Source organism: Pygocentrus nattereri, chromosome 7, assembly GCF_015220715.1.
Source record: "Pygocentrus nattereri isolate fPygNat1 chromosome 7, fPygNat1.pri, whole genome shotgun sequence".
NCBI lineage: Eukaryota > Metazoa > Chordata > Actinopteri > Characiformes > Serrasalmidae > Pygocentrus > Pygocentrus nattereri.
Genome location: NC_051217.1, coordinates 36,077,400 through 36,189,704, shown reverse-complemented (window position 1 = coordinate 36,189,704; position 112,305 = coordinate 36,077,400). Strand labels below are relative to the sequence as shown.

Genomic DNA, 112,305 nt, shown 5'->3' with positions numbered 1-112,305 from the left:
TTGTACTTACTGTATAGGTTCACTTTGTAGTTCTACAATTACAGACTGTAGTCCCTCTGTTTCTCTGATACTTTGTTACCCTGTTCTTCAGTGGTCAGGACCCCCATGGACCCTCACAGAGCAGGACTTATTTAGGTGGTGGATCATTCTCAGCACTGCAGTAACACTGACATGGTAGCGGTGTGTTAGTGTGTGTTACGCTGGTACGAGTGGATCAGACACAGCAGTGCTTCTGGAGTTTTTAAACACTCACTGTCCACTCTATTAGACACTCCTACCTTGACAGTCCACCTTGTAGAAGTAAAGTCAGAGATGATTGCTTTCCTGCTGCTGCACAGTTTGTGTTGGTCACCCTCTAGTCCTTCATCAGTGGTCACAGGATGCTGATAAAAGGACGCTGTTGGATGAATATTTTGGTTGGTGGACTACTCTCAGTCCAGCAGTGACACTGAGGTATTTAAAAACTCCAGCAGCCCTGCTGTGTCTGATCCACTCAGTGTTACTGCAGTGCTGAGAATGATCCACCACCCAAATAGTACCTGCTCTGTGAGGGTCCATGGGGGTCCTGACCACTGAAGAACAGGGTAAAAGGAGTCTAAAAAAGTATCAGAGAAACAGATGGACTACAGTCTGTAACTGTAGAACTACAAAGTGCTCCTATACAGTAAGTGGAGCTGATAAAATGGACAATGAGCATAGAAACAAGGAGGTGGTCATAATGTTATGCCTGATTGGTGTAGGTGTGGTCCTTATCATCATGTCCTTCTCATTTTTCCATTAACTTCCATTTCATACCAGCATCGCTTTGCATGCTTTGCAGACCATTTTTAAAAGAAATAAAGGTTAAATTTTTAAAACAATTTAATTAAAATAAAAACATAAATATTATTCATTCAAATCATGTGAACTTAACATATACACTCACTGGCCACTTTATTAGGTGCACCTTGCTAGTAAAAGTTTGAACCCCCTTTTGCTTTCAGAACTGCCTTAATTCTTCGTGTCATACTTTCAACAAGTTGTTGGAAACATTCCTCAGAGATTCTGGTTGGTTATTTGAGTTAATGTTGCCTTTCTATCATCTCAAACCAGTCTGCCCATTCTCCTCTGACCTCTCACATCAACAAGGCATTTTTGTCAACACAACTGACCACTCACTGGATATTTTCTCTTTTTCGGACCGTTCTCTATAAACCCTAGAGTGTGGTTGTGTGTGAAAATCCCAGTAGATCAGCAGTTTCTGAAATACTCAGACCAGCCTGTCTGACACCAACAACCACGCCACATTCAAAGTCACTTAAATCCCCTTCCCTCCCCATTCTGATGCTCGGTCTGCACTTCAGCAAGTTGTCTTGACCACCTCTACATGCTTAAATGCATTGAGGTGCATCCATGTGATTGGCTGATTAGCTATTTGTGTTAACAAGCAATTGAACACCATTAGTATACCTAATAAAGTGGCTGATTAGTGTAGATCAAATACAAAAAGAAAGGTGTGTGTGAAGCTGCAAAGCCCTTCTAAACTTTATTGTTGAGATGGGCACATGGTTAAAGAATTAATTTTGGTTGGTTATCCCACATTCATCAGGTCCACTGACTAGGTTTCAGGTAGAATACCAAAGTATTAAGTCATTCTCAAGAAGAAATCTTTCACCTTTTAAAAAATTCAGGTTCTATAACTCTTTTTTCACCACAGCAACAATAAAGATCTGATATACAGGTGATAAGCTTGTGAACAAAGTTTAATTTTCAGGAAGTAAGGAAACAATTAACTGAATGTCACCAGTATAGCTATGAATCCATCCAAACAAAGCTGAGCAACAAAAAGTTATTGTAAAGTTTTGTACAATACAACACTTTTCTCACATAAATACTGCTTTCTGATCAACACATACTTTCCCATTTTCCCATCCCAGTTAAAAAGAAAACAGATTCTTATTTATGCATTAAACTTTTGCTTTATTGAGTGCATGTGAAAATACTAACAATGTTGTTTTTGCATGCATTCATTGAATGGCATATTAAAACATTTATACATTTAACACAAATAAATGTTATACACTTTACACAGTTCATCCACATACTTTACATACATTCTTTTTTACATGTCGTCACTTTGGTGTAAAAACTTTGCATCTCTAGATTTGTTGTTTTTTGTTTTAGTGCATTAAAATTGATGAACAGAACAAGGTAACACTTTATTTGGATAGTCTACTTAATTTACTTTCAGGTTACATTAAACTAAATATCTACTAAATTGCCCATGATTCTCTTTAACTCTAAACATGCTCTAATCCTGACCCTAAACTTAATTTCAATCCAAAACGTAAACCCAGCCCTCACACTGGTCCTAGCTCTAATCCTGCTCCAAATACTGACCCTAACCCCACCACTGTTTAGTGTCAACAAATAGTTTGTTAACAATTTGAACATCTGTAGATAGTCTATATGGGCTATAGAGGACTATCCAAATAAAGTGAGATCCAGAATAATAGTAATGGTCCAAAGTTGCTTGGGAAAAAACATTTTACAGATATGATGTTTTGTTCCTGCGATATTTTCTTTTCAACAAGCTACACGACAGTGTAAACATGACAAGTATAGTTATTTATTGTTTTCAATACTTTTTATTCAAACTATTTGAAAAAGACAAACTTTTGAGAGATACTTTTCATCTTTGTGCTTTAGAGTTTCATAAGAACAGGTTCTTCAAAGGCTTTTGCACTGCATATTGTTGTCACCAAGGTCCCATGCTTTACATTTTGGTAGATCTAGACTGCTCCATTTCAATCGCCTCAAAACCCCTGTTATCAACACCATCTGCAGAGTGATGATGGTGGCAATTAACATCATGATAACAGTATGCACAATGTGCTGTCGGCACTGGCTCTATTCTGGAGAAGTTTGAGAAGTCCACTTGATATTTGCCCTGTTTGCTGCGGGAGATGATGGGAAGAAATTTATGGCCCCATATGATCTCCTGCGGGATGTAGGAAGTCCTGACGTGCTGAGAGAAGTTGGTAGACTCAGCTGTACCATCAAGAAACACCACCAGCTCAAAGTCCTGCCGGGGCAAAATGTCAACTGCCATTTGGAAAAATGGACTTGACCTGTTAATAACATGATAAAAGGTCAAGGGGCAGACAAAGAACAGATTGTCCTTCCCAGCATCCACCATAAAGTCAACATTGACTTGCTCCATGATGATCGTCTTGCCTTCAGGCGTGACTCTTGTCCTGATTAGCTTGCCATAGAGCTGACTCCCAACCAGCAGGCTCTTGCGAAGGTTGGCTACACGGATCTGTAAACAGAGCGCATTCTGTTTTGCAGAAATGACGGCGTTCTCACTAAAAGTGACAGTTTTTGCTCTTTGCCTGGGCATGGAGATTTTGTGAACAAGCACGCCACACCAGAAGCAAGAAATAACTGCACCAATAAGAACTTGAACCATAATGACAGTGATGGCACTGGGACACTGGGCGGTAATAACTCGATAGCCGAACCCAATAGTCAGCTGTGTCTCCACTGAGTAGAGATATGCAGTTACCAAGTCATTCATATTTAGTATACATGCAGTGTGATTTTCTGGCTGGGTCTGCCACCACAAGTCACCATTGTCACGGGCAACCCAGTACCAGATAAGGGTGAAGATGAACCAGCTGAAAATGAAGGAGGCCACATAGAACAACATGAAGGAAAACCAGCCAACTTCCACAAATGTGGACCAGGTATCTTGCATGTAGGCAAAGATGTTCCCATATCTCATGTTGCCATATTCAACGTTGCAGTGGCCATTTTTGGTCACCAGTCGGCTTCGGCGAAATCGGCGTTCAGCCAGGTAGTCCCTAAACCACTGCCTTAAAGATCGGGTCATTTTTCAAGGTGCAAGGAGGCTCAACCTGGGAAGAGAACACATGAACATTCTCAGATTTTACAGTAAATGTGTAAACTTTATTTTAATGTAAGGGCCATTGTTGCCTTAGCTTTGCTGTGTAGTCCAGCACACCAGATTGCAAAGTGCAGAAAGTGCATCTGCATTTGGAGAACCTAAACTTTTTTCACATAGTCCTAGCAGGAAATAATTATATGGATAAATTACTATAATCCTAAATTAGTGGTCATGTTTGATGAAATCCTTAGTAAGAAATGCAGGGAAAACACAACTGGGGACAAATTGTTAAACTTTTGGTGCTGGAAACAAGGATACACCTCCTCTGAAGCCTGCAAATTCCTCTAGTCTATAGTTTTCAAAGCCCAGTGTAAAGTTATTAACACTAGCTATATAAGCTAGCTTGCAAAATTCTTTAGTAAGCAGAACCGTGTTCACCCAACTAACTTAGGAAAACTCCATTATTAACGAACAGAACTTGTTTGCCGTGCTAGCAAAGATTACATCCATGGGCTGACAGGCCTGTTGTAATGCCAGACAATGTTGACAAGTCCATCATCATCCCCTACTTTCAGCTCTGCCTTCATGAGTCAAAGGATCAATTTTCACACTCAATTTGTTCCCACCCACATTTACCTTAAAACTTGCATAGTTGTCCCCACAATTCTCATTAGTTATCTTCTGTACTAATTACCTGGGCTATAATTAAGCTACCTTCAATTATTGCCATTAAACCCAGAGAGCTGGGGTACTTTTCTATTTAGTCTCTACCTTTTCTACCTTTTTCTCTTGCACACATGCATATGCCAGAATCACCTGAAAGCTAGAATTTATAAAGAAAACACAGAAACATCGCTATTCTTTCTATAATGTCACACCACTTTTATCTTTTATATTTCCAAACTTAAAAAGCAGCAGAAAAAATGAAGAACTCAAATAGAACAAGTGAGAATAACACACTTTATAACAAATAATAAGACATAATCAAAAGAAAATGGCTAATATCAGCTAAGTAGTCTCAAATACATTAAGAGAAACTAAGGAACCAAGTAACTGCGTGTTCAGTGCGGACATACCTGCTGTAAAGGTTTCTACATGGACACACGGGAGATTGGTAAATAGGTAGAAGCTTGTGCCAAAGTGCTCTCTGTTTCTTTCCCTCTGTCTCACTTTCTTACGTCTATTCTCTTCCTTTCTCTAAAAGTTGTCCGGAGCTTTTGTATGGCCCCTTTATAGTAGCAAGGTTTCATGTTTACCTGTACACAAAGATGAACTGTTTGGGTTACTACAACGCCCTGTTAGGACAGGCCAGGGAGATTAGGGCTGGGCATACTGGACACAAACATGGCATGCTCAAAGAACACGTTCATTCTCAGAATCTTCAAACAGGCCACCTATTCACTTCTTGTGACAAAACAAAAAACATCTGCTTGCAAGAGAAATGACGTTGCAATTTGAGTAGGTGTGCCTTTTTAGTATGTCCAAAAAAGGTAATAATGCTGTACATGGATTATGTAGTAAGATTAGAAAAGAGAGATTTGTTAAGTAGGCTAATTTCATCTAATTTCCCTCTCAGGCTTCCTGAAAGCTGCTGTTTTGGTTATATGATCAGAACGGAACAAAACAAAGGGATCAGTTTTTTATTTCACTTTTAAGATTGAATTGAATATCCCAACATTTCCATGCATTTCACTGTTACAATAGGACTGGATTACATGTCTAGTGGAGGATGTAAACTGACCCAAGTCATGCATGCATATTGCTGTGACTTGATACCGTTGGAACTTGTCTTTGTTCCTCTACCAGCTAATAATAGGGGAAACTGATGCTTTGCAGCTTTTAAAAGACCATTATCTGATCACATTCTGGCCACCATGTTGATTACCAAAAGTTTTATATTTCAATGTGTGTGGAGTAGATGGGTTTTCAGCATGCGATTCCTAAATGGTCCCTGACTTGATTTTTAAAAATCTTTTTAGTCAAGCAAAAGTGCTATGGCACTTTTCTATGGCATGAACCTAAAGACCCCCTTTTTAGCACCTTTCTTTTAAAGAGAGTGCATGGAAGTGAGACAGGAAGGAACTGACTTATTTGTGTATGAATGGGTTTGTTTCCTTTGTTCGCAGCTACTGATGGCATTATTCACGCTGCATTGTTGATCATTCATCTTTCTTGGAAAGATGGCCAGTACGTTTAGCCTTAGAACAAGACGTGCATATTAGAGAACATAAGTAAAACCCCTATGTTTTAGAAGCATAAAACATCACACAAAACAGCACAACATAAATAATCATGTAAACACCACAACCAGAAGACAGTTGTTGACATGATACTGTCCCACTTGATGCCACCACCATCTATGAAATCAGTGGAAAACTGACATTGGACTAATTCACGTGCATGACCTAATTCATGTGCATGGATGCATGTGGAACATTCAAATGAAATACCTTTGCTTGCCTAAGTATTTGAGAAGTCGAATTTTGGATAGTAAATAAAATAGCTACATTATTCTTATAGGCATTGCTAACCATTTCTTCCAAAGATAACTGGGTTGGGATAGCTACTGAAAAATATGTAGTTAGCTACTTTGTAGCTACTTTCCCAAAACCACTTTTGTAGATGAGATATGTGAAGAACTTGTAGAAAATTTGAAGAACCTCCAAATGATGTAACATTTCAAACTGAAAAACTTTCTGGAACCTTCCTTTTCTGGAGTGGCCCATGGCCTATAGTGCATTTAAGAATTTAGCTATAGAATCTAGCATATATAGTCACAGAGATGATGGTAGCAGCATGATATCTATGCTTATCTGCAATAACCCAAAGGGTTTGTTTTTGTTTATCATCGTCACTGCTTATATGATTTACACACAAAACAAAAAACATCAGAAATGGAGCATACCATGATGCTAACATCCTGATGGAGGCTTCCTAACCTATTTTAGAATGCAAGTACATGTCACACAACTGGACTACAATAGATGAGTCTTCACCCCATTTATAACCCATATAAAATAAAAAAAATTAAGTAGGCCTGTCTGTGTGAATGTGAAAGTGCATATAAATAACACTGCCAGAGATAACCATCTTATCCATCCCAAGTAAGGGATAAAGACATTAAATTAATTTCTATACCGTACATGAATGTGGATTAGCACAAATCTGATGTGCTGCAGGGCTAAGTCAATTATATTTGAAACCATAGAGGTTTAATAAGGTAATCTTTACTGATAGATTAATAAATTCATTGAAGATCATTAAATGAATTCAGTCAATGAATTCCATGAAAATGAGTCTCATCAAGAGGCTTCTCCTCTTCCTCAGTAACCCATAGCCCTGCTTGTTTGTTTGTTGTTCGTAGACACTCCTTGTAGGCCTCAAACATAAAACAAAAAACACGGCATATTTTTGTCTATATACCACAAGAGAAATTGCGTGACCTTGTCAGTGCGGCTGGAAGCTAAAATTATCTGTAAACATGCCAAAAGCATGGCACTTTACTGAACTCAGCTGCACAGGATGTATTCACCTACTTATTTTAAACCACAAAGGTTTATTTTCACCACCATTTACAACAGAACAATCTCCCTGATCGATCTACACTCAACATCACAAGTTGCACATGCACCCATTTTTAACACCTTAAAATATACTCAAACTATGAATCCTCCAGTGAAGTGATTTGTGTAGTAAGATGCCGTGAGTTTTAAACACAATGATCCTTGCAGAAAATTATTAAGTAAAAACTTAATAATTGAAATTTGTGCCTAGATCAAGACCAAGAACTTGGCTGCTTGTTGCTGTGGGCAGTATAAGCAGTGACTTAGGGCCCTCAAGCCAGAAGGGGCCCTACATATATACACCGATCAGGCATAGTCTTATGACCACCTCCTTGCTTCTACTCTTATTGTCCATTTTATCAGCTCCACTTACTATATAGGTGCACTTTGTAGTTCTACAATTACAGACTGTAGTCCATCTGATTCTCTGATACTTTGTTACCCCTTTAACCCCTTTTTTCATGGTCAGGACCCCCATGGACCCTCACAGTTCTTTCACTTTTAATAATTCTTTCTGGTGCTCTACAGAAGTGTTTTGTTATTATTATTATTGTTGTTGTTGTTATTATTGTTATTATTATGATTTGTTCTCTAAGTGGTCATCATTCTATGCAGTCAGATGCAAAGATTTGCACACCCCCAGTTGTTTTGCTATAATAGGCCACATATAATGTTTATTTTTAATTCAGTAAATAAAGAGTAATTGTGCATTTCTTCTGCAGAGGAACTCATTTTCAATTAGAAAATTAACAGAATGTGTATTTGACCCAGACCAAATTTTGACCCAGACCTTTACCTTTACAAATTTACAAGGAACCTCTTTATTTAATGGAGTAGCTGATATTATTTCTTCTTTCTGATGATGTCAGTGTTTCTGTTTCAAGTTTTTTTACAAGAAAGGCACAGGTAAAATCAGTGATGCTGAAATATTTGAGCAGTTTGTTTGCTTGTTTTATATCGCCGTTGTCAAAATTTTATATCTCTAAAATGGTCAATTTTCAGGAGAAGGAAAAAACATACGTTACTTTTAATGTAAGTCAAAGGAACCAGACGTTTTTCCAAGTTATTTTGAGTCATTTCTTTTGGTCCATTCGTCACGGAATTTACACACAATGTAAATAAATACAAACACATTTTCAAATTATGTTAAAAACTGAAAAACAGCAAAAACTGAGATGTTTTGTTCCTAGAACAGCGATATATTTGTTTAACATGTGTTTTATATACTGTATTATTATATGCTAACAAATCATGACTCTCATATTGATAAAACATAGCTGTGCCTGTGAGTAAACAGCTTAAATTTCCATGGTATTTGATAAGTATTCATATCCCTGGCTGAACCATTTATATGTTTGAGGCTTCTTGTTGCTATTCAGAGTAGCCCAAGTGCGCAGTCAGTATAGATGAAAGAGCCAGCAGCCCACTCACAGTATTTGCCCAGCCTGGGTATTCCGCCATATACCCAATAGAAAGAGCAGTGGTCTGAGAGCAGCAGTAGTGCTAGTAGAAGTGCTAGTCTTAAATAAGATCAATCAGGTACTAGAATCTGGTAAATACAAATCTACGTAGAGCAGTTTTGTTCCCAGCCTGAGACTGAAAAACACCAATTTAGGGATGTGTTATAGATCAGGATGTGCCGACCTCTACTGGCAATGAGAGGTACTGTTCAATAAGAATTCATTTAAGAACAGTAATAAACAGCATTATGTTAAAGTCAATAGTGAAATAAACAAACAGTCTGGTCAATAGATCATTAAGATGTTGCCCATGCCTGAGGGGCTCAGGTCAGTTAAGTGACTAGTCAAGAGTGTTTCATTTCTTTGCCCAGACAAACTTCACAGTTGCTTCTGTAGTGTGTTTTGGGTTATAGTCCCATCCCAGTAAGCAGCAGTGCTGGCTACTGAGCTTTGAGACATTTTAGTTAATTGAGTTTATTAAACTAATCAAAAATTCCATTTTCCTGCCACTTCACTTCCCTTTCCTTCACCCCACTCTGCCAAGTAACCATACTGTATGTCATTGTGGCCTACTTGTACCTTTTCACTATCCAGTATGTTTTGCCACTATATGTTCTTATTATTCATTTGTTTTGCCTTTGATGATACATTATTAATGTAGTCTAATTCCAAGTTAGAGTGATAATGAACTAAATAAGCTATGGTGTCAATGGGCCCCATTCTCAAAAAAAAAAAAAAAATACATAAAATTCTTTTGTTCTTGAGAAAAGTCCAAGAAAAACTACATTAGAATCATGACATGATCTTAAACTGAAGAACTGTCCACACCTTTGTGCTCTTCTTACGTTTCTTACGTAAGAACAAATCCACTCTATATTTGTCTGCACTCTCAAAGAAGCAAAAAGCATTTAAGAACCACATTAACCCAACCATGAAGTGGTAAACTTGTTGGGGTTGGTTTTCAGGGGTTGGTCTAGCTTATGTAACAGCGACATGCTCCTGTCCCTGCTATTTTTAGAATATTCTGCAGGCATTACCAAAAGCTATCCTGTTTTCATTTTACTAGGTCAAACACCATGTGCAAACCATTGCTTTCTACTGTATTTACCATTTGACTGTTAAACTGAGATAGCAGATACCCTTTGGGTTGTGTCAAAAAATTCATAATGATTGGACCAATTCTTTAGAATAGAATCCCTTCACACTAACTTACAATGAAAATAAAGATGTTTTTTGTCATTTCCTGTCAAATTACTATTTTGGAGATACTGGTTTTTCTTTGGACAGTGACTATATACATATAGGATGTATACCGTTAGATATAAAGGTGATAGACAGGTACATTTTTTGTTCATCAAGGTAGGAACAATGTAAATGTGCCCTCAAAGGTGGTTCTAATGTCCAATTGTATACCTTAAATAGGTTTTTCTCACTGGAAAAGTATTTATTTGTACCTTTTCATAACCTAATGTTTTAAAACAGAACAATAAAGTATAAAACCTGGAGATGAGATAGGATATATGGAGGCAGTACAACTGGTGGGTCGGGATGGGTGTTGAATTGAGGTTGCTAGAAAATTCTCCTATTCTACACTTCCAAAGTTTAGCTTTAGACGTTGGTTATTTTCACCTATCAGATGTTAAATTTCTATGTTGTAGTGCAAATTATCTTCTTTTTTTGTCTATTTCCTTTTCTCAATAATGACTTATTGACTAGGGACATAGCCTGGGCCACCATAGTGTGACTTTTGCCACCCTTCCAGCCAACCCAGTTAATCAAAGAGAGATGGCCAGCATTCATCAAAAAAGCAGCGTGATAAGTGTGGTTGCCACTTTTGATGGTGTTGTGGTGCGTAAGTGCCCCAAAATCTCTTAATACATTACACTTTCTGTCTTTTACACATCAGGCGTCTATTACACAGTGCTCTGAAGTTTATTGTAACTATACATACAAAATTAGGAAAAATTTTAAAACCAAAGCTGTGTATAAATGACACTACTGAAAACCTCGGGCAGCATCCAGCAGTCATTTATAGGTATCTGCAACTTAGATCCCACCTCTCCTGGATCCCCCTGAATCTCATGTAAGTAGAAGTTTAGATTTATTCCATGGAATGCCAGCCATAAAAGTCACCTTAATGCCTATGGAGGCCATAGGTGAGCTATAGGTCTGGAGATTTTAGTGTTTAAGATATTCTAACATCATCACATGGTATCATAAAAGAACACAGATCACCAGCTAAGGAACTGCAGGCCTTGCTCACCTCAGATAAGGTCAGCATTTATGATTTCAGCATTAGAAAGAGACAAATATGGTACCCATTGGATAATTGTAAGGCAAAAAGCATTACTAACCAAGCGTGACATAAAGACACATCTCACACTGACCCTAAAAAAAAACCTTGATTACCCCAAAGTCTTTTGGAATAATGTTCTGTCAAAAGTGAAACTGAAAGACATGGGTCCCATTACATTTGACAAAACAAAATTTAGGGGTTGGACTGTCCTAGTGAAAGTCCTGACCCAATGGCATCCTATGGCAGAATCTTAAAAAATTGTTCAGCTGAGTTCAGTGAAGTGTTTTGGCACTGTACAGATCATGTTGGCTTCCACTAAGATGATAGTGTCATTGTCAGGTAATTTTTATTGTGGTGTATAGATAAAATATGCAATGTTTTTGTTTTGTGTCAGACACTTACAAGTGGTGCCTTCAAACACCACTTGCAGGGCTATGGGTTACTGTGGAGAAGGGGGAGGCAACCTCTTTGGTGAGACTTCACCACCATTAGCAGCAACAACTGCAACCACATGCTTCCTATAACTGGAGATCAGTCTTCCCTTCACTGTGGTGAGATTTTGCTTCTCTTTGTAGAATTGCTTTCATTCCACCACAATGGAGGGCTTTTAGACATGAACTGCCTGTTTAAGGTCCTGACATAGCATCTCATTGGAATTCAAGGCAGGACTTTGACTAGGCCACTCCAAAACCTTAGCTTTATTTTGTGTGAGCCATTCAGAGGTGAACTTGCTCTTGTGCTTGCTCTTGGATATGACAATGTGAAATGACTGATAAAAGAAAAGTGGAAAACACACTCTTGTTTTCGAGAAGAGCTGTATTCAGTACTTATTTTGCATGAAATCACTCAGGTATCAGAGAAGAAATACAAAACTACACCGACCGGCCAATTTGTTAAGTACATCTGCTTCTCGTTGTCCATGTAATCAGATCCACATACCATATAGGATCAATGATGTGGTGGTGGCATGGTATAAGTGTGTGTTGCGCTGGTATAGGTGGATAACACACTAGCAAGTGCTAGCATGATATGCAGAGCAGGAAAACATTAGACCATTGTAGCAGACCATGTGCTACCCTGGGCACAAGAAGGATGTTGGAGGCAGAGGTCAGGGTTGCAGAAGCCATTTTAACTTTATTCTCATACCCAACCAACAAAAACAATTCATAACCAAAGTTGGCCACTTTTCAGTGGCTACCATGCTCGACTTTTCAGCACTCAAAATTCCATCTCCGGTCTTTTTGAAGGTTCCCCGGGCTGAGTGGGACAGAGAGCTAGTTGCTCCGCCCCCTCATCACCACCCCACACTCCTCAGCTCGGCTGAGGTGTAGTTTGGTGACCTTGCTGTAGAACAGAAGGCAGCATCTGGGTGGCATCTTCATGCTTCTTGTGATCGTTGTCATCGTCATCCCCTCTCTGGCGGCTGTCCTCCTACTCCTGTCGTCATTCACATCCATCTGCGGTGTTCAGGGTTCAGGCACCACTTTCTCATCCACTCTCATGGCTGTCATCTTGACCAGGGAGATGTGCACAGGACACAACCATATAAACATAAAAACTAGTTTATACATGAAACAAAACAAAACATTTAGCCTAAATAGACAATTTCCCTTTACACCAAAAGCTTCAGCTTAAAAAACACACGAGAAAGGTAACTTGTAGCCCAAGTGATGTCCCTACACCTCGTTAGCTATGTGTATGATTTTTGAAAGCAATTAGTGGCTTGAATAAAAGACAGTATGAAACTGAATATGGCACAGTTACTTTAGCATTGAACTCTTTTTTGCTGTCTTTCTTTGTGCTTCTTTGCACTGGCTTTGATCACCAAGTCCTCCATCTCCACAGATGAGGTCGTTCCCTGCATCTTCGCGTTCTGTTTTCGGGTCAGATGGAGGTTTGGATCAGGGCTGCACAGGCCAAGCCAGTTATTGGGGTCCAAGCACTAAACAGATGTGACATGGAACAAGTTGGCTCATTCATATAGTTTAGACTATACCCTTAAAATTCTCTTATATAAATTAATTATGTATAGTTTAATGATTGTTTAAGTATAAATGTACAATGTTCTATCATTACCAGCTAAGTTAGTCTTCCTTCAGCCCTTTCTATTAAAACTCTGCCACACTTCTCTTTTCTTTTTCTTTCTCTGACCTCTGTAACCATGATTAACTGGTAGCAGAAGGCGACAAGGCAGAAGAAAAGGAGGAAGAGTTCTCTGCGTCCAGCTCTGCGCAATACTCGGGGGAACATGTCCGTCACTGCAGTAATAATCCCTTCCACACCAACAAACTAGCAAAAAACAACACAAGCACGTTGGAACTTGGACTAAATAATGAATGTGAGTGAAGGTTTAGGTCTGTGTGTATGTGTCTATACACCTCTGTGTCCACACACAGGAGAATGAGCATAGTGAAGAAGCATACAGCCCACAGCTGAGGCAGAGGTATCATAGCCACTGCCTGTGGATAAACTAGGAATGACAGGCCAGGTCCTGAGAGTGATACAAAGAAATGTTTTAGTGTTTCTTAGTGTTTAATTATATTTATCTCCTTCTCAATTCATTTTCTGTTATGCTACAGTACCTGATTCTGCCACCTCTCGTATAGATTTTCCATATTCATGAGCCATGAAGCCCAAAACTGAGAAAACAGCAAAGCCTGCCACTATACTGGTACAACTGTTCAGCAGGCATAGCATGAAGCAATCTCTAAAGTCAAACACACACACACACACACACACACACACGCATTCCAATAAATAGCTGAATTAACTAACTACTCACTTAATTCTTCAACTTTATATAACCTTCTTATGTAACATGCTAGAAAAAGTTTAATTGAATTAAAATTTAATAACTAAAAAAGTTATTATTATTCCTATCTGTTTGCATATCAAGTCATAGTACTGAAACAACATTCCTGTAGTAAACAAGGCAACACTGCCAGAAATATGCTTATAGTTCTTGTGATTGTAGATGCTGCATTCAAAACAACTGCTTTGATAATCAGGTTAGCTACTCATCAAATGTCTTAAATGTGGTTTGATACATATCTTGATGAAAGAATGTTCTTTTTTAGGCCCAATCCCATTTCACCCCTTGCGCCTACCACTCAGCCCTTAGCCCACCGTTTTGTGCATTCATATCTAGGTGTAGGGTGTCCCAATTCTTGTTGAGATAGAAGAGTAGGGCAAAGTGTTAGGGCTGCATGGTCCTCCAAACGGAAATTTTTCAGAGGCTCCAAACAGAGTGTTATGAGAATAAAAGAAAAACCAGGAAAATGACCGCATGAGGGACCAAAGAAATCCACAAATTAAAACAAAAGTCTCTGTTAAACACATTAAAATAACTATTGTATTATCTTTAATTTAATGTATTAGTTTAATTTCATTTCAATCTATTATGATTGTTTTCTTCATAAGAAATATTAAAAAATCGCTAATTGTATGCCAATGTCCTGGTAGTTAGCTAGCTAACTTTCCTGTTCCACTTTAAATAATCCAGCAGTTCTGACGCCTGAAGTGCCAGAATGTAATTGCTGCACCATTTAAGGTGGAACGGGAAAGTTTGGACAAGAAACTGGTGAACAAGAAATATATAATAAATAACTGTCTTAAACCCCCCCCCTTTGAAGGCATATGATGCCCTAAATGTGACTAAAGCCCAGCAGTGAGGAGCTGAACTTTACCCTCCTCTGCTATCACTGACCGGAACATACAAATATTGCAATAATGCATTTTATCCCTACTTAACAAGTAAATTCATTTAGAATCTTATCACTGACCAGTAAATTTAGCTCAGCATTATTTGTCTATTGGTGTTAATACCATAAATGCTACACCAAACACTTGACAACTCACTCACTAGATTTATATCATCTAAAGTTTGTTTCTTTTTTTGTTTGTTTTACTTGTTTTGCACTCATGTGGAAAAAGTCTCTGGTAGGAATTACCTGTAGCAGTTGTTGTTGTATGTATTGTAGCTGCCTAATGAGATCAACAGTCCTCCACATGTACTATATGAGAAGAGGACCTGAGTTCCTGCCTCCATCCACACCTACATAAAGCCCACAAAGAAATTTGCAGTCACCTGATAGCACAAAATATTTTCAGTTGTATGGCATTCAGAACTTGTTCTTTCCTGAGGACATCTGAGTAGTGAATAAAGTGGTGGGACTCTGTTGGACAATTTAAAAGAAACACCGCTTGAAAACAAGGCTGATAGTCCTCTAAACTTTCTAAAGGTCAGCTAAAATGCAACAGAAGCAACTACATGGAAAAAATAAACTTAAACAGCACAGAAAAACAACAATGGTAAAAATTTAATGTAAAATAAAGTTTATATATTCACAATTTGTGTACAGTAACCTAATTTATCTTACTCATTTTACAGGACTTTTAATTGTTTTAAGCATGGTGGTAGGGTATGAGCAGAGGGGCTTTTATGTCATTTATTTAGTCATTGCATATTCAAGGTATCTTTGCTCTTTTTATTTTTGCATCTGTGGGGGACTCTCTAAGGCACCTTGAGGCCCCTGGCAGTTAGAGGCCAACGAGCACTGGCCCCACTGGCCCAATCAGTAATCTTTTCCTGCTAGTGATCCAAGTAATGCTAAGTTGCATTTGACCCCATCAATCCGAGCGGCTCATCAGTGATCCATTTGGAGAATTTGGCATGGTGGTATGTGCTTGTGCAGAGTGAAGTGCATTGAAGTGTAAAATGAGAGCTTTTCATGTGTGGCTGTGCTTTCTGTCACTGTATAAATGAAGCAGGAGCTCTATTTGATGGTTGGATGCGTTGTGATGTTTTCTGAGCACAGCACAGTTTGGATTGGGAAGACCATATTTATTCCATGTTTTCTTGATCAAAAAGGTAGTTTGTAAGGCAAACCAAATAAAAATCTATTAATTTGTTAGTTCATATTTTTTCACATTTAAAATAAAGGCAATGACAGCATTGATAAAGCAGACTAAATGACAGAAATAGCCACATTTTTGTTGGCATTAAATGGTTAATTATATAGTATTTTATTGGCCTTACACTGTCAGAAGAAACTTACTATACAAGAACATTTTTCTTCATCCAAGTCCAAACAATGTATCTCAACTTCAAAAGGCATGAGGATGGTCTTACGGTCCAGCTATAAATATGTTAAAGTTTAAAACAGATAAAATAGAAGCTTGTGTGTGGAATCAGTGCACCTTAAAGTATATTACAATACAATATGATACAAATATGTTCCCTAAGTAAAAGTACACTTACAAATAAAAGATGGTTCTTCACAGGTTCTTTAGTAAGGAAAATTATTAACTCAGAGGACCCTTTGCATTATTAACAGGTTCTATGCATGGAGAAATGGTTCTTCAGATTGATGGAGAATGTGCTGTAGATAGTTCTACAAAGAACCTTTTTGAAAATGGTTCTATATAGCACCAAAAACTGGCAGAAAAATGGCAGAACCATTTTCAAAAAGAATCTATATAGAACCACCTACAGCACTCTGCAATCTGCCATCTATAGAATCATTTGACGAGGCAAAGAAACCTTTAATCATGCAGAGGGTTCTTTGAGTGTTCATGGATCTATATAGATCCATTTAAGAATCCATAAAGAACCGTCTTTTTAAAGAGTGTACCACCACAGTGACATAAGGCAATTTGACAGTTTAGTACTTTTTTTCTGAGAGGAAAATTCTATAGGAGAATTTTGTGTGAGCTCCATATGTGGATATACAGTTGCAGTACCTCTGGATCCAACAGTCGATTAAAGTTGGGGTAGACATAGAATTGAATTCCCTGCAGAGCTCCAGGCAGAGTCAGCCCTCGAACCAGCAACACCAGAAGCATGACGTAGGGGAATGTGGCTGTGAAATACACCACCTGAAAAACATGGATAGAGTGATGTAGAGTCAAATAGTCATTGTACAACTGATAGAGTGAACTGTTCACATACGTACTTTGCCAGAGGATTTGATTCCTTTCCAAACGCAAAAATAGCAAATGATCCAGACTGCAATCAGACACAAGAGAATCTCCCAGTGAATCGTTCCCACATCATCAATGCCCCTAGAGATAGAGAGTACTCTATGCCTGTACGATGAGAAAAAAAGTGTGTAATTTATGTGTAGCTCCACATGAACCGTTTAGGCTCTGTCCAAAAACCTTTAGGGCTACGTGTACAAGGCAAAGTTATTCATTTTTAAAGTGGGTGTCATGAACATTAACTAACTAACTAAAGCAAAGGTCCAAACTTACTCTCAGAATTCAGTGGCAGCTGATGTGGAGTTGGTTTGTCCTGTCCAGTTGAGAGTAAGGTTATTTCCAGTAACAATACATTCATCTAATAAAGAGAGAAATTATGCATTGGCATGGCATCATCATCATCTTGTGTGTTAGAATATATTTATGTTAAAGTTACAGAATGTAATAAAATAACTATATTGTCTTGGTATCAAATCATGTGTCATGACATCTAAAGTTGAACAGTATCTAAACTACAATGATTGAAATGTAATGCAAGTTGGGTGTTCATACTTGTGTTCCAGGTGTTGTCACAGCTGGCCCATGGTAGCTGAGAGCTGAAGGAGAAGATCAGGTAGAACAGCACCCAGGCTGGGATGATCATGTAACATCTGCAGAACACCATAATTATCTGACCTGCATAGCCAATACCTAGCAGACAATTCAGACACACATCAAAAGTAATGTTAATTAAGACCCTTTTTACAGTCACCACACCCCGCCTCTGACTGGCTTTAGCTCTCTCTCAGTCCATACACTCTCAGAAATAAAGGTATGAAATGGTCATTGGGTTGGGACCCTCAAGGATACATATCAGTACCTTTAGTCAGCCATCATAACTGTACCATAATCCACTGAAATTATATTTTCTAAGATGTACTGACTCCACACACCCTGCCTCGCCTCCAGGCTCTCATGTTATTGCCTTATTTGAAAACATCACATTATGAAAAAGTAGAAAAAACTTTCTTTTCACCTGAAAGAATGTATTTAAGGTTCACAATTGTTGTACCTTTGAGGTAACGTTTACACTGTTTGTACCTTAATAAATGAAAAATGTACCTGCACAGCACCTTTATTTCTAACAGTGTAGGACCAACTAGGTGAACTGTCTGTTTTGGGCCCTCAACTCTTCATTTCTGCTTCATTTCTTTTCTTTGTGTTCATTAGTTAATGTAACGAAATCATGAGAATAGACCTAAAACAATGTAAGTTGATCAGCGTTGGCTTGTTGTTGCTTTTAAAGAGTTATATTATTTGCCAATGCATTTTTTGGTGGCAAGCCTTGACCCATGCTAATAAAAGATCTATGCCTTTCCTGGATGCTCCTTTTATACCCAAGCCTGATTACAGCCCCTCTAAGGCTTAATATTCAGTAACTACAGAGACTTCAATGCAAACTAATGGGTCTATTTAAAAGTTATAGGAGTGTTTAATCAAACTTTGGGCCCACTGGTTAAACCCTTAAAAGGCCAGGGCCCAGCAGCAGGCCCAAAATTTTATCACACATTTTATAACCAACGCACACCTCAAACAGTTTGCACTGAAGTCCCTGTAGTTACTGAACAATAGTAATGATAAGCCTGGGATTTTAAGGGGTTACAATGTTTTCTGAACATTTAACAACATTCCTACTGTACATACTTAAAAAGATGGTTCTTCAATGGTTCTTTAATAAAGAAAACAGCTCAATATAGTTCAATATAGAACCATGAATGCTCAAAGAACGAGAATGGTTAAACAGCACTTTTCGTCATGGAAAAAACAAATAAACAATGAGGTTGATCAAATCTGAAATTGTCTTTGCGCTGTTTTCAATTGGATTTAGGTTGGTATACTGGAAAGTGATTGTACAGGTTAGGTAGCTCTCTGAGGTTTTTTCAACATTGGGAGGTGCACAAATCCAAGTCTTCTCCAGTCTGCACCCCAAGCCATAGGGGTGGCGCCACACCTCCAAAAGTGGTGGGGCAAAACATATTGTTTCCAAAAAAACTGCGTCTGGTTGAGCGACAAAATGCAATTAGGCCACTGACTAAAATTATCTTTCATGTCATGCTAAGAACGTCTTTATAAACCTACTCAGTGGTGGGTATTAACTACTTACATTTTCCCAAGTGCATATACTTCAGTAAAATACTGATGGATTTTTACTCTCCTGAGTTTTTTCAAATCATTTTACTTTTATTTCAACTAAAGTGAGTAAAGGAATCTTTTTACTCTTATGTTTAGTCATTCATGCTTCCATTTTTTGTATATGTTCAGTTTGTTTTTATGGTGGAACTATTTGTACTGCTTTGTGGCTGATTACATCTCTTTTACAGACTTGGGAGCGTGTGCATTGTAAACCAAAAGAATCCCAAAAAAAGGTCCAGCCTGTGCAGCCGGCCACCAGCAGAGGGTGACAGTGGCTAGGTGCCACAAGTTCAAATTCCATCTTTGTAGAGGGGTGACTGGTATGGTACTTAGCTCAGGTGGGTATTTAGACAAAAAGGGCTGGAAAAAAGAGAAATTGCCCCAAAACAACTGAAAGAAGAAAAAGAGGGCTAAAAAAAAAGAAATTACCTTAAAACTACTTAAAAGCCAAAAAGAAGGCTTAAGCAAGGAACAACTCTAAGCCAAACAAAAAGTGTTTGTTCCACAAAGAACAAACAGGTGAGACAAAGCCTTTGGTGCAGATCTGAATTTGGGTGGAGTTGTCAAAACCGAACTACAGAAGAAGTTGGACCGGTCTGTACCATTCAAGGCAGGTCTAAAAGCGCCTCCCAGTTAAAATGAAGATTTTGATTGGCTCTGCTGCTCAGTTTTACTATGTCTGTCTGTGCTGGTCAACGCTTCATGTCATCAGCGGAGGTTGCATGTGTACAAACTGAGCTCAATGACAGGTGGGTCATCGCCACAGTACTGTGAAAAGTTGTTCTGGTGGCCTTGCCAAGCCCTCATACTACTTGTTCTGTATGATTCTGTATTGTTCTGTATGACTGAGATATGTAGACAGATGCCACTACCAAAAGAACTCTGAAGAAATCTGCCTACTTCTATTATTTTAATTATTAGTTTCTCTCTAGGTTGGCAGAACAATAGTTTGATATAAGATATACATGGGTTGCTCAGTCCTAGTCATGTCTCATAAGTGTCTTAGGTAGGAGACACAAAAGTTAAGGACTTTATCAACATGCACAGATTTGATTCAGGCAAAGATGGAATTATGATATCTAAATACTATTTCCAATAGTTTTACATGAGGGTATGCATGAAAATCCAGGATAGACTTTAACATACAGTTTAGTGCTTTGAAGTGTCTGCACTGACTTATACACGATTATTAAACTAATGGTTTGGGGAAACATTAAACTCTGAGTTTGATAAGACAGATTATAAAGCTACATAGTTGCAGTTTGTATAGGCTACATTTCCAACTGTGGTGTTTTTCAGAGAGGAAAACCTGTAAGAAAGGGTCTTAAATGAATTTATTGAGGTGATGGAGTGTGAATTTGGTGAAGGTGCTCATTGGAGTTGAGGTGGCTCAGAGCCAGGCTCGAACCACTGATGTACATAACAACAGGAAAAACACCTAAAGGAATAGGAAAAAAAAAAATCAGGAAAAGGCAAACAAAGGGGACACTGAAAGCAACGTGCTCAAGCAAAGGCTAAAATAGAAATGTTATATAAAAGAATCAGAAAAAAAATTCCTCTGTGATTATGAGAGGAAGATCAGCTTTATGTTTGACTTGTTTGCTCTTTGTGGAGTAAAAGCTTCTTGTATGGCTTTGAGCTGTTTCTTGCTCAAGCCTTCTTTTGGTTTAAGTAGTTTTTGGGCAAAAATACTTTTTTCCTTTTATTTATTTTTTATTTTTTTAAATACCCACCTGGGCGAAGTGCCATGGAGTTCCCTGAACTTATGGCATCTTGCCACTGTTGGCACAGGCTGGGCCCTTACTGTTTTCTACTGTTTGCAGTAGCAAAATAGATATATTATGAGTAAAAGCATCCATGTACTTTTCAAAATTTAGTGAAGTGAAAGTTGACAAACATTTACACCAATGATGGTGAGGAGCATCACAGAGCAGGTATCATTTGAGTGGTGGTGACAGTGAGGTGTTTACTCATACTGGCTCAACACACACTAACATGCCTCCACCATATCGCTGTCACTACTGTCCTGAGAGTGATGTACCACCCAAATAATACCTGCTCTGTGGTGGTCCTGTGGGGGTCCTGACCATTGAAGAAGGGTAAGCAAGCCAAAGCATGCAGAGAAACAAATGGACTACAGTTATTGTAGAACTACATGATCAAATAGTCAAAATGTAGATACAAGGAGATGTACTTAAGTGCAGTAACAGTGTATTTCTGCTTCATAGTACTTCTATACACCACTGGGTGGGGCAATGAATACTGACCATTTGGTCTTCTGCTGTGCTTCTTCTGTGTTATTTAATATATTTATATATTTTTCATCTCTCCAAGCTGCCACTTTCTTTGTACCCTTTGGTTATGCAAGGCAAATTTTGCAATTTTGCATGTGAAGACTGCCCAGGGGGACATTTGTCTCACAACCCCCCCCCCCAAAAAAAAAAAAAACAAAAACAAACAACTGAACCTATCACAATCTTTTTCTTAACACATCACATAAAATAAAGGGTTTTTCAGGTAGATTTGGGTCCCTTGACTCCTTTAAATATACCAAGTGAATTTAATGGCAATAAAGAGTTCATACAATCATGCCTTAATTCTGTAAGCTTTAATGAAGTAGCACAGACATCTGGGTCATTCTACAGAAACGTCCACTTTTCTGTCTATCCGTAAGTGTCACTGGTGTTACTGATCGTCACTGGTCTTACGTATAAAGATAACAACTGCTAGAGAACATCAAACCACATATCAGTTATGGAATGTCCACTAAAATATGTAATTTAATTCATTTGTTTTCTATTTTTTCACAGTTACCTCAGAATAAAGTGGATCACATCAATGACAACTAAAAGCTTCATATGAAATCATGTGCTAAATGAGAATTTCTGATAACTGAAAAGACACAGTGGACTCATGTGCTTGTCTTCATACATCCTCAGAAAACAGGTAAAAGGACATTAATTGAAGTCATCAGTCTGACGTATTTCAAAATAAGAGATTTTTTTGACACGACTTTCATTATATATTTTAGAATATTTATTTGGTGTTTGTTTTCTTTGTCCTTTAATTCATATATCCCATTGTTAAATTGCTAAATGAATGGCTTAAGGTGTCATTGTTAAATTAACTTTTTTTTATATAATGTAAATAAATTGTAAGCCTAACATGTTTTTCAAATCTATTATATCTGTAAAAGCTAGGGACACAAAAATGGACATTTCTGTAGAATAACCCTTCTGTGCTAAAAAAAAAGATTCATTACAGTTACTTATTCCAAATGTATATAATTTCTATGTGAATAAAATGCATTACTTCAACCCAATTATATAAGCATAGTGAGTAAAGTAAAATACTTTTGTGATATATATTATTTAAAATCATATACACATTTGAGTCAGGTATATATCATATATCACTTTATTCATCGTTCATATGTGCTCTTACCCCCTCCGATCTTGTAGCAGAGGTAGGGAAACCTCCAAACATTGCCAATACTCACTATATGTCCTGCTACTGCAAGAAGAAACTCAGTTTTAGAACTCCAGTGGCCCCTGTCCTTCACATTTTCTTCCATCTCTTCATACAGTGCAAGTGCAAGTCCTGGGTTTTACAAAAAATCCATGACACAAAGCTATCAACCAAGATGAAAACAACGACTACTGAACAATTACTGAACCACGAAGAAAACCAAAGACAGAGAGAAATGAATAAAACTAGAAAACAAACATCAGAGCAGGTCAAAACACCAAGCAAACCCAAAGCACACAGGCAGGGGTTTAAATACACATGAAGCAGACTAGAAACACCTAGGACTAATAAGAGGGTGGGGCTACAGACAAAAGATGGGTGAAACAGATAACAAGAAGGCAGGACCAGGGAGGAGAAACACACCAAAACAAAAGCACTTGGCTGAAATAAACAAAAACACATGGAAAAAGTAAACAAATGAAGCAGAGAAAGACAGGATCTTACACTCTAGCTGATATTTTATGCTTCATCAGGTGTGCTTGATCCTGCCGATTACTCCGCCTTCCTTCCTCTTTGATGTAACCAACAACCACTCCATCAGTCATGACCATGACTTCTGAGTCACGTTAACCATAAATCAATTTTGCTAAAAAAAATTGCTAGTTTGAGTTCAGACCCCACCTCTGACATGGTGGTAGTGATAGTATGAGGGAAGATTGATTGAAAGAGGGGGGAGAACTCTGAGAACTCGGGATTGCATCTGGGCAGCTTCTGCCAGTAGCTAACAGGCCAGACCCTTTATAGCTATAGTAGAACTGATGCCCACCAAACTTTATCTGTGTATGCAAGGGACAAGGCCAAAAACCAGTATTTGCTGGCCGTGATCTTTTGGCCCTCAGACAGCACTGCATTAAAAACAAACATGATTCTGTAGTGAAAAATCACTGCATGGGCTCAGAAACACTTCTTAAAAAACTGTCTGCATTACCAGTTCATCACTGCATCCACAAATGCAAGTTAAATATCTAAAACACAAAGAAGAAGCTGTACATAAACAGAATCCAGAAATGCTGCCACCTTCTCTAGAAGCAAGCTCCCTAAAAAAAAAAAAAATAATGAACACTGTGTCCTCCAGGCTGTAGACCACTCAGCACATTGTCAGTGAACAATTCAAAAGCCAGTATTCATGATGGTATAGTGATGCATTAGTGCACATGGCATTGGTGATGTGCACATCTGTGAAGGCACCATTAATGCTGAATAATATACATATTTTGGCAACATATGCTGCCATCCAGACAACGTCTTTTTCAGGGAAGGATTTGATTATTTCAGCAAGACAATGTCAAACCACATTCTGCATGTGTTAAAACAGTATGGCTCTATATTAAGAGTGGGCACTTTTGAAAACATTTAGTGCATTTTGAAATGAAAAATATGACCAAGAAGACCCTGAAATCCTGTATCAAACAAGAATGAAAACATTTCACTTTCAAAACTACAGCAGTTTCTCGTCCCAAACGCGAGTGTTGAAAGAAGAGGTGATGAAACACGGTGGTAAACATGTCACCGTCCAAACTTTTTTGGAGTGTGTTACTGCCATCAAATTGAAAATGGGCATATATTTTTCAAAAACAATCAAATTTCTCGGTTTTAACATTCGATATGTCATCTTTGTAGTATTTTGCATCAAAATATGGTTTACATGATTTGCATATCATTGCATTATATTTTTATTTACATTCTGTAAAGCTTTTTTGGAAATAGGCTTATACATTCCACAACACACACCACATCCTAACTGTAAGAGTATGAAATACTACATTTTGAACATTGTGTCACAAAGCCTTCAGGATGCTTGCACTGGAAACACCAAGTGCACATTTCGCTGTCCAGCCATACTTTGTCCCAAAAGTTACATAGTTATAATAGCATTATATCACTCTTCAATACAGCAGCTTGGCTGTATCTGCTAAATACTGCTTACTACCTAAATATCAATCAGTGACAGAGCAAACAGCACGTCTCTCCAAATCCTTTATTAAAAGGGGCATAAAGATCCTCTTCTCTTGGAATGAGGATTTTGATATCAAATTGATGCTGGAATTTTAATTTTCCAGCTATTTTTAGTGTGTTACCATAACAGAAAAGCTAAACATGAAGTGAAATGTTGACTCAGAAAGACACTTACTTTTCAGGTCGTCTGTATAAAACTGTTGGAGTTTTTTGTGATAATTCCTATACAGTAACAGTAACAGTATAAAATGTTAAAATAATTCAAACCTCACATATCAGTACCTAGTAGAGTAACCAACATATCTTTAAAATGCATGCAGACAAATTATTTGGGATTTAAAAATTTAGATCTTGTACTTGCAGAAAAAGTACTGGACAGAGATGAGTTTTTAATGAATGTATCATCTACAACATAACACAGAAAGCAAGCAGTGAACTTTTTGTGGTGCTTACTGTATGTACAGTTTATGAAAACGTTTCTAAACTCTTAGAACCACCCGGAGTTTCGCATGGACGGCTCCTAACATACTTGATCATTTTTAGGTCATAATAAAGAGCTTTTTTAACTCAAAGCATATATTGCTGTTGTCAGAAGAAAACCTCATATCTCCATTTTTGATGTTTTCCAGTTTTTGACATAATTTGAAAATAACTCTTACCCTTTACATTGTGGGTAAATTTCATGGTGAGTGGACTAAAAGATATTACCTAAAAATGACCAAATTACCAAAAATTACCAAAAAGTTACCATTTTGGAGATAAATAGTTTTCTTCAGACAACAGTGACATATTAATTTGCATTACTATATCTAAAATGAACTAATGGTTAAAACAGTCTTTCGTGAGGAAAAATAAGAAATCATTGCAAAAGATAAGTTACAGATTACATGAATTTATATGTAATTAAATAGAAACTGTTGTTCTGAGTCTGTTTTCCTGACAATAAAATATTCATTTTTCAAAATCTTGCAGATTTCATATGCCTAGCCCCCATGTCTAGTAGACTGGGCAGTGAAATCCATTGAAATCTCTAAAAATAATAACATCCCTACAGTCATAGAACATCATCTAGCATCACTCCTGAATACACAGTTTCTACTTTTAACAAAATAAGCAAATCCTTAATGAGTGCATTTTGTATAGCATGAGTCTGTTATACTAATTAAAGCATCAGCATTTACTACACTTCAGATTCCTGCACATTTGAATTTTCCTCAAAATGTATATATGTAGAAATAAATATCTACTGTTTCTTTTTTAGCTTTCACAGATGGGAACTTCTAGAAAGATATACGCAAACATTTCATAAATCAATACAGAATTATTGGAAAAACAGTGTTTTATTTGATCTTAGAGGCAGTGAACATCTCTCACACTAACTACCATGATTGTTTTTGTTTATGATAAGATAAAAAAGTAAACATTCTAGTAAATAATCCACCAATACAAAGACTGAGGTCTGTAAACACATAAGATTGAGTGTAATAACATACCTGCTTCTATAGAGCTACAATATTTGGGAAAAATATTCAGTACACTGGACATTCGTAATGAGGAGGTTATTGGGTACAATCCATACACATGTTTAAAAATTTCCAAACTGTCCAAGTTCGACACACAATATGCTGGAATTTATTTTTATGAGGGAAGACGGTTAGTAAAGATCACCCTGCTTAGTTCTTATTAATTTGTTGTTAATTAATTTGTTGCTGTATAACAATCCACAGCATACTGTAGCATACAAGCAACTGGTCATAAACAAAGAGGTCAGGATGAAGAGTATACGTCCTTTTGATGAGAGATCAGAGGTAATGTCATTCAAGGAGGTCCCCCATATTGGATTCCAGCTGTTTGTGTGTTATGGGAAATTCCTGGTGGTTTAAATAAAAAAAAACAGAGTAACTGATTGGTCACTGGTCATTGTTTCTTGATGCATTTATATTTATATCACATATTTATTTATACGTTAGATTTCTGTGTGTCAGTGTTGACCAAGTTTTCCATCTCCACAGATGAGGTCACTTCTTGTGTCTTGGCTCTCTGTTTTCGTGTCTGACGGAGGTTCGTGTCAGGGCTGCAAAGGTGAAGCCAGCGCTGTAAAGAGTAAATCTTTGTGTGATTCTCTATTGTGTATCAGAAAATGACTCATACTTTCTGGTCTGCCCTGCTTTGTTCTCCTTTCAATAAAGAGCAAAGCCTGTTTCAGAAATTTTTCAAATTTAAAATTGCACATATGAACATGCTCTTTGGCTTTACATTACCAAATTTGTTAATATCTACTTTCTTGTGGGTCCATCCTCACCTCTTTGAGGTTCCCTTTTGCTGTCCACAGGCGGGCCACTGCCAAGCCAGGTACTATCAAGATGGAAGAGAGAGCCATCAGCCAGCCCAGCCCATACGCCCAGTCTGGATACACGTACCAACGGTTGAACGTCAGAAGTTCGAAATTCGCCAATGAATAAATGAACATGACCTCAAAATAAAGAGAGAAATGAAACTGCAGGTAGCTCAGTCAAGTAGGGTCGAACGGTTCTGAGCATGGAGGGTTTAACCGTACTCTGGGCCATAGGACTGTTCAAATAAGCATTCAAATAAATTTAGTTTGCTCAAATAAATGAAAGCAGTGCATGATTTTAAATCCACCATTCAATAAAACATCAATGCTTCAATCCAAAAACAATTTCTCAAATGTTGAACATGCTGCTAAATCTATCTATCTATCTATCTATCTATCTATCTATCTATCTATCTATCTATCTATCTATCTATCTATCTATCTATCTATCTATCTATCTATCTATCTATCTATCTATCTATCTATAACGGCTCATATCTGAGGAAGTAAAGTCGAGTGGCTGATGTTAGAGGGTGGACTATTCTCAGTCCAGCAGGGACACTGAAATGAATTCCATCAGCACTGCTGTATCTGATCCGATTTTTCAAAATAAAAAAGTGGTATTTTGTTTGAAATCAGGTCCTTCAGTAAAATTGCATAGTGGTCCATATTAATGTCATAAAACATATATACTTTGAGTGTAGATTTAAACAATCTTGAACATGGTCTAAAGCATTTATATAGAATGTTATGAATGTGTGTTGTAGGTCCTCTTTAAGTCGAGTGTTACCCATTGAAACAGCAATAGGCTTTAGGTATTAACTGTGTAAATATGTGGTACAAACACAACAGGATTGTATTATTTTGGGTAAAAGGTATTGGGTAGTTATATGACAAAGATACATACAAGTCTTATGTACGTACTGTGCACCCATTTATTACTTGTTTATCAAAACTGATGTTTAATGTGGGCTGTAAAAAGTTGTTCTTGCTTCAGTTTTAATGGCCATTTATCATTTACTTCATATATATTATCATATATCTTACCCAGTCCTTGGAAGTGTTTATGAATTACTGTCCTGACATTACATTGAAATTTAGTGTATGTTTTTACTTACCTTGTTAGTCCAAATACTTGGACTATCTGTTTAATATTTAAAACCGTTTTGGCATTTCAGTCTAACTTTGTTGAAGTGTATTGGAACTTACCTGCAAATAAATCCACAGCACTTTGGAACTTGTACCCCATAATATCTAGCACGTTTCAACTTACCATCATCTTACCCAAATATTTAGCTAGTACTTTACACATATCTAGTGAATACATAGAACTATGGGGACCGCAAAATAAAGCATTATCAAATATTCTGAAAGTTTAATACTTTATATGGCTGTTTACTTATTCTCACTTTATTTGTACCCCTGTTTCTCTATTTATAACGTTTGCTTATACTGTCTGTTCTGAAATGACATGCTGTTATAACAGCTGTTATAAAGCATGTTCTTGTGCTGACAAATAAGAGTTGGATGCTTACCAGGGATATGGAAGGTGTGAGGTATTTCCAACAGAGCCTAAAGATGAAGTTCGGGTAAAACCCTGTCATATCTTCAATGGCATCACACAGTCGGTCAGCACCTGAGGAAGACAACCCAAGTGACAATCCCCTTTTTTCTACTTTGCATGTATGAAAGTTAAACTTATAGCACTCTAGCAGTCTGTACTCCACGATATCTGGCAATGGATCTGTCTGCCTTTGAGGAGAGCATGCATGTCACAGAATGTCTTTCTGGAATTGGTGTGTGACCCACCGAAGATCCAGCCAATGGCCAGAGACTCGAACATTGCCAGGAACAGGACACACGATCCATTACAGGCATAGTAGTCCAACAGCTGAAACCAGTACATTCCTCCCTGTAGGATACAACACTGAATTACAATGGGAATAAAGTAACTAAAACAGGCAAATATTCTGCACTGAGCTTTTTTCAAAAAAATGTTTTTTTTTTAAATCAGAGGAGCTACAAAATGTTTGATTATGCCAACTGTGATTTTTTGACTGTGATTCATGTTCACCAAGACATGTTGGACATGTATATGAGGCTATTGGCTTTAGGCTCTTTCTGAGAGTGTAAACATGCCCATACTATGCTGCATCCACAGATGAATCTGAGTCTAAACAAAACTGAATGAGTGATCTACACAGTACTAGTTTAAATTTGCTAGAAAATCTACAACTAAGAGCATTTCTGATATCATAACTGTTACAGTACACTCTGGGAGTGGACTCAAATGCAGAATGGATGGCTCCTAAAACTGATAAGTAAAAATAACATAAGTTATTCCTGTGACAGGGTGTAATATATAAAACTTGGGGACAATGAGTGTTGTGTATTGTTGGAGGAGAGCAATGCCCAGCTGGATTCAAACCACCAACCCTGGCTTTGCAATCGCAGAGCCCAAGGGCCGGTCGTGGGCTGGAGTTAAGTGAACCAGCTTTGCGAGTGGAAAGGCGCCGGTTCGATCCACTGAACTGACAGTATGTGACTGAGGTGCCCTTAAGCAAGTCACCTAACCCCTAACTGCTCCCTGGGTTCTGCGGATAGGGCTGCCTACAGCTCTGGGCAAATCTCTCTTTTCACAGATGGGTTAGATTGCTGAGGTGAAATTTCCCCGTTGTGGGCCTAATGAGGGTCTCTCAATCTTACTTCTGCGCCACTGGGGGGGCACAGGTGACAAGTGGAGTACCTCCAGTAGTATCCAGCTGCAGACCCACACTATCAGTATCAGCTAAGGAATTGTAAAATATAATAAAATCTACTGTGCATATATGGACTAAACATTTTCGTGATTGACTACCTTGGTTTAAATGACAATATTCTGTTATCTTTTTTACATTTAAACTGTCTGACAATGTACTTTGTAAGTGACTGTAATGAACACCACCACATTACTTCACAATCACAGTTTGAGGGTTTTTTAAACATTATACAGTAATGTTGGCACGTCTGTTGGCACGTTTGCCATGCTCTCCATGTATATGCCAAGCCTATTGATCTTTACATGACTTCACATCCAAGGGTGAGATTGCAGGGCTGAGAGTGCAGGGCTGAAAATGCTGTACTGCAGGTCTGCAGCTAGACCCTTCTCAATAAAACCCTTCTGAACGGTGGTGGGAAAAGGTGGGAAAACCAAACAAGGAAAATGCTCAAAATGGCACAAATAAAACAAAGGACAAATTCAAGAAACCGAAAAAATGACCAAACCAAAATACCTCTCAAAGGAGAGATGGGGAGCTGGCTACATTTCAGCATTTTCTTTTCTCTCTCTTTTGTTCCTTTTTTTATCTGCTGTAAAATCAACACAATGTTTTACTTCTTTCCTTTTCCTCTTTCTTCTCAGTCAACTGGCCTACAGCAGTGCTCCCCTCCTTGTGTGTTTCCTCTTTTTATACTTTTCTTCTCTTATTTTTGCCTGACTACCCATTGACTGATTACCCCTTGGGATTTTGGGGTAACAGTGCCTCACAGCTGTCGCTCACTGCTGGCAGCTGGGAGCACAGGCTGACCCTTTACAATAACTACTGTAAATGAAGTGGAAATGCTGCAAATGTCGAAATATGCATAGTACGCAGAGCCTCAATATTATTTCCCAACCATATTTCTCACAGTCCAAGCTATCACAGTTCTTCCAAAAGCTTATAGACCTTAGTTAGTGTTTTAAAATAATTTTCCACTTACCCCAAAATGCTGTCGATCTGTCATGTTTGATACCCACTAGGGTAGTGCTCCTAACAAACACTAGAAGTCAATAGTCACCCAAACGTTTTCCATAAATATAGGTACAAGACAACCAGCTCAAACCATGTCCAGATCCTAATTCAGGTGCTGCAGACGGAATGGCTAACTCTGAATTATAAAAGCTAAACTACCTAAAAGAAGGAGCAGTTATTTTGGAGAACTAAAATCAGTTCTTGTCCTTAGCACAATTTGGTATTCTACTGTACAACACAACCAAAGATGGTACTGAAGGACTGCAGGGTAACCTATTAAGAGACACAAACTAGAGGGTACTCAGAAAATCAATACATTGTCTGATCGTGAATTCGGGGACCAAATTTTCTGCACAAATGAGCCTTTACCATATATGTTTGGACTTGAATGTACATAGGAAGTAAAGCATTAGTTGGATGCTGGACCCACCAGCGATTCCCTCGACCCACCAGTGATTCCCTCAACCCACCTGCAAGTCCTTGTATAACACTAACCTGCAGTTGCCAGGTGATGCCAACTGAAGTAGAGTGTCTCTGCTTCTCATTTTTGTAGGTTTATAGTTTTATATGCCACTTTCAACTCTGTTATAGTAACCTGGGATGCTACTGTGCAAACACTACATACTCTACCTTCATAGTGATGGTATACAACACACTGCTGCACTCCAGCCTCACAATATTTAAAGATGCAATGGCACAGATCATAATGTTCTATGTTCATAATATTCATAAATATATTCGAGTAATTTTGCTATTGTTTTCCCAGTAACTCATCAATTTTGGCATGTATTTGTGGAACTGCTATCAGTGAATATTGTTTTCCAGTGTTTATTAGTACTTTTAGCCTAAAACCACGTAACTTTTTCAAGCCATCACAGATTATAAAGGAAGTCACGCTGAGCACTGCAGTCAAAAATACTGGCTTGAAACACTATACTAGTTTTTGTTAGGTGTTGATAGACCAAGTAAAAACGAAGATAGGATTATTTTAATTTGACATAAAAATTCTATTAATGGATGTACTCACTAGGTCACAGGATCTGCCAACGCTGCCACCAAATGGACAAAAAAAGGAACCTCCCACCATTGAAATGCAGTACTGTGATGCAGCTCCCTGTGTTATTGTGGGCAGAAACTGAAGAATTTCATAGCTAAAAAGAAAAAACACCTATGGCCACACTTGTTTTTGCTGTACATAACTGTATGCAGATTAATTTCATATCAAATTTACCATTATGTGTTGACATTCTGCAACCTGTGTTTACATTTTCAATCTTTAAAATGCTCCATTGAACATGATTGTGTTTTAATAGTAAAAAACAATCATTTTTTGTGATTTTAGTGTTTTTGGGTCCAATACGTTGATGCAGCATGTAAAAAAAAATGAAATAAATTCTCAGGACATAAAAAAAAGTTACCAAAGATTGGCATGATAAAGAGTTTTGAAAGTGGTACATAAAAGTTTTCAAAAGTCAAAATAGCCCAAGACCTCAAAGGATTACATGTGTCTTGGTTGATGGATTACATTGGGTTAAGTGGAAAATCATGTAAATGTGACTTTTTTTCCCCCAACTATTCCATTAAAATACATTCTTGAAATGTCTGAGAGCTTCAGATGAGCAAGTCATAAAGGCATGTTTTGCAAACTAAATTAAGCCATGAAATTTAGGCTCTGTGGCTCACTGTTCAGCAGGGTAAAAATCCCAAAAACAAAAAATTATGCTATAGTACTTTCATGTGACCAATAAAGGTAATAACATTGCTCTAAATACCGCCGTTAGTGCTGTTTTACAGTTTTGGCTTTGCACACTGTGTGTCCCTAAACAGCTAAATAAATATCACATGATGCAAACCGCCACACACTATATATCCAAAAGTATGTGGTCACCAAACTGTTACACATAAATGACCTTGCTGAACATCTCATTACAAAACAATGAGCAAAAATAAGAAGTTTTCAGTGTGTCTGTGGGACAGGAAAGGGCCTTTCCCAAACTCTTGCTGCAATTTTGGAAGCATATAATTGCTCGATATGTCTTTGTATGCTGTTGCATTAACATTACCCCTCATCAGAACTAAAGGGCCAAGAACAAATCCTAAAAAAAAGAGCCCCAGACCATTTGATGCAACAGACGATAGGTAATTGTTATGCGTTATGCACAACAGTGGTGGTCTGTGAGTTTGTGGGATCTAGCGCTTTGTGCTAAGGTACTCCCAGACACTTCCATTTCACAATAATCATACTTATAGTAGACAAGGGCAGATCTGGCAAGGCAAAATTTCACAAACTGGAAAAGTCATTGAGGTCTTCCGTACGACCCATTCTAGTGCTAATGCTTGTCTATGACTGCAGGGCTATGTGCTTGATTTTTTACACCTGTTAGCAATGGGGATGGTTGAACTTAATAATAAGGAGGGGTGTCCAGATACTATTAAATAAACTAGTCAACAGTATGTGGTACTAGGTACTAGTGTACCTAAATTGGATGTTATTCCTAAAAATCGAATGTTTTTCTCATCTGATTAATTATTCAAACTAGGCAAATCTCTGCCCTTTCCTCTTACTTCACTTTCCACTTTCTCTGACCTGTGTGGCTAAGATGAGTTGGCTGAAGAAGCAGAAGAGGCAGAAGAGAAGGAGGAAGCGTTCTCTGCGTCCAGCCCCACGCAGCACACGAGGGAACACGTCTGTCACTGAAGTAACGATCCCTTCGATTGCGACAAACTGGCATAAAATATAGCACAACACAGTAAAATCTGCACCGGATCATGATTAAGTATAAGCTTAGGTCTATTTGTGCATGAGTCTGTGCACCTGTGTGTCCACGCACAGGAGGATGACCATAAAGAAGAAGCATACGGCCCAAAGCTGAGGCAGAGGTATCATAGCCACTGCCTGTGGATAAGCTATGAAAGCTAGACCAGGTCCTGGAAGATACAAAAGTGTGATTATTATTATTATAATTACTATTATTATTATTATTATTATTCCTCACATTTTTCCTCAAACATATTAAATGTTTTGCACTGCCGGTTAGCTTTTTCAAGTACTTTTATTAAATGAACACTTTCACAGTAACTACATGGAACAGGTCCATGGATATTTTGACAACAACAACAACACTATTGTTATTAGCTGTCTATCACATCATATTGGAGTTGAAATATGGACTCAAAGTGCAGCATTTCAACGTTGATTTGAGGGTTTCTGTCCAGATCAGGTGAATTATGCAGAACTTACAACTATATTTAGGGCTTGAAAGTAATTAGACAATTGGCTGCTCAGCAGTTTCATGGTGAAATGTGCGCTATTCCCTTTTTGTTTCACTTTCACAAGTGGGCAGATAAAAAACGGATTTGGTTGTATGGTATTTGCATGTAGAATTTGTCACTGTTAATTCTAAAAATGAAGTCTAAATCGCTGGAACTGCCAGTGAAGCAAGCCATATTTAGGCAAAAAAAAAAAAAATCCTACAACAATACAGAAAAAACATTAGTTGTAGCCAAACAACTATTGCCTACATTCTTAAAAATAACATAGGTAATAGTTAAAAAAAAGAAAGAAATTACACACCAAAAGGCAAAAGACATCCAAAGCAACTGTGGTAGATGATAAAATAATTATTTCCGTGATGAAGAAAAAAAAACATTCAAAACATTTTGCCAGATCAACACCAACCAGAAGGTATGTGTAGAGAAAACCAGAGAAAATATAACGGGTTTGCTACAGGATGTAAACCACTGGTAAGCTTTAAAAACAAGAAGACCAGAATCCAGTTTGGCAGAGTCCAAAAAAGAAAAAAACTGTAGTGTTCTGGTAAAGGAACAGCATGGAGAACAGAAGGAACTGCTCATGATAAAAACTATACCACATCCTCTATAAAGCATGGCGGAGGTAGTGTCATTACTTGGGCATGATTGGCTAACAAACGCACTGGTTTCCTTGTATGTATTAATGATGTAACTGTTGACAAAAGCAGCATAATGAATTCTGATGTGTATAGTGCTATAATATCTCCTCACTTTTTAATAGAATTGCAAGTCCAAATTTTGCAAAAGTGGTCAAGGAATTTTATTTGCCAAAGATGTGGAATTTTCTGCAATGGCCAGCTCAATTAGCTGATTTCAATCCAATCAGGCACACGTTTCCACTTGCCGAAGGCAAAACTGAAGCTAAAACGCCCCAAGAACAGGCAGAAACTAAAGATAGCTGCAGTGAATATTGTGCCCATATTAATTCATTAATTTCAATTCCTAAATGTGCTAGTAGGCAGCTAAAATAACTTGACAATGTCTGAATATGTTTAGCTGTTTAGCTCTTTTCATTTTTCTTCAGAAACTACAAAATTGAAGGATCAACTGACAAAAGCATCATTTTGGTAATCACATTGTATCATAATCAATTGATGTAGATGTTGTGATACCAGCACTCCGGCACTCAACATTAAAAATTAAACCGGAAAATTATTGTTTAGGCAAAACCTACATTTCATACCATAGAAGGCACTTTGAAGCTCATTGTCGTAAAATATAAAATAAACTCAAAAATAGTCCATGGCTGTTTTAGGTTTTATGCTGTGTATATGTGACAATACCTGATTCTGCCACCTCCTCTATAGGTCTTCCATGTTCATGAGACATGAAGCCTAAAACTGAGAACACGGCAAAGCCGGCCACCAGGCTGGTACAGCTATTCAGCAGACACAGCATGAAGCAGTCCCTACAGACACACCAACACACACAGGTTACATTGCCAAATAAGACATCTTGCTTCCCCTCTTTCTCTCTAAGTCTGACAAATTTTACTGTCTACAGTGTCACTGGCAATTAAATGATTTGGGATTTTACCATTTTGAATCTAATGAATGAAAATATATTTATTGATTGTTTTGCACTTACTTAGAAATATTCATAATACTCAAAGAAATACCTTAGGAACAAAGTACCTGTAGCAGTTGTTGTTGTATGTGTTGTAGCTGCCCAACACATTCAGTACGCCCACACATACACTGTAAGAGAAGAAGACCTGAGCAGCTGCCTCCATCCACACCTACAAAAAAACACCACAGAGAAAGTGCCTGCTGAAGTTTTTTTCCACAGCTGCAGTTTATTGTTACAGGAGGGCAGGTAGGCAGACCTAAGTGCAAAGAGGAAAACCCATGAGTAAGGGTGTTGAATAAATGTATTGAGGCAGTGGAGTGTGAATACGACACATTGAAGTTGAGGTGACCCAGAGCCAGGGTCAAACCACCAGTGTCCGTGGAGTTACCGCTGCACTACTGGGAAACACAGGCGACAATGACAAAACCACCTCAACAAACGGGAAATACAAAGGCGGGGAAAGGGACAAACAAAGGGGACACTAAAAGCAGCATGCTCACACAAAGGCTGAGAAACGTGAAATAAAAGATAATGAGAAAACAAAAGTTATTTCCTCTGTAATTATGAGGGGAAAGCAGACTTTATATTTCTGCTGTATGCTCTTAGTGGAGCAAGTGCTTTTTGTATGGTTTGTAGCCGTTTGTAGCTCAAGCCTTCTTGTGGTTTTTAAGTAGTTTGGGGGAAATTACTCTCTTGTTTTTTTTTTTTCCAGCCCTTTCCTTTTCTATTCTGTTCATTTTGTTTTTCTTTTCTTTTTCTTGTATACCCACCTGGGCTGCATACTCTACCGGTCACCCCTCTACAAAGGTGTGACAAAGGGCTGCTGTTTGCCACAGCCTTAAGTAGAGGAGTTCACAGGTGTGTCAGGCTGGGCCCAATCAGCCCGAGTGGGCTCTGGGCTTAAGTTCCCTGAAGTTATGGCACCTCGCCAATGTCGCCGTCTGCTGGTGGTCGGCAGCGCAGGCTGAGCCCTCACAGTTATGCTCGCTCTACCAGTTAGGAATCATCAAATATGCTTTCAGGACACCAGCCCTGATCACTCGACCAAACCACACCCACAAACATAAAACATATGACTGTGTTTCAGAATTCCTAATAAGAAACTGAGTTCAATGACTTATACACACCGGCAAATTGATCCATGGCAGTTTAAATGGGTCAGCTGTCAGCTTTATTAAGCCAGATCCAGCAGAGTTGGTTAAAGGGGTATTATAATTTGAAGAAGTGAGAACTGTTGTACAGTATCAAGAAATTCTGTACAATGTCAGGCAAATCTTATATCTATAGCACAGCATCTTTCAACTGTATTAGAGCATTTCATCTTAAACCGGTACATAAAATGTGAGCAAGTGACTATTACTCCTCTAGTCTACTTTCTGCAACTTAACGTGAGTGGCATGCTACCAGTGTAAAAACACTCCTGCCACATATATCATGTTTTTGGTCACAATTTGTTGATGAACACACCCAATATATGCAGAAATTCCTGAATTGACTCCTGGAATATCACAAATATTCCTGTTTTACCATACTTTTATATTCTGCTTGGGCTGCATGTAGAAAAATGGATTAGAGAAAAGAGAAAGCTGTATCTTCCTGGCAAAATCCAGATACAGACAACTCTGCTAAGAAAGGGAAAAACAGTTGAGAACTAGGAGCAGCTGTCGCTTTTGGCTCCCTGAGATGCAAATTCACCTTATTGCTGATATAAAAATACTACACTTCACTGCTCCATTCTTTTGATTTCTACTTCTCTCGCTATTGTTTTATTTCATGCAATAACAGTACCAGTCTTAGCATGTATCAAAAGTAAAAGAAGCCATCTTTCAAGGGTTTCTTTATGGGGCTCTGTTGTGGTCTTTAGAGAAGTTCTAAATGATAGAGTCTAAAACTTCACCTAGGAAAACAGAACTTGTGGATATTTGTAATGAGCACTTTACTATATACCTGTGTAGATGAGGTCAGACAGTTTAAGTTCAGCACCTGTGGATCCAGCAGTCGCTCAGGGTCAGGATAAAGGTAGAACACTACTCCCTGCAGAGCTCCAGGTAGAGTCATCCCTCGAATCAGCAACACCACCAGCATCACGTAGGGGAACGTGGCTGTGAAGTACACCACCTTAGACAAAAAAGATGAAGTATCAAGATCATTTAGAGTTGTAGTTCAGCCCATCTGGCATCTCAGAATCAGCGCTGCCAGGCTGGACATGCGCCTGGGTGGATTTTGGTTGGATTTTGCAGGGGAAGAAGTGCTTAGGCGGGTGGACAAAATTTGGACTGGTTAGTCATTATTTTGGCAATTTTTAAAAAGTATTCAGTTTTAAATAGAACTAACTTCAGTCACCAAACCTTCAATTTACATACATTTAAGCCACTCACTCTGAGAGCTTTGCAGAGCCTATCTGCATCAGCTACATTAGCAGTTACCCAGCAGCCAGTTCAATAGAGATGCAATGGATGTGCATTTGAGCCAAACAGAGCATTATCCAGCTCCGATGGCATCATTGACTGTACACAGTTCTTGTAACACTCTGACATCAGTAAACAATGCGAGTTTAATAAAATCTAAAAGCAATTTCAGCACAGAAATGGATATTCAACATGATATAGACAGGTCCAGCACAGAAAAAAAGGGCAGAATCAAGATCAGCGTTGAAAAAAGAGTCAAGAATGAGAAAAGTGACTACAAATAAAACAATTTGAATTGAAACTGAGTGTCAGTACCTCGCAAGGAAAGAGAACAAGAGTCTGTGCATTTGTAGGCTGAGAAATAAGGAGGAATGGATCAGGTTTATGCAAAGGAGAGGGGCCAGTGATCAGCAATCTGGGGGAGTCGATTGCTGATAGGTCGTTCTGTTTGAGGGCATGACAGTTATGCTATAGCTGGAAACTGGATTGGCTCTTGAGGTGAACAGTGTAGCCTTTTAACTTAAGCAAGTTTTAAAAACATGTAAGAGGAATAGTTATGCTAGCAATTCATGTGCCTTTCCAACTGCATGGCATTGTGGGTCCTGTTATATATTTTATATCGTTAGAACGTTTCAATTTTGATGAGTTGGTGCAAGCTGTGCAAGTTATGGCAATAAGACCCAATAAAAATCAAGTAATTGAATTACTTTATTGAAAGTGGTCATAGTTCCTCTGTCCAGACATTTCTTAGATGTTTGAAAGGGAGACAAAATTGATATAGAAAGCTTTTGATTCTTTGTAGCAGTAATAAACAGTGGTGGACATAGTACACAAATCATGTGCTTGAGTTAAAGTAGAGATACCCAGTTTAAATACTCCAGTAAAAGTAGAAGTTCCTCTATTTAGACCTCCACTTGAGAAAGTACTAAAGTATTTGCCTTCAAATGTACTTAAGTACCAAAAGTAAAAGTACTAAAAGTTTAAAGCAAACAGTTTCCATCAGGTAGAACCGAGTGGCTCTGAAATAACCTTTTGCAAACAAGCAAAGTTCAGTTTAAGATTTATTTGCAACTTAGTTACAAGTTCAAGTTTAATAAAAACTTGTTTTAACCTCAGGTTCAGAAATGAGTTTTCCTTCACTGTATTGCATCTGTAGGTCTCTGTCCATAAACATAAACTAGCCAAAACGAATTTATTATAAAATGAAAGTGTTTGAATAAATTCAGAAAAAAGACACGTCAGTCACGACTGCATATGTGGACATATATATTCTATATTGTGCTCTACTTAGACAAAGTTAGGTTAGTTCATCATTTATGTTTAATAGACACTCACAAAATTTTACATTGCTGCACTGATGTTGAACCGTGTGCTGCACTGGGTCAGTATGTCCAACAGGTCAAAACAAGTTCAAAACAAAGTGACCGCTGTGCTCTGATTGGTGTTTTTTGCACTTCTTTCATTTTGACATGTTGCATTTTTATACACACATAAACCAAAAGGAACAACAGATTTTGCATAATGTAGTGGAGTAAAAAGTACGATAACTGACGTTGAGATGAAGTGGAGTGAAAGTAAAAAGTCATCAAAAATGGAAATACTTCAGTACAGACACATGAAAAAACTACTTAAGTACAGTAAGAAATTAAATTTAATTTGTTTCTGTCCACCACTGGTAATAAAATAGTGCCAGATGGTTTATCTTATTTTTCTGTAAATGGCATCAGCAGCTAATGGTTATTTTGGAATATTTTTGATGTAAATGCTTTTGAGATTTTGTGGGTTTGAACTTCATTTGCTTGGACGACCCTGTTTAGAATGCTGATGTGGCTGTGTGATGTTGTTACACTAGATTATTGACTTCAGGGATTTTATTTTGAAATCAGCAAGGGCTTTTAATTGTTGAAGCAATTCATTGAGGAGAGAAAGGGGGACTATGAAATGTAAAATTCTATCTGTAAAACTCTTAGTTCTAATTATGTTATCATTTCTTTTGGCTACTGCAAATAATCCAGCTTGAGAAATATATAAAAGAGAATTTTGATTTACTAGAGCAAGATCAATATGGGCGGGGTTTTAGTAGCCTTTACTTGAGTGGAGCACGAAAGAAAGCCGTAGCCCCACCTTTCGTCCTCTTTGGAAAACGCCATTGTGAGAGAAGGTATGTGCTGGCGCAGCTGCGTTATTTTAAGTTAAAAACACACTTTGTATTTTCCAGTTTTTGACATAAAACGAGTTCATTCAGTCACAAAAACATTATAGCACACACTGGTTATGCTGTTGTGCAGTTAACACTCTGGTTTATGAGGTTTTAATACGCTGTTGGCCACGAGTTCTGTTAAGGTGGAATGCTAATTACGAAGTAGGGATGCTAATTGTTGACAGTATCTTTCTTCTTTTCTTTTGCTTAATATGACCAGATTAAACCGGCAGTGTGTGCATTTGTTTGTTTTTAAAGAAGAGCTGTAACTTGTAAATTTGTAGGGTTTGTATAATTCATGTAGTGTAGCAGCTTTGTTGTAATCTGAGTGACGGTGTTTAACAGGCGCAGCTGAGGGCACGAGAGAGAGAAACTAATGAAGCCTGTTTATTCGCCTTTTGTAAACTCTGCAGGTGTGTTGAGTTATATTGTCAAATGTGTTAATCTTATATTGTTCAGCGAATGGGGAGCGTGTACAGTTTACAGTTTGCTTTATATGTATTTTTTTTATTATTATTATTTTCTTTTAATGTGTGATTGATGAAATATGTGCTCTTTGGTAAACGCCACTGTGAGAGAAGGCGCAGTGTGAGAGAGAAACTAATGAAGCCTGTTTATTCGCCTTTTGTAAACTCTGTGCAGGTGGAGAAAATAAATCCTCCCTCATGTTAAGCTGGTGTGCTAATGTCATCACTTCCACAATGCATCATTAAAACCCTACACAACGCAGAAGTAATCCCGTTACACTGACAACAAAAGTTTACAGTCTGTGTTGATAGACATTCCTCCCCTATAACACATACACCCGTAGCCGTACCTTGCCAGTGGACTTCACCCCTTTCCATATGCAAAAATAGCAAATGATCCAGACGGCAGCAAGACAGAGAAGAATCTCCCAGTTCACCTTTCCCACCTCTTCAATGCCCCTAGAGATAGAAAGGATTCTGCGCCTATACAGTGGGTTAAGAACAAGAGCTGGGTAAATATTGTGGATCTTCTAATCTTACCGGGGATCATCATTCCCCTTACACTGAGAGTCATACACCCTAACCAGAAATCTAAAGATCTGAATCTTGACCTTTACGATCATATTTTTTTAAGACTTGCATAGCACTTCCCATAAAAAAATACTATTTGTATTTTGTGGGTGTAGATATTCACTGGCCCACTTACTCCCAGAACTCCGTAGCAGCTGAAGTGGAGTTGGTTTGCTGTGTCCAGTTAAGTGTCAGGTTCCGTCCAACAAGATCACAGTAATCTGAGGAAGAACAAAATCACACATCTAAACTGGAATCATCTGACTCTATAGCATCCCATGATGAAATAACTGCACACAATGTAATATAAATATCATAACAATCTCCATATTACGTAATAAAATCCTCAATTTTTTTGTGCATAATATAGTAACATATATCTTACGGTACTAGTTTTACTGATGTTACTGATGTCAGTGTTGTATTTTACTTATAAAAGTAAAATCTTCGTACTTGAGGTACTTCAGTGATGTTAATTCATGGCATGGCTGAAAATAACTTATCAAGAGAACCATCAATGGATTTTGAGATTTAAAAGCTAGTGGAAAGATAAGCTATGCAGACCCACTGGAACTACAGTTAAGCCTAAAATTGATTCATACTCATCCACTCAGACCAGCACGACACACAAACACACCACCACCACGTCAGTGTTACTGCAGTGCTGAGAATGATGCAACAATGAACAATGGACAATGAGCGTGGAAACAAGGAGATCATAATGTTTTGCCTGATCGGTGTATATTCATATATGTCAAAGCCAAACCCACTAACACATGAGCTTCAGGCTTCTGGCTAGAGCTACTGAAGGCACTTGAAAATGTGTTACTGACATTTAAATCAATGCGGTTAATAATTTATCACGTTAATGCATTAACACCACTTGTGTATACCTATTTAATTAGCAGTTCCTGTTCTTGGACGTTGTAATTAAGCAAGATAAAAGACGATCCAAATCTGAGAAGATTCCAAGAATATTTAAACTTTGATCACCACTGACAAATTTATCAAGGTAAAGGCCTTGAATTCATTTCAGTTTTGTTACATACCTGTGTTCCAAGTGTTGTTACAGCTTGCCCAGGGCAGCTGAGTGCTGAAGGAGAACACCAGGTAGAACAGTGCCCAGGCCAAGATCAGCATGTAACACATGCTGTAAAGTTGGATCAACTGGCCTGCACAGCCAATACCTGACAGAGGAGATTTTTCACAGAATAGACACATCATTCAAACAGCCCTAAGCGTTATAAGCTTTAATGACATTTTTCTCACTTCATTGGTCTTATTTTGAGATGGAACCACAAAATTGAGTTGGACGTCATGCCACAATTGTTACTGGACAGTCAAAACAACCTTAAATACATCTCAAAATACACTGTAGTTTCTCTGCCATACTACTACCTACCTTACTACCATGCACAACATTCTAGCAAATGCTAGCTGGTTAAAGCTATGGGCTTAAAAAAAGCAATGAAAGCCTCAAAATATGAAAGTATGAAAGCCTCAGTATGAAAAACAGCTGAAAATCGGCATCTGAAGATCAAAGCTGGAACTGGACAGAGGAATTCATCTGCATGAGCTGGAGTTACTAGCTATTAATTCTAAATGTTATATACGACGATTTGCACAAAAAATTAATCCTTAAACTTAATTTAATTAAGTTACCAATGAACAAACCTAATAATTCTACTTCTAAGAAAAACTACAAGAAGACTTGTAAGAAAAGCAGATTTATACCTTTAAAACCATGAATATATGAATTGTGGCTTTCTCCAAAAAAAAAGAAAAATGAAATAAAAAACAGTTACAAATGATCAAACATCAACACAGAGATTTAGATTATTGACACTGGGTTGCAGTTCAAGAATCAATATAACTATTAGTTATATTAGTTCACCTTTGACAAGTATCAAGTCTGACAATGGGGCATGTTAACAATCGCAGGGGTGTTTTCACAGTTTGAATGAGGAGAGTCATTGGGTTTAGTATTTGGTTAAAAGGCTCTCTTAAGAGCCTACCCTGTTAGAAATAAAGGTTCTGTGCAGGTACATGTTTCATTCAACAAGGTACAAACACAGTAAACATTCCCTCAAAATTACAACAGTGGTTTTAAGGTCCAGTTGTGAAGTTTTTTCCAGGTGAAACATTTGTATTTGTACCTTTTCATAACTGAATGTTTTAAAACAGAACAGTAAAATAAAAGCCTGGAGACGACACGGGGTGTGTGAAGTCAGCACAGTTTAGAAAATATAATTTCAGTGGATAGGGTTCAGTTATATTCCCTAAAGCTATTGAGATGGAGAGGCACTGGCCCAGTGACAGTGCAGTACCTTCACTTCTGAGAGTGTAGTTTCTGAACAGACCCAATATTTATGAAGCTAAAAATGCACTTAAGGGGGGTCTTGTGGGCTCCCATTCGTCTATCAACCCAATGGTTATCTGTGGTTCCATCTTGGCCTCAGTATATGTTTTAGAGCCAGATGTCTTTCTCTTCTTGGGAAGGAAGAGAGGTGTGTGTGAGAGAGGTGTAAAGGAATTTCCATAACTTAATATGTGTCCAGAATTTACTCTGGTTGGGTCCAAATGTCTCCTCAGTATGTGTAGCGTGAAGTTCCATCAATGTCACACTTAAATGTAAGTCACAAAGGTCTCCAGACCTATGGGTCAAAAGTAGGATTGTTCTGGGGTGGCAGCAGATGGGTGCTGAGGGAAGCGTCTTTAGCACTGTAGTCATACATTTTAAGCCATAAATTGAATTTAATACTATTAGTTCCTCTTCCAGGCATCCTGACACCTGGAAAAACCGTTTGTCTTTGAAGTAAAAGAAAGAACTGCTTCATTCAGAAAGTTCAGATCAGTTTAGTTCAAGTTCAGTTCAAGTTCAAGTTTATGTATTACAAAAAGCAAAGTGTTCTTCAAAATCAAATCAGTATTGCAGCATTTACTTCATTATCTCTAAATGCAGCTGCAGCATGGGACTCATTATGAAGAAGCTAGTCACACAAGCATATGTATTTCAAAACATCTTCAACAACATACACGTCCTAAATGTTGCACCTTAGCCGATACATATTAATATGTTAGGAAAGATTGTACACATGCAGACACGTTAGTCTTTGTGCTTTTTGCAATCTAGAATGTTCAGTGCTTCAAAAATGATGAGACGTCAAGATGCATTGGAGAAAAATCTAGGAACTTCCATGAATTTTTCAGCACTTATTATTTCCTGTGATTATTCAAGGCCTGGGAAACCAAATTTCTAAATTCAAAGATTTGCATGATTATTAACCTCTGTAAACATTAATGAAGTCCTCTAAAAAAACTTGTCTGTATTTTTGTCATTTTTTCAGTTTTTGACATCATTTGAAAGTGACTGTTGCATTGTTTACATTGTGTGTAAATTATATGATGAATGGACCATAAGAAATGACCCAAAATTACATAAAAATAAAGTATATGTGTATGTTTATGAGACAAATGTAAATATGGCATTTAATGCAATTTTTTAACATATTGGGGGAAAAATTAACAACAATAATAAAATGTGCCATAACTTTTGCACAGACCATTTATTTATGTATTTATTTATTTATTTATTTATTATGTATTGACTGTTTTATGTTGAACTGAGCAAGCAATCAGTATCTGTGCTTTGAAAGGAGCAGAACTGTGTTCCCTGTAGAGCATGTGCTCAAGGTTTTTACTTAGAAAATCTACAACACCAAGGGCACACCCATTTTTTAGAATTCAAGCCAAATTCCAAAAAAGTTCAAACAGTGTATGAAATTAAAAGGAAAACAAAACGTCATTTATAGATCTACTTTCACCTGCATTTAAACTAATGCAGTAGAAAAAAGAGAACCATCATATTTTAGGAGCATAGTTTAGGGGCAAATGACCCAACAAACAAAAATCAGAATAATTAAATATTCGAGTCCAGCCCTACTAAGCAGAAACCATGAAGTCAGAAACAATTGGATTTTCACAATTTGAAAAATAAACTCAACTGAAGTATCACTGACCTTCTGCTAATGGGCAGATGCGACGCCAGGATGTGATGCCCCCCTCCTGTGTGTACTGTCCCATAGCTGTCTCCAGAAGGAAAAGGGGTATTCCACATGTCACCACAAACACCAGGTAGGGCACCAGAAACACCCCTAAGAGCACACCAGTAACATGACAAACATGTCTTTAGCCTTATTTGAATGAATCACAATCACAGCAATTTGTATTAGTAAACAAGAGGCTGCTTAGTATGTCTATAGTCAGTGGAACCATAGGTCCCTTGAGTGAATGCCCAACAAAGGAGCTTGAATTAAGTTACACAGAAATTACAAATAGACCTCCAAGTCTTAGAAACAAAATAGGCATGACATTTCATCAACTTTACAGGAGGACTTGGTGCACTGATTTCAGCCCTAAATAAGAAAATGTTATTTATACATGGAAGTCAGTATTGGTACTGAACAATAATGACAAAGTATTTAGAGAAAAAGCAAGTTCTAAATTTTTAAATTTGAAAAAAAGTCACACATGCCTTTTTGGCATCAATATTTCATTCCATTTTGAACATAAAACATCTCGTGACAACAAGAACAAAGCATTACATTAACAAGAAATAACAATCCATTGTGATAAAACATATCACAGAGAAAGCCCTTATATCCTGTTAGTTCACTGAATGTTTTAATTTGGCTAAAATGGAAATGCCAGTCATTTGGCCAGATATGTGACTAAAAAGACATTACAGATGTCTATGTAATAATAAAAATATGATATCATATTTAATAACTAAATATTTACTGATATATAACTAATTAAGAATATAAAGCTACATTACAAACCGAATATAGGCTACAGAACATTGCAAATATGAAATAGGCTACTGAATACTGAGTATATAACAGCACAAACAATGTATTTCACAGAGACCATGAAAGTTTCAACACTACTCTGACTGGCTGACTTGTAAAGCTTGGCAGTCCACACAGTAATGAGATATATTGCCATTCAAACTCAGTGAAAGTAAGTCTTTCTTTTTTCACAGTGGCAGTCATGTGTGTAGCATTGCAGGATTCATTCCTTGATAACATCTGGATCTCTGTTTGCCAACTTCTGTATGCTTGGTCAACAAGTTCATAACTGAGCTGAATGCCTTTGGAATCTTCTTTTGCATAGCACAGGCTTTGGTTTTCTGCCAATGAACTACTTCTTCCTCTGTGTCTTTGGTTTGTTTCAGATCAGGTGCTGTGAAAAGGACTTGAAATCCAGAAGGTCAGTGTGGCTAATCTCACTCAATCACTTTGTACACCATGATTACTCACACCCTTTTGGCACCAACTGGTTCAGGGAGTTCGGTGTTAAAGGGGTGAAACTCCACTGATTTTGCAAAGTTACTTAATTATTCAATGGTTTAGATTACTGAGTCAAAATTGTTCTCCATTGTAGTACTAGGAACCAGATATCCATGTCTACACTACACAAATATCATCATTTTATATGCTATCCAAAATGACCAGTGAACTAACATGTGTTATGTAAGTATGTAATTGTAAAAAATCACTTTTTTGGGGTACTTGGGGTACTTGCATGCACCTCTCCACCCTGGATGCGTTTTGTGTTGTTTGGATTGTCAGCGTTACATCACATGGTGTCACTGAAACTCTGAGCTTATGTAAATAACGTAGTTCATCAGAAGAGCTGCAACAGACCACAGTTGCACCTTGCTGTTAACTGTCCAGAGTGGTGGAGAACTGCTCTGGACCAAGGATGCAAAAATAAATAGTGCAGAAAAGTAAAAATACCAGAAATCCTGAAGTTATGGCTTATTGTTTTGAAGCTATGCATGAATACCAAAGTCAAACAGTTCTACAAACTGAACTTAATCAAGACCAGTGAAAAAAGACAAAGCGGATTTTTTCGAATGCGGCTGCTAAAGAAAACTGCTGTTCCCTCTGTTGTGTTTTCCACCACAGAAACTGGAACCAAGGTAAAAAAACATAATAAATTAGTCGTTGTTAGCCACCACACATACATCAGTGTTAGCTGTTAGCTTACAACAGACTGTCTAAAGTAGGTGGCGCGATAAATAAATCTACCTCGCTATTCTACCATAATGCTGTTGTCAGATCAAAACCTCGTATCTCCAAAATCGGAACTTTACAGGAGAAGGTAAAAACTTACTTTACTCTTAATGTAAGTCAGTGGAACCAGATGTTTTTCCAAGTAATTTTAGATGGTTTCTGCTGGTTCATGATTCATCATGAAATTTGCACACAATATATAAGACCACAGGTACCTTAAAGTCATGGGAAAGTGAGTGAAAATCTTAGGTGCGTAACCCCCTTATAGAATATATATATATAGGTGTATATATATATATACACACCGACTCTGAATATAAACAATGTACACTAGTATTGCCCCCCAATGTACAGTTGTACAGTAATAAGTTATGAAATAAAACTATGAAATGTGCTGCTGTATACATTCCGTATGTGCAGTTAGTTTGAGGTATATAACAAATGAGATGCAGGTACACAGGGATAGGATGCTGATCTTCCAGATTATACAGGATACGGATAGATGTACAAGATGTTGAGCTACATGTGTAACTACAGATTTGCTAGATGGTGCAGTAAGATCAGAGTGAGTCTGTTGGTCTGGATGAGGTTTAGATTGTCCATGGAGATGATGACTCAAGAGGTGCAGTGACAGGCCTACAGGCTAATACACAAGCAAGCCTGATGGCCCAGGGGAAGAAACTGGCAGGTTCTGGACTTTATGCTTCTGTACCTCCTCCTGCTTGGCAGCTGTGAGAACAGACAGTGGCTTGGGTGGGTGGAATCCTTCAGAATCCTTTTGTTCTTCCTTAGGCACTGGCTGGTGTATAAGTCCAAAAGGTTTGGGAGCTGGACCCCGGTGATGTGCTGCGCTGTCCGCACCACCCTTTGCAGAGCTTTCCGCTGAATGGCAGTACAGTTTCCATACCAGGTGGTGATGGAGCCTGGTAGAATGCTCTCCACAGTACATGTGTAGAATGTTCTGAGGTTGCAAGGGTTCATGCCAAACCTTTTCAACTGCCTGAGGTGGAAGAGGTGCTGTTGTGCTTTCTTTACCACCGTGTGGTGTGTTCAGTCCATGTCAGTTCCTCTGAGATATGAACACTGAGGAACTTGAAGCCGCACAGATAACTGTTCAGACCCAGATCCCAAAGCTTAATGTTGGGCCTTGAGGGCACAATGGTGTTGAATGCTGAGCTGCTGAACAGCATTCTCACATATGTGTTATTTTTGTCCAGATGGGAGGAGGGCAGTGTGTAGAGTCAGGGCTATTGCATCATTCTTCTTCTTCTTCTTTCGGCTGCTCCCTTTAGGGGTGGCCACAGCGGATCATCTGCCTCCAAGAGCTATTGCATCATTAGTGGATCTAATTAGTGGATCATCAGTGGGTTCAGAGTGGCAGGTAGTGAGGAACAGATGAGGTCTCTGACCAGCTTCTCAAAGCACTTGCTTATAATGTAGGTCAGAGCAACCAGGCACCAGTCATTTAGAGTGGTCCAGCATGCATGATCTTCATGTGCTGCATGAGATGTTTTGGAAGTACTTTGGAGCAACTTCCCTAAAGTTCGCTTTGTTGAAGTCCCCAATAACAATGGAGGTGACCTCCAGGCGAGCGGTCTCCTGCCTGTTAACAGCCTCAAACGTTTCCCAAGTGCCAGGTCTGTATCAGCCTGTGGGGGGATGTACATGTGAGACAGTGAGTCCTGAAATCTGCAGCTCGATCTGCAAGAGAGAATTAGATATTCCAGGTCCGGGGATCAGAAAGACTCGATGAAGTGTACATTCCTCCGATCACACCAAGCGTTGTTGATCATAAAACATACACCTCCCCCTTTGCTCTTCCTGGAGAGGTCCTTTGTTTTGCCCCCGGGCTCACTGTGGCCTCATTGAGAATCTCTGCTGATATCCAGGTCTCTGTGAGGCAGATTATACAGCAGTCCCATATCTCTCACTGGAAAGAGATTCGTGCCCTGAGTTTGCTGATTTTGTTGTCCAGAGACTGCACAGGAGTGGGGGGACTGAGGAGTGGGGGGCAATTTGCACACCGTCTCAGCCTGACCATTCATTTCTGTCATAAATTAATGTGCTGGCAACATTTAGTGCAAAAGTAGTTACAAATAAAAACAAAACAAACAAAAAACGAACAGAAATTAAAGGGAGCTCGCAATACAGCAGCCATGCTTGGCGCCATCTTGGATTGGAATCCCATTAGTTGGTCCACCCTGTACATGTAAAGCCATGTAGTGCTGAGAATGATCCACCACCCAAATAGTACCTACTCTGTGAGGGTCCATGGGGGTCCTGACCAGAACAGGGTAAAAGGGGGCTAACAAAGTGTACAGAGGAACAAATGGACTACAGTCTGCAACTGTAGAACTACAAAGTGCTCCTATACAGTAAGTGGAGCTGATAAAATGGACAATGTGTGTAGAAACAAGGAGGTAGTCATAATATTATGCCTGATCGTGTGTGTATTTATGCACTTACCTCCACCATTCCTGTAGCACAGGTAGGGGAACCTCCACACGTTGCCCATGCCCACCACATTCCCAGCCACAGCCAGCAGGAACTCTCTTTTACTTTTCCAGTGACCTCTCTCTTCAATTGTCCTCGCCATCTCTTCATGCAATGCTTCTTCTGCTCTACTTGGGCTGCTTCTGTTCCACCTGATTGTGTACTGCCCTTCTTTATGCTCTTCCAATGTACTCCTCCTTCCTACTACAGCTTGGATAATATTTTCTCTGAAACAATCCCCTACACAGCATCCAAGCATTAAATGTCCTACTCAAACAGGAAGACTATAATTAGCTTGTAAGTGGAAAACTTATTTAGGTTCTGGGAGCAGCTTAACTCGCTACATATATCCAATGATGTTGCATTTTTGCTGAACTGGAGCATGTCGTACACTATGCTGCTAATTAAGGATTTTAGGAAGTAATGACGTAAGTAATGAAGTAATGACAAGCACTTTTGTAAGTCGCTCTGGATAAGAGCGTCTGCTAAATGCCATAAATGTAAATGTAAATGTAGGAAATGTGATAATGGTTAAAGTGATATCAAAAATAAAATAATAGACCTACAGTTGCAAATTTCATATAATAAACTCACCCTACAAAATGTAAAATGTTTAGGAAGATATGTTTCTCAAAAAATGTATGCATCAAATGAACCATTATTTTGACTTTTCGCCTGCTTCAGTCTCCCATAGTCTATCTGCCCCTTTCATGACCTAAGCCAACTTTTCACCATATGCCAATAAGAAAATCTCACAAATACGATGATAGAGTGAGTAGCTGTGTGCTTTTCAGTTAATGATGTGTCTGTAGCTTGCCATGGAACACATGCACAAGTCCAGTACACTGCCAAAACTGAGCTTATAAGCTATATTGACTTAAAATAGTTCACTAACTACACATACTTAATTTCTGCATTCAAAGTATGTATTCCCAATACTTGGATTCTGTAACATCCCATACATGCCTAAACCTGTGGGATGAGCTAAAGAGATTATTGCAATTTACTTATAATAAAAGTTGTAAAAACAGTAACCAGCAAATGAGGTGTTTGATAGAGTAAAATCTGCCAGTACTATAAAGGATTTCACTAGAATACAATGCAAGATGCTGTATAAAACTGTAAAACACATTTAAAGTGTCATACTGGCTTGACACCCTTTATTGAAGAAATCATAGATTTCAGTGTATGTACAGACAAATGTTTAAAATTAGAGCCCTTGAGAATCCCCACTAAGATCAGGCAGAGAACTGATAAAGATAGACAGAATACAATAAGTAGAGTTTAGAGATGACAGATGACAAAGGAGAAGAAAGAAGGGTGAAAGGGTGATAGAGAAAGTGTGGGGATCAACAGCCTTTGTATTGCAGAAGAAACAAGTATGACTTCTTACAAAGCAAAAAGAACAACAAGGACTTCTTACTTTATACCAAAACCTCGAGAATGAACTGTCAAAGGGCCAGAAAGTAATGCATAGCTGTTGTAATGTCCAATTGTAAAGGATCTTACTGTCTGAGTTCTTTACTGAGAGACTCTCTCTGTGCTGTTCTTCAAACCTAAAAATGGATTTGATCAAATGGTCTCTCAACGCAATTGACACCATCTTCTCGACGAGAAGTTCTGGTTCGGGGGAACCAGCCTGTCCTGCCGGAACGTTTACAGCTGGCTACAAGATGGACGCATGGGAGAGGTGGCATGTCGTGTGCCTGGCGTCTCTCTCCGTGGAGGATATTGAGGACGTCTACCTATTCGGAACCATGATCACAGGTGTTTTGCTGATTGGATTAGGCATTGCCTTGGTGTATCGCAAAATTCGCAGAATGGGGGCAGTTGTCCACGGCCCCTTGAACCTGCCCGACATGATTGACGTGGTGGGCAGAGCTGTCAACACTCAGACTTTGACTGTAAGTCGTACCCTGGATAACATCGTGGAGAAGTTGGCGGCTTTGCAAAGGAAAATAGATCGTTGGAGTGACCATAATGGACTTGGTGAGCTACCGTAAAAACTACGGCTACTCGCTCAAAGCCTGCAAAACCTTCGTATCTGCTTTCGGCTCCCCGTATCAGCGCGGGTACATCATATCTCCCCCAGAGATATTGGCTGGTACATCATATCTCCCCCAAAGGAACACTGCTGCGAGACCCTCTCTTTATCCTCCTCCCCCACTTCCCTGGACTGCTGATTGTTGATTCTGCCTGGGCCCGATCAAGGTTGCCTCCATGGCAATTTTGCTGTGTTATCGCCATACCACCCTGCGAACTGAGATACCTGGACTGGGATGCCGAGCAGGGCGCCTTCTTCTGGCCCTTATCTGGGGGGGTATTTTTCTCCTCCCTCACCCAATGTATTCTGTTTCTCTTTTCCATTATATGCATTTCGTTGCTTGTACTTGCGGCATAAGCAATGACAATAAATTGAATCCAATCCAATCCCACCTGTGGTTGGGATGTGTTTTTTTGTTTTTTGGGTGTTTACAAAAAAAGGCAATAGAGAAGACAATGATTCACTTGAATGTCATAGAGCAGTAGTTTGTGATAGGAGAGTAATTATTGCTCTCCAACCTAAAATATATGAATTTGTCAAAATAACAACTGTTGTCTGAAGCCATGTTCCTGATACAGAGACTTATAAAGGAAAGAGGGAAGTGTGATATGTGTGTGTATGAAGTGTATGTGCGTTTGTTTGGTTCAATGCTGCAGAGTCAGATGACATCCCCAGTGACCCATTTTCTATCACAAGCACATTCTGTTCCCAAATAAACCTAATGTAACTCATCTGAACCCACCTAAAGAACATAACTAAATAAAATGGAACCTTTCCTGGTCTTAACCCTGGTCCTCCTGCCCTGTACATTTCACTGTTTTCTCTGTTCCAACTAATCCACCCACAAGCTCATCTATATAGTTGAAGTGGAAGATCAAGGAAGACACAATAATGCAGGACAAGGGTGACCAAGGTTGGGAACCTGTGACATACAGCCATGGTTCTCCCAGGTTTTATCTGCCCCAACCAATCCAACTGATCCATTATTGATTGATTCAGTTATATACAGTGATTGCAAAATCTAGTATCAGAAACTACAATTAAAAAATGTTAGTAAAACAGAAAATAAGATATTGTTGATTTAGCGTTTCAGTGTTTGTTGGTGACTGTATATGTGATTCTATGCATTGGCTCTGACCATCAAGTCCTCCATCTCTGCAGCTGAAGTCACGTCCTGTATTTTGGCCCTCTGTTTTTGGGTTAGGGGGAGGTTTTCATCAGGGCTGCATAGGTGAAGCCAGCGCTATAAAAGACACACATTAGATTTTTTTATATGAAATTCTTTATCCTGAATTACAGAAAATTATTAGTTTAAATTACAATTAGTAGAATATATTTCCTTACTTGTACTTTTCTGTGCTAAGGAAGAAGGTTTAATATTGATATGACAGCCATAAACAGCAGGTTCCTTATTCCTGCTCCTGGGAACATGCATTTTCTAATACACTTGATCCAGCTACGTAAAAATCCAAGCCCTTCATGAGCAAAATCTGTTAGTGCAGGCAAGGCTTTATAAAGCAGTGAAGCTTTTCTGTAAACAGTGCCACAAAAGAGCTGATTCAAAGATTTTAAAACACTGCACATTAATTACACTGTTATGGGGTTGGACCCAAGTGCAGAGAGGAAAATGGCGAGAAAGGGCAAACAAAGGGGACGCTGAAAACGGTGTGCTCAAACAAAGGCTGAGATAGAAAAGTAAAATAAAAGTTAATCAGAAAATAAAAGACACTTCCTCTGTAATTATGAGAGGAAGATCAGTTTTATGTTTCATTGATTTGTTCATTGTAAAACAAACACATTTGTTTGGCTTCGAGCCGTTTCGTGTTTAAGCCTTCTTTTTCTATTCAGTAGTTTTGGGGCTCAATTTATTAGTTTTTTACCCTCCTTTTCTTCTTTCTGTAGTTTTGAGGCCCATTTCTTTTCTCAGCCCTCTTGTCTTTTATTTTATTTTTCTTCTCTTTACATTTCTTTTCTTTTCACCTGCTGGTCACCCCTCTACAAAAGTGTGACAAAAAGCTGCTGTTTGCCACTTAAGTAGAGGCTTAAGTAGAGGAGTCCATGTGTGTGCCAGATTGGCCCTAATCAGCCCAAGGGCTTCTGGGAATTGGAGTTCCCTGAACTTATGGCACCTTGCCACCATTACCTTCTGCTGGCGGTCAGTGGCACAGGCTGGACCCTTACATACACCTGATGGTCAAAAGGACAAACCAAAGCAATAAGTCTAGTCCAAAGGATGCTGCACCTGAGCTTTTGGCTAAATGGCACAAACCCATCCCTTCTAGTGATTTAGAAATATGTTGTGTGCTTTCACATTAATTAAGATTATGACTAAAGTGGCAAAAAATACATTAAAACTGGTCTAACTTTCATAGTCAAGGTGTTGGCTTCTTATATGAACTCTGAATCAAAATGTTTAAAACTGGCTTATAATTACTGACATTCAAACAGAGGTTTGATATCTTCGAATCTGTTTCCATGCAATGGAACCACATGGTACTGTGCTGACTGAAGCTTCAGACATCACTGACCTTAGAGGAAAATGAACAAAACATGCTTCAAAAAAAGCAAAGCATGTTGTTTGATAAATGGCCTGGAGCTTCATTATGAAGAGTAACAGCATTTGTGCAATCTTTCAACAGCACCGAGTCAATTTGGGATGGAGTCCAGCACACTTTGGGGGTGGGGGGGTGGGGGTTCTGCTCAAACACATCTGATTGAACTCATCAGTTGCGAGGTTCAGTTAGTCTGCTAGAGCAGGGAAATCAGTTAATTCTGCGGTAGTTCCCCACTTTTGCCTTACAACATTTGTCATTATCTTCCCACCTGTGCCTTCATCCTCACCTGTCTGAGGCTCCCTTTTACAGTCCACAAGCCGCCAAGTGCCCAACCAGGCACCATCAAGATGGAGGAGAGAACCAGAAGCCAGCCCAGCGCATACGCCCAACCTGGATACATGTACCTGCGGTTATACTTCAAAGGCTTGAAGTCCACCAGATAATATATGAATGTGACCTTGGAAGGGAGAGAAAAAAAAAGTATTGAAGAGCTTTTTTCAAAAAGAAACACATTTATTCAACAGTAGTCTATCATGCCTTCTAAATGAGAGTGCATGTGCAACTTCCTACACAGCAAACCAGCCTATGTTGCTCCTTAGAAAGTCCACTGGGCACCATGTGGAGTAGCCACACTGGACAGCAATGGGCTTAAACATGGGGAAACAAGAAACCCCACTTTGTGGACCCTCAGAGTGCTGGAATATGGACCCGTTTTTGGGCTGTGCATGGTACCTCGCTCATCTAGTCCCATGCAATTTGAGGACATGCAACACAACATGCAAATAAAACTGTCAATGATGAAATAAATGTATTCTTATTTCAGTAGGTGGCTCTTGTAAACTGGGCTCTAGAAACAAACATCTTGAACTAAGGCCTCATTTAATTGTTATCAATACAGTGGAAACTAATGACATTTATTCCCATTCAAATAGGCTGTCGAGTTTTGAAGAATTTGTAGAGATTAAACACTAAACATGCTACAAGTAAGCAAAAGAACATGAGAGGGAGTGTGTTATGATATAACATCACAGCTGTGATTTGGTCACCGTAGATCACAGCTGTGATGTTATAGCGATAACACATGACCCTGAGTGTTCTACTGCTTTTATGCAACAGTTTTTAAAATTTAAAAATGAATAAACTGTGCAGTAAATGTTCAGTTTAATATGTTTTAATGTTCGCAGTTCCTTCCTCCAAATGATAGTTTCTTAACAAGCAGCTTGTTGCTATGTCACAGTAATTAGCTCCGCCCACTCGCTGCAGAAATTTGTTCTCCAACTCCTTACACTCAATTCCCAAACTGTCATCAGCACTGAGCAGATTTTATGTTTTTATTGCAGCAGTTTTATGGCTCAGTCCGATTTATGGTCAGACTCTGAAGATCAGACTACACATTGGGCGAATGGTATTGGGATCATTTGGGGTTGATTCCAGGTTGTTTAGCTGTTCCTCTGTCACATCTGCTGACTGAAAAGCTGTTCAGTGGTGATGACAGTTTAGAAATTTAATGTAGTCTCATCTTCAGAGTGTGACCAGATCAGCTGTCGGTCAAATGTGATCTTAAAAGCGTCCATTTTCTGTTTTTCTACAAACTAAGAAGTAAAAATGTTCAAATGGCTTGAGCCTCTCCTACAGCTGTCAAATGTGTTGCTTAGCAATGGCATCTTGGAGTGATAGTGTTTTGAAAAATCTGCGATGTTATGAAAAAATAACAGAACGGTTAGAACGCCTCTCAACCAGCTTGCGTGGCCGAAACTAGCTATTGTGTAAAACTCATTAAAGAATGAGGAGAAATGTAGTTCCCTTACGAGAGCATTCCTTCTTTCAGATGAAAGCTTAGGGGGATTGCCCACTGTTTGCAAGAACGAAAAGCTTACAGAAAGAATTAAATGAATAATAAGGAGAAAATCAACAGGTAGAGGCTAGAGCTGAATGATCTGTAAGCTAAAGCTAGCGTCCTCTTTCCCAGAGGTCACTAATAGGCGGACCCCAGTCCGAGTCCAGACCCGGACACTGTCCTATATGGACCTGGACCAATGACTGATAAACTATGGAGAATTATTTAATTTTGGCAGGGAGGTCCTATTTTAATCTGCGTAACTTTTCTAGTGATTACGGTACCGATTAAGCGGACCGGGAAACTCAAAGACCAATCACATGCGGTGTAAATATCACATGCGACACTACTCAGCAAATCAGATCTGTGCATTACGAGCACCAAGACTCGAATGAGTGACACACACAGGGGCGGGACGAGACGAGAAACAGCAGTTGGAGAAGAAAGTTAGTCAGATTATTTTACATGGAGTTCTCTAAAAAGAGAAAACTGACAATAAATGTTGTTGAAATATCACTGAATTGTATTTTATTTGATTTGGCATTCAGTTGTCGACTACATAAGATGTTGACATACCTACTAGGCTACTTCAGTAAACAGTATATGGCACTAATGCACTAGTCATAATGCAAGTTAGACATTATGATGTTCCAGAACTTTTCTTGGGGCAATTTTCTTTAACTGGACCTTATTGAATTTAACTTAAAGACATCTGCACTATCCATTCCATTCACTCATCAAACCTAACATAGTCCTTGCACTGCTGACACATAGAACACATCATTCTGGGCCAGGCCTTGTTTATACAGGAAGACCAGAGTTTTCCTTTTGTAGCTGTTTTGTCTGTAGGCAGCTCAATGTTAATGGGCTAAATCTCTATTCTTAGAACTTAAGATGACATTTTAATCATGTATAATTATCACATAACTTAATTATATATTTATAATATAAAATGTAAAGTTTTTATTTAAAAACTATAATTTTTTAGCCCTACTAGAGGCTTACCATTGAGACGAGAGGAGTGATGTATTTCCAGCACAGCCTAAAGATGAAGTTAGGGTATGAGCCAGTCATATCTTCTATCACATCACACAAGCGTTCAGCCCCTAAGGAGACAAGAGGCATTGAATGTGAGATGGTGCCATGGTTACTGTACAGATGAATTTCATTATACATAGATCATGTACTCTCTGGGCCATAGTCCCCTAGTGGGTCGCAGTAGTACTGCCAATTTTTTGCAGCTGTGTGTATGTGTGCGTGCGTGTGCGTGTGTGTGCGTGGGTGGGGGGCCTTGTTACCCTCCTTTTACCCTGTTCTTCAGTGGTCAGGACCCCCATGGACCCTCACAGAGCAGATACTATTTGGGTGATGGATCATTCTCAGCGCTGCAGTAACACTTGGTGGTGGTGTGTTAGTGTATGTTGGGCTGGTCTGAGTGGATCAGACACAGCAGTGCTGGTGGAGTGTTTAAACACCTCAGTGTCACTGCTGGACTGAGAATAGTCCACCTACCAAAAATATTCAGTCAACAGCATCTGGTGTACAGCGTCCTCTGACCACTGATGAAGGACTAGAGGAAGACCAACACAAACTGTGCAGTTCAGATGAATTATCATCTCTGGCTTTATATCTTCTAGAGTGGACAGTGAGTGTTTAAAAACTCTGATCCACTCAGACCAGCAAAACACACTAACACACCACCACTATGTCAGTGTTACTGCAGTGCTGAGAATGATCTACCACCCAAATAGTACCTGCTCTGTGAGGATCCTTGGGGTTCTGACCACTGAAGAACAGGGTATAAGGGGGCTAACAAAGTGTGCAGAGAAACAGATGGACAAATATGCATCTAAACCCACTGATTGAGCCAGACCTGCTCTGAAGTGAACAGAACTGAGACATCCAACAGTTGGTAGATGTTAGAAAGTTAGAAGATGTTCAGTAATTTTAATGCTTATTGTACTGCATTATAGTATATAATTAAGCAAAACTGATCTACATCAATCAGCACTCACTTGAGCACTTTGCAGCTGAGTGTGAAGTGGTTGGTATGCAGCTCAGCAGTTCTAATGGTCTTATCCCAGAAAAGGATGGAATGCCCACTCCAGGTAAGGGGACAGGACTTGCCCTAGGTGGAGGAGTTTAAGTATATTTGGGTCTTGTTCACAAGTAACAGGAAGAGAGATCAATCATGAGATCAGGAGATCGACCGCAGGCTGGGACAGGTGGCAGCAGTAATGCGTTCGCTGTACCGGACTGTAGTGGTGAAGAGGGAGCTAAGCCATAAGGCAAAGCTCTCTGTTTACTGATCGGTCTTCATCCCAACCCTCACCTATGGTAATGAGCTGTGGGTAATGACCAAAAGAACAAGATCACGAATACAAGTGGTGGAAAAGAGTTTTCTTCACAGGGTGGCGGGCTACACAGTTTGATAGGGTGAGGAGCTCGGTCATCTCGGAGCAGCTCAGAGTAGAGCTGCTACTCCTCCGCATTGAATGGAGCCAGCTAAGGTCTGATCCAGATGCCCCCTGGATGCCTCCCGGTGGTTGTGTACCAGGCATGACCTACTGGGACAAAACCCCGGGGTCACCCTAGGACCCACTGGAGTGATTATATCTCCAAGTTGGCTTGGGAGAGGCTTGGGGTACCCAGGAATGAGCTGGAGGAAGGGCAGGGTGGTCTGGGATTCTCTGCTCTCTCAACTGCTACCGCAACATTAGACTAGGTGGTTAATGACAATGATGGTGATGATGATGTTGATCTACATTGATTTTTGTATTTGTATATGTTTTCATCTAAATGATCTGGTCAGTTAAAGCATATGGGTTGCTTCTGAGGTCAGTTGTGTGGGCTGTGAGTTAAAAAAATTGGGAACCTCTGCTCTATTAATTTGATATTCTTCTTCACTTAGGCCTATTTAGCAGACATCCCAAGTCTCCCAGAAGTTCTGGGAGTCTCCCTTATATCATATGATATACATAGCAGCTTCCTGATGCCCGTAAGTCAGATAAAATCTTCCGGAATCTAGAACAAGTGGCCAAGAGCGCACACAAATGCGCACGCAGGCGACACAGACTGTTTCTCCCAATCATGTGTGGGACAGAGAGGGAGAGGGAAAGAAAGGCTGTACTTGCTGTGGTAGCCTACCTTGTGGTATCAAGCTCCCCTCGTGCGCATATTCATGAAGCGCATGCAAAACAGGGAGGGTTCTGGTTGGCCTGTTCTTTGCAAAGAGGCTGTCAGTCAGCCAATCAGTTTTGTGTGGGCAGGCCGTGTTTTTTTTTTCTCCTGGATGTCATGTGTTCAGTGAGTGAGAGAAGGAGCGTCAAACACTTTCCAAGATGATGTGCCACCACAGCAGATTCCCCAGTGTGATTAAGGCAGATGCCAGAGAAAAACTCCACTTAGAAGTCCTAGATTATGTCTCAAATAACCTGGAAGCACTGGTCCCAAATTACAGAAATTTACCAGTTGATGAGTTCTGGGGCAAACTGTCAAAGGTCCGAACTGTGAGCTCAGGGCAATTAAAATTTGCAGAGCTGTGCAAGCTGATGAAACTGCTACTGGTGCTGCCGAACTCCAATTGTGATGTGGAAAGAGCCTTCAGCATGGTGAGGCACATCAAGTTCAGGAGTCAGATGCCACACCAGACACTTGTCAATCTGATGTCATTTAAGATAAACAAATAAATTGACACAGAGTGTCATGACATTGACATTTCAAGCAAATTGATCAAGTCTGCAAAGCAAGCAGCGATGAAGTACAATGAAGGTTTGGAGAATACCCCTGAATTTAGCCTGACATAGCCCAAGCTGTAAAAAGTTGTTATGCACAGTCCTGTATCAACAAGTTCTGTTATCACCCACATCCTTTGATGTGTGCAAGGGTATTTTTTTGTTTTTTGTTTTTTTAAGAGGGGGTTCCAGGGGCTGGGATGGGGTTTATGGGGTTTATGGAGTCAGGGTCCAGGTCCAGGGGTACCTACCTGAAATGAGTTTTTTTTGCAACTTGGGATGTCTGTATTTAGGGGCTTATGCTATGACTGATTTTACATTTACATATGACTCATGTTAACAGTCTGTCTCCCTGTCTGGACAGTGTGTTTGTGCTTATCTGTCCCTGAAGATGAGATGTGACCCACCAAAGATCCAGCCAATGGCCACGGACTGAAATATAGCAAGGAACAAGATGCAGGCTCCACTAGAGGCATAGTAGTCAATCAGCTGAAACCAGTACATCCCTGCCTATGGAACACAATACAGTATTACTGAGGAAAGTTGAGTTCAAAGAGGCAATTCTTGGTCATTATAATGTGCCCATGCATAGAGTAAGGTGTCTCAAGGTGTATACTTAGATAAGATTATACATTGGAAGTGTTCTCTTATCTCTGTATCTTCTAAGCTGCTTTTGTCATAATTCCATTTTCCCCATAACTCTCTCTCTCTTCTCTGTTTTCTTTCTCTGACCTCTGAGACCATGATGAGTTGACTGAAGAAGCAAATGAGGCAGAAGAAAAGGAGGAACAGTTCTCTGCGTCCAGTTTTGCGCAGTAGTCGGGGGAACACATCAGTCATGGATGTAATGATCGCTTCCAGAGCAACAAACTGGTGAAATAAACATAGCAAAAGCCCAATAAAATCTGCACCAGATACGCAGAGTGAGCACAAAGGTATACATGCATGTGTTCACAAACCTGCGTGTCCACGCACAGGAGAATGAGCATAATGAAGAAGCATACAGCCCAAAGCTGAGGCAGAGGTATCATAGCTGCTGCCTGTGGATAAGCTATGAAACCTAGGCCAGGTCCTGGGAGGTACAAAAGATAGAAGACTTTCTTATTGTCATTCTTAGTAATATTTGGCTGTACTGTTTGTGGTGACACTTTCTATGAATGTCATGTTTGTAAGCATGTAATTTATAAGGCATCGTAATCATGGCTATAAAGATTTATAAAAATGCATTACATGTTATAACCATGCTTATTATGCATTATGAATTGTTACGGTAATGCGTTATAAGTAGTGTTCATTACAAATTATAAGCGCTCATAAGTTGTACTTGTCCACTCTAAGGACAGTGAAGCATACTATACTAAAGGCTCCTCCAGAGTTAAGGAGGCTTCAAGTGGAAGTATTTACTGAAAGACTAAAACATACACAGGTTTCAATTGTAAGATTTTAAACTAGTGCTGCTATCAGTGTTTTTGTAGTTGTTTTCCTGTGACGTGATGTAACATTTAAATTGAGAAGCTGGGTAATAAAAGCACACTGTAGCAGTAATTCTAGGCTGGACACCCAATTTGGAGCATCTGAATATTCAGGACAAAAGTGCTGAAGATGCAGCTCTAACAGTACCAGCGTTGAAATAAAAAAATGGAAATCCAGTAAATAAACTTTGTCTTTAAACTCTCCAAGCTGGGACTGACTTCTTTGGCACTGACAAGTTAACTAACAAGTTATTAACACTACATATAATGCACTATATTAACAATTTATAATCTATTACATGGCTATGAAGTATAATGCAGTGTAATTCAGTTCATATAGATTTATAACATGTTTATAATGCCTTACGAATGCATTATAATGTGTTATAAATATGTTTATAGATGCTTACAAACATGACATTCATAGAAAGTGTCACCCTGTTTGTCTTTGTTTATTTCATTTTACAGTTATTAACTGGCTATTACCTGATTCTGCCACATCCTGTATAGGTTTTCCACATTCATGAGCCATGAAGCCCAAAGTTGAGAACACAGCAAAGCCTGCCACTATACTGGTACAACTGTTCAGCAGGCATAGCATGAAGCAATCCCTAAAGTCAAACACACACAGACACACACACAAATTTCCTATACTCAAAAACATGTTTTAAATGGCTTTTTAAACTACTCTTTAAAAGGCCTTGAATATTCTGCTGTAACCCCCTTTATGATGAAGCAATCTGAACCCAAAAAATACACTACATATCTTGACATATGTGTAATTGATTGCATTACATGTGATGCTGAAAGTGATCTCCGTTGTCTGCCAGACACATGAGGGGGGTGGGTTGCAAACGGAGGTTAAACATCCAGCGCCTACCTCATCACTCCAATGCATATTGTTCGAAGCTCCATATACTGAGAAGCCAGTTGCATGTTGTTTCGTTCAGATTGCTTCATCCTAGAGAGAGCTATTGCAGAATATTGGGGCCTCTTTCAAGTGAATCTCCACATACATGCTAGTATTTATGTCACCATGTATTACCAAAGTGAAGAGTTCACATTTTTGCAGTGAAAGCAAAGACACAAGTCATAGGGACTTAGGAAACAGCTATTTTATTATTATTATTATTATTTTGTATCATAAAGAAGCTTGATCCCACCATGATCCAGTATATTAATACAAACTAAAGACAGTTACAATGTGGCAACAGGAATAGCTACAGAGCATGCCTGCACTAACATAGCTAACTTGTTTAGGATATCTGCGCTGTACATTTAGCCGTTACCTAAATAGATACATTATGATGGTATTTAAAATTATAACAATGCTAAATGTGTGTTCCTCTTCTATCTAATAAACAAAAATGGTGTGTAGCACTGCACAGGTTCAATTTCTTCACTAATGCATCACTGGCACTCAAAATTATATGAAGTTGAGTATTGAAGTGAATGTCAACTGTCCTGTGGTGATTTTGAGCTGTTAGCTCACTGAGCCTTAGCATAACCAGCTCCACTGTACTCTCCTTAGTACTGTTTAACATTTAATAATTGTTTTTCAGTTTATGGTGCTTGATAATTAGATGACTAATTTAAAACTTCTTATTATTTTAGTATTTAGTATTTAGTATATTCTTAGTATTTAGAGCTATTAGCAAATATCCCTGACAGGAATTACCTGTAACAGTTGTTGTTGTATGTGTTGTAGCTGCCCAGCACAGTCAGTACACCCACACCTGTGCTGTATGAGTAGTAGACCTGGGTCCCAGCTTCCATCCACACCTACACAAACACCACAGAGAAATTTGCGGATTTACTGATGACCTGGTACATCAACACTGGTTTTAACACCTGATGATTGAGTAGGGAACCAAACTGTGCCTGCAAAAAGCTCTCAGAACAACTAGCCAAACACACAGACACAGTGTATTATGAGGATTATGAGACAGTTGATTAATCCATTCAAAGTGATCCTTTGAACAGACATTCTGCATTCAGAGATGAAATCATTGCACACACTGTTCTGCTTAAGCCCACAGTCAAAATACTGTTGACTTTGACCTTTACTTTTGACCTTGACAACTCGCCTCTTCTGACCCTGAAAGCAAAAGCATTTGACAAATATTAATAACATAACTTTGCTGTTGGAAGAAAACCTCATATCTCCATTTTTCGTTTTTCAGTTTCTGACTTAATTTGAAAATGGTTGTTGCCCTTTACATTGCATATACATTTAATGAAGAATGGACCAAATCAAATGGCCCAAAATAACTTGGAAAAAAGTCTGGTTCCATTGACTTACATTAAAAGTAAAGTAGGTTTTTTCCTTCTCCTGTAAACTTACCATTTTAGAGATATTAGGTTTTCTTCTGACATCAGCATTGATTATATACCTGAAGTAAGGTCGTTTTTTGCCATCAAATCTTAAGGAGAGTGAGATTTGCAGAAGCAGTTCAGATAGGTCATGTCCATTCCTCATCAATCTATTCGTGTAAACTGTTCCAAGAGTAAAAACCCCAAAACACTGCGAAATAAATTCAGCATTTCTGTTATTTACACATGCAATAAGCAAATTGTCTTCAATGGCCTCACCATTCACCTGATCTAAAGGTCACTGAATGTTTTATTTGTTCTTTGATAAGTTTTTTATTCTTTCTTGTATAAGTTTTGGGCTACATAGAACAAATGAGTTTTCCTCAGAGTTTTCTTAATTCCTTAAAGCTGCATTATTTAAGATTTGGGGATTTACAGGCCTCTCTGGTGGAAATGTGTAAATGTGTCAAAGAACATTTTGTAATGTTAGTTGTGCTTCAGACCCCCTTCCCAAGTGGATGAATCTGATGATGGAATGCATGTTGAAAGAGAACTCAAAGTGAACTATTTTTTCACTCTATATCCTTTTCAAGGATATAAGTGAATTATACGCTATTGTCATCATATATTCATGATTTTTTTTTAACCTAAAATTTGAGCCACACCTTTTTTAGTGTACTCTGTCAATATGTAGAGACATATGGTCCACAAAACTCCCTTGAAATCTGGGCAACAAGTAGTTGCATACCATGTTTTAGGTTTGTTCTCCCGACCCTGTAATGCAACTTCTTTCTATTTTCACAAAAAAATCTTACTTCGCTTTAAAGAACTGGAGATTTTGTATCTAGAGAATTGTCCAGTGTCACAGTATACTTGCTGGGTTTCAAATATTTGTCTATGTCTGCCCTGTTCCCATTTATAGTTAGTGTTCACATTTTTTCACTGTATTATCAGTGATTGTTGGTGAGAGGCAGATGATGTGTTTTTCAACCCCTCTTCATAGCCTCATAATTTTAAGTGTGATCCCACAATAATACGGAATCAAAAAGGCAGATTCTACAGATTCAGGGATCTCATTCTTTCGGCTCCGACAGGCACCAACTACCTTGCGGCCACAGCTACATTCAGCCGCTTCAACAATGGAGGAGCGGAACATGGCCCATTCTGAGTCAATGTCCCTCACCTCCCCCGATATCTGGTCAAAGTTCTGACAGAGGTGTGAGTTGAAGATCAATCTGATCAATCGGTTCTTCTGCTAGACGTTCCCAGCAAACCCTCAGTATACGTTTGGGTTTGCCTGGACTGACCGGCATCTTCCCCCACCACCTGATCCAACTCACCACCAGGTGGTGATCAGTTGACAGCTCAGCTCCTCTCTTTACCCGAGTGTCCAAAACACATGGCCGCAAGTCCGCTGACACGACAACAAAGTCAATCATTGAACTGCGGCCTAGGGTGTCCTGGTGCCATGTGCACTTATGGACATCCTTGTGTTCGAACATGGTGTTCGTGATGGACAAACTATGGTTTGCACAGAAGTCCAAAAACTGAACACCACTCAGGTTCAGATCAGAGAGGCCATTCCTCCCAATCACACCCCTCCAGGTCTCACTGTCATTGCCCATGTGAGCATTGAAGTCCCCCAGTAGCATAATAGAGTCTCCAGAAGGAGCACTTTCAAGCACCCTTCTCAAGGACTCTAAGAAGGCTGGGTATTCGGAACTGTTGTTTGGTGCATAAGCACAGACAACAGTCAGGACCTGTTCCCCAATCCGAAGGCGTAGGGAAGCTACCCTCTCATCCACTGGAGAAAACCCCAACATACAGGCGCTGAGTCAAGGGGCTATGAGAAAGCCCACACCTGCCCGCTGCCTCTCACCATGGGCAACTCCAGAAAAGAATAAAGTCCAGCCCCTCTCAAGGAGATTGGACCCAGAGCCCAAGCTGTGTGTTGAGGTGAGCACGACTATATCTAGCCGGTATCTCTCAACCTTGCGCACCAACTCAGGCTCCTTCCCCGCCAGTGAGGTAACATTCCAAGTTCCAAAAGCCAGTTTCAGCAACCAGGGATCAGAACGCCAAGGCCCACGCCTTCGGACGCTGCCCAATCCACAAAGCACCGAACCCCTACTACTGCCCCTCCCATTGGTGGTGGGTCGATGGGAGGGGGGACTCATGTAGCTCCTTCGGGCTGGGCCCTGCCGGGCACCATGAGTAAATGCCTGGCCACCAGATGCTCGCTGGCAAGCCCCTCCCCCAGGCCTGGCTCAAGGGTGGGGCCCCGGTAACCCTGATCCGGGCAGGGTACACAAGTCCTCATTTGATTTTGGTTTCATGAGGGTAATTATGGATCACAATTTGTCTGACCTGTCACCTAGGACCAGTTTGCCCTGGGAGACCCTACCAAGAGCTTTTGCTCCAGACAACATAGCTCCTAGGATCATTCAAGCATGCAAACCCCTCCACCATGATAAGGAGGTGATCCATGGAGGGGTAAGCAATGTATTTAGTATGTTAATTTAGTAATTTCCTTCACTGCATGCCTGTGCCACATAAGGTGTGTGGCCCAGAAGCCTGCTACAGTTTTGAATTTTGAGTATGAGCCCAATGTGTGGCTGCAGAACCAAGTGCCATACCTGTGGATCCAACAGTCGCTGGAGGTCAGGATAAACATAGAACACAATTCCCTGCAGAGCTCCAGGCAGAGTCAGCCCTCGAACCAGCAACACCAACAGCATCACGTAGGGGAACGTGGCCGTGAAGTACACCACCTGAGAAAGACAGACTATGAAATTTGAGAGAGCATGAAACTTAAGGTTGAATACTAATATATGTGTTTATCCAACATCAGGCCAACAATAAAAATGAAAGTTTTCAGAAGAAAAATATTATGTCATCTGGCAACCACTGTTATCCAAGCTTCCACTGTAATCATGTTATAGAGGTAAGCTAATGCAGTATTAGCTGCTTGGGGATGCTTAGTGGTACAGCCTGATGTAATTGTCTGGGTAAAATGCAGAGGTGTTGTCTGATATGATGTGATAAATATTTTTATTGTAATTAATATTGATTATGTGCCATGTCTACAATACATGTTTAATACATACTGCTTAATACATACTATTTAATGCATAAATTCTAGCTCACAGTTGGTACAATGTATTGGGTTATTCCACTGCCCTCCACCCTGCAGATTATACTGTGATTCTCTGCACTGGACAGAACCAAGAGCCTTTAAGCAACACTCCTAACGCTACATGAGTTCACTCAGTATAATGACCAGACAAAAACATTCTGGACAATAGTGTCTTCCAGTGTCCATAAATGAAGTGTAGGCCATTTTTCCTTTGAAAGTTATGCTATATTAGCAGCCTAACATTGGGTGAACAAAGAAATCTAGTTTGGTTAAGCAAATGAACCTTAGTAAGGATGACTACAAAGGCAACTGCTGAGAAAACTAAAACATCGTAATGCATCATGTTGCACTGGGATTTTGATTTGAGTTTCTTTTTTATGGTTGCAATCCTACTGGAAATGTAGGAACAGTGACAAAGTGGAGAACTTCATGATCACACATACACACACTATACTGCCAGAAGTATTCGCTCGTCTGCCTTCACACACATATGAACTTGAATGACATCCCATTATTAATCCATAGGGTTTAATATGATGTCAGCCCACCCTTTGCAGCTATAACAGCTTCAACTCTTCTGGGAAGGCTTTCCACAAGGTTTAGGAGTTCGTTTATGGGAATTTTTGACCATTCTTCCAGAAGCGCATTTGTGAGGTCAGATGCTAATGAGCATGAAATTGTCCAAAATCTCTTGGTCTGCTGAACCATTAAGAGTTCCTTTCACTAGAACTAAGGGGCCGAGCCCAACTCCTGAAACCCTCCTTCACCAAACTTTACACTTGGCATAATATAGTCAGACAAGTACTGTTCTCCTGGTAACCGCCAAACCCAGACTCATCCATCGGAATGCCAGATTGGAAGACCTGAATTCAATTATTTTGGTGGATCAGTGAATATTTTTGGCAATATAGTGTACCTTGCCAGATGATTTGATTCCTTTCCAGACGCAAAAATAGCAAATGATCCACACTGCAAGCAGACAGAGGAAAAGCTCCCAGCTGAACTTTCCCACATCATCAATGCCCGTAGAGATGGACAGCACTCTGCGCCTGTATTTTGACAGAATAAGAAGAGTCATGAAGTTATGAAATGACAAATACAACAAATTACAACAACAAATACAACCCTGAAGTGTTGAGCAACTGAAATTCTGTATCAAACAAGAATAGAAATCATTTCACTTTCAAAACTGCAGTGTCTCCTCAGTTCCCAAACGCTTACACAGTGATGTTACAAGAAGAGGTGATGAAATCCAGGGGTAAATATGACCCCACCCCAATGTTTTTGGAACATGTTCTTGGCATTAAATTCAAAATGGGTAAATATTTATCAAAAACAATGGAATTTCTCAGTTTCAACATTTGATTTGTTGCCTTTGTAGTAGTTTCCTTTAAAACTATGGTTTACATGATTTGCACATCATTGCATCCTATTTTTATTTACATTATTTACAGTGTCACAATTTTTTTGGAAATGGGGTTATATATGTAGGTATATGTAGGTATACCTGAACTATATTCTACTGTGACTGTAATTTACTTACTCCCAGAATTCAGTGGCAGCTGATGTTGAATTGGCTAGTCCTGTTCTGTTGAGAGCCAGGTTTCCTCCAATGACATTACAAGCAGCTGAGGAGGAGTCAAAACACATTGTTTCACATGTTGAGAATGATGTCTTCATTTCAAATAAGATGCAAAACAACATTTAAATGTAATTTAACCTTTTGTGGGAACAGAAATACCTAAATTATGCTTATGTTTGGCAAATGAGTGTAAAGCAAGTGATTCAAATTAACCTTAGCCTGTTTCATACCTGTGTTCCAGCTGTTGTCACAGCTGGCCCAGGGCAGCTGGGAGCTGAAGGAGAAGACTAGGTAGAACAGCGCCCAGGCCAGGATCATCATATACACCCTGCCATATATTTGAAGAATCTGACCTGCATAGCCAACACCTGACAGAGGATAAATGTGTTATTGGTTAAGCCTCTTCTTTAGTGCTGTCATGACATTATCACTCCAGCTCTGCCTCTTTCTGGATCTACCCATTCAGGGACTGCAGTTTAAGAAAGTTGACTATTAATATATGATTGTGCTTCATATTATAGAGGCACAGCAATGACATCAAGATGGTAATGTTAGGTTTGTATGCGCTGTACTGATATGAGTGCCCAGCAACTGCATTTTCACAGTGTATCAATACCTATAACACTTGCTTTTGCCATGTTAATTATTAATTTCCTAATAATTAAAACTGAGATAATGGAATACAAATGAATTTCAACAGGTATTACAAACAGTAAAGTGCAGTATTTTGGCTTTTTTCATGTTTATGTTTTATTTTTGGAGTTTATAAATATGCTTACAAGGCATGGTTACACATTTACAACAATTTATAAGAACATTTATATAAGCCTTATGAAAGCAGGCTTCTTAAAAAGTGTTAGCAAAAATGTATCTGTTTTGCATTGTTTTCTACATTATAATACAAACTTTTTGACTACAAAGTAGAACAGTTTGTATCTTTGAAATATTTACATCAATATCTTAATATCCTAGCATTTAGTACAGTAAGACCCCATTTTGCTTTGTCTACTTAAGCTGGCATGGGCTCCACAAGTTTGGGTGAAGGTTCTCATGAGTAGAATGATTAGTAGAAATTCAGAGAGTCATCTGCGCATGTGTTTCAATGGAAAAAATCTTACCATTTGCACAAAGGCCTTAAGATCAAGTGACCCTTATTTGTCACACAATAGGGAAATTTCACCTCCGTAATCTAACCCATCCATGCAATGAAATACCATATACACACTAGTGTAGACCCACACTAGGGGGCACTGAGCATACTTGCCTGGAGCGGTGGGCAGCCATATCTGCTGCGCCCGGAGAGCAGATGGTCAAGGGCACTTCAGTCACAGACTGTCAGCTCAGAGGATCGAACCTGTGACCTTCCTATCACAGAGCTGGTTCCCTAACCTCCAGCCCATGATCATCATCTCAGAGTCTTGAATATTTGTCAGTTAACATTTACTTCTCACAGCTTTCCGGTGTTTTCATTTTTTTGTTTTAATTTTAAATTTTCTAGATTTTACTTGAATGAAGCCATTTCCCCATGTGGTCTCTGACTTCTAGACCATCACCACTGTTTGCATGTAAATTAAATGAACGTAATTTGTAAACCATTTGGCCCACAAAATGAAACTGTCAAGATTGCCCCCTCCCGGTTCTCCATGTGCTTTTGTTTTGTTTTAGTCTTGTCCAAGTGCTTTCTTTGTTTTGATTCTTCCCTGTCCTGCCCCCTTGTTTCTTAACTCCACCCTTGATTGTTCTCACCTGTGTTGTGCACCTGTGTATTGCTAACCCTCATTGTTTCCCTGCATTTAAGCCCTGTGTTTTCCCCTGTGAGTTTGCTGGTCTTTGTATTGTTTGGATTGTGCTGTTTTGTTTTTTTATTGTATTCTCTGGTGGTGTATTGTATTGTTTGGTATTGTTTATTCCGGCCTCCATTGTGTTTTCTGTCTGTGTGTTCCTTTTGTCATGTCTATCCCTCGATCTATGTTAGCCAGTAGATAATAGTAAACAGTAAACAACAGCTGCCTTGTTTAGGTATATAGCTATCATTTGCAATGGCTTTAAGTTAGCTTTGCTAATTCCTCCCTTAAACAGTTCTTACACAGGTAGCTTAAAATACCCACATCTGGTGCTGACTTTGCACTTTTGCACTTTTGCATTCTAACTTTGGTCTACACCACACAGCGAACAGCGTTAGTATAAAAGTAGGTGGAACAATGGTTAAATAGATTAGTTTTAGTTTATGCAGCATCAGGAGAGTCAGCTCATGACGGTGAGGTTTGCATAGCATTGTACAGCCTGAAGCTCAATGGTGGTTAAGCCAGTCCAGAAGGCTTGTTTGGCCAGATCTGCACCTTTTATCCAACAGGGAAAACAGTTCCAAACACTGACTGGAAGATTATTCCAAAGTTGGTGGGCTTTTTACAAGAAAGGTCTCCCCCCTGATGTAACTTTTTTAATTCTAGCTACCGATAGTGAGCAGCATCTTGTGATCTAAGTAGGCGTCATGGTTCATAGTGTGAGAGCAGTTCGGGTACTGAGGGGCGAGTCCGTTTAGAGCTTTATAGGTCAGTACGAGAATTTTGTAATCAATTTGTCATCCACCCTTGACCCTGTTCATCATTGGAAAGAAACCACCATAGGTTGACCACTGACAGGCCAACTCACAGTTTGACACTGTCACATAAAGACTCATCAAGTGACTTCATTAAATCACCAGCATCCCGGTATCACTTACCTTGCGCCAGTGGGCAGATGCGATGCCAGCATGTGATGCCACCCTGTTGCGTGTACTGTCCCATAGCCGTCTCCAGAAGGAAAAGTGGTATCCCACAGGTCAGCACAAACACCACATATGGCACCAGGAATGCCCCTGAGAACACGCCAATAACACCTTTTTATAACAGGTGTTGTCACAAAGCAGCTTTACAGAAAAATCCGAGCCCCCATAAGCGTCGCCAGTGGCAGCAGTGGCAAGGAATAACTCCCTAAGAGCAAGAGGAAGAAACCTTGAGAGGAACCAAGACTCAAAAGGGGAACCCATCCTCCTCTGGTCCACACCGATAGCAAACAGCGTTAGTATAAAATATTAGATATAAAACGGGAAAAACAGCTGAAGTAACGGTTAATAAGATAGTTTAAGTTTATGCAGTAGCAGCATCAGCAGGAGGGTCAGTTCATGCAAGTGAGGTGCAGATCAGCCAACAGAGATGGAGCTCTGGTGACTCTAGCCATGTGGCAACTCAGGCAGATGTCACTCAGGGGCTCAAATAAAGGGAGATAGAGAGAGAGAGAGAGAGAGAGAAATTGATTAACAGGACAGTAAAGACCAGACTGATCTTACCCCCTCCATTCTTGTAGCAGAGGTAGGGGAACCTCCAGAGATTGCCAATGCCCACTACATGTCCTGCCACTGCAAGAAGGAACTCAGCTTTACTAGCCCAGTGACCCCTGTCCTCTATTTTCCCCTCCATTTCTTCCTGCAGTGCTTCTTCTGTTAAACCTGACGCTCTTCTGCTCTACCTTCTCTTTTACTGTTCTAGCTTATCCTCCAATCTCCTCCTCCTTCCTTCTCCAGCTTTGATGAAAGTATCTCAGAACCAATAAGCTTGAGAAAATCTTGATCTCTCTGATGACACTGCTTTTCTGTCAAATTTTATTTCTCTAGAAAGAAAGAAAATTAGCAACACTTGGTCACTGGAGAAAGTCACACTTTATTCGTGACCAGTGCATTTCAGCACATCATTGTTCAAGAGGTGTTGTTTAAATACACAAAGAACAGGAAGAACAATTTAAAGACATTCAGTAAAATGGCTGAAGCACCCATGTCCCAAGTTACAGAGTCACCCAACAGGCAGTTTACTCATCTCAAATGAACATTTTTGCATTCACTTAATTCTAACAAGCAAGATAATAAATAAATAAATAGAAAGGGGGACTTTTAAAATCACTCAGATATCAAAGGGCATGAAAGGACAAGTTATTACACTGATGAAGGCCTAGGTGTCGAAATGCCTGCTTGCATTTTACGGAAATTTGCATTCTTTCATTTTACTTCACTTTAACAATGTTAGTTCCTAGAATTACTGTATCAACCAAATACTGTATACATTATATTGCAGCTCTGATCTGCTAAGCTCCTAATAGACTATATTGCCAAAAGTGTTCACTCACCCATCCAAATCATTGAATTCAAGTGTTCCAATCACTTCCATGGTCACAGGTGTATAAAACCAAGCACCTAGGCCTGCAGACTGCTTCTACAGACATTAGTGAAAGAATGGGTCGCTCTCAGGAGCTCAGAGAAATCCAGAGTGGTACCATGATAGGATGCCGCATATGCAACAAGTCCAGTTGTGAAATTTCCTCACTACTAAATATTCCACAGTCCACTATCAGTGGTATCATAACAAAGAGGAAGTGATTGGGAACGACAGCAATTCAGCCACGAAGTGGTAGGCCATGTAAAATGACAGAGTGGGGTCAGCTGATGCTGAGGTGCATAGTGCGCAGAGGTCACCAACTTTCTGCAGAGTCAATCGCTACTACCTCCAAGCTTCATGTGGCCTTCAGATTAGCTCAAGAACAGTTTCTATAGCCAAGCAGCTTCATCCAAGCCTTACATCACCAAACGCAATGCAAAGCATTGAATGTAGTAATGTAAAGCGCCACCACTGGCGGTGGCGGAGCAGTGGAGACATGTTCTCTGGAGTGACAAATCACACAATCAGTCTGGGTTTGGCGTTTGGCTGGAGAAGGGTACTTTTACTGAAGACTACAGTTAGAAGTTGTGAAGATGGGCACTGGTTGGATTTATACTGTGTTCAACCCAGTGTGTCAGCCAGAAGACCACTTGAGGCCTCAGTGAGTTCAGAGGTTTAATAGCAGGCATGGACATTGATGTTACATAGTTGTGGAAGAGAAAGCAGACTCAAGACTATAAAGCTGTGAGATCAAGTCTGTGTCACCAATCTGTGTTCTTAAACACAAATTCATAATGACTTTAAATATCAATGTTGTTCGTGGATGACAGCATGCATAATAAACAGAGAAGTCTCACATATTGTCAACTACGATGTCCATGCAATAGTAAGACCAATACACTAGTCCTTAGGCGCCATCAAGCAGCAATCTCTGGACCTGATTCAATGGCTGGACTGTATCAACAACAAAATGCTCTGACCATGACTAACATAGTGTAAACCAATACTTTAACTCGCCAAACATGTTCAGAATATATTCAACTCAAAATTGAATACACAAAGGAAGTATATCACCTGACTGACTCTCTGGTTTAACCACAAAACGAGTTATACTGTGTAGGCAACACGCAACACCATCTGCTTCCTGTCACATTTTGGACAATTTCATGCTCCCAACTTTGTGGGAAAGGTTTAGGGGTGGCTCGGGGAATGTTGTTTCATTTCACTGTGTACTTGTATATGGTATCCATCCTTCCATTTTCTAAGCCACTTCTCCGTCAGGGTCGCAGGGACTTGTATATGGCAGTAATGACAATAAGGCCTGACTTGTCTTGATAAATAAAGTGTGGAATTCTTTAGTCATCAAGTGTTGTTAGTTGCATTAGACCACTCTCTCCAAGGTAAAATTTAGTTTCTTTCACATGCATCTGTCTGTATGCTCACCATGTAAATCATTACATGCAAAACAGAACAGCCAACAGTCACAAACTGCAGTAATGTCCTATGCAAAACGAATTCCGAATTGAAAAAAGACAAACCTTAAGACTTGCAAACACATTGTTCTCAGGAAATTCTCAAAAACATTTTCAAGTATGATAAGTTTTTCTGAGCCTCACAAAAATATGTAGGCTTAAGTAATGCTTGGTACATGTTTTGCAAATATAATGTATATTAAACAGATTTTTAACACTCTCGACTTACTGTTAACCTGACCTGACCAGTCCTGACCACTGAAGAACAGGGTAAAAGGGGGCTAACGAAGAATGAAGACAAACAGATGGACTACAGTCTGTAACTGTAGAACTACAAAGTGCTCCTCTATAGTAAGTGGAGCTGATAAAATGGATAATGAGCATAGAAACAAGGAGGTGGTCATAATGTTATGCCTGATCGGTGTAGGTGTGGTCCTTCTCATATTTCCATTAACTTCGATTTCATACCAGCATTGCTTTGCATGCTTTGCAAGTGTTATAAGAAATAAAGGTTTAATTTTTAAACCAATTTAATGAAAATAAAAACATAAATATTATTCATTCAAATCATGTCAAGTTAACGTATACACTCACTGGCCACTTTATTAGGTACTTGCTAGTAAAAGGTTGGACCCCCTTTTGCCTTCAGAACTGCCTTAATTCTTCGTGGCACACTTTCAACAAGGTGTTGGAAACATTCCTCAGAGATTTTGGTTGGTTATTTGAGTTACTGTTGCCTTTCTATCATCTCGAACCAGTCTGTCCATTCTCCTCTGTCCTCTCACATCAACAAGGCATTTTCGTATAATAATGTGTAATATGATGTCGGCCCACCCTTTGCAGCTATAACAGCTTCAACTCTTCTGGGAAGGCTTTCTCTGAAAAACCCCACACCATAACCCTCCACCAAACTGTACACTTGGCACAATGCGATCAGACAACTACCATTCTCCTGGCAACTGTCAAACCCAGACTTGTCCACTGCCAGATGGAGAAGCGTAATTCGTCACTCCAAAGAACACGTCTCCACTGCTCTAGAGTCCAGTGGTGGCGCTTTATAGCACTGCATTCAACGTTTTGCAGTGCATTTGGTGATGTAAGGCTTGGATGCAGCTGCTTGGCCATGAAAACCCATTCCATGATGCTCTCTACACACTGTTCTTGAGCTAATCTGAAGGCCAATTGAAGTTTGGCGGTCTGTAATGATTGATTCTGCAGAAAGTTGGCTATGGAGTTTATTTTGTTTGATAAATCATTTCTATTCATTTGCTACTAGAAAGCTGTAAACCATCTAGTGAATGTCAAGGCTGCATGTACACTAGCCGGCTCACTATCACAGCCACGGATGTACCTTGACCAATTGGCATAAAGCTGCTTAAGATGCCATAATTGGTGCACTGACAGGAATGGACCCTCATCAGCTCTGACTGGCTGGAGTTTTGACACAAACATTCAGACATTTTACAATGAGCATATGTTAAAGTTGAGTGCATACTGTGGAGCTGAGAGCAGAAATGATTTGTGTGCATGTGTAAGTTTTGAAGGTGAAGAGCACCATTGAGCAAGTTTTCCAGTTTTGAGAGTCACACATGCGAGTTCTGAAAGGGAAATGTACTGTTGTGCAGACTTTCAAGTTTTGAATGAAACCAGAATGTTTTGTTGAGCAAATCCAAGACATTTACTTCAAGTGCATTCAAGTTCAGTAACTGTGTGCACAGAGCACCACTGTCCTCTCAAACCAGAACATTCCTCTCTCAAACATGAGGACCACTGCGCACTATGCGCCTCAGCATCCGCTGACCCCGCTCTGGCATTTTACATGGCCTACCACTTCGTGGCTGATTTGCTGTCGTTCCCAATCGTTTCCACTTTGTTATAATACCACTGACAGCTGACTGTGGAATTTTTAGTAGTGAGGAAATTTCACGACTGGACTTGTTTCACAGGTGGTGTCCTATCACTGTACCATGCTGGAATTCACTGAGCTCCTGAGAGCAACCCATTCTTTCACAAAAGTTTATAGAAGCAGTCTGCAGGCCTAGGTGCTTGGTTTTGTACCATACATATATAAGTCTGAATAGTATTCATTGATGTATTCATTTCACTTTGAAACATAAGTTAAGCATTTTCAGTGGTTCATGCAAGTAAAATATTTTATTCCCTATTCAGTGTAAACATGTGCAGTGATTGTACTTAAAGATTTCAACCATGTTTAGTAAATATGCTTTGACAATTCAGAATGAAGAACTGGAGTGTAACAGCCCTGCGATGGACTGGCAAATTGTCCAGGGTGTATCCTGCCCAGAAAGAGAGGCTTAGAAGATGTTTGTGTGTGTATGTGTGTGTGTGTGTGTGTGTGTGTGTGTGTGTGTGTGTGTGTGTGTGTGTGTGTGTGTGTGTGCGCGTGTGGAGTGCAACAGAATTTAAACACTTCACCACCAGGGGGTGCTTCTGAACTGTGCATTGGGCTTGTGTGTGTACCAACAAATTTGGGGATGGTAAGACAGAATGTTCAGAATGTAGGCTTAACATTTATGTTTTAGTGAGAATAACAATCCTCTCTAGGATAAAGTAACACTTTTTATTATTTTATATTTTTCTCTTATCATTATATGTTAAACATTACATGTTTAAATCTCAGATTTCAGAGAATACATTGAGATGAATATTTTGAGGGAAGGGTGAACAGGCTCACCAGTAGCTTTTAAATGTTCATCTACCCACATGTGTTTTATTTTTGTTCCACAACTGGACTTTAAACTACACTCAACAGATGCGTCATTTGAAAACAGTTTAAATCAAATCAGTAACTGAAAGGACGTGACAAATTGAACAAACATTTATTGTATTCATGTTATAAAAAATACATCAAATCTCCACAAAAAATGCTGAAAATGAATAAGCTACACTTTATGGGTGATTTTATAGCAAGAACAATACAGTGTATCAAAAATATGAGCTGCTAATTTGGGTGACCAGTAACTAAATGTGTTCTGTGCAAATTTGTGTAAAAGTCAAGTTGCATAGTAATTACGTTGCAGGCAAATTGCAACATGCAACTAGTTGCCTGAAACCCCTTATTACATATTAAGGCTTGTTATTCAGTAACTGCAGGGACTTCAATGAAAACTAGCTCAATTAAGTAATAGACGTGTGTAATAAACCTTTGGGCCTGCTGATGTGCCCTAGCCATTTAAGGGGTTAGCCTGGCAGTTGTCCTCTTTAGAATTCCCAGAAATATAATTAATCCAAATGAATCCAAAAGAAGGCCTAAACTTGTCTACCTTGAGGGCCAAAATGCAAAGTCTTCCTACAACAAAGTACACCCATACTTTAGGACTGCACATTTGATATTCATCTGAATTTGATGTTCATCCAGAATTCTTCTCCAATTTGGGTGCTTTTTGAATGATTTGCTCTTACAGACCAGAGGCATCGCCTGGCCTGGATTTCTAGGGCATTAGACATTATAACGTTAACATTTCGCTAGTATCATCTCAGCTTGATTACGCCTCATTCCCTTCATCCATGCTTTCATTCAGGGGCATATTCACCTGCTCCTAACTCAGAGAGAGAAAGAAACAGAGAGAGAGAGAGCGGATTAGAAAGAGAGACACTGTACTATGCATTAAAGAGACAGAGAGGGAGAGCAACCATCTAAGCATCTAAGCAAGAGAGAGAGCTAGCAAGCAAACATGTGAGAGAAAAAGAGAAGAATAACGAGATGAGTGATTGCCTGAAGCCTCTAAGAAAGTTAAAATAATCATCATTTGAAAGTGCCAAAGACTTTTAGCTCACAAAAAAATGTTTTGTTATCTATGGAACTGTTAAACATTATTAGATTAAACTATTTTTCTTCCTTCACATTTGTCTCTGGAGTCTTTCTGGTAGAACTACGGAGATGTCAGTGCAAACTGGTTGAGCTATTCTTAGGTTACTGAAGTGTGAAATAAAACTCACTAGTGGGCCTGGCCATTTATTAAGGGGTTAACAGAACCACTGGTCCTTGTTCACCAACCATTCTTAAGAAGAAAATTCTTCTTAAAACCCACAAAGATTCTGACATTCACCAATGTTGTCTAACCTGTTGTCTAACTCCACAGTTTATTAGTTCTTGAGGAAGATATCCCAGGACATTGCACAATAAACTGGAATAAGCCTTGGATATTTACAGGCCCAGCCAGGGCCCCTGCTACAAACCCAGTTTCAGAAAAGTTGAGATGGTTTGATAACTGTTTTTATTTTTAATAAAAACAGAAAGTAATGATTGACTCTAATTGGCCTGTATTACATTGAAAATGGTACAAAAGCACACATTTGCATATAATATCTTATATTAATAACTTAATTATTTTATGTAAATATGTGCTCATTCTAAATTTGATGCCTGCAACAGATAACAAAAAAGTTGGGACAGGAGTATGCCAGCACACCACTGTGTTACATTATTCATTTTTAACAACCCTTAATAATCATTTAGATACTAAAGACTTACCATTGACCACTTACAAGATTCACATCGGACCTTTGTATAGCTTAATAATGCTCCACATGTGCTACCCCTCTATATAATAACAGGCCTTGGCTTTTAAGCTTTATGCTGGCAACAATCTGGATGGTCCATTTCTTATTTGGCCTATGAACACTGTGGAAAAGAATTTGTGCCAATTTGAAAAGCAATCACTACCATGAACACATTAAAGGCAATACACATGACATTACTTTTCCGACATGCAGAATATGTGTCAAGATGAAAAACAAAACATTTATAACATTGTATAGCAAAGCATGAAGATCTGCATTTTAAAAATGAAATGCTCAATTGATGTCTGAATTGAATACAATCTGCCTTGAAATGTAATAAAGGCATGACTATATTGATTTCACTGTGGAATATTTCTAACAATGTTAATTCAGTGTTGGATCTTTTCCTCTTTATTTTGCCACATTTTCCACATGTCACATTTCACTGGTCGCTGCATTTCAATAAGTTTTTTTTTTTTCAGATGAAGTTAGGGTGTCATATCCTCAATGACTTCCCAAAATCGTTCTGCTCCTGTGGAGGAACAATGTGAATGTGGAGATTATAACATAGTACTAAATGTACAGTATTATAGATACTTACAAAGGATAATGTATACAGATTTTATGCACTACATTATTACACAGGGTGATTCAAAAAGATTCATCTGATTTCAAAGCACCATATTTTTACAACCGTGAGGCGTCTGTGAACCAATCACAATCCAATTGAAAGAGGGGGGTCATAGAGTTTCTAAGTCAGTCTGGCAGTGAACCTCAAACAGCTCAGAGCATTCATCGTTGGTACCAACAGTTCCAAGAAAAAAGGCCACCAGCATCACCAGATCTCATGCTGTGCGACTTTTTTTGTGGGGTTACATTAAGGATTCGGTTTATGTCCCACTCCCAACAACACTGGAAGATCTCTGAAATCATACTGAAAGAGCAGTGAGTACAGTGACACCCGACATGCTCTTTCGAGTATGTTGGCTGCATTTCAATGAGTCAAATGTATATGAACTACAAAAAAGAGATCAAGTGAAGTGAAAACAATGTAACAGAGGGTTTGTTTTTCATTTTGTCACTATGGAAAACTAACGTCATGAGTGCATTTTTCCACTGCAGTGATTGCTTTTCAACATGACACAAATTCCTCTTCATAAAACACATGTAGTATTTTCATAAACAATCTGAACGTTTCCACCGTGCATCCATCCAATTCAGATGAGCTACAGCCTTAAGACTTGCAGTGTTTCTGCAAGCTGGTGTCATATGACTTCCACTGTGCAGTACAGTCTTGCATTTGTGGATGCAACAGATGGTGTTTATTGACAACCATGGTGCCCCCATCTTGTGCATGTTTTTCCAAAGCTATCTCCCGAAGGAACAGGGCACCCCAGTTTGCACCACTTTAAGGCACCAGGTTTGTCTAGTCTGTTAAAGTTATGAAAATCTCCACATATTTTCCAGGTCCACTGTATACACCACTACAGCCAGAAGGAACAACTAAGAACCAGCCAGACTTACATTCAGTTTCTTCTACTTTTCCTTCATTGTCCATCTCTTCAACGTGCTGTCTTCTTTTCCTCTGCTTCTTTCTCCCCTATATCTTATGAATATTTTTTTTTTTTGGTGACTATTTTGAGGTGCATGACCTTAATGTGCAGTCATAATGGTACTGTAAAATTTGACAATCTGTAAAAGTTGCAGAGTTATAATAAAGATAGAAAGATCTGATGGTTTGAGAATTTATTCTGTTGATAAACAAACTACATAAAGTTCTCCATCTCAGTAGCCGAGGTCACTCCCTGTGTCTTGCTCCTCTGTTTTTGGTTCAGGGGGAGGTTTTGGTCTGGGCTGCATAGTTGAATCCAGCGCTGTAAAAAACATACGTTTTGTTTATGTTATTCTCTTTCCTGTAAATGTTTAGACTTAAATAAAGACCTCATCAGCTGCTTGATTCTTTGCTCCTTTAAAATCATCAGCTTAAATGTATTTCAGTGTTTTCAGTTTGCAGTATTTTGGTAAGTGTTTGATTGGATAACCCACTTCGATGGCTTCATTGATGCTCATCTTGAATTTTATGATGACTTATATTCTACTAATGATCTATTAAATCCACCCCAGCTATTCAGCTTTTTCCAACATTAAACCTTAACCTAACTAAAACCTAAACCTAAATCTTACCCTGGTCCTACAATTAAACCTGTAACTAGCACTGTGGAGAAAAACTTTAGACTTTCAACTGATAATTAATAAATAATAAACATCTGTAGAAATCTATTAGGGGCTATCCAAATGGGTGACATCTCATTAGAAAAGACCACTATAAATGTATCATTTACATCATTCCAGCACAGCAGTTGCCTTTTGCAAAAAAAAAAAAATCATGATGAACGGACCATTAGAAACGCTCTAAAATCACATTAACTTGCATTTAAAACAAAGAAGATTTTGCTTTCTTCTGTAAAGTTGCCATTTTGGAGGTACTTGCTGGTATCAGCAACAACAACAAGCTTAAGTTTTTTTTTTTTTAATATTAAAAACTATCATTATCTGTCCTCGTGCTTCTCCATCCTCACCTGTTTGAGGCTGCCTTTCGTCGTCACCAAGCGGATTAGTGCCCACCCAGGCACCATCAAGATAGAGGAGAGAGACAGCAGCCGGCCAAGCACATATGACCAGCTTGGATATACATACCAGCGGTTGTATGTCAGAGGCTGTAACTCCACCAGATAGTAGACGAACATCACCTCAAAAGGGGGAGAGAGTTCGGAGTAATGAAAGGAGAGCAGAAAGAGGGAGTTAGACTGAGCATGCTCTATGATACTAAATAAAGTTGGCAAGTTTGTACAGGCTATTATTCTTATATGAAGTTGCTTAAAATTAGAAAAAAAAGTAAAGGCTCACGAGGGAGGCAAAAGGGGTGAAGAATTTCCAGCACAGTTTGAAGATGAAGTTAGGGTATGACCCAGTCATATCCTCAATGACTTTACACAATTGTTCTGCTCCTGTGTAGGACAAGACAATGTGACCGTAGAGATTATAGCACAGTACTAAATATACAGTATTATAGATACTTACAAAGGATAATGTGTACAGACTTTATGCACTACATTATTATACAGAGTGATTCAAAAAGATTCATCCCATTTCAAAGCACCATATTTTTTACAACCGTGAGGCGCCTAGGAACCAATCACAATCCAATTGAAAGAGGGGGTCATAGAGTTTCTGACTGTCAGTCTGGCAGTGAACCTCCAACAGCTCAGAGCAACAGTTCCAAGAAAAAGGACACCAGCACCACTCAATCTCACACTGTGTGCTCTTTTTGTGGGGGTGTGTTATGGATTCTGTTTATGTACCACCACTCCGAACAACACCGGATGATCTCTGAAATCATGCTGAAAAAGCCATGAGTGCAGTGACAGCCGACATGCTCAATTGAGTATAGGATGAATTTGATTATGGCGTTGATGTTGTTTATACAGCTGAAGGAGGTTCATAACGAGACCTTGTAAAATGACATAATTAACTTTTACATAATAAACTTTTATTTTTTCACTGCATTGTTCTGTAATGATTTACAACTGAAATAAGTCATTTTGAAATCTTATGAAACTTTTTAAATCACCCTGTACCTTATTATTGTCATATATTCTGGTTTTAGAATGTGTCAAAGTATATGTGGATCAGGCATTTGGCTCTGGATGTCTTTTTATGAATAGTGTGTTTGTGCATGGAATATCTGTGCCTGGAGATGATGTGTAACCCACCAAAGATCCATCCAATGGTGAGGGACTGAAATATAGCAAGGAACAAGAGGCAGGCTCCACTACAGGCATAGTAGTCAATCAGCTGAAACCAGTACACTCCACTCTTTTGGGACAGAGCATAACAGTATAGAGGGAAAAAATTAGATAAAAAGGGCAATTCTTGGGGTCCAAGCATTTCTCAGAATCAGGGACACTACACACTAGAGGTGTGGACTATTGGACTAAATAATCCAACTTGGACTAAATAATCCAATTGCAACAAAGTGAATTGTTCTCATCCACACACTGTTCTCTATTTAATTGACTATTTAATCTTTTTAATTTGACACTCATTTCACCAGTTTAAATATTTGTTGTCTCTACTTTCCAACTCTCCCCATTATTCTTTTTTATGCTTGTTTGTTTTCTTTTTCTCTGACCTCTGTGACCATGATGATTTGGCAAAGGAAGCAGAAGAAGCAAAAGAGAAGGAGAAAGATCTCTCTGCGTCTGGGCCCTCGCAGCACTTGGGGAAACACATCAGTCACCGAGGTAACAATCCCTTCCACAGCAGTGAACTGGCAACAAACACAGCAGAAGCACAGTAGAATCTGAACCAGGTAATGGTTATAATTTTATTTGTATGTGTGGAGGATTTTCTATGTACCTGTGTGTCTACGCACAGGAGAATGACCATAATAAAGAAGCAAATGGCCCACAATTGAGGCAGAGGTATCATAGCCACTGCCTGTGGATATGCTATGAAAGCTAGCCCAGGTCCTGGAAAAGATGAAAGAAGAAATCATTTATTTTTAGTAGTATTAATTAGTTCCTTCTTTGTTCACCTTTGTAAAAAATAGTGCCAAATACAATGGGTCAGTTTTCAGGACAGGAAACCTAGTCCTGGACTGTGTTCTGAATGAAGCTTCTCTATCAAATATAAAATGTAGTCAACTACGCTAGACCCATGACTGGGAAATGCCCTAAATGCTAGAGTACCTGATTCCGCAACCTCTTCTATAGGTTTTCCATGCACATGAGCCATGAAGCCCAAAACTGAAAACACAGCAAAGCCTGCAATCACACTGGTACTGCTGTTCAGCAGACTCAGCATGAAGCAATCCCTAAAGACACAAATGCACTGTGACTTAACAAAGGTAACTTACAGTATGGCATGGACAAGATTAGTAGTTGTTAGGAGTACTATTTAAGAGTATTTATAGTATTTGTAAACATTGCCAAACATCCCTAGTAGGAATTACCTGTAGCAGTTGTTGTTGTATGTGTTGTAGCTGCCCAAAACAGTCAGCATCCCAACACAAGTACTGTAGGAGAAGAAGACCTGAGCACCTGCCTCCATCCACACCTACACATAAGCCACAGAGAAGTTTGGTTGCTAACAAGTTACAACTTCTTATATTGCCTTACACAGCCTTGTATTAAAGCATTCTTGTCTGTCTACTAATATTGGACAAAATAACAGAAATGCCACCTGAAATTGACATTCAAGATGGCATGAATTACTTTTCCCATTCTTCATCAACCTGATTTTGTTAAGAACACAAAACCTGTATTTCTGAGAGAAATATAATACTTTTTTATATAAAGTATATATGTCTGAAAAAAGTCCACTCACAATGTGTACTAGTAGTTGTTTCAAAATGTTATAGATAGCCTTCTTGTTGATGCCATTATGGACAATGACGGCTTTCTTGGAGTGAGTGGGTGGGGTTCTGGAAGGTGCCCTGCCTACAGACTCCACTGTCTTGCTGGGAGACTTCAGTGGTTATTTTGGCAATTACTGGGAAACTTGGAGGGTGTGATTGGGAAGAACGGCCTGACCGATCTAAACTCGAATTGTGAATTATTACTGCTAGTCATGGATTGTCCATAATGAACACCAAGTTTGAACACAAGGACATTCATAACTGAACTTGGAACCAGAGCTTCCTGAGTCAGAGGTCAATGATTGACATTGTTGTCATTTCATCTGACTTGGGACTATATGTTATGGAGACTAGGGTGAAGAGAAGTGCTGAGCTGTCAACCAATCCCCATCTGATTGTAAATTGAATCAAATGGTAGGAAAGACTGGTGGTCAGACCTTGTAGACCCAAGCAAATAGAGTATATTGGGAAAGTTTATGCCAAGGTGCTGAAAAGGTTCTGATAGATGAACCTTGGACTGAGGACTTTGTCCTGGCTTTGGGACAGCTTTTCACACTCTTGCAGATTGTTGAGGGGGCATGGGAGTTTGCCAACCCTGACTACATGTCTTGTGTAGACTTCCCTGAAATATACTGTAAGAGATCCTCCAAGACTATGGGGTGCCAGAGCTGCAACACACAGAGAAAGAATTGTGTCTGTGTACTCGGCTTTAAGTAAAGCTCATTCTATGTGAATGTTGGACTCCCCCAAGTTTGTGCCTTTTTCCCATTCCTGTTTGTAATATTCACGGACAGGGTGTAAAGGTGTTGATGAGGTCAGGAGGGCATTATATGTGGAGGCTGGAGAGTAGTGTCTCTGTTGTTCGTGGAAGACGTTGTCCTGCTGAAACCATAGCATGGATGCCTTCAGTGCCTACTGGAGCGGTTTGCAGCTAAGTGTGAAGCAGCACCTCCAAGTGTGTAGTCCTAGCCCAGAAAAGGATGGCATGCTCACTTCAGGTAAGGTGAAAGGATCTGCCCCAGGTGGAGGAGTTTAAGTATTTTGGAGTCTTGTTCATGAGTGATGAGAAGAGGGATCGGGAGATCGCCCACAGGCTGGGACAGGCGACAGCAGTAATGCGGTCACTGTACCGGGCTGTAGTGGTGAAGAGGGAGTTGAGCCATAAGGCAAATCTCTCTGTTTACTGGTCAGGCTACATCCCAATCCTCATCTATGGTCATGCCTGAAACAATGAGATAGCAAATACAAGCCATGGAAATGAGCTTTCTTTGCTGGGTGGCGCGTTACATTCTACTTGATAGGGTGAGGAGCTTGGTCATCCAGGGGAGCTCCTAGCCAAGCCATTACTCAGGATGCCCCCTGGCTGCCTTCTGGTGGAGGTTTACCAGGCACAGCCTATGGGGATAAGGCCCTGAGGTCGTCCCAGGACCTGCAGAAGGGATTATATCTCCCAGTATCCCTGGGGGCGAGTTGGGATCCCCCAAAATGAGCAGGGTCATCTAGGATTCTTTGCTCTCCCAACTGCTACCATGACCCTATCTGGATTAAACAGTTTAAGATGGTGATGATGATGATCCATCCATCCATCCATCCATTAGCTTCCGCTTCTCCGGGGTTCGGGTCGCGGGGGCAGCATCCTAAGCAATGAGGCCAAGACCTCCCTTTCCCCAGCCACTTCCTCTAGCTCTCCAAGGGGGATTCCGAGGCGCTCCCAGGCCAGCTGGGCGATATAGTCACGCCAGCGTGTCCTGGGTCTTCCCCGGGGTCTCCTCCCAGGTGGACTTGCCTGTGACACCTCCCGAGGGAGGCGTCCAGGAGGCATCCTAACCAGATGCCCGAACCACCTCAGCTGACTCCTCTCGATGTGAAGAAGCAGCGGCTCTACTCCGAGTCCCTCCAGGATGACCGAACTTCTCACCCTATCTCTAAGGGAGAGCCCAGACACCCTGCGGAGGAAACTCATTTCGGCCGCTTGTATTCGCGATCTTATTCTTTCGGTCATTACCCAAAGCTCATGACCATAGGTGAGGGTGGGAACGTAGATCGACCGGTAAATCGAGAGCCTTGCCTTATGGCTCAGCTCTTTCTTTACCACAACAGACCAGTGAAGAGCCCGCATCACTGCTGACCCAGCACCAATCCGCCTGTCAATCTCCCGCTCCCTTGTACCATCACTCGTGAACAAGACCCCGAGATACTTGAACTCCTCCACTTGAGGCAAGAGCCTATCCCCGACCCAGAGAGGGCTCTCCACCCTTTTCCGCCTGAGAACCATGGTCTCGGATTTGGAGGTACTGATTCTCATCCCAGCCGCTTCACACTCGGCTGCAAACCGATCCAGCGAAAGCTGAAGTTCGCGGCCTGATGTCCCCAATAGGACCACATCATCTGCAAACAGCAGCGATGTGACCCTGACACCCTCCATCCCCTGACTGCGCCTAGAAATTCTATCCATAAAAATTAGGAATAGAATCGGTGACAAAGGGCAGCCCTGACGGAGTCCAACTCTCACTGGGAACAAGTCTGACTTACTGCCGGCCATGCGAACCAAACTCCTGCTCTGTTTGTACAGGGCCTGAATGGCTCGTAGCAAAGAGCCATGTACCCCGTACTCCCGAAGCACCTCCCACAGAATACTCCGGGGAACACAGTCGAATGCCTTCTCCAGATCCACAAAGCACATGTGGACTGGTTGGGCAAACTCCCATGAACCCTCCAGAATCCTGGAGAGGGTGAAAAGTTGGTCCAGTGTTCCACGACCAGGACGGAACCCGCACTGCTCCTCCTGGATCCGAAGTTCAACTATAAGCCGGACTCTCTTCTCCAGTACCCCTGCATAGACCTTGCCAGGGAGGCTGAGGAGTGTGATTCCCCTGTAGTTGGAACACACCCTCCGGTCCCCTTTTTTAAAAAGAGGCACCACAACCCCAGTCTGCCAATCCAGTGGCACCGCCCCCGATGTCCAAGCAATGTTGAAAAGGCGTGTCAGCCAAGACAGCCCCACAACATCCAGAGCCTTGAGGAACTCAGGGCGGATCTCATCCACCCCTGGAGCCTTGCCACCAAGGAGCTTCTTAACTACCTTAGCGACTTCGGCCTCAGTAATGGACAAGCCTATTCCCATGTCCCCAGACTCTGCCTCCTCACTGGAGAACATGTCGGTGGGATTGAGAAGGTCCTCAAAGTATTCCTTCCACCGCCCAATGACGTCTTCAGTCGAAGTCAGCAGCACACCATCTCCACTATATACAGTGCTAGTGGTACACTGCTTTCCCCTTCTGAGTCGGTTTGCCAGAATCTTTTCGGAGAAGACTTAAAGTCACTTTCCAAGGCCTCACCAAACTCCTCCCATACACGGGTTTTTGCCTTGGCGACGACTGAAGCCGCAGATCGCTTTGCCTGTCGATACCTGCCAGCTGCCTCTGGTGTCCCACAGGCCAACCATACCCGGTAGGACTCCTTCTTCAGCTTGACGGCATCTCTCACCTGGGGTGTCCACCACCGGGTTCGAGGATTACCGCCCTGACAGGCACCAACTACCTTACGGCCACAGCTACAGTCAGCCGCTTCAACAATGGAGGAACGGAACATGGCCCATTCTGAGTCTATGTCCCCCACCTCCCCCGATATATGGTCAAAGTTCTGACGGAGGTGTGAGTTGAAGATCAATCTGACAGGTTCTTCTGCCAGACGTTCCCAGCAACCCCTCACTATACGTTTGGGCTTGCCTGGTCTGACCGGCATCTTCCCCCACCACCTGAACCAACTCACCACCAGGTGGTGATCAGTTGACAGCTCAGCTCCTCTCTTTACCTGAGTGTCCAAAACACATGACCGCAAGTCCGATGACACGACTACAAAGTCAATCAATGAACTGCGACCTAGGGTGTCCTGGTGCCATGTGCACTTATGGACATCCTTGTGTTCAAACAGGGTGTTCGTGATGGACAAACTGTGGTTTGCACAGAAGTCCAAAAACTGAACACCACTCGGGTTCAGATCAGAGAGGCCATTCCTCCCAATCACACCCCTCCAGGTCTCACTGTCATTGCCCACGTGAGCGTTAAAGTCCCCCAGTAGGACAATAGAGTCTCCAGGAGGAGCACTTTCAAGCACCCTTTCCAAGGACTCTAAGAAGGCTGGGTACTCTGAACTGCTGTTCGGTGCATAAGCACAGACAGCATTCAGGACCCATTCCCCAACCCGAAGGCGTAGGGAAGCTACCCTCTCGTCCACCAGAGAAAACCCCAACATACAGGCACCGAGTCGAGGGGCTATGAGAAAGCCCACACCTGCCCGTCGCCTCTCACCATGGGCAACTCCAGAAAATAATAAAGTCCACCCCCTCTCAAGGAGATCAAAGAGCCCAAGCTGTGTGTTGAGGTGAGCCCGACTATATCTAGCTGATATCTCTCAACCTCGCGCACCAACTCAGGCTCCTTCCCCACCAGTGAGGTAACGTTCCAAGTTCCAAAAGCCAGTTTCAGCAACCGAGGATCAGAACGCCAAGGCCCATGCCTTCGGACACTGCCCGATCCACAAAGCACCGAACCCCTACTACTGCCCCTCCTATTGGTGGTGGGTCGATGGGAGGGGGGACTCATGTAACTCCTTCAGGCTGGGCCCGGCCGGGCACCATGAGTAAATGCCCGGCCACCAGACGCTCGCTGGCGAGCCCCTCCCCCAGGCCTGGCTCCAGGGTGGGGCCCCGGTAACCCTGATCCGGGCAAGGTACACAAATCCTGTTCTTGTCTTCTCATAGGGGTTATTATGGATCACACTTTGTCTGACATGTCACCTAGGACCAGTTTGCCATGGGAGACCCTACCAGGAGCTTTTGCTCCAGACAATATAGCTCCTAGGATCATTCAAGCACGCAAACCCCTCCACCACGATAAGGTGGATCCATGGAGAGGTGATGATGATGATGTTTTATTTATTCTTTTTTAACCTCTAAAATAGCCAGGGCCCACTGGCAGGCTCAAAAAGCTATTCCACACTTCTATGGCTCAAGAATAACCCAGTCAGTTCACCTTGAAGTCCCTATAGTTACTCTATAATAAGCCTTAGCATGCAGTAATCCTGGGATTGTATTCTCCTACATTCTTTAAAATTTTACATTTGAATTATCTTTGTATTTTCTCATTTGTAAAGCTCTTTGAATTAGTGGTATATGACAGATGCATCATAAATATTCCTTCTAAACATTTCCTTGCCTTTGTCTACTGTTTTTATTTTTTGCCCAGTGTTTATCATAGGCCAGTGCTTTAGAATGAGGCCTTAATAGCCTGCAGCAGTGTTCTGAATAAGCCCTTTGTGCACCTGTGGATCCAACAGTCGCTCAGGGTCAGGATAAAGGTAGAACACAACTCCCTGCAGAGCTCCAGGCAGAGTCAGCCCTCGAACCAGCAACACCATAAGCATCACGTAGGGGAATGTGGCTGTGAAGTACACCACCTGAGAAATGTAATTAGGACATATGTAAATATTCTAAACCTTTATGTATGCACCACAGGTACTTAAGAATGTTGGTAAAGCCAGTTCTTGATCAGTCTTGAGAAACATGCACACACACACCTTGCCAGTTGACTTGACTCCTTTCCAGATGCAAAAATAAGAAATAATCCACACTGCACCCAGACACAGGAGAATTTCCCAGTGGACCTTGCCTATCTCTTCAATGCCACTAGAGACAGACAGGACTCTGCGCCTGACAAGGGAGATCTTAAAGCTGTAGTTAAAGTGTAACTCAATGCAAAAGACAATTAATGGTTTTGGCCTGGGTTTGTATTTTTGAATAGAGTCTGCTAATCCAGTTTGTTCTTGCAAGAAGTAGTAAGTCTCTCTTAAGGTGGGAATCATGCACATCAATCAACAACTTGAAGGTCTAAACTTATACAATCACATTTTGTTTTTAGGCCTATACTTCACATTCCATTTCAAATGGTGCCTGGATACACACACACACTGAGTTGCTGATTTATTAGCTACACCTACATGTCGGTCCCTGCGGCAGCTACACTTACCATATAGGTGCACTCTGAAGGTGTACAATTACTGGCTATAGCCCATGTGTTACTAGGCACAATTTGTCAGCCACCCAAAACCATAACATGACTACTGACCAAATATTATTTGGATTCTAAATCATTTAACAGAAATGCAAAATACAGTATCATTTACATGTAAAGTGCAGGACAATACAGTGCCCTCCATAATTATTGGCACCCCTGGTTAAGATGTGTTCTTTAGCTTCTAATAAATTGAGGGTTTTTTTAAATAATATAGGACCACGATGGAAAAAAAAGAGCAAAATCCAACCTTTATCTCAAGTGCATTTATTCAGTAGGAAAAAAATCCCACATTAAGAAATAATTGTTTAACATCAAATAATGTGTGCCACAATTATTAGCACCCCTGATGTTAATACTTTGTACAACCCCCCTTTGCCAACAAAACAGCACCTAATCTTCTCCTATAATGTTTCACAAGATGGGAGAACACAGAAAGAGGTATCTTCGACCATTCCTCTTTGCACAATCTCTCTAAATCATCCAGCGACCTGGGTCCTCTCCTCTGCACTCTCCTCTTCAGCTCACCCCACAGGTTTTCAATGGGGTTAAGGTCTGGGGACTGAGATGGCCATGGGAGGAGCTTGATTCTGTGTGTGGTCAACCATTTCTGTGTAGATCTTGCCATATGTTTAGGGTCATTATCTTGCTGAAAGACCCACTGACGACCCATCTTCAGCTTTCGGGCAGAAGCCACCAGATTTTGTTTTAAAATGTCCTGGTATTTCAAAGCATTCATGATGCCATGCACCCTAACAAGGTTCCCTGGGCCTTTGGAAGAAAAGCAGGCCCACAGCATCACTGATCCTCCCCCGTATTTCACAGTGGGCATGAGGTGCTTTTCTGCATACTCAGCTCTTGTGTTACGCCAGACCCACTTACAGCATTTGTTGCCAAAAAGCTCTATCTTTGTTTCATCTGACCAAAGCACACGGTCCCAGTTGAAGTCCCAGTACTGCTTAGCAAACTCCAAACGTTTACGTTTATGATTGTGAGTGAGAAAAGGTTTTTTCCGTGCATGCCTCCCAAACAGCTTGTTGGCGTGTAGATAGTGTCTGATGGTTGTTTTGGAGACTTCGTGACCCCAAGATGCTACCATTTGTTGCAGTTCCGTAACAGTGAGCTTTGGAGAACTTTTTATTTCTCTTATCATCCTCCTCACTGTGCGTGGTGGCAAAATAAACTTGCGTCCTTGTCCAGACTTGTTTACCACTGTTCCAGTTGTTTTAAACTTCTTAATAATTCCTCTGACAGTAGATACGGACAGGTGTAGGTGAGTGGCTATTTTCTTGTAGCCATTGCCTGACCTGTGAAGGTCAACACACATCTGCCTTACTTGAATGCTATGTTCCTTTGTCTTTCCCATGTTGAAGAGAAATGGCCTCTGTGTCACGTCATAATTATACCCCAGGGAAACAGGAAGTTGTGAATTGCTAATTAAATGTTCCTACATACTTTGATTAACTTCGTAAACTACTGTAGAAGTGACAGAAATTCTTTAATTACATTTATTTCCTAAGAATTGTTAGGGGTGCCAATAATTGTGGAACAGGTGATTTTATGAAGAAAAATGATTTCTTAGTCAGGGATTTTATTTTCCCCCTAAAACTCTACTTGAGTTAAAGGTTACATTTTTCTACAATTTTCAGTGTGACAGTATGTTTCCACAATAAAAACTGAATTTATTTTAAGGCTTTTGACACATCTTAACCAGGGGTGCCAATAATTATGGAGGGCACTGTATATAGTTGTTAATAAATATAGATGTGCAAGTAAAAATATAATATACATATATACAGAGTGAGCTGAGAGCATACAATGAGGTAGTAAGTCCTGTGAGAGCAGCATATGTAAAAGATAAGTATGCAGAGTAAACTTGTACAGCAATTGTTGGTGCAAATATGAATAGCGCAGTAACAGACTTAAAGTGGCAATGGGGAGTTCGGCAGGGTCATAGCCTCAGGGAAGAAGCTCTTTCTGAGCCTGCTGGTGTGGGAGCAGAGGCTTCTGTAATGCCTGCCAGATGGGAGGAAGGTAAAAAGTCCATGGTTAGGATGAGAAATGTCCTTGATGATGTTTCTCTCCCTGCCCAGGTTGTGCTTATGGAATATGTTTTCAAAGTCATCAATCCTGTGATGCATTGGGCAGTTTTCCTCATGGACTGGAGCACTTTGCAGTCAGATGTGGAGCAACTGCCGAACTACACTGAGATGCGGTTTGTGAGTTTGCTCTCGATGGTACAGTGGTAAGTGGAAGGTTCACCTGCCACCCGGGACACAGGTGAGCTTTCTTGAGGCTCTGTAGGAAGTAAAGATGCTGTTGCACCATGTTTGACCATGATGGAGGAGTTTAGGGACCAGGTGAGATCATCAAAGATGTGGATACCAAGTTACTTGAAGTCAGACATGCACTCTACCTCAGCTCCGCCAATGTAGATAGGGAAGTATGCCTGGGTCCTACCCCTCCTTAAGTCCACTACGATCTCTTTGGTTTTCTGGGTGTTGAGTGCCAGGTTGTTGTCCTCACACCATGCCGCCAGGTGCTGCACCTTGTCCCTGTAGGTCATCTCATCATCACCTCTGATCAGATCTATCACCATGGTGTAATACACAAACTTGCTTTAACAGGAACACAGTCACGGGTGAACAGGCAGTACAGCAGAGGGCTGAGCACACAGCTTTGTGGCACACCAATGCTCAAGGTGATGAGGAGAAGAACAGTTTGTCTAACTTAACACACTGAGATCTGTCAGTCAGGAAGTCCAGAATCCAACTACGCAGAGATGATCTGATGCCATGCTGGCTAAGCTTTAAGATCAACTTGGAGGGGATCACTGTGTTAAATGCTGAACTGAACTCAATGAAAGGCATTGTGACTCAAGTTTTGACAGTCCAGGTGGGTCAGTACAGTGAGGAGCACTATGGAAATGGCGTCCTCTGTTGACCTTTTGCAGTGGTAGGCAAACTGGTGTGGGTCTAGTCTTTCAAAGTAAAGACTTTTTTCAACCTTAAAAAATTTTATCTAACAGTGGTCCTGTGTTAAGATGATGCCTAAAACAAATTCTGCATGGAGAAACTTTAGCTTTAGTCACTTACTGTACTCTTTCAATCTGTATCAACAAGATATATGTATTTAATAAAGTCTAATAATGTGTGTCTAATAAATTGCACACTGTGATTAAAACCCCTAGTAACACAGCTGGGCTTATTACACTCTGTGCTTCACCAAGGAAACAATACCTAGTTGGCAGTGGTCCTGTAGTGATCGCTTTCATTTGATGGAGGGTGTAGAGGATGGCTGACAAATTTAGCGCAGAAACAGATGGACTACAGTCCAACAGCACCAACAAAGTATACCTGCATGGTAGTGCACCTAATAATCTGTCACCTCAGTGGATTTCACCAACTATTCCACTTACTCCCAGAATTCAGTGGCAGCTGATGTTGAGTTGGTTTGCTGTGTCCAGTTGAAAGTGTGATTGTTTCCAACAACACGACAGTCATCTAAAGAAAAGCAGAATCATACATATCCACACACACACTGGCGCCATTATTGAAATGATTCAATATTGTCTGACTGTGATAGAATCTAAACTTTGACTGTCTAAAGAACGATGGCCTCGTTACCTACCTGTGTTCCAGGGGTTGTTGCAGCTGGCCCAGGGTAGCTCAGAGCTGAAGGAAAAGGTCAGGTAGAACAGTGCCCAGGCTAGGATCATCATGTAGCACATGCCATAGAGTTGAATCAACTGACCTGCATAGCCAAGACCTGGTGAGGAATTACACAGGGGTCAAACAATTATTGTTTTGGCCAGAAGTCTTTAAGGCTTGAAATAATTCTAAGGGATTCTCCAGCTTTTTTTCTCTGTTACTTGCTTTAGTTTTAGGATGGAACTATTAAGCTGGCTGAATCAAATATATGAATCAAAGAATTGCTTTAGTCAGTCACAGTGCAAGGTATTGTTTCCCAGAAACCAGTGACCGTTCTCTTTGTCTGATTCTGATTGTTTGACCATGTTTTTGGCCCTTTTGCTTCGTTGTTTTCAATTACGCCTTTTGCCTTCCCCTTTGGTACTTCTGCTCAGTGATTTGACCTGTGTTTTGACTTTTTGCCTGGACTCTGACTACGTTTTGTGCTTTGTCCCTTTTTGTTTCGGTTGCATGGTTTTCATTAAACCACCATCTCTTTCATCCGCAAGTGTCAGGTTGTCTGTCAGCACGTTGCATATGTGTTTCTCTTGGCAGAAGTTAATATTAAACTGAAACTTGAATGGATACATTACTCATGTGTAATGTATCCATTCACCTTGTTTACACGTCTTTAATAATGTTTACTATTATCACAATGACATTGTCTCACCTTGCTATTGTGTGTGTCTTGGATTAAGGGGGCCCAGTCAGAAAACTTTGCATACAGGCCTCAGAATGTCTTGTTATGCCGCCATGAACGTGCTTAAACAGAGCACCAACAAGAATGTTGCTTTTAATTGTGGCTTTGTCCTTGATGAAATGGCTAGAATGGTTGACCTAAAGAAGAGGCTCAATAAATCTCATTGATATGAAGTCATGCTAAGATACTTTTGTGACAAAGCTTTGGTTAATATGTAGTTTTGAAATATATCAAGGTGTAAAAAGCAGTGTTTAGTTGTTATGCAGCTGTTAAATGGAACCAGCTGGCAAAGCATTAGAAGAGCCCCAACACTAGACACTTTTAAATCCAAACTACAACATATATGAGCTGGCCTTCAGCTCAGGCTCAAGCAGTGTTAGCTCTATTGCTCTAAAACGGCACCTTATTGTCCTGATATAATGTTTAATTAGATTTTTAATGTAATGTTTATTTCTACTCTTTTAAAGCTATTTTTATTAAAGCTCTTCTCTTTTTTCATCTTTTTAAATTTAAACTTGAATTGTATATGTAGCATTTTGTCATTTGTAAAGCACTTTGAATGACGGCAGTGTATGAACGGCTCTATGTAAACAAATTCGCTTTGCCTTGCCTCATGGCTGGCCAGACACAAGGTGAACGGCTGTTATTCTGAACAAAACACAAGAACCTTCAGAGGGCTCGCTTTGGGCTGTATTGTCTCAGATTCCAGGAATGTTTGCAAGTAAAATCCTGCCTTTTGGCTTAAATTCTTGGCATGGAATTAGAATGTCTGCAATAAGCTTGACTGTAGGTTGAAAGGCCATCAATCAGGATCTCCATGGATCCTCACAGAGCTGGTACTATTTGGGTGGTGCATCATTCTCAGCACTGCAGTAACACTGACGTGGTGGTGTGTTTGTGTGGGTTGCGCTGGTCTGAGTGGATCAGACACAGCAGTGCTGCTGGAGTTTTTAAACACAGTGTCACTGCTGGACTGATAATAGTCCACCAACCAAAAATATCCAGCCAACTGCGTCCTGTGGGCAGCGTCTTATGCCCTCTGTTGAAGGATTAGAGGATGACCAACACAAACTGTGCAGCAGCAGATGAGCTGTCGTCTCTGACTTTACATCTACAAGTTGGACTGATGAGGTAGGGGTGTCTAATAGAGTGGACAGTGAGTGGACACAGTGTTTAAAAACTCCAGTAGCACTGCTGTGTCTGATCCACTCACACCAGCACAACACTCACTGACACACAACCACCACATCAGTGTTACTGCAGTGCTGAGAATGATCCACCACCCAAATAGTACCTGCTTGGTGAGGGTTCATGGGGGTCCTGACCACTGAAGAACAGGATAACAGGGGGTTAACAAGGTATGCAGAGAAACAGATGGACTACAGTCTGTAATTGTAAATCTACATAGTGCTCCTATATAGTAAGTGGATCTGATAAAATGGACAATGAGCTTAGAAACAACACATAATTTTATGCCTGATTGGTATAATTTGGTAAAGTGTAGCGTGCTGCCCAGGTGGGGGACTGAACTCCAGTCTACAGCATAGAAGTGTTACCCATACACTTTACCAACCACTATCATATTAAAGATCGTATCATCTCAAATGATCTTCCCTTCCTAGAGCAGAAATCACAACCATCGTGATGAGAGACGAGCAAACAAAGTTCTTTCATTATGATCCAATTAAAGTAGTGCGTCAAGCTTCATATGCAGGTCACAGTCTTCATTTTCACAGTTTTAGAATGAATAATAGAGACAAAGTAGTGATTTATTAACTGGTTTATCTTAGAAGTTGGGTAAGCTGTGAATTTGATAAAAAGGGTGCTTGGTAGTCAGAAGCAAGTTACACATGATTGAAAAGACATTATATGACTTAAGAAGGAGCTGAAGCCTGATCAGTATCTGTTTTTTCACATAGCCTGATATGTTATAATGAAGATTATTCCTTTCGAGATAACTGGGACCAAGTTGAGTGGTGCTTTACTGTACAGTGCTGCACAGTGATGAATTTTATAGTAATACAGATTTGATTTTTATTATTTTTATCTATTATTTTGCATAGATTTGCATATAGCAGACATAATAATGCATTCCATGATCATTATTTCATGTATGTTTTGAATATGTTTATGCACTGAATTGAACTTTACTGGCATAAATAAGTTTGTGTAGTGCTCTGTTTTAACTACTCATTTGAGTGTTTAGTTCTGTGGTTATAAAAATAATATATATGGATCATTCCAGTTTGGTACCATTAATGCAGCAACGTGTCACTGTTGTCGGAAAAAAAAATCATATCTCCCAAATGGTAACTTTACAGGACTAGGAAAAAACCTACTTTGCTTTTAATGTAAGTAAATGGAACCAGAATTTTTTACAAGCCATTTTACGCCATTTCTTTGGCCCATTCATCATGAAATGTAAAGAACAGGCATTTTCAAATTATGTCAGAAACTGAAAAATGACCAATTTTTTCTTCTGACAGCAGCAATATACTATACAGTTGCATGTCTTTGAGGTTAAAAATTATTATTAAGCAAAGCTCTATTCCAGTAGGCTAATATGTCTAACTAGCAGTAGCTGGCAGTTGACGATTATTCTGTTCTTTTTCCCCTTGTGTGTTTTACCCCCTTGGCACTTTATGGAGAATCTATTTATGCCTACAGCTGTCTTTCTGCTGTCTTACAGCTTTGTTCTGAATGATGACACACACATATACTGTACACATTCACATAGACATGTTTTTGTTCTGTCATGGTTTGGGCACAAGAATCACAATTTTGGGGTCTTTTCACAAGCTCTCATGCTATGTCAAGAAATCTCTAGTAATTTGCCAAAGCTGCACGCTCAGCTTGGGGGACTATGTGAGTGGTGTGGAGAGGAAAAAGTTTGCCAGGATTTTGCCCAGAGGAAGGAGTAGTCTTAGAAAGCCCTATAGCTCGTTATAGCTGTAACAGCCTACACTCTTCTAGGAAGGTTTTCCACATGATTTTGGAGAGTGCCTGTGAGAATTTGTGCCCATTCAGTCAGAAGAAGTATAAGTGAAGTCTGATGGCATTTTAATCGATGTTGCAGTTAATTCCAAACATGTTTGCTGGGATGGAAGTGCCACTCCAAACTCATCAAATCAAGTCTTTATGGACCTTGTTTTGTGCACAAAATGTCAGAAGAAGAAAAGAGACTTCCCTAAACTTGTCACAAAGTTGGAAGTGTGTAATTGTCTAAAAAGTCTTTAGCATTAACATTATCCTTCACTGGAACTACTTGGCCAAACCCAGTCCCTGAAAAACAGACCATTATATCCCCTCCACCAAAACTGCATTTCAGTAGGTAGTGTTTTCCTGGCAACCGCCAAAGCCAGATTTATCCATCAGACTGCCAGATAGTGAAGTATTGTTCAGAATTCCAGTAGTTTACACCACTCCAGCGCCATGAAAACCCATATCATGAAGCAGCCAATACACAGTTCTTGTGCTGATGTTGCTTTTAGATGCAGTTTGTAACAAGTGATGCAACTGAGGAAGCTCTTTGGTTCTCAGTGGCCAACACTCTGTGAGTTTGTGTGGTCTACTGCCTTGTGGCTCGACTGCTGTTGCTCCTAGACCGGTCCTAGAGGGCCAGTGTCCAGCATAGTTTGGTGATTTACCTACTAAGACACACCTGATTGCATTTATATTTTAATTGGCAGGTTTATTGGGTTTGTTTAAGTAGGGAAACCTCCAAACTATGCTGGACACCAGCCCTCCAGGCATGGAGTTGTGCGCCCCTGTCCTAGACACTTCAGTTTCACAATAATAGCACTTAAAGTTGACTAGGGCAGATCTAGCAGGGCAGAAATTTCATGAACTGACTCAAACAGGCACAAGGGGAATCATATGACAGTGCCACATTTAAAGTCATTGAGCTGCGGTTTCCACATACTTTTAGCCCTATAGTGCATTTCTACCATGAGTTGAGATATGCAATGTGCAAACTCAAGGCTTGGCAGCAGTTCAGGCTTGCAGCTTGCATTGTTATGTTTGAAACCTTTTTAAGAAGCACTGCTCATGAAACTCTTATTTTAAGTGACTGTAAGTGACGTTTGCATGTTTTGTCTCTAACAGCTTAGAAACTTAGGAAAAAGTGCAGGCTATCATAGGAGAACCTGTACATAAAGCAGCATGTAAGAAGCTCCAATGTTAAATACTGCATTTTAGTTGGTTTTCATTGAGGTAGAACAGGTTTTTGACTGCACTCTCTAGGCTTTGTACAGTATAAATACTGACTGAAGAACTTGATATGCTTGGAACTGTTTATTTGATGTTGTACGTTGCAGTTCATGGAAAGTAGTCTCACCTGTCTTTAGTCACCCCTTCTTCCACAACACTATCTACACCTGCCTTATGTTTACAACCTACAAACTAATATATAATATATATGCACTCTATGGTATATGGAAAGTATGTGGACACACCTTCTGCCCGAAGACTGCTGGGATAGGCTCCAGCGCCCTGAACCCCCCCCCCCCCCGCGACCCTGACGGAGAAGCGGCTTAGAAAATGGATGGATGGATGGATGTGGACACACCTCCTAATTGTTGAGTTCAGGTGTTTCAGTAACATTGCTAACAGGTGGACCAAATCAAGCACACAGCCCTGCAATCTCCTTAGACAAACATTGACAGTAGAGTAGGTCATACTGAAGAGCTCAGTGACTTTAAACATGGTACTGTCATAGGATGCCCCCTTTGCCCTGTTAGATCTGTTTCAGTCAACTGTAAGCACTCTTATTGTGAAATGGAAGTGTCTAGTAATAACAAAAGCTCAACCACAAAGAGGCAAATCACACAAACTCACAAATCAGGGCCATACAATCATATCATTTACTACAGAGTTTGAAATTGCCTCTGGAAGCAACATCAGCAAAAGAATTGCAAGTCAGGAGCTTCATGAAATGGAGCACAAACCTGAGATCAAAATGTGTAATGCCAAGCGCTGGAGGGTAGAGGTTGCCACCACTGTACTCTGGAGAAATATAAAAGTGTTCTCTCGAGTAATAAGTCATGGATTTGGCAAATGCCTGGAGAACGCAGCCTCTCAGAACTAAAGTTTGGTGGAGGAAGGATAATGATTTGGGACTGTTGTTCAGGAATTAAATTCAGCCCCTTACTTTCAGTGAATGGTATCATTAATGTTACAACATGCAAAGACGATTTAGACTATATTTTTCCAGCTTTGTGGCAAGTGTTTGGGCAAAGTTATTTCTTTTTCCAGAATGACTGTGTCTCTGTGTGAATTTGAGCTGGCCTGGCTGTCCTGACCTCAGTCCCACTGAACACATTTGGGATAAACTGGAATGTCAAGTGTGAGCTAGGTCTTCTCATCAAATATCAATGTGTGACCACACACAAATGTTTTATTTTAATTTTAATAAATGTGCACAAATTCCCATAGACACATTCAAAAATGTTGGAGAAAACCATCCAAGAACAGTGAACATTGTTATAATCACAAATAGGGGGCAACTCCATATTAATCCCCATGGTTTTGGAATGGACTGTCCAATAAGCTCATATGGGTGCAATGTGTAAGTGTCCATATTGTGTGTATATATCATAAAACACTTCACATATGGAGATCACATATTTCTCCATTGTGATGGTTGCTATGATATGGTTGATATGGTGCCAACAGCATGAATCCCTGGACCCAATATTTCTTATATCTCAACAGTCCAGGTTTGTGGAGGTGGTGTAATAGTGTGTTATCTCAACCAGTTAATACCATTAAATCATCAGTTAAATGCCACAGGCTGTCAAAACATGTTTGTTTTCTTTCTAATGTGTTCAGTAAACAAACAGGAATTTCTCATTAAAATGTATAAATTATTTTGGTATCACTTTCTATGAGTCTAGTGTTCAAAATGCTTTAATAATGCATTCATAAGGCACACCATTGCATACATAATGCCCTATAATGCTTGTCATAAGCCTGTTTAGCTGCTTATAAGTAGTCTTAGTTACATGCGTAAAACTTTATAAAGCAAGAGCACACGACTTCATAAAGTCTAATGGACACTAAAGTTGTAATGCACTATTCACTGCATATAACACTTCACAGAGCTTTATGTCAGATCATTACAGGCCGTAGGAGAAGTGAGGGTTTTTAAACATCTTTTAAATGATAAGGGAACATAATTTCAGTACATTATACCTTACAGAGCATTATAAATGCTCTTTGTCTGTTTTAAGTGAAATAAGATAATCTTATTGAACTAATAATATAATAAATAGTAATGAGTGCATTCAGGAGTACATAGCTTATTGTAAAAAAAAAGCATGTCTCACATCCTATTTTTCATATCTTAATAGACAATATACCAAAATATACCACATTCTTACTGTAGTGTGTTACAGTGCACTACACTATTCATGTTTACAACTGCCTTATGAATACTTATGAATTACAAGCTTATGTAAGACATTATAAAGTTTTATGTATGCCATGTGAGGCCTTATGAATGTATTTATAAAGCATTATGAATACAGGAGTCATAGGAAGTGTTAACTTTATTTTTACTTAAAAAATCAATGTCATTTAGCATGACCAGGGTGCCAAAACTTTTAAACGATATAAATATAGTTTTCCAAAGAAGCAATTGAGGTGACTTATTCCAGATGTATCTAGATAAAATTTCACTTTATACCAAAACATTTTTACATAGTATAATTAAACGTTTAAACTGGCCTTTATTGCAGGGCAAATATACTGACTATATGTAGGCTGTATTGATATAGTAATATTATATTCAGACTTTAATGTCAAGTTGTAACCTCAGTCATTTTACATGGGCAATTACTTTGATCTGTACATTGCAGTTTTATCAGTTTTTTTGGTCATATAAATAATAAAGATTATTGTTGACTATCAGTGCACTGATAAAAATACAAGAACAATTATTATTGCCGCTGTGGACCAACGTAAGGCTTGTACAGTTGCTGTACAATGTATAGCAGAGTGCAATGTACAGTATTTGTATAGTTTAAGTGTAGTTATTGTACTCACTGTCTGCCTGCACTGCTGTCTCTTGTTGTTTTGTATTAAATGTAGCACCATGTCCAAGAGAAACTACAATGCTGATAATAAGGTGACCTTGACTTTGTCTTTTGATTTTATTTATGCTAAAGGTTCATTTCACACTAAGCCACACTTCCATACTAACATTAAAACGTGCCTTTATTTCCAGGCCAGATCCATCCAGGTGAACTTTTAGCGTAAATATAGTTTTGTTGCAACACACAACACGGGTGTAGCAGAAGCGGAACAGCCGGCTACACTTACCCAGGCACAACACTACTGTGTTTTCCCACCATCTCACCACGCCCACCACCGGTTATATGTAAAACGTGTGCCTTTTGTCAAACAAGGAAAATTTCCAGGAGGAATGAATGTGGTATTTAAATCAATGTGGTATTTAAATCAGTGCAATTTGTAACAAACAAAGATTTCACTGTTGCATTAAAACGCATGGCTCTTATTTCAGGAGGAGGTGTAGGGTATCTATATGGTATCTATATAGCATATTTTTTAAAATAAGATACAAAAATATCTGCAACAACAAAAAACTCAGTCTAACTCAACCTCTTGAATTCTGATATTGTGAAAAGTTGTGGTAAGATCAAGTAAAGCTTCCATCCAATGTGCACCAGTTTATCTGTATCACTGACCTTCCACCAGTGGGCAGACACGACTCCAGCATGTGATGCCCCCCTCTTGTGTGTACTGTCCCATAGCTGTCTCCAGCAGGAAAAGGGGTATTCCACATGTTATCACAAACATCAGATAGGGCACCAGGAACACCCCTGAGAACACACCAGTAACATGGCAAACATGTTTTTGGACCTGCTTGAATCACAATCACAGCATTTTGTAGTAGTTAGCAAGATGCTGATAATGGTTGTATGTCTAGAATCCCTTAGAATCTCAGACTTATTACATAATAGGGTTTATCATTTACTAACTACAGGGACTTCAGTACAAACAGATGGAGCTATTCTTAGGTTTTAGAACTGTGTAATAAAACTCTGGGTCCACCAGCAGGTCCATGGCCATGCAGGGGGTGAACTATAGGTCCTTTGATGTTGTATTGAGCAAATGACCAAGATTATAAAAGAGTTTAACCCTCTATTGCACAATGTTGCTTCAGGGCAACAAATTCATTTTCCTCACTTTGCAATAACATCAAGCATATTTAAAAACAATGACAGTGTTAACAATAAAAGGAAGAGTTTGTGTAAGTCAATAAAAAGCATGTCATACTCTCTCTTAGTGGCCATATTTAAACCTCTTTTTTAACATACAGTATTTTTTTTTTTTTTTGAGAATCTGTAGAAATATGTTTGTTGTCTAGAAGCAACATTGTGAGTGTGTGAGTCTGTGTGTGTGCACTTACCTCCACCATTCCTGTAGCACAAGTAGGGAAACCTCCACACGTTGCCCATGCCCACCACATTCCCAGCCACAGCCAGAAGGAACTCTCTTTTATTTTTCCAGTGACCCCTCTCTTCAATTTTTCTCGCCATCTCTTCATGAAGTGCTTCTTCTGTTCTATCTGGACTTCTTCTCTTTGTTCCACCTGTGCGTTTACTGTTCTACTGTCTATCTTCACATATACTCCTCCTTCCTTCTCAAGGCTTTTTTCACCTGCAATGTAAACAGCGGAACTGGTTTAAACTGCTTGTCACTATAGGAGGTGAATGTTTTGGTGTAAGTCTGTTATGTGTTGGGAAGGTTGCTAAAATGAATATTGGTATTCTGATTCATCTACGCTTTATATGTGCTATATGGAAATACATTTGAATAAGGTGTGGCACATCTAATATTGTCACATTTAGTGAAAAGGCCAAAGCAACATACAGAAATTTTATGAACATAAAGATGACAAAGGTGATAAGGTCATCATTAACTAGACTAGTGCATTTGCTGGAGAAAATACAAAGTGATTGCGCAGCTTCAGCTATTTGAGAATGGCATCCCAGATGGTTGCTAAGGCGTTGCTAGGTGGTTTTCCTATGGTACCTCTGCTGGTTGCTAGGGTGTTACTAGGCAGTTGCTATGGTATTCCAGGTGGATGCTAGGTGGTTGCTTTGATATCCCAGGTGGTTGCAAAAGTGCTGCTAGGTGGTTGATATGGTATCAGGGGTGGTTGCTAGGGTAATGCTAGGTGATTGCTATGGAATCCAAGGTGGTTGCCAGGCCATTGCTATGGTGTCTCAGGCAGTTGCAAAGGTATTGGTAGGAGGTTGCTCTGGTATTCCATGTGGTTGCTAAGGTGCTGCAAGGTGGTTGCTATGGTACCTTTGTTGGTTGCTAGGATGATGGTAGGCAGTTGCTATCATATTCCAGGTGGATGCTAGGTGGTTGCTTTGATATCCCAGGTGGTTGCAAAAGTGTTGCTAGGTGGTTGATATGGTATCTGGAGTGGTTGTTATGGTATCCAAAGTGGTTGCTAGGCCATTGCTATAGTATTCCAGGCAGTTGAAAAGGTGTTGCTAGGTAGTTGCTATGGTATTCCAGGTGGATGCTAAGTGGTTGCTATGATATCCCAGGTGATTGCAAAAGTGCTGCAAGGTGGTTGACATGCAGGGATGGGGGAGTGGCTAAGTAGCGTGCTACTTTTTGTAGTTAGCTCCAAATTTTAGTAGCTAGTAGCTGTAGCCACTACAGTTTTATGAAACATAGCTAGTAGCTGTAGCACCTTCAGATTTTTGTGTAGCTATAATGAACATTTTCACTACAATTTCACAACAGGCTACAGTCAATCCACGCAAAAAGAAACACAGAACATGGTCATTCACTGGGCTGATGGCGATCCTGGCTGAGTCGCGAACAGCTAAAGCAGACATGCGCACACTCGCCCCACAGGCTGGGAGGCATGACATTTTCTGTCTGTTTTACCATATTGGCCATAAGTATATCTCAGTATGTGCTGACATACAGGCTGAAAACATAAATGCAAACGACTTTGCTCTGCTTTAGCTCAGCTGTAGCCACTTTTCTCGCATCTAATGAAACTTCTTCTTTCTTGTAAAATGTCTCTCAGTGTTTGACTTTTTTTGAGGTTGAAGTCGTTTCTTATCCTCCAGCTTCTCATCTCATTCCACCTTAGCAGGAGAATGAGAAGCTGACTTCAGTTTCGCGGTTTGCTGCAGATTAAACGTCCATTCATCTCCAAATTATCATTGTTCATCTTTTTTTCTCTTTGCCGTTTCGTTACCTGCGCTGTTGTGTGTCCAGCAGTCAGAGTATCTTCAGCGTTAAGCGTTGGTGAATTAGCAGTTATACACTCCAGCGTTTAAGACCATTTATTGTGAAAGCTGTGCAACTGCTATGGTATCCCAAGTGCTTGCTAGGCAATTGCTATGGTATCCCAGGCAGTTGCAAAGGTGTTGCTTAGCAGTTGCTATGGTATTCCATGTGGTTGCTAAGGTGTTGCTAGGCAGTTGCTGTGGTATCTCATGCAGTTGCTATATTGTTGCTAGGCAACACCTTGTAATGGTGTATTGGGTGTTCATTTAGTTGTTCATAGGGAGTCTTTGAGTGTTAGCTACATGTTGATGGAAATGAATTGAATTCTATGTGTACTAGGTTTGTTTTTTTTTGTTTTTTTAATAAATATAAAAAAATAAATAACTTGTGCGAAAATAAATCATTTTGGGGTTTTTACAGTTCTAAACTGATCTACTGCAGGGTTGCCAAGTCTCATGGTTTTGGCATGAGACTCAAGATTTAGATGTTTTTCTCAAGCTTAGTTAACCAGTTAGAAACACAGGCTTATTATATTCTTATTACTATTATTGTTATAAGGACTTCAAGGCAAATATGTTGAGCTCTTAGGATATTGAAGTTTGTAATAAAACTTTGCGTCTGCTAGTGGGCCTTGTTGGGTGGGATCATTTTGATAATCATTCTCACTGTCTGTGAAAGTCCATGTCCTCTTTGAATGGTGTGGAGATATAGCACTGATAGCCATGTAGATGACCCAACAACAAAGATAGACAGTGTCCTCTAGTCTGTCTGGCTCTTTGTTCTAGATAAACAGTTTCCTGCTCAGCCGTTTCTTATACTAATAACAGGCTGGTGCTGATGTGCAGGAGAAACGGGGAGACTGAGTGTTTCTTTATGGGTGAATCGATATGAAAGTATAACTCCACCAACTCAACGCCCCTCGTTTAACACAAGGAGGTGCTGCCTTCACTTTGCAAAGCCTTTGGCCAGGAAACCTTTCCTGGTATTAAGGCCAACTTTAATTACCTTTTTTTATCAAAATCTTATGATTTTTTTTCTCAAATTATTACGAATTTATTCTTGAAGTCTGCTATGTCTATTAACAATGGCCCTAAAACACCGTCATAGCCCTGGCTATTTAGGGCATTTAAATAAGACACCACTGGTTTAAGAACCACGTATCTGTCATTGAAATGTGTGTTTTAAGCAATTGGATAATTGAACAGTTGCAAATCTCACGCCAGTCTCACTTCTGTCACTTGAAAATCTGACGGCAGTCTATTTATCCTTACTTCCTGCTTCCTTGCTGATCACACACTTCTCTGCTCATCTTTCATTTCTTTATTTTCAGATATGTTGACAGAGAACATTGGAAGAGCATATTTGTTCCTGTTTGAGAAGCTTTCAGCTCAGTTTAAAATGCTGACAACTCTACTGCACTTCTATCTGGTTATGGCCATATTTGAATTTTTAATGTGATTTTTCATGAAATGTTCATTTCTTCTCTTTTACAATCTATTGTTTATATTGACATTTTTAATTTCTATTTTGCTACATATTTTTACATTTTAATTTGAATGATCTTTTTATGTTCTTATTTGCAATATTGCAGTATTGCAGCATTGAATGAAAAGTTGCTTGTCTTGCCTTTGTCATTCACACACACACACACACACACACACACACACACACACACACACACCAGGGGGGCTATGAGATGTTTTTGAGCAACTGCCTGGAGAGAAGTTCAGGGCTCTCTTCCCTCTGACAATACTAGCCCGATACTCTTCAATCCGCCCTGCCTCATTTCACTTTGATTGTTACATTTGTGAGACCTTTAATAGACATTTGGAGAAAATAGGTGATGAGTGCCTTTTTCAGTTCTGATTATCCCCTTTCTCCTTGTTCTTGTAGTTTTGTTTTGCTTCTGTTAAGGTCAGTTAGTTTTCTCATCTATAGCTGTGTTTGTTTCTTATTTTAGGCATATGTCCTTCCTTGATGTCATCCCATTCAACTTAGCCCCTTGTCATGACAATAAACATGAGCTGGTTTACTGGTTAAAAGGTCTGGTGTTTTGTCTGGTGACAGGTTGTTACGGCTCCCACAGCGCCTTAGACACAACATGGAGTCGTAACATTTGGGGGCTCATAACACATTTTATTCACTTTTTTGAAGTTCTTGAAACGCGCAAATTACTTGTGTTACAAGCAAGCACATATTCTATCTGTATCTCTCTCTCTCTCTCTCTCTCTATCTCTCTCTCTCTCTCTCTCTCACTCTCTCTCTCTCTCCTGGGATATGTTCAATGTCAAAACATTGTGCACTGTTTTGTTATGGTTTTCAGATTAAATTACATGTTTTGTCAAAAACAGGGCAAACTGGTGTGCAACTGGCTTGAAGTGCATTTAGTGGTCACATCAGAGGTTTTACCCAGACAGCAGTTCCTTGTATATACACTCCACCATATTAAAAAAACAGTGCACAGGATGGATTCTAATAAACGCATCTACAAATGCAGCTGCTGCAGCTTGGTGCACACAATAACTGACGTTTGTCTTAAGTATTTTAAAGTCCTTTTAAATCAGGCTCCTAAAATTCTTCCAAAAGAATGCCAGAAGAATGACCTTCTTAGCTGCAATGCTTGCATAACACAACGGAGTGTTCAACACAGAGTGCGTCTGTTTAAAGAAATGTTTTGCCATGTTTTGTCAGGGCTGAATGCAGCCCAGGTTTCACCCTTCACAAGTGTGCCTGCTCTTTACCATCAGGGCCTCTGACCAATCCCAGCTGGTGTAATTGGGGGAAAATCTTAAGACTAAAAAGGTTAAAAGGTAGCCTTCTGAAAATGGGGACTGCTACTGCTATGTGTGTTGTGTTTTAGTTTGTGATATAATGTCTTTTTTTAGGAGTGAGCTCGTGTTTTGGGCAACTTACCAGTATTTCCTTCAGGTTAGTTGATATCAGCTTCTAATCTGTTGTACTGGAGGAATAAACTCAGCATTAAATCAAGCTTATTCAGTGTGGGTGTTGGACTCCGTCGAGATGCACTTTGTCTCCACCCCGTTCGTAATATTCATGGACAGGGTATCAAGGCATTAGGAGGTCATTATGTGTGAAGGCCAGAAGGTGGCATCTTTGCATTTTGCAGATGATGTCATTCTGGCTCCATTGGACGGTGTACTGGAGGAGTTTTCAGACGAGTGTGAAACAGTTGCCATGTGAATCTGCACCTCCACTCTCAGAAAAGGGTGGCATGCCCCCCTCCAGGTAAAGGGAGAGGATCTACACCAAGTAAAGAAGATTAAGTATCTAAGGGTGTTGTTCACAAATGGGAAGATGGATAGTGTCTCTTTTGGCAGTCTCTTTTCCTCGTAGGTTGCCAGGAGTGTCACTTTGTGGACATCATTTGGCCAATCTGCAGAATTGAGCCTGAGGAGGTGGAGCTTGGACTTTAAGAGCAGTGTGCCAGAGTTTGTCATCAGCCCTATAAGCATCATGTGACCTGCGTCTGGTTTTTGGCGTGCTGTTGTCTTGGCTCTCTTAACCTTTGATAGCTTTAGCCTTGCTAGATCGCTTTAGTAAAGCTAGCTTGCTTTAGCCTCTACTTGCTAGCTTTAGCTTTGTTAGCATTTGTTAGCTTCTGTTGTTTCTCTGAGTGTACTGGCTTTAAAGTCTTTTAAACTGGTTAGACTGTGCGTGCACCTGGATTCACACCAGTAGGTATATGATTGTCTAAACAAACTAGATGCAGGTACCCCTCCCTATATGATTAACTTAGCATAGTGCTGTTGTTGGAACACACACATTTTCTAAACCGTTTCTCCCTCAGGGTGGGGGGCTGCAGGGTTTGTGGGGTAGTTGGGGGGGTGCTGGAGCCAATCCCAGCGGTCTGTTGTCAGAACAAAATCTCCAAAATGGTAACTTTACAGGAGAAGGAAAAAACATACTTTACATTTAATGTAAGTCAATGGAACCAGAATTATTTTAAGTCATTTTGGGCCATTTTTTGGTCCATTCATCATGAAATGTATATACAATATAAAGGGCAACAGGCATTTTCAAAATACGTGAAAAACTGAAAAATGGACAAAAATGGAGATAAGAGGTTTTGCTCTGACAGCAGCGTTATGGTGGTAGCTAGAGCTGTTTAACTCTTAATTTAGATTAGTTGCTTTTTTGTTTATTTCTTTCCTTCGTTACTGTCTGCAGTCACATCCTGGGTAGATTGACCAGCTTGCCAGTACCACTGTATCAACTTCACCACACCACCCTATTATTTGTAGCTTAACATGTTTGTGTTTGTTGTGCATTAGTCTGTATAATAAAACCGTTAACTTTAGCTGCTTTACACTGGTCTCTGTACCCCTTTATTGTTCTCCTCCATACTTTAGTTACTGTCCCTTTCTCCTCCTAAACCTGAGCCTATGGTTGGGACGTAACAAGCACACTCCTTACCACACTCCCCATCTTAGGCATACAAGAGCTGCTTGATTATTTGCACCAACTAGGGGTTTCAAACCAGTGAGTGGGACAAATTGCAACACGTCTGAGGCTACTATGTGTAGTTCCCTGCATCAGAGGGTGGACACTGTCCTGTATGCTTTTGGTTACTAGCCAGAGAAGCCTGGTGTAGTTAGCTTTTCTTTAATTGTATAGTTTGCCTAAGTGCTTTTTCATAGTAGGCAAGATTGTTTTGTTTTGTTCTTTCCTCTTTCTTTGCACTGTTTGATTCTTCCAGCGTGGTATTAGATACTATAGCAGTGTTTAACTGTGGTCAGTTTTAATAAAAGAGCATCAACTGTTTTCATTTATCTGTTGAGGAGTTCAAATGAGAGTGGATTCTCTTTCCAGACCTGTTTCCAGACCAAACACCGGGCACATTTTTACCAGTAAACTAGTTCATGTTTATTGTTATGAAAAGAGATGATGTTGAATGGGGGATGCCATCAAGGATGAAAATGTGCCAACAATGACGAACACAACCAAAGATGACAAAACTAACCTGAAAAAAAAAACACAAAACAAAAAAACAACCTACCCTAACTTTCTACATAAAACAGGAGGAATTTGATGCTCAAAACAAAAGACACTCGTCCCCCACTTCTCCCAAAAGAGCCTGACCGGTACAACAAGCGAAGCACAGTGGTGTAAAGAGGGCTGGAGTGGATAGGTGTACTTCCATGTCACATTGTAGTGGAGAGAGCCCTGAGCATCTCTCAGGATGGCAACCTCTTATACAGGAGGGCACCCCCTTGTGGCCAGTCCCAGACCTGCGCCATATGAGAGGGAACACAAACAAAAAGTTGGCCAACAGACTTATAGAAACGTTGTTATGACCAGGGGTCATCCCATTTGCTATAAATAAGTAAAAGACAAAAATAGTCTTTATTTTTAAAGTAGAGTAAAGGTAAAGAACTAGCTAAAGCTAGCCCACCTGAGCACCACACTCACCTCACGTGATTCACGTGTCAAACAGGTTTTCTCCACTTGGTGGAACAAGCACAGAGGAGCCTGTCAGAGGTGCTCTGGTTATAGGAAGCTCTATTGTGCGACATGTGAAACTTGCTACTCCTTTAAGCAACCTTAAGCTATTAGCAAAGAATAGATATTCGAAGGTAGTGGTTCATGTAGGTGGCTATTGGTGATATTCGTATGCTGCAGTCTGAAGTCACTAAGACTAATATTAAAGAGGTTGTCAAAATAGCCCATACGATGTCCGATGCCATAATATGCTCTGGCCCTATTCCAAGACAGCAGAGCGCTGAAGCTTACAGCAGGCTTTGGGCACTACACTGCTGGATTTTGTCATGTGCAAAAAATCATGTCGGCTTTATAGATAATTGGTCCAAGTTTGAGGGGAAGTCTGGTCTCGTAGGGCAGGCCCCCCATGCGGGCCCCCCCCCAGGTTCACCCACGCGGGAGGGTGCCGTTCTGCTATCCTGCAGCATTGCCCGTAGTCTGTTAATTAGTCGGCAGAGTAGGATAGATAGTTGCTGACTGTCCAGAGCCAGGAACAGGCAGCAGACAAACAGGCTAAACCGACCTTCTGCTCTCTGCCTTGAGACGTCACCTAGGTATAACTATATCGAGACTGTTTCAACTTAGAAAATCTCCATCAGTTTGTTTAGATAACTTAATTAATATAAAAATATCAGATCCAGTGTCTAACTGCAGCATCTCTGAACTAAGGTTTGGTTTGTTTAATATAAGATGATCAAGGCTCTCATTGTAAACGATAAAATGACTTATCATGAAATTGATGTATAATGTCTCACAGGAACATGGATTAAACCTGATGAATATTTCTCATTAAATGAAGCCACCCCTGTAGGTTATAATGATGTACACAGCCCTAGACTATCTGGCAAAGGAGGGGTATATGTGTCATTTATAAACATTCATTAGACATAAATCAGAAACACAGTCTCACTTTCAAATCTTTTGAATTCTTTTCATAAACATAACCAATCCAACCACAAATAATAGCGTACTTAACCTAATTAGTATTCATAGGCCACCAGGACCTTATTCCTAATTCTTAAAAGAATTCAGTGACTTTGTTGCAGACCTAGCATTGAGCACCGAGAAAGTAATAATTGCAGGAGATTTTAATATTCACTTTGAGAACACAGCAGATCCATTAAAAAGGCATTCTCATCTATTTTAGACTCTGTAGGCCTTACTCAAAATGTGATAGGACCTACACATTACTGTAATCACATTTTAGATTTAGTTTTGGCTCTAGGTGTTGACATACATAATCTAACTGTTCTTCCACAAACCTCAGTAGTTTCAGATCATTACCTAATTTCATATGAACTACGTCTACATGAAAATGTATATACATCACCCCATTATTACATGAAGCGTTCAATAACGCCAGATACAGCTCAACACTCTACTGAAATCATTCCAGACCTATCACCCGTAGCTTTTCCTTCATCAGACCCAACAGAGCTAGACAGATTAACAGACTGGCTAGAAAATATGTTCCGATCAACCTTAGATAACATTGCACCTATAAAAATTAAAATGATGCAACAGAAAAAACTCATTCCATGGTACAACAATGAAGTACACACCTTAAGACAGACAGTACGGAAATTAGAGCGCAAATGGCAGCTAACCAAGCTGGAAGTATTTCACTCTGCTTGGAAAGACAGCCTTAGCAGGTACAGAAAGGCACTTATTAAAACACGCTCAGCATACCTGTCCTCACTTATCCAAATCAACAAAAACAATCTTAGAGTTTTATTT

At 39.9% G+C, this 112,305-nt stretch overlaps 4 protein-coding genes and 1 pseudogene across 4 annotated transcripts; all 5 read right to left on the bottom strand.

Annotated features, from left to right (window-relative positions):
- Positions 1-1,934: 1,934 nt before the first annotated feature.
- Positions 1,935-5,072, bottom strand: LOC108434136 (ATP-sensitive inward rectifier potassium channel 1-like). The gene is made up of 2 exons (XM_017709071.1): positions 4,966-5,072; positions 1,935-3,899 (listed from the first exon to the last, which is right to left on the bottom strand). The coding sequence occupies exon 2, from the start codon at positions 3,872-3,874 to the stop codon at positions 2,756-2,758; it is 1,119 nt and encodes a 372-aa protein (XP_017564560.1). The 5' UTR covers positions 3,875-3,899; positions 4,966-5,072; the 3' UTR covers positions 1,935-2,755.
- Positions 5,073-12,482: 7,410 nt separating this feature from the next.
- Positions 12,483-23,013, bottom strand: LOC108434135 (annotated as a pseudogene).
- A 3,226-nt stretch (positions 23,014-26,239) lies between these two features.
- On the bottom strand, positions 26,240-50,170 carry LOC108434147 (sodium- and chloride-dependent GABA transporter 2-like). The gene is made up of 15 exons (XM_017709087.2): positions 50,021-50,170; positions 45,494-45,628; positions 42,524-42,661; positions 41,611-41,695; positions 41,255-41,387; positions 37,813-37,947; positions 35,895-35,998; positions 35,544-35,668; positions 33,764-33,876; positions 33,536-33,673; positions 28,988-29,090; positions 28,714-28,814; positions 27,146-27,316; positions 26,809-26,937; positions 26,240-26,714 (listed from the first exon to the last, which is right to left on the bottom strand). The coding sequence occupies exons 1-15, from the start codon at positions 50,148-50,150 to the stop codon at positions 26,658-26,660; spliced, it is 1,797 nt and encodes a 598-aa protein (XP_017564576.1). The 5' UTR covers positions 50,151-50,170; the 3' UTR covers positions 26,240-26,657.
- Positions 50,171-53,211: 3,041 nt separating this feature from the next.
- LOC108434134 (sodium- and chloride-dependent GABA transporter 2-like) lies at positions 53,212-80,582 on the bottom strand. The gene is made up of 15 exons (XM_017709070.2): positions 80,428-80,582; positions 72,049-72,117; positions 71,443-71,577; positions 68,951-69,088; positions 68,682-68,766; positions 68,055-68,187; positions 66,639-66,773; positions 63,368-63,471; positions 62,176-62,300; positions 61,177-61,289; positions 60,950-61,087; positions 60,625-60,727; positions 57,489-57,589; positions 54,933-55,103; positions 53,212-53,334 (listed from the first exon to the last, which is right to left on the bottom strand). The coding sequence occupies exons 1-15, from the start codon at positions 80,459-80,461 to the stop codon at positions 53,212-53,214; spliced, it is 1,707 nt and encodes a 568-aa protein (XP_017564559.1). The 5' UTR covers positions 80,462-80,582.
- A 52-nt stretch (positions 80,583-80,634) lies between these two features.
- On the bottom strand, positions 80,635-103,414 carry LOC108434146 (sodium- and chloride-dependent GABA transporter 2-like). Its single transcript, XM_017709086.1, has 14 exons — positions 103,214-103,414; positions 102,489-102,623; positions 94,024-94,161; positions 93,812-93,896; positions 89,900-90,032; positions 89,645-89,779; positions 83,918-84,021; positions 83,655-83,779; positions 83,323-83,435; positions 83,096-83,233; positions 82,677-82,779; positions 81,811-81,911; positions 81,483-81,653; positions 80,635-80,777 (listed from the first exon to the last, which is right to left on the bottom strand). Exons 1-14 carry the CDS (start codon positions 103,341-103,343, stop codon positions 80,670-80,672), a joined length of 1,719 nt encoding a protein of 572 aa, XP_017564575.1. The 5' UTR covers positions 103,344-103,414; the 3' UTR covers positions 80,635-80,669.
- Between the last annotated feature and the right edge of the window lie 8,891 nt (positions 103,415-112,305).

Excerpts from the sequence above, each read along its gene's own strand:
- LOC108434136 (XM_017709071.1), bottom strand. The coding sequence starts at position 3,874 with ATGACCCGATCTTTAAGGCAGTGGTTTAGGGACTACCTGGCTGAACGC.
- LOC108434147 (XM_017709087.2), bottom strand. The coding sequence starts at position 50,150 with ATGGCGAGGACAATTGAAGAGAGAGGTCACTGGAAAAGTAAAAGAGAG. Across the intron at positions 33,877-35,543 it reads AGAGGAGGTGGCAGAATCAG|GACCTGGTCTAGCTTTCATA; the intron begins GTATTGTCACAT and ends TGTATCTTCCAG. Across the intron at positions 29,091-33,535 it reads AACTCATCTTAGCCACACAG|GGAGGAATGTACTGGTTTCA; the intron begins GTCAGAGAAAGT and ends TGTATCCTACAG.
- LOC108434134 (XM_017709070.2), bottom strand. The coding sequence starts at position 80,461 with ATGGACAATGAAGGAAAAGTAGAAGAAACTGAAT. Across the intron at positions 68,767-68,950 it reads TGACAACAGCTGGAACACAG|CTGCTTGTAATGTCATTGGA; the intron begins GTATGAAACAGG and ends ACTCCTCCTCAG. Across the intron at positions 63,472-66,638 it reads AGCGACTGTTGGATCCACAG|GTGTGGATGGAAGCTGGGAC; the intron begins GTATGGCACTTG and ends GTGTTTGTGTAG.
- LOC108434146 (XM_017709086.1), bottom strand. The coding sequence starts at position 103,343 with ATGGCGAGAAAAATTGAAGAGAGGGGTCACTGGAAAAATAAAAGAGAG. Across the intron at positions 90,033-93,811 it reads GCTGCCACTGAATTCTGGGA|GCGCAGAGTCCTGTCTGTCT; the intron begins GTAAGTGGAATA and ends CTCCCTTGTCAG. Across the intron at positions 81,654-81,810 it reads TCACCCCTTTTGCCTCCCTC|GTGATGTTCGTCTACTATCT; the intron begins GTGAGCCTTTAC and ends CCCCCTTTTGAG.